Source organism: Meriones unguiculatus, chromosome 3 (assembly GCF_030254825.1).
Source record: "Meriones unguiculatus strain TT.TT164.6M chromosome 3, Bangor_MerUng_6.1, whole genome shotgun sequence".
Lineage (NCBI taxonomy): Eukaryota > Metazoa > Chordata > Mammalia > Rodentia > Muridae > Meriones > Meriones unguiculatus.
In genome coordinates, this window is record NC_083351.1 from 49,137,184 (window position 1) to 49,281,362 (window position 144,179).

The 144,179-nt window shown below is 37.6% G+C and overlaps 5 protein-coding genes and 1 pseudogene across 5 annotated transcripts; 1 reads left to right on the forward strand and 5 right to left on the reverse strand.

Annotated features, from left to right (window-relative positions):
- Positions 1-1,392: 1,392 nt before the first annotated feature.
- Positions 1,393-2,301, reverse strand: LOC110542476 (putative vomeronasal receptor-like protein 4). Its single transcript, XM_021629058.1, has one exon. The coding sequence runs from the start codon at positions 2,299-2,301 to the stop codon at positions 1,393-1,395; it is 909 nt and encodes a 302-aa protein (XP_021484733.1).
- A 29,554-nt stretch (positions 2,302-31,855) lies between these two features.
- Positions 31,856-32,785, reverse strand: LOC110542477 (putative vomeronasal receptor-like protein 4; annotated as a pseudogene).
- A 20,416-nt stretch (positions 32,786-53,201) lies between these two features.
- On the forward strand, positions 53,202-53,579 carry LOC110539466 (large ribosomal subunit protein eL22-like). Its single transcript, XM_060378678.1, has one exon. The coding sequence runs from the start codon at positions 53,202-53,204 to the stop codon at positions 53,577-53,579; it is 378 nt and encodes a 125-aa protein (XP_060234661.1).
- Positions 53,580-53,893: 314 nt separating this feature from the next.
- LOC132652760 (putative vomeronasal receptor-like protein 4) lies at positions 53,894-54,817 on the reverse strand. Its single transcript, XM_060378679.1, has one exon. The coding sequence runs from the start codon at positions 54,791-54,793 to the stop codon at positions 53,894-53,896; it is 900 nt and encodes a 299-aa protein (XP_060234662.1). The 5' UTR covers positions 54,794-54,817.
- A 22,375-nt stretch (positions 54,818-77,192) lies between these two features.
- On the reverse strand, positions 77,193-78,122 carry LOC110543692 (putative vomeronasal receptor-like protein 4). The gene has a single exon (XM_021629941.2). The coding sequence runs from the start codon at positions 78,105-78,107 to the stop codon at positions 77,193-77,195; it is 915 nt and encodes a 304-aa protein (XP_021485616.2). The 5' UTR covers positions 78,108-78,122.
- A 21,074-nt stretch (positions 78,123-99,196) lies between these two features.
- On the reverse strand, positions 99,197-100,120 carry LOC110542613 (putative vomeronasal receptor-like protein 4). The gene has a single exon (XM_021629168.2). It carries the CDS (start codon positions 100,094-100,096, stop codon positions 99,197-99,199), a length of 900 nt encoding a protein of 299 aa, XP_021484843.1. The 5' UTR covers positions 100,097-100,120.
- Positions 100,121-144,179: the final 44,059 nt, after the last annotated feature.

Consider the following 144,179-nt stretch of genomic DNA (forward strand, 5'->3'; position numbering starts at 1 on the left):
TGTCCTCCACCCTCAGTTTTCCTTCTCTCTCTCTTGGCCCTCTCACCTTCCACCCCAGGTCCCCCCACATCTGATCCTCACTTTCATTACCCTCTCTCCCTCAGTTCCCTCTCTGAATCCACTTTCAAAATCCATTCTATTTCAATAAGTGTAGATGAAATGAAGGGCAAATAAACAGGTGTATGAGATTTTCATAAAAGACCCACTGAGTAACTGTGGTTTGAAACATGGGAAAATCCAATTCACAATGCTTTTATGATCAAGAGAAATTTTAATTAGTAAGCAGAACTAAAGCTACAATTTAAACTGCTGTTGAGGACTAATTCATAGAAGATGAAAACCTTTTAAACAGAAAGGCTTAAAAGTCACTATCTGCAGGGAGCTTTTTTTGAGGAACCTCAGCATCAAGGACACTTTTACGACATAAAGTAAAAAGGAGAAAAAAGAGTTCATTTCATTATATCGGTGCTATTATTTCCCTGTGAGTAATCCTAAATGTTACAGGTGTATTGGATAGTTTTATGTCAACTTAAACTAGGATCATAGAGAGAAAAGGCTTAATTAAGAAAATGGTTCCACAAGATAAGGCAAACCTGTAGGGTGCTTTCTTAATTCATGGTTGATGTGGGAGGGCACAGCCAACATGTGGTGCCATTCTTGGGCTGGTGGTCCTGGGATTTATAACAAAGCAGGCAGAGCAAGCCAGTATTCCTCCCATGCACTGAGGAGGCCAGTATTCCTCCATGGCCTCTGAGTAAGCTCCTGCTCTATTTGAGTTCCTGTCCTGAGTTCTTACAATGATAAATGGTGCTGTGGAAGGGTAATCCAAATAAAACCTTTCCTCCCTATGTTTGTTTTGATCATGTTGTTTCATCACAATGATAATAACCCTAACTAAGACATCTACCATTCTATTATAAATATTATACTACATACAATATATTGTATATATAATATATAATATTCCCTCTGTATATTATAGATCATGTTTCTGGGCCAATAAAATTAAAATAAAAATATTCAGTAGGGTATGTTTCTATTGTGGAAATAGAAACCTACAGTGTACAAAGAACTTAAGGACTTTATAATATTAGGCATTAAAATGTCAAAAAAAATGTATATGTGTGGTGCCACAGATTTTATTTAAATCATATGAAAAATCTTGCTTTGCTACTTGAACTATTAAAGTTTAAGAAAAATCTGTATTTTAGAAAAAAATATTTGGGGCTGTGCCAGAATGATTCCTTATAACCATCTGTAAGTCAAGTTCCAGGTAACCTTATGACTTCTTTTGACCTCTGTAAGCACCATGAATGCACACATGCATACGTGCACTCATACATATAAATAAAAAAAATGAAAAAAAATTTAAATGTGATTTAAAAATTATTTTTAAAAACTCTTGTGGCGCTTTGACTGCTTGTTGTTCAGTGCATTGATTAATCTCTTATCAGAGCTGATGTGTAACAAAGGAGTAATTGTGGGATAGGCATTCATCACAAACTTCTGAACAGTCAGAATGGATGGGTCATACATCCATACTAGGATTGAGGTAGATGAAATGATGAAGTCCACCCAGTACATGATCACAAAGAAAACCACCAGAAGCAAGATGTTCTGGGTGGCCCTTTTCTCAGGGGACACTCTCAGGTGGCTGATGCTATGAAGATGCTTGCATTGCCTCTGATGTCTGAACAAGATAATCACCATGTATGCACTTGTAGTCAGCATGACTGATACAAGAAACACATCTCTGGAGGTTGTCACTGCTAAAATCAATCCTCTGATGATGTAATTCATGGGGAACAGTGAGCAAGATTTAGTGATCTTCATCTGGTTGGTTGCATTCTTATTGATATAAGCACCAACATAGAATATCAGGGTACTACTGAAGGACAAATTGAAAGACCAAATACAGAAGAAAGAACGGATCATGTGTTCTTTTAGCTTAGGTTTAAATTTTGCCAACAAGGAGTTACTGGGACTGATAGTGACAGCCTGGAACACACTGAGGAGGCAGGTGAGGCAGATAGAGAGGCCTCTCATCACCCTGTGTATGTAGAAAGTTGTTTTACATTTGAAGTCATTCTCAATGTTCAGTGACTCAAATATGTCTGTAAGCCACATGTCCCCTCCAGTGAGGATCATCATTATGTGAATGAAGGTCAGTTGATAGGACATAAGGTCTGTGGGCTTAAGTCTGTGACCTAAAATTATGAAAGTATAGAGAAAAAGAAGACACATATTGGCTATAACTCCAAACCCAGCTTGCAAATAAAGGACATTCTTTAATGGAGACATAAGAGGAAATTAAATTCATCTTAAGAGAAGAGAGGAAGGATATTTCATATATCTGGAAGAAAAACAGAGTCTATGTCAATCTTGTGATTCACTGGTCAGTGTGTCTGTATCATTATAACGTTTTCCCTATCTACTCTTGATAAACCTGTCCATTTAATCTTTGAAGTTCCATACTAGACTTCATAGCCTACGTTTGGATATACTCTCCACGTATCTACCTGGAGAAATAGAATACTGGACATGAGGAAGTCATTTACTAGCACATCTATACAGAATATATGTTTTGAGTATACCTGTATTGAACCTGAGTTTCATACCTTAAAAATTCAATTCTTTTTATTCAAATTGCCTCATTTTATTCTTAATATCAAAAACAGTAGTGGAAAATTAGACACGTTTGTGCAATTGAAAAAAATTTAAATTGATCTGGAAAATAGTCACAAAAAATTTAAAAACTGAGGTGAGTCTGCCTAATATTCTATAATTTTACTATGTTCAAGTTTGCAACTATGAATGTCTTGACTCATAATTCTAATGGAGTCACAGTGATAATTCATGATAATGCCACTACATTAATCAGCAAAAGGTCTATCTCAATTCATCATAAAAATATGCTTCTTTTTGCATGAAATCTTACATGCCCAGAATCTAGAATTAAAGACATGTACATAGTTGGAAACCATTAGTGTACTTTCCATCCTATGAATTCCCTAACCATTAATTATGGTTATAAATGGTCCTAGATGTCTCCCACTTTAGAGTCCATCCCATTACCTTTAATGAGACTCTGTCTCACATTTAATAGAATTGGCTCCAAGCTATTGTGACAAACACTGTTTCTCTTTTCTTTTTGGAGGAGCAGGGTAAATTCTTAATAGAATGACTAGTTACAGCTTTTCAGCCATCCATGTTGATATTTTACCTACTTAGTTTTTCTTCCATATTTATCTCCCTCACACATTCTAAGAAGTCCTGCTTTTCCCTATTTTCTTGATCAGATACTTGTACCTGCTCTTCTGCTCTCTACTCCTCCCAGCATCATCCATAATCCTGGAAACGGTCCTGTTTTACTTTCCTGATTCCCATAGTTGCTTACTACAGGCTACATAATCATATCTAGGAGCTGGGAGCCTCCAACAAGTGACACTAAGACAAACACTATTTCCCACACATTTATAAGAAGCAGGAACTTGTGGAAGATGACCATGGAGTGATCGTGTTTAAAAGAGATTCCTTCCCATACAGTGCAAATCAAGGTCACCAATGTCATCATACATCATCAGCACCCAGACACATTTTACAGCTTCAACAACAGTCTTACCTTCCTGCCTGTCTCAGTTATTTGTCCTGCTTAACAATGTCATTATCATATCAAATTAATTTAATGAAGTACTTTAAAATCATTTTGAGATCGAGAAATAAAAAACAACCACACTGGATCAGATTCTTGTATGATAATGTGTGCTCAATTATATATTCAAGTTCAGTCATGTAAGGGCTAATCACATATGTATGTATAAAAATGATGCAGAAGTTAGTTGTTGAGACCACTCTTGATATGAATATGAGACCACAAAACATGTTAACATCTCAGTTTATAGCCATAGAGAAAAATCATATTTTATTTTAAAAGAAAATTGCCGTGTTGGAGGCTTTTACCTTAGTTTAAGTTGTAACCTTTTCTTGTAAGTACTATAACACAAAGTATACCCATAAACATTCATAATAGTGAAGAGGCCATCTTGATTAAATTGACACAGAACAAAAGACTAAGCAGTGTGCAGGCAGCTGTGTGAAGAGACCCCCTCAACAAAAGAGACCAAGAGCTGCTTTGTGCATAGCTCTACATTCTTCCAAGAAAAATCACTTTGCCTCTTCACTATTATGTATTCGATTTTAGAATGGTCTTGGTTTATAACTATATAGTGATCTTTTCATTCTGCTTTTTGAAGAGTGAATGATATAAAAAACATACAAATATATTATATTTAAACTACCATTTTCATTTTAAGTTTTACCATGTTTAGTGCATAATGCGCATAAAGCAGTGTGACAGCTCAGAGAGACCATGAAGTGCAGATGTGACTTTCAGGTGACAAGATAAACGGTGTTGTCATATGCAATGCCCACTGTCAGCAACAAGAATTAAGTCTTCAGAAATCTTAGAAGGATGAAAACCTTAACCAATCAATTTAGTTCTACGAAATCTTTATAAAACAGATAATGCAAGCATGAATGTTACTGCTTTTTAATAATTTATTAATTTATACCTGTTAGCTGATACTCTTAACTAATTTCAATGATTGAATTGTACATTGGAAATTGAGTCTAGTGCAGCTATTTGACTGGAAGCACACAGAAGCTGACTAGAATATTACAGCCCCACATTTACGATCCAGCTCTCCCAGATGAAGCAGCAGCAGCAGGAGGGTCACTGCAGAGACTGTGGGGAAGATATCAAGCTCAGAGATTCATCACAGGTTGCATAGTGTAAGTTAGGTAAAGATATAAAAATGTTCCCAGGAAAACTGTGTGTGTGTGTGTGTGTGTGTGTGTGTGTGTGTGTGTGAAAGAGAGAGAGAGAGAGAGAGAGAGAGAGAGAGAGAGAGAAGTTTTGGAATACTGACACTAAGAATAGAGCAATATCATACTGTGTGCCTGGGCTGCACAACAGGAGTTAGAAACTGAGAAATATATAAAATATATTTGTGAAATAAAAAGAACTTTAAGAAAAATAAAGAAAGTGTTCTGTTTTTGGTTGATGGTTGACTTGATCAGATCCAAAGGCCCTGCCTTTGCAATGGTACAAATATTTGATGTGAATTGTCCAAAACAAACTGAAAACTTTCTAATGCTTGAAAACATAAACTCATGTTTTTATCATTTGGTTTTTGTGTTGCTGATACTCTGTGGCCAGTGAGTTACTGACATTAGTTGGCATCATTTTTCCCATTGTTTAAAAACAATTTTATACTTCTATATTATCTCTTTTCCAGTTTATTTTTGTTATATGTGTGTGTGTGTGTGTGTGTGCCTATGTGCGTGTGTGTTTAAGAGAAAGATGGAGGAGATGTCAACCTGTCTTTCAGACTGACTTCACACAAATCCATGGTGCTTCTGCCTTAGCCTTGAAAATGCTGGACTCATAGGTGTGTGTCACCACATCTGCCTTCATTTTTCATTTTAATCTTATATATATTAGTAAATGATATTCCATCAAAATAAAAATAAACTTGTGATATTGAAAACCTAAATTTAAGATTACCTGGCATTTCTTTGTGAATACATATTTTTGTTATTATTATTATTTTAAACTTTATTCACTTTGTATCCCTCCATAAGCCACTCCCTCCTCCCTTCCCGATCCCACCCTCCCTCCCCTTTCTTCATGCATGCCCCTCCCCAAGTCCACAGATAGGGGAGGTTCTCCTCTCCTTCCTTCTGATCTTAGTCTATCAGATGACATCAGGAGTGGCTGCATTGTCATCTTCTGTGGCCTGGTAAGACTGCTTTCCCCTCAGGGGGAGGTGGTCAAAGAGCAGGCCTATCAGATTGTATCGGAGGCAGTCCCTCATCCCATTACTATGTAACCCACTTCTACACTAAACTGCCATGGATTACATCTGTTCAGGGGTTCTAGGTTATCCCCATGCCTGGTACTTGCTTGGAGCAGGGGTCTCTGGGAAGACCCCTGTGTTCAAATCTTCTAGCTCTGTTGCTCTCCTTGTAGGGTTCCTGTCCTCTCCATAACCTACTATTTCCCATTTCTTACATAAGATTCCATGCACTCTGCCCAACAGTTGGCCATAAAGTATCAGCGTCTGCTTTGAATACATATTTTAATCAACAATCATATTTTCTAACTTTTGAAAGACTCATTCGGGTTGTTGACTTTAAATAATTTTATTCTATTTGAGAATTTGTTGAGAATTTGAAATACTTTTCTAACTACTAATGAAAAGCCTGCCCAATATTATACTGGTAGCAACGTTACAAGATTTGATTTAGAAAACTTGAAATATTAAAACTGAATTCATTTTAACCAAAACACTCAAATATTTACTGGAAATCATCCAGTTTAAATTTTGTAAAAGTAACTTTGAAAGAATTTCATAAATAATGTGTATTTCCAAATTCTTTTGAAATCTCCCCAAATATCTGCTCTATTATGAATCATAGAAAAATCCATATAAAAGTATTTTTTCAACTTATTATATACTGTTAATAATGTCGTATGTCTTACTAGGCTAAGAGTTGAAACTTTCTTAAGAATTCTTAAGTATATGCAAACGTAACAGACTAGAAAATTACTGGATAAACACTAAATTAATTAATATTATTTATGTGTACCTAGCATAAGTTTCATATAGTTAAATGTATACAACCAGCTAACTTGAAAAAAAAATAAGAAAATGACAAAATACAAAATACAGTTTTAAAGTACCTTAATAAATGTACTCCTACAAACAAAGATATGTCTGTTACTTGTATTTTTTACTCTTTAAGTTATTGTTACAGGGATGGAAAGACAACACAATTGGCAATACCTAGGTGGAATCACAGTCTTTGAATTCTTAGAATATACACTTAGAAGAGCCTTAGTAATATAGTCTCCTTAAAATATTGCATCTGGAGCTCCACTTTGCATATATGTAAAAAGTACATTCATTGTAAAAAAATGATGGGTTTCGTGACATGTTCATTCACTGTATAATACCCATTGATGATCTTCACCCTATTAGCTTCTTCTCTATCCATCCTTGTACTTGATCGCATCCTCTTTCCAATAGCTCCCATACTAGGGACACATATAAAATCAGAGACCCCCATTAAGTGAAATCGATGTGCTTTTATAAAGACAGATATCTTTGTGTCTACAAGCATCTGTTGTATGTTTATGATACAATGCATCTCAAAAGTAAAATTCTAAGCAGGGAATTCAGTATTAACTTTTTACAGAAAATCCTGCGTCAATCTATCACCTACTTACAGCTCCCTCTATTAATGAAGAGAAAAAGAAACACTCACCAGGCTGGACCTTTGACAAACATCCATGTAGAACGAGGCCCTAAGAAGTAGTTATAAGGAAGACATGTCATCAGCTCATCTCCCTCTGGACCTATAATTATCATGTCATCTGGAGAAGGCAGTTTGTCCTTTGGGTTGTTAGAATGTGGTACCATCAAATGGAAAAGTGAACTTCCCCAATTTCAGGGGAACCATGGGCATGGTTATAGCTGAGCTCAGGGATTCCTGTGTGTGAGCTATTCTCAACAGGCCATATCTTCCTGTGTGGATTAACTTATCCCAAGTCCCTATGAACAAAACAGAGTTATGAATAATAATAGCCCATTTTTTAAAAGCGGAAAAACATTTCAGATTCCGCTAAGATTCCTTCCTTCTTCCCAAACATTCCTTGTGGACTCTATATTTAATTGACTGTAGGTTTAGAGTCTCACCCAGAAATTAACAACTCTTTTAAGGAAATTAAGAAAATGTCACCTCCTCAAAACACACTTGGGAAAAATAATTTTTATAGACCACATGGAAGTAAAGTAATATAACTATATTATCAGCAAAAAAGTGGTCTGTGAGGCTGGGACTAGAGCTCAGTTGTTAGTGTTCATGCCTAGAAAGTTTGGGTACATGGGACACCATGAAAAACATCAGACCTTCAAATTATAGCTACAGGTAAAGGAGAAGAATCATAAGTCAATGGGAAACACAAAACCTAAAATATAATTATAAGAAAAACATACACAAGGACACACTATATAATACAAGAAGCACACAGAACACAAAAATGAGAAGAGCAGAAACAAAAATGCATCTTTTCATTAAAACACTATGAATATAAAAAACAAAAAAAAAGTGGATTAAGAACTCCAAGAGAAAAATTGCAGGTCACAAATAAAGAAAAGCCAAAAGAGGGAAAAGTGAACTTCACTAATTCCAAAAAAAAACAAAAAAAAAAAAAAACAGTGCAGTATGAACAGCTGATTTATCAAGGTAAACGTTCAAAGCCAGAAGAGCCTACAGTAATACATCCCAAGTCCTAAATGTTACCTAATCTAGAATAATATACCTAGCAATACTAATGCTGTGATTGAAGAAAGAAGAACAGTTTTCCACAGCATAGACATCCTAAACATCTGACAAAACAGATTTTGGGCTAAAACTAAATATATGAGACAAAGAGAGACACTTAATTCTAATCAAGGGAACCGTTAACCAAGAAAACATTACTTCCTAAAACACATATACACCAAACTCAGAAACACACAAATTCGTTTAAAAATATCTACTTCTGGATTAAAAAGCACAGCTTAATATCAATCCATAATTAGTAGGTGATTTCAATATGCAACATTCTCTCATAGGTCATCTGGCCAAAATTAAACAGAAACATCAAATAAAAAGATGATGTCATACATCAAATGGACTTAACAGAGATACCTAGAGAATATTTTAACCAAACACCAAAGAATATACATTTCACTATGCAGAACAAAGAAATTTTTCTAAAATAAACAGTATCTTGAACTGCAAAGCAAATCATTGCAAATAAAAAAAAAAAATTGAAGTCACTCCTTGTATTTAATTTGACCAAAATGCAATAAAACCTAAAACTGACAATAAACAAAACTCTATTAAATACAAAAATCCATGGAAATTAAACAGCTCATTATAGAATGATGATGGGATCAAAGAAAAAAATCAATAGAGGAATAAAACCTCCTGGAACTATGTGAAAATAAAAACAAAACTTCTGGAATACATTGAAAGCACTCTTATGTGGAAAATATATAGCTCTTATTAAAAATCAGAAATAAACATCACAAATAAATGTCATAATTATACAACTCAAAAAGTTGCAGCAATCTAAATACAACCTAGTTGACAGGAATAAATAATAATAAAAGCAGAAATCAACAAAACAGAAACAGAGAAAACAGTACAAAAAAATCAACAAATGTAATTGACAAGAACTTGGCCTAACTAAGCAAAAGAAATAAAGAGAAGACCCAAATTAACAGAGTCAAAAATTAATATGGGGTCCTGGAGAAATGGTTCAGTGGTTAAGAACACTGACTGTTCTTTCAGAGGACCCGGGTTCACTTCCCAGCACCCCTACGGGATCTCACAACTGTCTATAACTCTAAGATCCAACACCCTCACACTAATGTACATTTAGGGAAAATATCAATTCACATAATAAACTTTTTTTTAAAGAAATAAATATATAAATGTTACATGAGACACCAAACAAATTCAGAATATTGCAAGAGGACATTTTGAAAGCATGTACTCCATTATGTAGGATTCTTCCAAATCACAAAATTAAGCAAAGAAGTCAGCAACTTAAATGGACCAACAACAAAAGAGGAGACTGAAATAATAATAAAAATCCTTCCAGCCAAGGGAAGTCCAGGACCCAAAAGACCTAAAGCAGAACTCTACCAGACATTCAAACACAGTAGAGTCAGTCCTTTTCACACAATTTTTGTAAGAGGGAGAGTAAAAGAGAAAGAAGGATGGGAGGGGGGAGGGAGGAAACACTACCAAACTATTTCTACAAACCCAGTATAACTGTAATACCAAAACTAAGTAATGACTCGACAAAAACAAAAAAAAAGATACTTAACAACAAAATGCAGGCATACAAAACATAAACCAATCTACCACATGAACAAATTGGCTATCTCTGAAATGTAGGGATTGGTCAACATACTCAAGTCAATCATTGTAGTAAAAGACAGAAATAGACTTAAAGACAAAAAACACATGATCATCTCAATAAATGAAGGAACAGGCTTTGAAAAAATAACATGCATTTATGATTAAAGTCTTAGGAAATATAGGACTAGAGAGAACACACCCCTACATAAAAGTTATATATGAGCACAGCAAACAGTACCCTAAATGCGTTTCCTCAAGTCAGAAATGAGACAGGGATGCCCACTGTCTCCTCTCCTTTTCAACATGGATCACAAAGGACAAGCTAGAACAAAAGGCAAGAGAAGGAAATTAAAGGGATATGTGTACAGAAAGAAGTCAAAATATCCATATTTGCTGATGATATAAACTATATGTTAAAGGTCCCCAAATTCTCAGAACACATCTAGAAATGATAACCAAATTCAGCAGTGTGACAACATACAAAATCAGCTTGCACAAACCAATATTTATTTTTGCATAGCAGCAATAAAGAAAACAGAAGAGATTATGGATATTTCCATTCACAATAGCTTCATAGAAAAGAAAATATCTAGTAATAAACCTCACCTAAAAAGCAAATGACCTCTACAATGAAAATTTTAAACATGCACACACAGTCAATAAAACAAAATTTGGTTCTTTAAGAAAATCAGTAAGAATAAAAAACTCTTAGCCAAATTCACTAAACAGGTGGAGAAAGAGTCAAAATAACAAAATTAGAAATAAAAAAAGGGGACAGAATAACCGACCAAGGATATCCAGAGTATTACAAGGACATATTTTTAAATCCTATACTTCACCAACTCAGAAAAAACTAAAATAAATGATATTTTTATACATATCACATACCAAAGTTAAATCAAACCAAATATGCAATTTAAAGAAGCCTATAGCCCACAGTGCATTAAAATCACTAATTAAAAGTTCCCCAACCAAAAAAAAAAAAAAAAAGCCCTTGATCATGTTTTAGGACAGAATTCTACTAGACTTTCAAGGATGAGTTAGCCACAATACTCCCCAAATTATTCACCAAATTAGACACAGAAGAAACACTGCCCAGTTCCTTTTATGAGTCCCAATTACTATGATACCCAAACTACATAAAGGCCCAACAAAGATTTGCAAACAGGTTTCTCTTTGGACAGTCTCCTTCGAGGCTGAAAAATCATTTGACCATCTTACCATCTGAAGAAAGAATTAAAAGAAGATATGAGAAGATGGAAAGATCTCCCATGCTCATGGCTTGGCAGGATTAACATAGTAAAAATGGCCATCTTACCAAAAGCAATCTACAGATTTAATGCAATTTCCATCAAATTGCCAACATAATTCTTTACAGACCTGGAAAGAAAAATTCTCAACTTCGTATGGAATAACAAGAAACCCAGAATTGCTAAAACAATCCTCTACACTAAAAGATCTTCTGGAGGTATCTCCATCCCTGATCTTAAGCTGTACTATAGACCAACAGCTATAACAACTACATGGTACTGGCATAGAAACAGAATGGTGGATCAATAGAACCGAACAGAAGACCCAGAAATAAACCCACACACTTATGGACACCTGATTTTTGACCAAGATGCCAGAACTATACAATGGAAAAAAAGACAGCATCTTCAACAAATGGTGCTGGTCCAACTGGATGTCTACATGTAGAAAAATGAAAATAGATCTATACTTATCACCCTGCACAAAACTGAAGTCCAAGTGGATCAAAGACCTCAACATAAAACCAGGCACATTAAATCGGCTAGAAAAAAAAAGTGGAGAAAACCCTAGAACTCATTGGCACAGGGGACAACTTTCTGAACAGAATACCAACAATACAGGCTCTAAGATCAACAATCAATAAATGGGACCTCATGAAACTGAAAAGCTTCTGTAAATCAAAAGACACCATCATCAAAACAAAATCACTACCTACAGATTGGGAAAGAATCTTCACTAACCCTTTATCTGACAGAGGGCTAATATCCACCATATATAAAGAAGTAAAGAAGTTGGAAAGCAGCAAACCAAGTAATCCAATTAAAAAATGGGGAACAGAGCTAAACAGAGAATTCTCTGTGGAGGAATATCGAATGGCTGAGAAACACTTAAAGAAATGCTCAACCTCATTAGCCATCCTGGAAATGCAAATCAAAACACCCTGAGATTTCACTTTACACCCATCAGAATGGCCAAGATGAAAAACTCAAGTGACAATACATGTTGGAGAGGTTGTGGAGAAAGGGGAACAACCTCCACTGCTGGTGGGAATGTAAACTTCTACAACCACTCTGGAAATCAATTTGGCGCTTTCTCAGACAAATAGGAATAGCGCTTCCTCAAGATCCAGCCATACCACTCCTAGGCATATATCCAAAAGAGGCTCAAGTACACAAGAAGGACATTTGTTCAACCATGTTTGTATCAGCCTTATATGTAATAGCCAAAAGCTGGAAACAGCCCAGATGCCCCTCAACTGAAGAATGGATGCAGAGTGATACATCTACACAATGGAGTATTACTCTTCAATGAAAAATAAGGAAATCATGAAATTTGCAGGTAAATGGTGGGACCTGCAAAGGATCATCCTGAGTGAGCTGTCCCAGAAGCAGAAAGACACACACGGTATATACTCACTCATATAGACTTATAGGATAAACCAACTAAAATCTGTACATCGAAAGAATCTAATCAAGATAGGGGACCCTGACTAAAATGCTCAATCCCCATCCCGAAAGGCAGAGTATGGATATCAGAAGAAGAAGAAAGCAGGAAACAACCTAGGAACATGCCACAGAGTGCCTCTGAAAGGCTCTGCCCTGCAGACTATCAAAGCAGAAGCTGAGAGTTTATCACCAACTGTTGGGCGGAGTGCATGGAATCTTATGTAAGAAGTGGGAAATAGTAGGTTATGGAGAAGACAGAAACCCCATAAAGAGAGCAACAGAACCAGAAGATTTGAACACAGGGGTCTTCCCAGAGACCCATATTCCAACCAAGTACCAGGCATGGAGAAAACCTAGAACCCCTGCACAGATGTAATCCATGGCAGTTTACTGTCTAAGTGGGTTACATAGTAATGGGAAGGTGGACTGCCTCTGACACAATCTGATTGGCCTGCTCTTTGATCACCTCCCCCTGAGAGGAAAGCAGTCTTACCAGGTCACAGAAGATGACAATGCAGCCACTCCTGATGTAATCTGATAGACTAAGATCAGAAGGAAGGAGAGGAGGACCTCCCCTATCTGTGGACTTGGGGAGGAGCATGCGTGAAGAAGGGAGAGGGTGGGTGGGATCGGGAGGGGAGGAGGGGTCGTTATGGGAGGATAAAAAGTGAATAAAGTGTAAAAAAAATAATTAAAAAATTAAAAAAAAAGAAACACAGACTATCATGGGGTACCTCTAACCAAGCAAGTAAAAGACTTGTTTAATAGACCTTAAAGACACTAAAGAAAGAAATTAAAGAAGATATCAAAAGATCTCCCAGACTTTGCATGTATATTTTTGGCTTTCACCCTGTGTTTTTGTAAGATTTCTGTGTGTGCTAACTTGTGTGTCTCTACATACTTAAGTGTCTCTTTTGCATTTTCTTTGGCTTTTCTGGTTGTTTTGTCTTAATATGAATTGCTTGTTTTATCTTAATGTATTTTATTTTATTGTTACTACATAGACGCCTATTTGTTTTCTATTAAAAGAAGGTGAGAGTGTGGATCCAGATGTGTGGGACATTGAGAAGAAACTGGTAGGACTAGGGGGAAGAAAAACTCAAGTCAGATGTATTGTATGGAAAAAAAATTCTATTTTCAATACAATAAAGAAATCTAAAGTGAGGAATTGTGATGCACACTAGTAATCCCATGTCTGGAGAGGCAGAGAAGAGAATACCTGGGGCTACCATCTTGCTCTATACAGCATGCCCCAGGTAACAGTGAGACTTGCTCTCTCAAAACACAAGGAAAATGGCTTTTGAAGACAAAGAGCCAAGGTTGCATCCTGACCTCCACATGTACATGCACACACATCATTCATCTGTGCACACACACACACACACACACACACACACACACACATGCACACACACACATATGCATATATACATACACAAAAATTATTGTACAACATGTAGGCTTATATAAACAATTTTTATTTACAAATAATATTTCAATAAATGTAGATGAAGTGCAAATACACAGGTACATGAAATTTTCATATAATACTAATTAAGTAACTTTGATTTTTAAAAAAAGGAAATTTAAATTCACACTATTTGTATGGATACAGAAAAATGATAATTAGGAAACAATCTCCCACTACCACCATATCCTGGCCCACACTCTGGCTGAAGCTCCCTGTTCCACAAAGGACATGCAGGTACCAGAACCTCAGGTAGGTCCTCTACCTACTGATGCCATACTCCTTAGTGCCTCCCCAGTATACCCCCAACCAGCCTTTTCCCACCTCATTATTATATGCAGCCATCAACTCCAGTGGAGGTAGCCTGCTGGACCAGAGATTATGCCTTCCACCCTTGACCAGAGGCCACACTGCCCACCAGAACCCTAGGTAGCCCACCCGTCTAAGCACTGTTCCCACTCAATGCCCACACAGCCTACCCCAATTATTCCACCCCTCCCTATTACCATACCCAGGACCCCAACACCTGCAAAGGATCCCTGATGGAGCAGAAGTCAAACTAGCCATCAGTAGTCTAGCCCCTAACTCAGGAAGAAACCTTTTTACTACTGAACCACAGGCTATTCTGGCCAGAAGACCAGAGAGGAAACAGAAATGGGGAGTGGGGAATGGGTATTAATATTCCTGTGGAATGTGTACAATTTATCCTTGTTCATTCAAATGCTGATTTCTCTACCCTACTATCTGACTTCAATCCAGACATTGCATTATGACGCTTATTCTAAGTATCATCTGTCTCAAGTTTGTGTAAACATGACACCATTTGTTCTCTCAACCAGCCAATGCTGAACAATGAAGAGAATAGCATGGGACATCTGGTCCAGAGGGGAGGAGAAGTAAGTGAAAGGGAGGAGTCAGAGAGCAGAGATCATCAGGACAGGACTTGGAAACCTCAGGAGAGATGAACGGGACGTAAGAGATGACTAAAGAGCAAACATAATGTGGGAAATCTGAATGGGAGGAAGCTATATGGGCTAGGAGGTTTAGGACGGAGTAATTATTGCCCAGCATTGTGCTCTAGGTTAATTAAATAAATCTTAGGCCTTGTGTGTTGATTTGGGTATATAGCTGGTTTAGGAATAACCAGTTTGACTAAAACATAAATCAGTAATAAATATTATAATCATCGAGGGAAGTGTGTGAAACAACCATCCAACAAGGACAAACACAGAAAGTGGCACCTATGCCACTGCTTACCCTGAACCCTGATGTCTAGATGTCTGTGTAAGAACACCTGGTATATACTCATTTATATGTAGATATCAGCTGTATAATATAGGATAAACATACTAAGATCTGTAATCCTAGAGAAGCTAAACAACAGGGAGGACCCTAGGGAAGATGCATAATCCTCATTTAGAACGGCAAACAGGATGGACATCAGAAGTGGGAGAAGACAGTGAACAGAACAGGAGCCCTCCACAGAGGGCCTCTGGAAGATTCTACCCAGCAGGGTATCAAAGGAGATGATGAGACTCATAGCCAAACTTTGGGCAGAGTGCAGGGAATCTTATGGAAGAAAGGGGATCCCTCCCTCCATCTGCTTCAGAAGCCAATTTTATTTCCTCTTCTTAATGAGATTCAAGGATTCTACATTAGTCCTTCCTTGCTTTTTTGGGTCTGTGGTTATCCTGTACATTAAGACTAATGTCCACTTAGAAGTGAATACATACGATGGGTGTCTTTCTGGTCTGGATTACCTCATTCAAGATGATATTTTCTAGATATATCCATGATGTCTTTGTTTCTAATAGCTGAGTACTATTTCATTGTATAAATAAGCCACATTTTCTCTATCCATTCTTTTGCTGAGGGATATCTAAATTATTTCCAGTTTCCAGCTATTAAAGATAATACATGGAACATAGTTGAACAAATATCTTTTCAGTATGGTGGAGCATCTTTTAGTTATATGTCCAGGAGTGGTGTAGCCAGGTCTTGAGGTAGAACTATTCCCAATTTCCTGAGGAACCTCCAGATTCATTTCCAAAGTGGTTACAAGTTTACACTCCCACCAGCAGTGGAGGATTGTTACCCTTGTTCCCCATCCTCCCCAACATGTACTGTCACTTGAGGGTTTTTTTTGTTTTTGTTTTTGTTTTTTTTTATCTTAGCCAATCTGATGAGTATAAGATGGAATCTTGGGTAGCATAACTATAGCCATTTATTTTTCAGTCCTAATAGCCACATCATCTCAGCTTGATGCTGATATAGAAAAAGAAAAAAGAATCTCTGTACAAGATCAAGTTGACCAAAAACTGTTTATGTTCAGCGTACTCTGTGGCCTTATGGTTCCCAGAAATTCCTCAATGATAAGCCGAGGCTGGCCCTAACCATAAACTTTACTTGGGACCTATCAAATTAAAGGTCAGCTAGAACTGCTTGTCTAGATAGCAAAAATAACTTGAATCAAAGATGACTACGTATTCCATTGTGCCCACCATTCCCCACCCCAATGTGAGCTAATTGCAGCTTTCACCCTTTAAATATGCAGTACAGCTTCCCCTCAAGGGAGTGTTTCAGATCCCAAACTGGCCTCCTCCCTAAGCTCAGAAAATAAAGCTTTCATTTTTAGCTTCTGTATCAGGAAAGGAGTTTTCTGAGCTTCCACCCCAAACTTCTACTAAGTCAAGGGTGGTCTTTACAGAGTAGGGGAGGCAACAAGATTTATAAACTCAACCCAGCATCCAAACTAAAAGCATTGAACTAAGAGTCTGCTGAAGTATGTGTCAAAAGATGGCCTCCTGAGAAGGTGGGGATGCCTAAGATTTCTTTGATTACTGTAATGAAAGGCTTTTAAAGCTCAGGTTAATTGGAATACTTCAGAGGATTCACTGTTAAAATCTAATTGTCCTGCTACTAGAGAAGTAGCTCAGTTCTTAAGAGTCCTTGCTCTCTTGCAGAGGACACCCATTCAACTCCTAGTACACACGTTTGGTAGCTTGAAGCAAGTGTTTTACTGATAGCCCTTTCCCCATTATTCTCAAAAAGAACCTACAGGTTTTACTAAGATGACTGTACATTGGGTAGAAAGAAAAAAAAAAAGACTCATTTTCCAGGACTTGTGGAACTGGTTCTGAACTGACAGTGATTCCAGAGACCTCAAAAGCATTGTGGCTTTCCAGTTAAAGCAAATGCTTATGGGTATTAAATGATTGATGGAATTTTGGTTAAGATCTGATTCACAGCTGGACCCACAACTAAAGCTGTGTTTATTTCCACAATTCCTGCATGTGTAAGTAAAATACAGGATTTATATACTCAACATGGCATTCAAACTAAGAGCATGGTACCAACACTTAGGAGTTGGCAGTGTTGACAAAAGAAACAGCTTTTCCCTCAAAAGTGCTTATGGCAGAGGAACACAGACTGAAGTTACCTGAAAATTCTGTGCTCCAATGAGAAAGCAGTTTCATAATGTCTTTCTAGGTTTGCAACACTACAGAACTTATATATCAAGGCAAGTTTAAAATGCCTTAGTGGGCATGCCAGAGAGGTGAGTGCATTGAGACAAGGTAAGCCTGCTTATAGCACCAAGAAGTTATCCCATGATACTCTAAGGTCTTGAATTTATGTGATCTAGTGTTCTTCTAAGTTAATAGCTTCAAATAGGTTTTTACTAATTACCAAGGGGTGCTAATTTAAATTAATATATTCTAAAAGATTTTTCTATTACCATGAGGCATTAGTTCAGATACAGAGTAGGCCAAGGAATGGTTGTTACAGTAGCTACAATTGGCCCAAGATGATGTCATGAGCCTTGGTTCCTACAAAAGTACAATCTCTCCACAGTACTGAAATTCCAATACATCAACAAGTCTCAGTAAACAAAGCCTTCTTCCAAGATTTTTGTACATAAGCAGACACAGCCTCATTTCAGAAATTTTCCTTAACAGCAGAATCCCTACACTTTTTTTTTTTGCTTTATTTGCTGATGTGTGATGGTTATTATGGTTGAAAAAAACAAATGAGTCAAAATATCACTATTTGCAGATGATATGCTAGTATACATGAGTGACCCCTAAAATTCAAAGAGAGAACTCTTTCAGCTGATAAACACCTTCAGCAAAGTGGTTGGATACAAAATTAACTCAAAAAAATCAGTAGCGCACCTGTATATGAAAGACAAAAGGGCTGAGAAAGAAATTAGAGAAACACACCCTTCACAATAGCCACTAATAACTTAAAGTACCTTTGTGTGACTCTAACCAAGGAGTGAAAGACCTGTTGAAAAAACTTTCAAGTCTCTGAAGAAAGAAATTGAAGAAGATGTCAGAAGATGGAGAGATCTCCCGTGCTCATGGATTGGTAGGGTAAATATAATGAAAATGGCCATTGTGCCAAAAGAAATCTACAGATTCAATGCAATTCCCATCAAAATACCAATGCAATTCTTTACAAAACTTGAAAGAACAATTCTCAATTTAATATGGAAAAACAAAAAACCAACAGTTGCTAAAACACTCCTGTACAACAACAAATCGTCTGGAGGTGCTCTATCCTTGATCTCAAGCTGTTCTATAAAGCAATAGTAATTAAAAACTTCATGGTACTGGCATAGAAACAGAATGGTGGATCATAGAATCAAAAAGAAGACCCAGAAATAAACCCACACACCTACAAATACTTGATTTTAGACAAAGAAGCCAAAATCACCAAAACCATACAATGAAAAAAAGACAGCATCTTCAACAAACGGTGCTGTTCTACAGGATATCTACATGTAGAAAAATGCAAATAGATCCATATTTATCACCCTGCACAAAGCTAAAGTCCAAGTGGGTCAAAGACTTCAACATAAAAACAGGCACACTAAACATATTAGGAGAAAAATTGGGAAAAAGCCTTGAACTCATTGGCACAGGAGACATCTTCCTGAACACCACACCAACAGCACAGGCCCTAAGAACAACAATCAATAAATGGGACCTCATGAAACTGAAAAGCTTCTGTAAAGCAAAGGACACTGTCATCAGAACAAAACTACAGCCTACAGACTAGGAAAGGATCTTCACCAACTCTATATCTGACAAAGGACTATTATCCAGAATATATAAAGAACTCAAGAAGTTAAATAGCAACATATCAAGTAATCCAATTAAAAACGGGATACACAAGGACTATGCACGGAGATAACCAAAGACCCCTGCACAGAAATAGCCCATAGCAGTTCAGTATCCAAGTGGGTTCCATTGTAATAGGAACAGGGACTGTCTCTGACATGAACTGATTGAACTACTCTTTAATTACCTCCCCCTGAGAGGGAAGCAGCATTACCAGGCCACAGAAGAAGACAATGCAGCCACTCCTGATGAGACTGAATTGACTAGGATCAGAAGGAAGAAAAAGAAGACCTCCCCTATCAGTGGACTTGGGGAGGGGCATGAATACAGAGGGTAGCGGAAGGGAGGGATTGGGATGGGAGGAGGGAGGGAACAATAGGGCGGGATACAAAGCGAATAAAGTGTAATTAATAAAAAATTAAAATAATGGGGTACAGAGCTAAATAGAGAATTCTCAGTAGAGGAAAACTGAATGGCAGAGAAACACTTAAAGAAATGTTCAAAGTCCTTAGTCATCAGGGAAATGCAAATAAAAACAACCCTGAGATTTCCCTTAGTCATCACAATGGCTAAGATAAAAAAAAACCTCAAGTGACAGTACATGCTGGGGAGGATGTGGAGAAAGGGGAACCCTCCTCCATTGCTGGTGGGAATGTAAACTTGTACAATCACTTTAAAATCCATCTTGTGCTTTTTGAGACAATTAGGAATAGTGCCACCTCAAGATCCAGCTATACGACTCTTACACATATATACAAAATATGCTCAAGTAAACAACCAGGACATTTGCTCAACCATGTTCATACCAGCTTTATTTGTAATAGCCAGGACCTGGAAACAACCCAGATGTCTCTCAGTTGAAGAATGGATACAAAAAATGTGGTACATTTACACAATGGAATACTACTCAGCAATTAAAAACAAGGAAATCATGAAATTTGCAGGGAAATGGTGGGGTCTAGAAAAGACCAAGCTGAGTAAGGTATCCCAGAAGGAGAAAGACACACAAGATATATACTCACTTATAAGTGGATATTAGCCACATAATATAAGATAAACATGCTAAAATCTGTAAACCTAAAGAAGCTAAATAAGAAGGAGGACCCTGGGTAAGATGATCAATCCTCACTCAGAAAGGAAATGGGACAGACATTGGAAGAGGGAGAAAACAGGAAACAGGACAGGAGCCTACCACAGAGGGTGTCTGAAAGACTCTTCCCATTATAGCAGATGCTGAGACTCATAACCAAACTTTGGACAGAGTGCAGGGAATCTTAATAAAGAAGGGGAAGTCAGAAAGACCTGGAAGAGACAGGAGCTCAACAAGGAGAGCAACAGAACCAAAAAATCTTGGCACAGGGGTCTTTTCTGAGAATGATACTCTAACCAAGAACCATTTATGGAGATAACCTAGAAACCCCCACAGGTGTAACCCATAGCAGCTCAGTGTCCAAGTGGGTGCCCTAGTAATGAGAACAGGGACTGTCTCTGACATGAACTCACTGGCTGGCTCTTTGATCTCCTTCTCCTGAGAGGTGGGGGGCTGCCTTACCATGCCACAGAGGAAGACAATGCAGCCAGTCCCCATGAGACCTGATAGGTTAGGGTCAGATGGAAGGGGAGGAGAACCTCCCCTATCAGTGGACTTGGAGATTGGCATGGGAAGAGTTGAGGGAGGGAGGGTGGGATTGGGAGGTGATGAGGAAGGGGACTACAGCTAGGATACAAAGTGAATAAACTGTAATTAATATAAAAATAAAAATTGAAAAAAAGAAAACAACAAATGGATGCACTTCAATTGTTATTACCCAAGAAAATTACAAGGAATAAACAATAAAACATTTCTTTTTCTTTTTTTTTTTTTTTTACATTAACACATTTCTATTGGGATTACAGAAATCAATGCCACCATTGAGGATTTAAAAGATGCAAAGGTAATGGTTTCCACCACATCTCACTATATATTATTTGCCCGATATAAAAACACATGGAGAATTCAGGGATGAAACATTCCTTCATGGAGAATGAAAGTTGACGATGATGAAGTTAGTGAGGAAGTGACTCCAGTTGCACTTGTTCTTCGAGATTTGATTTCTTTGCTTGAGCAGATTAAAGTATCTTCAGACACTTGTAATCAGATAGGCTATAATAAATGCTTTTTTAAAGTACCTGTTCATATGGACCAGCAAAAGCAATTTGCTTTCTTCTGGCAATGCCAGGAGTACATCTTTATATATCTACAACATTTATGTTAATTCTATAGCTCTATATCATAAATTATTTGAAAGGGATCTTGATCTCCTGCTTCTTTGCCAAGGCAACATGCTGCTCCACTGTATGCTTATTGGACCAAGTTATCAGGAACTAACACCTTCATAGGTCTTCAATGCAAATTCCCACCAAAATTCCAATACAATCTTCACAAAACTTGGAAGGATAATTCTCAACTTAAAAATGAAACACACACACACACAAAAAAAAAACAAAAACAAAAACAGGATACCTACTTCAATGGCTGTAAAGGCCTGAATGATCATGGCTGCATTACGCTGTTGTGAGACTCTAATCTTGCATATACACCACAGGCAAACCAAGGAGACCAACACCAGAAGGCCTGCTAACGCTCCCATGCCCGCCCATTCCTTCAGATGATTCATGGCTGCAGCAATCCATGGTGATAATCCTGTGGCTAGTCCTGTGTCCACTCTGGTAGAATTTACTGTGATAATGGCCACTCTCAGCTGCTCCATCGTAGTATCGAATTCTCCAGTCCAATTACCTAAAATATAGCTAGACAATTGTTTAGACAGATTTGCAGCACAGGAAAAATTCTCATGTTGTATGCTAATGACACAAAGTCCAGCATACTTTCATTGACAGCCCAGTTGAGCCATTTGCCATAGGTTATCAATTTGCTCCTGCACGAGGTCAATCCTCTGATTGAACACCATCAAGCCTCCTTTTAGTTGAGCATTAATTCCTTTTTGTACATCTAAGGCAAGAGCTACATTGGCTAAAAGGTTATTCAGGGTCTGAGCAGTCTGCACAGTATGACTCATGGCTAATGCCACGGTGGTAGCTGCAACAGCCGCCAATGAGATGGCAGTAAGAGTGGCGGCTGTAGTTCCAAGATCCCTTTTCTGTCTGAAGAGACTCATAGCGTGAGGGGCATCAACGGGCACAGGCACCCAGCGAGGCATGTGAGTAACCAGGGCATACCTAAATTCACTAGCATTCCAGCATTGGGCAAAAAAGCAAGTATCATCACCACAATTACTTGGCTCTATCTGGCTAATAATGAATAAAAATGGGGGATATAAACAAACAGGTGTGGGCTTATAGGAAATATTATGAGAAGCCTTAATCCCCTCGTTGGAACATCTTGCATCACTTCTAGAACTAGCAGTGGTGGTGTCCAAGGTCTGAGTAGGTTCAGGAGACCATTGCCCCCAGGGGTGAGACATGCTCCATGTAAATTGACTAACTCCATGTTTTGCTCCACTTTTGAAAGTCATTTAAGGTTCTTAAATTATTTCCCCCTTTTTTTTTAAAGCAGGACAGTCTCCCCAAGCATGGTTGGCTACCATAAAAAGCTAAAATGTTATGCTCAGGATGCGAGGCTAAGCACTGCACTCAGGGTCAGCCGCTTTCAACCCAGAAAAGAGCAAGTCTGATTGCATGCGGGTTGATGCCCCAGGTCCGCCTCTGAGAAAAAGGAATCAGACGGGTCTGATGCTCTTTGGGTGGATGACACCTAAATGAACATCGGTACAAAGTCCCAATTTATTTCTAATATCAGAGATCAGACCTCTACTCTTGCCTGATGTGTCTAAAACAAAAAGGGGAACTGTAGAGAGCTGCGTAATGCCGTGCCTTAAAGATGGAGCTGGTTTCTGCCTTCCACCTTCCCGATGGTGAGTGCTCTCTGTCACAAACAACTCCACATTTGGCTAAGGCTGAGGATCTGGCTTGCTTCCATGTATGTGGACCTATCTGCATTGCCCACGTGGCACGCTGGGGTTGGCTACCCAGAGGCTATTTAAGCTGTGGGCTGGCTTTCCCCAGGGTCAGATGATTGTTCAAGGTTCCTGAATAAACTGCATTGAAAAACAAAAACAAAACAAAACAAAAAAACAGGATACCTAAAATACTTTTGAGAGACAAAAGAACTGATGAAGGTGTTGTTGGTCCCAAAGATGGAAGGAAAACAACCACTGATCCAAATCATCATGACCAAATTAATTAAAAGCAAGCAATTAATTAATGAAAGTGTTTTATTAATGTACACTGGGTCACTCTCCCAAAATTGGGGTTCAAGAATTCAGCATTAAATGTGAGAAAGGCATAGCTGTTATAGCTCAGGTGTACTAGGCTTCCAAGTGGAAGATTTGGTGGGCAAAATAGGGTCACATAACAAGTTAGATAATCTTGAAACAAGCACATGGTTGTAAGGTTGGCATAAGAAGGTACTCATAAGTGGTCATATAATCTGTTTAAAGAAAGGTAAAAGTGCAAGATGTTTATAAACAGTGTTTTTGAAACAAAGACATAATTACCATTCCTAGAACAGGCAGTATAGAACCATTTGTAGTTAAGCATACAGGTAGGACATAGACCAATACTTAAGGAACAGAAGTTTAATCATAAACAGAAGTGATCCTAGTTTGTCTTTACTATAAGATAGTGTTTATGCCATAAGATAGAGGCTTATCTTACTGTTGTTTATTTTATTATTGTTGCTTTAAAAACTGTGTATTTCCTGAAGAGAGACAGAAAGGGTGTGAATCTGGATGGAAAAGAAGATAAGGATGAACTGGGAGGAATAGGGAAAAAGGAAAGCCTCATCTGAGTACACTGCATACAATTTATTTTCAAGAAAAAGACAACATAATTTGTAAAGGGTGGGGTGTGATGGTAAATACTTGTAATCTGATAGCTGAAGAGGCAGAGATAGGAGTATCTCTTGTGCTACCATCTTGCTCTCGTTGGCAAGCCGCAGCTACTCTATCAAACATGAGGTAAAAGGCTTTCAAAGAATGACAGCCAAGCTTTTCTCCTTGTCTCCGCATGTACATTAACATACATCCTTCATGTGTGCACATATGTACATTCATACACGCATTCACATAAAACACATTGCAACCATGTCTGTGTTTATAGACAATTTTATTTATCAATAATATTTCAATATGTGTGGGTGAAATGAAGTGAAAATAAACAGGTATATGACATTTTCATAGCAGACTCATTGAGTACCCCTGCTTTAAAAAGTGGAAAATTTCACTTTACAATTCTTTTCGAATCCAGATAAATTTTAATGAGTTAGCAGAATTAAAGCTACAGTTTAAACTTCTATTGGGAACTGAGAGAAGATGAAGGCATTTTCAAAAGAAAGGCTTAAAAGTCACTATCAACAAGGAGCTACCTTTATGTAACCTCAACATCAGGTGTTATGCCCAGTCCCCGTACCCCAAAAGACCAAGAACAAATAGACTTCACTGTAAATACGTGAGGATTCTTAATTGTATATGTGTTTGAACACTGACTCAAACCTCCTGTGGAAACAGGAGAGGAAGGCAGCCCTGAGGTCTAGGGGTACAGAGTTTTTAAAGGGAAAAAATACAAGCAGAGACGTACATGCTCTGGCATTACATGATTGGATAAGGGAATTTGACTTTTGAAATGATTGGTCCACTGTAGGTGACAAGACTACAAACAGTTCTGGCCTGGTCATATGGGCCAGTTTCCTAGCAACTGTATAATTAGTGGTGGGGAAAGAATGCAGGAAGGCCAGTTCTTCCCTCAGGGCATGACTGGACATGTTTCCACCTAGTTCGCCTTTAAAACAATACCCACTGGTTTTTAAGTCATTGGTCTCTCACAGGGACACATTTATGATAAAAGGTAGAAAAAGTAATAGCACAGATTGTATTTAAGTCATATGAAAAATCTTGCTTTGCTACTTGAACTACTAAAGTTTAAGAAAAAATTTTTTTCTTAGAAAAAAAAATGGGCACCAGAATTGCTCCTTATAACATTCTGTAAGTCCAGCTCCAGAGGATCCCATGACCTCTTCTGACCCCCTGTGAGCACCAGGAATGCACACATGCATACATGCACTCACACGTATAAATAAAAAATATATTTTAAAAGAAGATGTAAAGTGAGGTGAGATTTCCAGATGTTTTAAAGTACCCATAAAAATCTACTTTATTAGGAATCATTGCAATAGAGAAGACAAATCTATGGAAAACTTTTTAATTTAGATGATGTTAAAAAGTCTTAGGATTTACTAGGCCGTGAGTTGAAACTTCATAAGAATTCCTAAGTATATGCAAACTTAAACTATAAAATTACTGATAAACACTAAATTAGTTAATATTATTTGTATAATCCTAGCTGGAGTTTCACATAAATAAATGTATACAGTCAGTTAACTTCAGAAAAATAGTAAGACTGAAGTTATAAAATACAATTTAAATGAACCTTAATATTACTAATGTACTCCTGAAAATCAATAAATGTCTGTTCTTTGTTTTTTGTCCTCTAAGGTATTTCAGGTGTTTTGTTACAGGGGTAGAAAACTAACACAATTGGGAATACCTTGATGGGACCATATTTTTAGAATTATTAGAGTATACACTCAAGAGAATCCTATGTCAGATATGCTCCTTAAAATATAAAATATTGCATCTGGAACTATGTTTAACATATATATGAATGTACATTCATTATAAAAAGTGATGGGTTCCATGACATTTTTATTCACTATATAATACCCATTGATTGACTTCACCCTAGTAGCCTTTCCTGTCTCTCTAGCCACCGTCTGCTAGGCCCCTTTTCTCTTTCCAATAGAGCCCCTTCTACTGTAATATGTATTATAATCAAAGATCATATTAAGTGAAATTTATGTGTTTTTATAAACCATTATGCTGATCATTATGTCTAGAAGCATCTGAAGTGTTTTCTTATGATAAACTACGGCTCAAAAGGAATATCAGAAACAGAATTCTGGAATCCCTTGTTACAGAAACTCCTGCTTAATTCAATCACATACTTTCAGCTCTTAGTATTAAGGAAATGAAAAAGAAACATTAACCCAGGTGGGCCTTCCATAAACATCCATGGAGAATGAAGCCCTAAGATGTATTTATAGGGAAGAAATGTTATTAGCTCATCTCCCTCTAGACCCACAATTATCATGTCATTTGGAGAAGGCAGTTCTGACCGTGAGGTTGTTAGAAAGTGGTACCATCAAACGGAAAAGTGAACTTTCCTAATTTCAAGAGAACATTACAATAGGAACAGCTGTGCTCTCGGTTTCCATGTGTGAGATATTCTCCCCAGGCCATACCTGTCTATGTGGATTGACTGATCCTAACTTTGCGACCAAAACAAAAGTAATAATAATAATATTCCATTTAAAAGAAGTAGAAAGCATTTCAGTTTTCCCCAAGGTATCATTCCTGCTTCCAAAACATCTGTGGTGGCTTCCATACTTACTTGACAGTGGCTTCAGGGTCCCACCTAGAAAATAACAGCTTTTTTGCTAAAATTAAGAAAATGTCACTTCCTCCAAACACACTTGGGGAAAGTAGTCTCTCCTGTAGAGCACACAGAAGTGAGGTAATATAAGTGTATTATCAGCAGAAATCTTGCTATGGGGCTGGAAAAATAGCTCAGTTGGTAGAGTGCTGGCCTAGAAAGTATGGTGTATGTGGGACACCATAAAATAAAAGCAAACTTTCAAATTATAGGTACAGGTGAGGGAGGAGAAACCCACCTCAATGTCAAACACAAGACTTTCAATAAGGTCATACAAGAAAACTGCCCAAAAACTCACTAATACAAATATAAGAAACACAGAAAGACAAGCACAGAAGCAATTTTTTTTTAATTTTTCATCAATTACACTTTATTCATTCTGCATCCCCCCATAAGCCCCTCCCTCCTCCACTCCCAATCCCACCCTCCCTCCTCCCTCTGCTTGCATGCCACTCCCCAAGTCCACTAATAGGGGAGGTTCTCCTCTCCTTTCTGATCTTAGTCTGTCAGTTCACATCAAAAGTGGCAGTATTATCCTCTACTATGGCCTGGTAAGGCTGCTCCCCCCCCAGAGGGAGGTGATCAAAGAGCAGGCCAATCAGATTATGTCAGAGGCAGTCCCTCTTCACATTACTATGTAACCCAATTGGACTCTGATCTGCCCTGGGCTACATTTGTGCAGGGGTTCTGGGTTATCTCCATGAATAGTCCTTGATTGGAGTATGAGTCTCTGGGAAGTTCCCTGTGTTCAAATTTTCTTGTTCTGTTGCTCTCCTTGTGGAGACCCTGTCCTCTCCAGCTCTTACTATTTCCCAGTTCTTACCTAAAATTCCGTTCACCTGCCGAACAGTTGCCCATCCGGCTCAGCATCTGCTTTGATAGTCTGAAGGGCAGAGGCTTTCAGAGGCCCTCTTTGGTAGGTTCCTAGGTTGTTTCCTGTTTTCTTCTTCTTCTGATGTCCATCCTCTTTTCCTTTCCGGATGGGGATTGGACATTTTAGTTAGGGTCCTCTCTCTTGCTTAGTTTCTTTAGATGCACAGGTTTTAGTGGGTTTGTCCTATGTTGTATGTCTATATGAGTGAGTAAGTGACAACACATGCTGGAGAAGTTGTGGAGAAAGGGGAACCCTTCTCCACTGCTGGTGGGAATGTAAACTTGTACAACCACTCTGGAAATCAATCTGGCGCTTGCTCAGACAACTAGGAATAGCGCTTCCTCAAGATCCAGCCATACCACTACTGGGCATATATCCAAAAGAGGCTCAAGTACACAAAAAGGACATTTGTTCAACCATGTTTGTAGCAGCTTTATTTGTAATAGCCAAAAGCTGGAAACAACCCAGATGCCCCTCAACTGAAGAATGGATGCAGAAATTGTGGTACATCTACACAATGGAATATTACTTAGCAATGAAAAATAAGGAAATCATGAAATTTGCAGGTAAATGGTGGGATCTGGAAAGGATCATCCTGAGTGAGTTGTCCCAGAAGCAGAAGCAATTTTTTTATGCATCATATAGTTAAAAATGGAACTCTCCTTTTTAAATTATTATTATATTTTGTGTGTGGTTCTTTAAGTCTCATTTCCCTAACGCCCATCCCTAGGTAGGAGAGAGAAGTTACTAGAGAGAAAGAGTACAGACCCCTTGAATTCTTTCTCCTAGCTGTTTAGTGTTGATTGGTTCTATTAGGGCTATACCGATCTCCATCAACAGCAAACAATGCCAGCAGTCTCCTCCAAGCCACTGCAGCCCAAAGTGTTTTTGTCTGCTCCAAAAGCTACATTGTTCATTTCTGGTGTCTTCTAACTGCCACTTACCACATGCCAACATCACATGCCACACTTTCTTTTTCTGGGCTCTCCTGTTTACCTCCTCAGAGCCCTAGACCACACTTCTCTCTGTACCAGACAATGCAGGTGTTTACCAGCTGTCAAGGTGATGCCCTGCATGATACAATTACCAGCTGCAGACATACTAAAGCTCAACTGAAGTCCTACTCTTGGAATTAAACAAAAAACATATTGACATAACATAACTGAGTTTACAAAGAAACCAGAACTTACATTACATTAAAACACTAAGCATAGAAAACAAATGAGTGGATGGAAGGCTCTAAGAGAAAAAATGCAAATCACAAATAAAGACAACCCATCAAATCGAAAAGTGAACTCCCCATGGAGTAGGAACAGCTGATTTCTCAAGTTAAACTTTTTTATAAGCCAGAAGAGCCAGAAGCAATAAATCCTAAGTCCAAAATTATATCCAATTTAAATAATATACCCAGCGAAGCTACTGCTATGATTGAAAGAACAGGAACAATTTTCCACATCATAGACAGCCTAAAAAAAATTATATTCAACAAACCAAACCTAAGGTAATGCAGAAAGCATTATTTGGGTTGGAAGAAAATAATAAGCATAGCAGAGAGACTGTGAAAAAATGTGAGCCATAAATATTAAATCGTAAAGTCACAGTGAAAAAAAAAACAGCATGTTGACCAAAGAAAGCTAAAACACACATTTTAATAAGTTAAACATGAATGGCATCAGTTCTCTACTCAAAAGCTGCAGAATAACTGAATGGATCAAGAAATAAATTCTGTTTACCTTCTGTTTCAAGAAACATTTCTTAATTTTTAAGATAGGCACTACAGAGTAAAAGAATTGACAAAAGTGCTGCAATGAAACAAGGATGAAGGCAGGTGTCCTTATCCTAAGGTCTGACAAAATAGACTTTGGACTAAAACTAATCAGAAGAGATAAACTTCATTCTAATCAAAGAAAGAGTTGGCCTAGAAGACATTACCACCCTAAACCAATCTGTATCAAATTCAGGGATACCCAATTTCATATCAAACAAATTTTACAACTGGGTTAAAAGACACAGATTAACATGAATCCATTAACAGTAGGTGATTTCAATACGCAACAGGAGGTATGTCCTAGGTGGCCTCTAAACTTCTGGAAGTGATAATTAGTATACTTGCCTTTCTCCTGGAACTTGAGCTCTTGGAAAGCCTTAGAAATTTCTCTATATATCTATCTTATCTATATTATCTATCTATCCATCTATCTATCTATCTATCCATTTATCTATCTATCTATCTGTCTATCTATCTATCTATCTATCTATCTATCTATATCCATCTTCCCCTCTTTCTCACCTCCTACCAACTCCCCTCCCACCTTGACCTTATTGGCACAGGAGACAATTTCCTGAATATAACACAAACAGCACAGCCTCTAAGGTCAAAAATCAACATATGGGATCACATGAAACTGAAAAGCAAAGGACACAGTCATCAGAACAAAACGACAGCCTACAGACTGGAAAAGGATCTTTACCAGCCCTATATCTGACAGAGGACAATTGAGTCTGTGTCCAATGCAGTCTCACTTTCCTTACTAGAGTACCCACATGAGGCCTAAGCCTACCATAGGTTAAATCTTTGTAGTGGGCCTAGGTCTAGTTCCTGCATGGTTGTTGCTTCAGTACCAGCAAGCATCTCTAGGTCCTGGAGAGTTGGCTATGCTAGTCTTCTTGTGAAGCTCTTGTCACCTCCAGGTCCTTTTCTCTTTCCTCTCATTTTTCCACAAGTTCCCTGACACATTCCCCAATGTTTGGCTGTGAGTATATATTCTACGAAATTGGAAAATCTAAACAAAGAGGATATGTTTTTGATAAATAGGACTTACCAAAGTTAAATTAAGGGCAGGCAAACTGAATAGTCTTGTAACCCCTAGGAAATAGTGGTAGTTATTAAAAGTCTCTCAACAAAAAACAAAAAACAAAACAAAAACAAAAACAAAGTTTTTCAATTTTGTAGAACATGGGCATTTTTATTTTCATTTCTGATTTTGTTAATTTGAATATTCTCCTTCTTCGTTTTAGTTAGTTTGACTAGGGGTTTCTCTATCTTGTTTGTTTTCTCAATGAACCAGCTCTGGGCTTCATTAATTCTTTCTATCATTCTACTTGTTTCTAAATTGCTGATTTCAGCCCTGAGGTTGATTATTTCCTCATGTATTTCTTCCGGGTGTGTTTGCTTCTTTTCATTCTAGAGTTTTAAGGTGGGTGTTTAATATGCTAGTATAAGAACTCTACAGTTTCTGAAAGAAGGGACTTAGTGCTATGAATTTCCCCTTAGCACCATTTTCATTATGTCTCATGAGTTTGTCTATATTGTGTCTTCCTTTTCATTGAATTCAAGGAAATTTTGAGTTTCTTTCTTTATTTCTTCCCTGACTCAGTGGTCCTTGAGTAGAAAGGTTTTTCAATTTCCTTGTGTTAATAGGCTTTCTATTCTTTCTGTTGTTGCTGAGTTCCAGCTTTAATCCAAGGTGATCTGATAAAATACAAGTGGCTATTTCAATTTTCTTGTATCTATTGAGGCTTGCTTTATACTCTTCAGGACTATGAGGGCACCAGGAATGCACACATACATACATGCTGGCACAACACTTTCATATATAAAGAAAAGTAAATTCATTATTTTTATTTTTATTTTTTTAACTTTTATTTTTTTTTCATCATTTTTAAAAGAAAAAAAATCACACTGTTGTGAGACTCTAATCTTGCATATATACCACAGGCAAACCAAGGAGACCAACACCAGAAGGCCTGCTAACACTCCCATGCCTGCCCATTCCTTCAGATAATTCATGGCTGCAGCAATCCATGTTGATAATCTTGTGGCTAGTCCTGCGTCTGCTCCGGTAGAATTTACTGTGACAATGGCCACTCTCAGCTGCTCCATCATTTCCGCCTTCCACCTTCCCGATGGTGAGTGCTCTCTGTCACGAACAACTCCACATTTGGCTAAGGCCGAGGATCTGGCTTGCTTCCATGTATGTGGACCTATCTGCATTGCCCCCGTGGCACGCCTGGGTTGGCTACCCAGAGGCTATTTAAGCTGTGGGCTGGCTTTCCCCGGGGTCCAAGGATTGTTCAATGTTCCTGAATAAACTGCATTGAAAAAAATAAATAAATAAAAAAAAGAAAAAAATTAAAAAAAAAGAAAAAAAATCCTTTAAAAAATCTAGTGGTGTTTTAACTGCAAGATTTTCAGCACATTGATGATTCTTTTATCAGAACTGATGTGTACCAAAGGAGTAATGGTGGGATAGGCATTCATCACAAATTTCTGAATAGTCAGGATGACTGGGTCATACATCCACAGAAGGACTGAGGTAAATAAGATGACAAAGTCCACCCAGTATAAGATCACAAAGAAAACTACCAGCAGCAAGATGGTCTGGGTGGCCTTTTTCTCAGGGGATGCTCTCTGGTGGCTGATGCTATGAAGATGCTTGCATTGCCTCTGATGTCTGAACAAGACTATCACCATGTAAACACTTGTGGTCAACATAACTGCAACAAGAAACACATCTCTGGAGGTTGTCACTGTTAAAAACAATCCCCTGATGATATAGTTCATTGAGAAGACTACGCAGGATTCAGTGACCTTCATCTGGTTGGTCTCACTCACATTGGTAAATCCACCAACATAGAAGATCAGGTTACTATTGAAGGACAAATTGAAAGACCAAATACATAAGAAAGCATAGATCGTGTATTTTTTAAGCTCATGTTTAAAACTTGCCAACAGAGAGCTACTGGGACTGATAGTGACAGCCTGGAACACACTCATTAGGCAGGTGATGCAGATAGAGAGGCCTCTCATTACCCTGTGTATGTAGAAAGTTGTCTTACATTTGATGTAATTCTCAATGTTCAGTGACTCAAATATGTCTGTAAGCCAAATGTCTCCTCCTGTGAGGAGCATCATTATATGAATGAAGGTTAGTTGACAAGCCATCATGTCCATAGGCTTGGGCCTGTGACCTAGGATTGTGAAAGAATAGAAAAAAAGGAGAAACATATTAGCCAGGACTCCAAGCCCAGCTTGAATATAAAGGACATCCTTTAATGAGGACATAGGTGAGAAGTGTATTCATCCTAAGATCATAGTGGAAACATAGTTCTTATATCTGAAAAAAAAAGATTACCCATCAAACTTGCAATTCATTGGACAGTATGTCTGTATCATAATTCCATTTTCCTCACTAATTTTTTATTAATCCATATTTTTAACTTTTGAAGGTCCAGACTGTCCACCATAGCCTACATTTGTATATAGCCTCCATGTGTCACTTGTATATATAGCACATATAGATTAACAAATGCCTCCACATTCATATCTATACAGAACTGAAACTTTGTGTGCCTGCATTGCACCTGCATATCAACTTAGAAAAATAATCCTATTGATTTAAATTGCCTCATGTTATTGTTGCCACCTAAAATAGTAGTGAGGATCACAAAATATTAATCACATTTGTACAACTGAAAAAACTGTGTCAGTCTGAAGAAAAAAATCACTAAAAGAATCCAAACAATCAGGTGAGTCAGTCTCATAGTCTATGAGTTTAATATGCAGTATTTTGTAACAATGATTTCATTCAAATTTCTAATTGAATCACAGTGATAATTCATGAAAATCTCACTTTGAATCAGCAAAAGGTCTATTTTAATTCTCTTTTTGTTTGTTTGCTTATTCTTCCACAAAATCTTACTGCTATGCCTTAAAGATGGAGCTGGTTTCCGCCTTCCACCTTCCCAATGGTGAGTGCTCTCTGTCATGAACGATTCCACATTTGGCTAAGGCTGAGGATCTGGCTTGCTTCCATGTATGTGGACCTATCTGCATTGCCCCCGTGGCACGCCTGGGTTGGCTACCCAGAGGCTATTTAAGCTGTGGGCTGGCTTTCCCTGGGGTCCGAGGATTGTTCAATGTTCCTGAATAAACTGCATTGAAAAAAAAAAAATCTTACATCCTCAGCATACAGAAGACATAGATGCCTTTGGAGACCATTAGTGTACTTTCCACACACTATTTATTAATTGTAGAACCATCATGGTTGTAAGTGGACTTGGATGACTTCCAGTGTAGTTCTTATAACATTTAAACCTTTTGCTAGCTTCAATTCAGGATTAAAGAATTAACTTCGAGCTATTTAGACAAATGATATTGTTCTTTACTTTTTTGGGATAAAGGCCGGAAGTAAATAATTTTTTTTCTTTTCTTAATTTTATTTTTATTCACTCTACATCCTGTTATATTCCATCCATCCTCCCTTTCCCAAACTCTCTACCTTCCTCTCCATTCTCCTCTTTTTCTCAAAAAGTGGAGCTTCCTTTCCCATCCAGCCCAGCTCATCAAGTTGCATCAGGACTAAGCATGTTCTCTTCTCCTGTGGGCTGGCAAGGCAGTCCCACAAGAGGAAAGTGATCAAAAATCTGGCCAGTGTGGCTTTGTCTGATGGAGTCCCCACTTCCCTTACTAGAGCACCCCCATGAGGTCTAAGATGCCCATCAGCTTAACCTTTGTAGGGCACCTATGTCCAGTTCCTGCATGGTCCTTGGCTGATGCCCTGGTTACTTGGCTCTGTTGTTCTTCTTGTCGATCTCCTGTCACTTCAGGCTCCTTTCTTTTTTCTTAATTTATTTCTTTATTTTTTATTTATAATAATTTACTCATTTTTGTATCCTAGCTGTTGCCCCTCCCTTGTCTTCTCCCAATCACACCCTCCCTCCCTCTTCTAATCCCATACCCTTTCCCCAGTCCACTGATAGCGGAGGTCTTCCTCCACTTCCATCTGACCCTAGCCTATCAGGTGTCATCAGGACTGTCTGCATTGTCTTCCTCTGTGGCCTTATAAGGCTGTTCCACCCCACACCCAGCTTGAGGTGATCAGAGATCCAGCTGTTGAGTTCATGTCACAGTCTCTGTTTCCCTTCCAGGAACCAATTTAGAGACTGAGCTACCATGGGCTATATCTATGTAGGGGACTAGGTTATCTCCCTGCATGGTCCTTGGTTGAAATATCAGTCTCAGAAAAGAGCCTTGGGTCCAGATTTTTTGGTTCTGTTGGTCTCCTTGTGGAACACCTTTCCCCACCAGGTATTTCTTGTTCCCCATTCTTTCATAAGATTCCTTGCCCAAAGTGTGGCTATGAGACTCAGCCTCTGCCTCAATACCTTGCTGGGTAGAGTCTTTCAGAGGTTCTCTGTGGTAGGCTCCTGTCCTGTTCCCTGTTTCCTCCCTCTTCCAATGTCTATGCCTTTTGCCTTTCTGAATGAGGATTGATCATCTTACCAAGGGTCATCCATCTTACATGTGCAGACTTTAGTATATTTATCCTATATTATATAGCTAATAAACACTTACAGGTGAGTATATACAATGTGTGTCTTTATTCTTCTGGGATTCCTCATTCAGAATGATCTTTTTTAGTTCAATCTATTTGACTGCAAATTTCATACTTTCCTTGCTTTAACTGCTGAGTACTATTCCATTGTGTATATGTACCACAATTTCTGTATCCATTCCTCAACTGAGGGACATCTGGGTTGATTCCAGTTCTGGCTATTATGAATAAAGGTACGACAAAAATGGTTGAGCAAATTCCTTTGTTGTATACTTGAACATCTTTTGGATATATGCCTAGGAATGGTATAGCTGGATCTTTGGGAAATGCTATTCCTTATTGTCTGAGAAAGTGCCAGATTGATTTCCATAGTGTTTGTACAATTTTGCATTCCCACCAGCAATGGATGATTGTTCCACTTTCTCCACAAACTCTCCAGCATGTGTTGTCACTTGAGTATTTGATATCAGCCATTCTGATTGGTGTAAGGTGAAATCTAAGGGTTGTTTTGATTTGCATCTCTCTGATGGCTAAGGACGCTGAACATCTCTTTAAGTGTTTCTCTGCCCTTTGATATTCCTCTACAGAGAATTCTCTGTTTAGCTCCATACCCCATTTTTTTAATTGAATTGCTTATTTTATTGCTTTTTAGGTTCTGTAATATATGGCTAAAATCCACTTAAAAGGGACTACATAGCATGTGTGTCTTTCTGGGTCTGGGTTACCTCACTGAGGATGATCTTTCCTAGTTCCATTCATTTGCCTGAAAATTTCATGATTTCTTTGTTTTAATAAGGTGAATAGTATTCCATTGTGTAAATGTACCATGGTTTCTTTATCCATGATAAAGATGATATGATAGTATATGTGAGTGACCCCAAAAACTCTACCAGGGAACTCCTACAGCTGATAAAAACCTTCAGCAAAGTGGTCCGATACAAAATTAACTCAAAAAAATCAGTAGCCCTCCTGTATACAAAAGACAAAAGTGCTGAGAAAGAAATTAGAGAAACAACACCCTTCACAATAGCCACAAATGACATAAAGTACCTTGGTGTAACCCTAACCAAGCAAGTCAAAGACTTGTATGAAAAAAAATTTCAAGTCTCTGAAGAAAGAATTAGAAGATATGAGAAGATGGAAAGATCTCCCATGCTCATGGCTTGGCAGGATTAACATAGTAAAAATGGCCATCTTACCAAAAGCAATCTACAGATTTAATGCAATTCCCATCAAATTGACAGCACAATTCTTTACAGACCTGGAAAGGAAAATTCTCAACTTCATATGGAATAACAAGAAACCCAGAATTGCTAAAACAATCCTCTACAATAAAAGATCTTCTGGAGGTATCTCCATCCCTGATCTCAAGCTGTACTATAGAGCAACAGTTTTAAAAACTGCACGGTACTGGCATAGAAACAGAATGGTGGATCAATGGAACCGAACAGAAGACCCAGAAATAAACCCACACACTTATGGACACCTGATTTTTTACAAAGATGCCAAAACCATACAATGGAAAAAAGATAACATCTTCAACAAATGGTGTTGGTCCAACTGGATGTCTACATGTAGAAAAAATGAAAATAGATCCATACTTATCACCATTATCACAAAACTGAAGTCCAAGTGGATCAAAGACCTCAATATAAAACCAGACACATTAAATCAGCTAGAAAAAAAAGTGGGGAATACCCTAGAACTCATTGCTTCAGGAGAAAACTTCCTGTAGCTACAGGAGAAAACAGAACACCAACAGCACAGGCTCTAAGAGCAACAATCAATAAAAGGGACCTCATGAAACTGAAAAGCTTCTGTAAAGCAAAGGACACCATCATCAAAACAAAGCGATTGGGAAAGAATCATCACCAACTCTTTATCTGACAGAGGACTCATATCCAGTATATATAAAGAACTAAAGAAGCTGAAAAGCAGCAAACCAAGTAATCCACTTAAAAATGGGAACAGAGCTAAACAGAGAACTCTCTGTAGAGGAATATCGAATGGCAGAGAAGCACTTAAAAATATTCATATATGAGAAACAATTAATAAATAAATGAAAGTTCCCTGATTAAACCTTATTCAAGTGTTGGTCTCCGATTTAAAAGAGCAACAACCTTATTCCAATTTTAAAACCACAAATGCACAAACCATATATGTATAATAATTTTCATGAACTATATATCTACACTTTATTAATATAACACATGTAATATGTCATTAAAAAGATCATAAGATAAAAATAGTATTCTAAAAATGTTTTTTTCTTTTTCCAAAGGTATATTATTCAATCTTTCTACTTTATATCTATTGCTTCCTAAATGTTTCTCTCATCCAGTAGTGACATACCTTCTAAATGATCAAGTGACACCTTTCTCTGAGTTTCACTGATGCTGAGACTGGATGAGAAAAAAAAAAAGACCATAGCTGCCATGGCTACAGAGTTGTCAACATTGCATGCACTGAGCAAACTCATTTTTTATTTGAAAAAACAACAACAACAATGAAAAAAAAAAAGAAATTGCAGTGCTGGAGGTTTTTCACACTAATTTTAACTGTAATTTCAGTTGTGAGTAATAAAGCCCAAAGTGTATCCATACACATTCATCATAGTGGAGAGGACGTCACTGTTAGATTGACCCAGAACTAACGAGTGTGCAGGCAGCTGTCTGAAGACACCGGCAACAAAAGATGAAGAACTGCTTTGTGCATAGCTCTAAACTTTTACAAGGAAAAAAAAAAACCCTTCACCACTTCATTATCACAGTATTTGATTTTAGAACAGACTTGTCTTATAAATGATGCTGATATTTGCCTTCTGCTTAGTAAAAATTTAGTAATCTAAAAAGCATTCAAGTATGCCAGAAGTATCATTTTCATTTTAAGATTTACCATATTTAGTGGGTAATGACCTAAAAGCAGTATGACTACTCACAGAGCATAAAGTAAGTGTGTGACTTTCAGGTAACTAGGTGTATGGTGGTACCTGATGAACTGTCCACTGTCAGCAACAAGAATAGATCTTCAATGATCTCAGGAGATGGAGACCATAGCCACTCAAGCTACTTCCATGAAACCTTTGTAAAATAGTTAAGGACAGCAGAAATAAATGCTGATCACTTACCAATAAGGTATTAATTCATATCTATTACATGATACTCTTAAATAATTTAAATGCACGAATTGTTCTTTGGAAATTGAGTTTAGTGCAGATGTGACTGGAAGCACACAGAAACTGACTAGAATATTACAGCCCCACACTTAACGATCCAGCTCCCCTGAGATGAAGCAGCAGCAGCAGGAGTGTCACTGCAGAGACTGTGGGGAAGCCATCAAGCTCAGAGATTCATCACAGTTTGCATGTCATGAGTTAAATAAAGATAAGAAAGTGTTCAATGGAAAAGTGTGTGTGTGTGTGTCTGTGTCTGTGTGTGTGTGTGTGTGTCTGAGAGAGAGAGAGAGAGAGAGAGAGAGAGAGAGAGAGAGAGAGAGAGATATTGATTTTTGGAATACTGAGTCTAAGAATAGAGGGATAGTATATGATGTGTGGGGGCTCCTAACATGAATACCTGCACATCACTTGAGTGAGAACTGAGAATTAGATAAAATATGTTAGTGAAATAAAATGAACTTTAAGGAAAATGGAGAATGTGTCTTTTTTTTTCCAGTTGACTTGATCAAATCCCTGGTCCTTCATGTTGTACCAGTGCTGATAGTTAATGTAAGTCACACAAAACAAACTGTAAATTCTGTAATGCTTGAAAGCATGAATTCATACTACAATTTGGTTTTTATGGTATTTATATTCTGTGGCTAGTGACACTAACTCAAGACATTAACTGATATCATTTATTCCCTTAAAAAAAACTATTTCATAATTTTATATTATCTGTTTTTCAGTTTAATTTTGTTACATGTATATGTTAGAGAGAGGGAAAGAGAGGAGATTAAGACATAAAGAAATAAGGTCTCAACCTGTAGTTCAGACTGACTTCAACCAAACACATGGTGCTCATGCCTAAGCATTAAGTGCTGAGATTATAGCTATGTCCCACCACAGCTGCCTTCATTGTCCATTTGACTCTCTTATCTACATTAGCAAATGATGTTCCAGCAAAATAAAAATGGACCTGTGATAATCATCACCTGTGCATAAATTTACTTGGTATTTCTTTGTGAATGTATATTTTAATGAAAAATTTTATTTTGTAAGTAATGTAGAAAACCTTAGGGATTTTGACTTTAAATAATTTTATACTATTCAAAATTTAAAAACATTTTTCTCACTGGTAATGGAAAGTTTATTCATATTTTATCAGCAGCCATATTATAGATTTCAATTTATAAAAAGGGAAATATTAAAATTGATTACATTTTAATCAAAACTCTAAGAAACTAAAACTCTAAAGAAAAACTCTGAAAATTATCCAGTTTACATTTCTGTAAAAATAATTCAATATTTATTTAATAAATTAGTGAATGACTCCTAAAAGATAAACTTTACTAGAAATCAATGTAATAGAATAAACAAATCTATCTAATATTTTTTTAAACTTCTAGAATGTCGGCAATATCTTGTGTTTTCCTAGGACTTCAGCTGAAACTTTCCTAATTTTCCCAAGTATATGCAAACTTAGCAGGCTAGATCATTACTGAGAAACACTGAATTAATGATATTAGTTGAATAATTTTAGGTTATGTTTCATGTAATTAAACACATAAAGCCATACCTGAGAAAAATAGGAAAATAAAAAATACAAAATACAATTTAATGTACCTTACTATAATAAATGTACTCCTGCAAACCAATAATGTCTGTTCTTTGTTTTTCACCCTCTAAGTTAGTTCAGTGTTTTGTTAAATGGATGGAACACAAAGACAGTTGGCAATACCTAGATGGAATTATATTCTTAGAATTAGGATTATTAGAGTACACACCCAAGAGAATCTTATGTCAGGTATGTTCTTTAAAGTATTGCATCTGGAGCTATTTTTCATATATATGAATGTACATTTATTATAAAAATGGGTTTCATAATATGTTCATTCCATATATGTTACCCATTGATGACATCCATCCTATTAGCCTTTCCTTTCTCTCTATTCACCCTTCTGCTAGGCCCTGTCTGATTTTCAATAGTGCCCTTCTACTGTCACATATGTTATCATCAGAGACCACAGTAAGTGAAATCTATGTTGTTTTAGTCATCGTTACAGTGATATTTTTATGTCTACAAGAATCCATTTTATGCTTATTATACAGTGAGGCTTAAAAGTAATACTCTAAATGGAGAATTCTCTACTCATTTCTTACAGATAATCCTGTTTATTTCTACCACCTACATACAGCTTTCCCTGTTAATGAAGAGAAATAAGAAACACTCACCGGTCTGGGCCTTTGACAAACATCCATGTAGAAAGATGCCCAAAGAAGTAGTTATAAGGAAGATATGTCATCAGCTCATCTCCCTCTAGATCCATAATTATCTTGTCATATGGAGAAGATAATTTTGTCTTTGAGGTTGTTAGAAAGTGATACCATCAAATGAAAAGTGAACTTTCATAATTCCAGCAGAACAGCAGAGTAGGAACAGATGAGCTCTGGGTTTCTGTGTATGAACTGTTCTCTCCAGGCCATGCCTGTCTGTGTGGATTAACTGATTCCCAACCTTGTGAACAAAACAAAAGTAACAATAAAAATATTCTATTTAAAACAAATAGAAAAATATTCACCAAAGTATCCTTCCTGTTTCCAAAACATCTGTTGTGGCCTCCCTGCTTACTTGACAGTGGCTTCAGGGTCTTACCTGGGTATTAATAGCTCTTTTTATAAAATTAATAAAATTTCACATCCTCCAAACACACTAGGGGAAACTAATCTCTCTTACAGAGCACACAGAAGTGAGGTAACAGAACTGTATTATCAGTAGAAATTGGGCTTGTGGATGGGTATTAGCTCAGTTCAGAAAGAACATGCCTGGAAAGTATTGTTGATGAGGAACACATGAAAAAAAATCAAACCTTGAAATTACAGGCTCAGATGGGGAAAAGTAATCCCAAATTAAAGGCAAACACAAGGAGAAAAGTGCAGAAATAAACACCCATAGAAATACAAAATGCACACAGTACACAAGGACATGGCAGAAACAAAAATTCCCATCATTATGTAGTTAAAAACTAAGTATACAGAACAACAAATACACAGTGGACTGAGAGCATTACGGGAAAAAGTACAAGTCACAAATAAAGAAAACCTATCCAATGGAAATGTGAACTTGCCTAATTCCAGGAAAAGAGTGGATAGGAATAGCTGATTCCTCAAGGAAAACTTTCACGGCCAGAAGAGCCTACAGTAAGACATCCCAGGTCTTAAATGATATCCAATCTAAAATAATATATACAGAGATATACTGCTATGACTGAAGAAAGAGGACAATTTTCCACAAAGTATACAGCCAAAAAAAAAAAAAAAAAAGACCTAAGACAACACAGGAAGCATTTTATTAGGCTGAAGAGAGGAATGAGCATAGCAGAGACACTGTGGGATAAAATACGAAGCCACAATTATTAAAACAGAGAGTACCAATGAGAACAACTCCAAAATTAACAATTTGATGGCCAGAACTAACACACACATTTCAACAACAATTTACACATGAATGTCCTCAATTCTACACTCAACAGACAGAGAGTGAATGAATGGATCAAGAAACAAAACACATCTGTCTGTTGCCTACAAGAAACATGTCTTAGTTTTAAAGACAGGAACCACCTTAGAGTAAAAGGATGGGCAAAAGTAACCCCATCAAATGGAACCAGGAAGAAAGCAGGAGTCACTATCCAAACATCTGATAAAATAGACTTTTTACTGGAACTAATTAGGTGAGATAAAAGGAAGACTTCATTCTAATAGAGGAAAAAGTTAACAGAAAACATTACTACCCTGAATATATATTCATCAATGTCTGGGATACCCAATTACATTAAAAAGATCTACTCCTGGACTAAAAATTCACAGATTAACACCAATCCATAATTACTAAGTGATTTCAATACCAAACATTCTCCAATAAACAGGTCATCCAGACCAAAAAAAAACAAAAATCTAAGATAAATGTATAACATCATACATCAAATGGACTTAACAGATACCTTGGGCATATTCTAACCAAACAAGAAAGAAGACACATTTTACTCTGCAGCACACAGAAACTGTTCTAAAATAAACTGCACCCTGAAGTGAAAAACAAATCATTAGAAATGAAAAAAAAAAACTTTGAAATTACTCCTTGTATGCAATTTGACCACACTGCAATAAAAGCTAAAGTAATAAGAAGCAAATGTCTATTAAATAGAAAACCTCATGGAGATTAAACAGTTCATTACAGAATGATGATGGGGTCAAAAAAATAAATCAATGGAGAAATAAAAACTTCTTGAAATTATTTGACGATGAAAACAATAAGAAAAAACTCCTGGAATACATCTATAGTAATCATATGAGGAAAATTTATAGCTCTAAGTGCCTACATTAAAAAAATCAGAAACAAACAGCAGAAATAAATGTCATAATTATACACAACAAAAAGTTGAAAAAAACAAAATAGAACACAGTTGACAGGAAGAAATAATATTAAAAGCAGAAATGAACAGAACAGAAACAAAGAAAACAATAAAAAGAACCAATGAATGTAATTGGCACATATTTAGCCCAACAAACCAAAAGAAACAGAGAGGAGCCAAATTAACAAAATCAGAAATGAAGAGGGAAACATTATAAGAGATACCAAGTGAATTCAGAGTATTGTAAGAGGATATTTTTAAAATGTGTACTCCATTAAGTAGGAAAATCGAAAAGACCTGTATGATTTTCTAGATTGTGCCAAATTACAAAATTAAACCAAGAAGTCAACAATGTAAATAACAATAACAAATGAGGACACCAAGTAATGACTCAACAAAAACTGAAATAAAAAAATGAAATAAGAAAAGACAAGACAAAAAAAGAAAAAACAGGAGAGGCCAAGATGGCGGCACCAGGAGAACACTGCATCTAAGAAGCAGGACAACATTTCCCATACAGCGACCAAGAGACTGAACTCTGGGCCCTAAAACAACAGCGATCATGTTTCCCAGGTGAGAGGAAACCCCTTGGGCGTGGGAACCAGTAGGGTCCACTTTCAGGCCACCCAGCCAGAACCCGGAAGAGATCCCGGCTTGCACACGCACTAGGTTGCCTGAACAGAGCCACAAGCCTGCGTGTCCCGATCACCTTCCCAGGCTGGATGGTGGGCACAAAAACACCAGAGACTGGGAGTCCCAGTCGCAAGAAAACCCCACAGGGAAGGAAAGTAGCAGGACTGGCCACGGGTCACCCAGTCTTTCCCTGGAAAAAGCTCGCAGACTGGCAGCTCTGAGCCGCCATCACTGAACTGGCCTCCTGCCACCAGCACAGACAGGGGCTGTGTGCCAGCTCTCTAGCACAGACGGAGCTGCACGCCCTAGTGCACCAGAGACAGGGAGTTCCTGTTGGGAGAGGGCCCCACAGGGAAGGAAGGAAACAGTACTGACATGGGCCACCCAGGCTTTGTCCATGGAAAGGCTCTCACAGACCAGCAGGTATGAGCCCCATCACTGAATTGGGATCACAGCTGTAGCAGCCTCCTTCATCCCCTCCCAGTCCCATCCTCCCTCTTTCATCTCTTCCTATGCCCCACTCCAAGTCCACAGATAGGGGAGGTCCTCCTACCCTTCCATCTGACCCTAGCTTATCAGGTCTCATCAGAACTGGCTGCATTGTCCTCCTCTGGCCTGGTAAGGCTGCTCCCCCATGAGGGGGAGGCGACCAAAAAGCTAGCCGCTGAGTTTATGTCAGAGACAGTCCCTGTTTCCCTCACCAGGGAACCTACTGAGCTGCCATGGACTACATCTGAGCAGGGGTTCTAGGTTATCTCCATGCATGGTACTTGGTTGGAGTATTAGTCTCAGAAAAGATCTCTGTGCCCAGATATTTTTGTTCTGTTGCTCTCCTTGTGGAGCTCCTGTCCTCTCCAGGACTTACTATCTCCCCCTTCTTTCCTAAGATTCCCTGCACTCTGTCCAAAGTTTGTTTATGAGTCTCAGTATCTGCTTTGATACATTGCTGGTAGAGTCTTTCAGAGGCCCTCTGTGGAAGGCTCCTGTCCTGTTTCCTGATTTCTCCTTCTTCCAATCACTGTCCTATTTGCCTTTCAGAGTGAGGATTGATCATCTTACCCAGGGTCCTCCATCTATCTCAGCTTCTTTAGGTGTACAGATTTTAGTAGGTTTATTCTATATTATATGCCAAGTATCCATTTATAAGTGAGTGTATACCATGTGTGTCTTTCTGTTTCTGGGATACCTGATTCAGGATGATCTTATATACTTCCCACCATGTGCCTACAAATTTCATGATTTCCTTGTTTTTAATTTTGAATAGTATTACATTATGTAAATGTACCACAATTTCTATATCCATCCCTCTGTGGAGGGATATCTGGGTTGTTTCCAGGTTCTGGCTATTATGACTAAAGCTGCCACAAACATGGTTGAGCAAATGTCCTTGTTGTGTACTTGAACATCTTCTGGATATGTGACTAAGAGTGGTAGAGCTGGATCTTAAGGAAGCACTATTCCTAATTGTCTGAGAAAGCACCAGATTGATTTCCAAAGTGGTTGTAAAGTTTACATTCCCACCAGTAATGGAGGAGGTTCTCCTTTCTCTACATCCTCTCCAGCATGTGTTGTCACTTGAGTTTTTTATCTTAGTCATTCTGATGGGTGTAAGCTGAAATCTCGGGGTTATTTTGATTTGCATCTCCCTGATGACTAAGTACGTTAAGCATTTCTTTAAGTGTTTCTCTGCCATTCTATATTCCTCTACTGAGAATTCTCTGTTTAACTCTGTACCCAATTTTTTAATTGGATTACTTGCTTTGTTGCTTTTTAACTCCCTTAGCTCTTTATATGTTCTATATGTTACACCTCTGTCAGATATAGGGTTGGTGAAGATCCTTTTCCAGTCTGAAGGCTGTCGTTTTGTTCTGAGAACAGTGTCTTTGCTTTATAGAAGCTGTCCAGTTTCATGAGATCCCATTTATTGATTGTTGCTCTTAGAGCCTGTGCTGTTGATGTTCTGTTCAGGAAGTCATCTCCTGTGCCAATGAGTTCTAAAGTTTCCCCACTTATTCTTCTAACTAATTTAGTGTGTCCGGGTTTATGTTGAGGTCTTTGAACAAAGCTCCTAAATCAAATGGACCTAATAGATGTCTACAGAACATTTCACCCAAATTCAAAAGAGTATACCTTCTTTTCATCACCTCATGGAACATTCTTCAAAATAGACCATATACTTGATCACAAAGCAATCCTCAGCAGATACAAGAAGACTGAAATAATCCCGTGTATTCTTTTTTTAATTTTTTTATTTTAAAATAATTTTATACATTCACTTGTATCCCAGCTGTAGCCCTCTCCCTCTTTCCCTTCCAATCCTCCCCTCCCAGTCCCCTTCAGAGTCCACTGAGAGTGGGTGTCCTCCTCTCCTTCCGTCTGGCCCTAGCTTATCAGGTATCTTCAGGATGGTTGCAATGTCCTTATCTGTGGCCTAGCAAGGCTGTTCCTCCCTCAGGGGTGAGGGAAAGCTCATGAGTTTATGTCAGAAACAATTCCTGTCCCCCTTACTAGGGAATCCGCTTGGATACTGAGCTACCATGGGCTATGTCTGAGCAGGGGTTATAGGTTATATCCATGCATGGTCCTTGGTTGGATAAACAGTCTCATAGAAGACCCCTGTGCTCAGATATATTTGGACCTTGTGGGGCTCCCTGTTCCCTCTGGAATATACTAATTCCTCCTTCCTTCATATGATTCCCTGCACTCTGCTGAAGGCTTGGTTATGGGTCTCAACCTCTGCTTTTATACACTGCTAGGTAGAGTCTTTAAGGTACCTTCTGTAGTAGGCTACTGTCCTGTTACTCGTGTTCTCCTATTTCCAATGTCCATCCCCTTTGTCTTTCTAGATGTGGATTGATCATCTTACCCCTGGACCTCTATCTTGTTTATCTTCTTTAGGTGTATTAATGATAAACATATTTTAGTATGTTTATCCTATATTATAGGTCTAAATAAGTGAGTGTACACCATGTGTGTCTTTCTTCTTTGGGGATACCTCACTCAGGATGATTTTTTCTAGAATTTACCAGCAAAATTCATGATTTCATTGTTTTTAATTGCTTAGTAGTATTCCACTGTGTAAAAGTACCACAATTTCTGTATCCATACCTCCGTTGATAGACATCTTGGTTGTTTCCAGATTCTGGCTATTACCAATACAGCTGCTATAAACATGGTTGAGCAAATTTCCTTGTTGTGTACTTGAACATCTTTTGGATATATGCCTAGGAGTGTTATAGCTGGATCTTGAGGTAGCACTATTCCTAATTGTCTGAAAAAGCACCAGATTGACTTCCATAGTGGTTGTACTAGTTGACATTCCCATCAGCAATGGAGGAGGGTTCCCCTTTCCCCACAGCCTCTCCAGCATGTGTTGTCTTTTGCCATTTTGATCTTAGCCATTCTGATGGGTGTAAGGTGGAATCTCAGGGTCGTTTTGATTTGCATCTCTCTGATGGCTAGGGATGTTGAACATTATGTGTTTCTCTGCCATTCTATATTCCTCTACAAAGAATTCTCTGTTTAGCACCACACCCCATTTTTCAATTGGGTTACGTGAATTATTGCCTTTTAACTTCTTTAGTTCTTTATATATTCCAGATATCATCCCTCTGTCAGCTATAGGGTTGGTAAAGATCCTGTCCCAATTTGTAGGCTCCTGTTTTGTTCTAACGACAGTGTCTTTTGCTTTACAGAAGCTTTTCATGTTAATAATGTCCCATTTATTGATTGTTGCTTTTGGAGCCTGTGCTGACAGTGTTCTGTTCAGGAAGTTGTCTCCTGTGCCAATGAGTTCTAGGGTCTTCCCAATTTTTCTTCTAACTAATTTAGAGTATCTGGTTTTATATCGAGGTCTTTGCTCCACTTGGACTTTAATTTTGTGCAGGGTGATAAATATGGATCTATTTTCATTTTTCTGCATGTAGACATCCAGTTGGACCAGCACCATTTGTTGAAGATGCTGTTTTTTTTTTCCATTGAATGGTTTTGGCTTCTTTGTCAAAAATCAAGTATTAACAGTTGTGTGGGTTTATTTTTGGGTCTTCTATTCAGTTCCATTGATCCACTTTTCTGCTTCTATGCCAGTAACAAGCAGTTTTTATTATTATTACTCTGTAGTACAACTTGAGATCAGGGATGGAGATACCTCCAGAGGATCTGTTGTTGTACAGGACTGTTTGGGAAATTCTGGGTTTTTTGTTTCTCCATATGAAGTTTAGAATTTTTCTTTCAAGTTCTGTAAAGAATTGTGTTGCTACTTTGATGGGAATTGCATTGAATCTGTAGATTGCATTTGGTAGCATGGCCATTTTCACCATGTTAATCCTACCGATACATGAGCACAAATCCCATGTATTCTATCTGACCACCATGTACTGGACCTCAACAACAACAAAAATAGCAAAAAGCCTACACACAAATGAAACTGAACAATTTCCTACTCAATGACAGCTGGGATAGGAAAGAAATAAAGAGAGAAATTAAAGACTTCTTAGAATTCAATGAAAATGAAGACACAAAATACTCAAACTTACTGGACAAAATGAAAGCAGTGCAAAGAGGAAAATTCACAGCACTAAGCACCTTCAAGAACAAAGTTGAAAAATCTCATACAAGTAACTCAATGGCTCACTCAAAAGCACTAGGAAAAAAGAAAAAGAAGATGAAGAAGAAGAAGAAGAAGAAGAAGAAGAAGAAGAAGAAGAAGAAGAAGAAGAAGAAGAAGAAGAAACACCCAAGAGGAGTAGATGCGACTGGAAATAATCAAACTCAGGTCTGAAATCAATAAATTAGAATCAAATAAAACTATTCAAAGAATCAATGAAACCAAGATCTGGTTCCTTGAGAAAATCAACAATATAGACATACTCTTAGCCAAACTAACTAAAAGGCAGACAGAAACAATCCAAATCAGCAAAATCAGAAATGAAAAAGGGGACATAACAACAGACACTGAGGAAATACAAACAATCATTAGGTATTAATACAAATGCCTATATGCCACAACATTTGAAAATCTAAAGGAAATGGACAATTTTCTTGATGGATTCCATCTACCAAATTAAATCAAGATCAGATAGAAAGATTGAATAGTTCTATATCCCCCAAGAAAATACAAGCAATCATCAAAAATCACCCTTCCAAAAGAAGTTCAGGGCCAGATGGTTGTAACAGAATTCTACCAGACTTTAAAAAGCACTAACTCCAATTCGCTTCAAATTATTCTACAATATAGAAACAGAAGGATCATTACCAAAACCATTCTATGAAGCCACAGTCACCTTGATATCTAAACCACACAAAGACCAAACTCTCCCATTTTTAATTGGGTTATTTGATTGGTTGGTGCTTAATTTCTTAAGTTCTTTGTATATTTTAGATATTAGCCTTCTGTCTAATGTAGGGTTGGTCAGATTTTTTTCCCAACCTAGACACTGCCATTTTGTTCTATTGACAGTGTCCTTTGACTTACAGAAGCTTCTAAGTTTCATGAGATCCCATTTATTATTGTTGATATCAGAGCCTGTGCTGTTGCTGTTCTGTTGAGGAAGTTGTCTCCTAAGCCAATGAGTTGCAGATTTTTCCCCACTTTGTCTTTTAATTGGTTTAGAGTCTCTGGTTTTATGTCGAGGTCCTTGAACTTAAGTTTTGTGAAGCGTGATAAATACTGGTCCATATGCATTTTTCTACATGCAGACCTTCAGGTAGAGCAGCACCACTTGTTAAAAAAGGTTTCTTTTCCACATTGTATGGCCATTTGTACTATGTTAATCCTACCCAATCACAAGAATGGGAGATCATTGCATCATCTAAAATATTCAATTTCTTTCTTCAAAGACTTGAAGTTCTTGTCATGCAGGTCTTTCACTTGCTTGGTTATAGTTATACCAAGATATTTTATATTATTTGTTGCTATTATGAAGGGTGTTGTTCCCCTAATTTTTTCTCAGCCCTCTTGTCACTTGTATAAGGGATACTGACTTTTTCAGTTAATTTTGTTTCCAGACATCTTGCTGAAGGTGTTTATCAGTTGTAGGAGTCCTCTGTTAGAAATTTTGGGGTCGCATACTTATACTATCATATTATCAGCAAATAGTGATACTTTTCTTCCAATTTCTATCCCCTTGATCTCTTTACTTGTATTATTGCTCTATCTAGTACTTCAAGCACTGAATTGAAGAGATATGGTGAGAGTGGGCAGCCTTGCTTTGTCTCTGATTTTAATGGGAATGCTTTACATTTCTCTCCATTTAACTTGATATTGACTATTGGCTTGCTATATATTGCCTTTATTGTGTTTAGATATGGGCCTTGAATCCCTAATCTTTCCAAGAATTTTAACATGAAGAAGAAGTATTGGATTTTGTCAAAGGCCTTTTCAGCATCTAATGAGATGGTCGTGTATTTTATTTCTTTCAGTTTATGTATATGATGGATTATGTTGATGGATTTTCATATGTTGATCCATCACTGCATTCTTGGGATGAAGCCTACTTGATTATAGTGGATGATATTTTTTATATGTTTCTGGATTCAGTTTGCAAGCATTTTACTGAATATTTCTGCATCAATGTTCATAAGGAAAATTGATCTGAAATTCTCTTTTATTTTGTTGAGTCTTTGTGTGGTTTGGGCAACAGGAAAACTGTTGCTTCATAGAGTGAGTTTGGCAATACTCCTTATGTTTCTATATTGTGGAACAGTTTAAGGAATATTGGTATTAGTTCTTCTTGAAATTCTGGTAGAATTTAGGGCTAAAACCACTTAACTCACGGTTCTTTATGGTTGGCAGGCTTTTGATGACTGCTTCTACTTCCTTGGGATTATACATTTATTTAAATTGTTAATATGATCTCGATTTAACTTTGGCAAGTGGTATCTATCAAGAAAATCATCCATTTCATTTAGATTTTACAATTTTGTGACATACAGGTATTTGATGTACAATCCAATGATTCTTTGGATTTCCTTGGAGTCTGTTGTTAGATCCCCTTTTAATTTCTGATTTTATTAATTTGGATATTCTCCCTTTGTATTTAAGGTAGTTTTGACTAAGGGATTGTCTATTTTGTTGATTTTCTCAAAAAACAAAACAGAACAGCTCATTGTTTTGTTGATCCTCTGTGTTGTTCACTTTGTTTCTATTTTATTGATTTCAGCCCTGATTTTGATTATTTCCTGCAGTCAACTCCTCTTGGGTGTGTTTACTTCTTTCTTTCTTTTTTTTTTTTTTTGTAGAGCTTTCAGATGAGTTGCTGAGTTGGTACTATGAACTCTCTCCACTTTTTTTTTATGAAGGCACAGTGCTATGAACTTTCCTCTTAGCACTACTTTCATTGTGTCTTATAAGTTTGGCTATGTTGTACCTTCATGTTAATTGAATTCTAGAAAGTCTTTAATTTCTTTCTTTCTTTACTCCTTGACCCATGTGGTCATTAACTACAGAGCTGTTCAGTTTCCATGACTTTGTAGGCATTCTATTGTTTCTGTTATTGTTGAAGTCTAGTCTTAATCCACAGTGGTTTGATGGAATACACGGTGTTATTTTAAATTTCTTGTATTTTGTGAGGCTCACGTTGTGCCTGAGTACATGGTGAAGGTTCCATGATATGCTGAGAAGGTAGATTCTTTTGTGTTTTGATAGAATGTTCTGCAGATACCTGTTAGGTCCAATTCACTCATAATATTAGTTTCATTATTTCTCTATTTAATTTACATCTCAATCAATCTGTCTATTGGTGAGAGACGTGTGTTGAAGTCTCCTATTAATGTATAGGGTTCAATGCATGATATAAGCTTTAGTAATTCTCGTTTACAAATATGGGTGCCCTTGAATGTGGGGCATATATGTTCAGAACTGAGATGTCATCATGGTCAATTTTTCCTTTGATGAGTATGAAGTGTCCTTCCCATCTCTTTTGATTAATTTTGGTTGAAAGTCTATAACTGTCCCTGTCAATCCACAGCCCAAGGCTCTCCACCTATTGCCTGTTGCAGTGAAGTGTTCTTCCCTTCCCTTTTGCTGCTTTTGGGAATCTCCTCTCCCAGGTACCAAGACAATGGGCCTAAAAGTTTCAAATGTACACTTAGGACAAAATTTTCTGCTAATGTACTTGACTTTATTTACTATAGACACTGATAATAAAGCAAATGTATCATAACAAATGTTAAATATTGGCTCATGGGAGAGGTATGCCATTTAATCAAGTGTCAGTTTTCGGCTAAATCTGAGCCAGCAGAAAGGGTACATTGCTCTAGAATTACTTCAGAAAGATGTATTCTTCTTTTATTAAAACGAAAAAGGAAGCTTTGACTGCTTGCTGTAAATTCTTCTGTGGAAACACAAATGTGCAACATCTTGGAGTCTCTGCCTTACAGAGCTTCTCACAAGCACCCAGCTTGAAGCACTGTCCATTTTCCTGTACAAAGCAAAGAGCTCCTCTCACCTCTGAAGGCCACTTTGAGTTCTAACAAACTTTTTTTCAGTATTCAATGAACTCTGTGTCTGTGTGGAACAGAAATATTTTTTCTTCTCTCCCCTTGGAGTATTGTGAGAATAAGGAGTCTCCTCACTCAAGCCTTGTGCCTGGGGTAACACAGGAGTTATTGTTTTTCTCAATGCTTAATTCAACAACCTGGAAGATCTCTGGGGCAGTTTTGGCTTCTTCTTGAAAAAGATCTTTGAAGGTCTTTGTTCCAGCTGTGAGGCAACATTTTCTCTTAAGGGGCTGTTTTTTTCCCTAGCCTATGTAACTTTATCTTCTCCTAATGTACACATTTATTCCAATACCCTGCCAAGTCTAGGTGTTTCCTTAAAATCTACATCTAAGAGAGTTTCAAAGTGGATAGTCCCAGATGATCCAGCCTCACAGACTTCTTCATCTTCCTCCTTTACATCCCTCACATCAGATGATCCTGCATAGCCTAGCTATCAAAGAGTCTTGCCTTGTGGAGACCCAGATCCAGTGAGTCCAAACACTGGAGAAGGACCTCAGATAGTGGAAAACAACCCATTTCAACTCCCTTATTCTGACAGGGTCCTCCTTTTGCCTGAAATACCCCTATTATGAGACTAATTGTTCTCACTTTCCTATTTTTGCTTACAGGCTTGTGTGTTTCCTACAAAAGACAGAAAGTGTGTGGATCTGAGTGGAAGAGGAGATGAGAATGAACTGGGAGAACTAAAAAGGGGGAAATCTAATCAAATACATTGTATGAAAAAACTTTTTTCAATAGAAGAAAAACATAGTTTTTAAACTGTAGGTTATGGTGGTGAACACTTGTAATCTCAGAGCCAGAGAAACAGAGACAAGAGAATCCATGGGGCAACCATCTGGACCTATTTGATAAGCCCCAGGTACAGGGAGAGACACTCTATCAAAACAGGAGGCTAAAGCTTCTGAAGAACAAGAGCTATTGTCTCCTGGCCTCCATGTGTACATAAACACATATCCTTCATTTGTGGACATACATAACAGCATGAACCCATTCACAAAACCACATTGTACATCATGTATGTGTATGTAAATAATTTTATTTTATTTACTAATAATATTTCAATAAATGTAGATTGAATGAAGCAGGGGATTTTCTTGTAAGACTCTTTGAGTAAATGTGGTAAAAATAGTAAATTTAAGTTCACATTATTTTTATAATCCAGAGAAATTTTAATTAGTAACAGGATTAATGCTACTCTTAAACTACTTTTGGTGACTAAGAGTAAATTAAAATGATTTCAACAGAAAGGCTTAAAAGGTCACTTTCAACAAAGAGCTTCTTTTAAGTAACCTCAACATCAAGGACACTTTTATTATATAAAGAAAAAAGGAGAAAGAGAATTCGTGTGGAAATATCAGCTTAGAGTGTACAATGAACTTAAGAACTTTATAATGCTTGGCAGCACAATGTCAAAAATGTATATATGTAATAACACAAATTATTTAAAAAATCATATGAACGTCCCCCTCTGCCGCCATGGCACCTGTGAAAAAGCTTGTCACAAGTAGGGGGCAAAAAAAAAAGCAGGTTTTTAATTTTATACTTGACTGCACCCATCCTGTAGAAGATAGAATTATGGATGCTGCCAGTTTTGAGCAGGTCCTCCAGGAGAGGATCAAGGTGAAGGGGAAAGCTGAGAATCTTGGCAGAGGGGTTGTGACCATCAAATGGAGTAAGAACAAGATCACTGTCATTTCTGAGGTGCCTTTCTACAAAAGGTATTTGAAATATTTCACCAAAAAATATTTGAAGAACGATATTCAAGACTGCTTGTGTGTTGTTGCCAACAGCAAAGAGAATTATGGATTGCATTACTTCCAGATTAACCAGGATGAAGAAGAGGAAGAGGATTAAGACACATTGCTGTGGAATGTTTTCTATTCATTCATAAATAAAATTTAGGAAATAAATCACATAAAAATCTCACTTTTCCACTTGAACAAATGAAATTTAAAATGAATCTGTAGTTTAGAAAAATATTACAGTTGCTGCAACAGCATGGTACCTATACCTAGCTGAATCCCCAGTTCTGGTTGATCCCTGGACCTCTTCAGACCTCTGTGCACACCAGGAATGCACACATGCATACATATTGGCACCAAATTCATACATTTAAATGAAAATGAATGAATCATTTTTAAAAGAAGAGGAAAAAGTCTTTTAAAAATCTAGGGGCATTGTGCCTGCAAGATTTTCAGCATTCTTATTATTCTCTTATCATAACTGATTTGTATCAAAGGAGTAATTGCAGGATAGGCATTCATGACAAACTTCTGAACAGTCAGAATGAATGGGTCATACTTCCATACTAGGATTGAGGTAGATGAGATGATGAAGTCCATCCAGTATATGATCACAAAGAAAACCACCAGCAGCAAAATGGTCTGGGTGGCCCTTTTCTCAGGGGATGCTCTCAGGTGGCTGATGCTATAAAGAAGCTTGCATTGCCTCTGATGTCTGAACAGGATAATCAGCATGTATGTACTTGTGGTAATCATGACCCCTATAAGAAATACATCTCGGAAGATAGTCACTATTACAATTAATTCCTTGATTATGTAGTTCTTAGGAAATAGTGAGCAGGATTTAGTGACCTTCATCTGGTTTGTCTCACTCACATTGGTAAAACCACCAACATAGAAGATAAGTCTGCCACTGAAGGTCAAATTGAATAGCCAAATAAAGAAGAAAGCATTGATCGTGTATTTTTTTAGTTTATTTTTAAATTTTGCCATCAAGGAGTTACTGGGACTGATAGTGACAGCCTGGAACACACTCAGGAGGCAGGTGATGCAGATAGAGACGCCTCTCATCACCCTGCTTATGTAAAAAATTGTCTTACATTTGAAGTCATTTTCAATGTTCAGTGACTCAAATATGTCTGTAAGCCACATGTCCCCACCAGTGAGGACCATTATTAGGTGAGCAAAGGACAGTTGACAGTAGGTCAGGTCCACAGGCTTAGGTCTGTGACGTACGATTATGAAAGTATAGATGAAAAGGAGAAACATATTGGCCAAGACTCCAAGCCCAGCTTGGAAAAGAAGGACATTCTTTAATGAGGACATTAGTGAGAAATGTATGCATCTTAAGAACACAGTTGAAGAATATTTCTTATATCTGAAAAAAAAATTAGACATCAAATTTAGAACTCCCTGGACAGTATGTCTTTATCAACATTCTATTTTCCCTACTAATTCTTGATTAACTGTCTCTTTAACTTTTGATTTTCCAGACTGTACATCATAGCCTACATTTCTATATATCTTCCATGTATCTCCTGTATAAATAGTATATAATAGCTAATAAATGCATTCCCATTCTACACAAAATGTATACTTTATTTTACCTGAGTCTCATGCTTTAGAAAATTAATCCTATATTTTACCTAACTTCCTCCTTCTGCTGTATTTATCTTCCTCATCCTTACCTAATAACCCATACATCCCCCCAATTTCTCTATCTGATTAATTGTATCACCTTTACCTTTCTCCTACAGTCACCTTTATTTCCCTTCCTCCTCTCTGCCTAAGGAGCCTTGTCTTTCCCATTTCTCTCATCAGATACTTGTATTCTGATCTCTATTGCTCACATCATTACCCCTATCATGGCAATGGTTCTATTTTACTTTCCCAGTTTCCATAGTTACTACAGGCTCTATAGTCCCATCTTAAGATGTGGAGCTAGGAGCCTCCAACAAGAGAGAAGATGTGACATTAAGACGATTACTCTTTTCCACAGATTATGACAAACACGAACCTCTTGAATATGACCTATACTGATGCTGCTTGTGAATTTCTGTTTAAAAGAGATTCCTTCCCATGCAGTGGAAAACAAGGTCCCAAGTGTAATATATTGCTGGCATCCACACATTGTTTTTTTACAGCTTTACTCAACAGTCTTATCTTTAGTGATTATATAAGTCATTTGGCCCAGTTACCATGATCAATTTATTATTGAACTTATTTTGTTCAGTACATTTAAATCAGATTTGTGGTAGAGAAATAGAAAGTGACTATACTGACTCAGATTCTCGTGAGAAACAGAGTGCCCAATTATATTTTCAAGCTCATTTGCATATTCCACATATAGAAATGTGTGTATACATGTGTGGAAATATTGCAGAAGCCATTGGAAAAGACCATGTTAGAACATACCCGTGAACATGACACCAGAAATCACAAATTTTATATTTAAACTTTTTTTTTTACCTAAAGATCTTATTCCAGTAGAGGAATGGATTCATCCTAATCACCAGAGCCAAATATCTGATTCTCTCACCAACTCAGGTACACAGTGATGTTTGATATTCTTTTTTTTTTTTTTAAGTTTCAAGATATGGGCTGGAAAGATGGATCACTCCTTAAGAGTACCTTTAAATCTTGCAAAGTAGATTCCCAGCAATGTCATGGTGGCTCAAAACTACCAGTAACTCTAGTTCTGGGAGATCTATTGCATTCTCTGATGTGCCACACTAGTGGGTACACAGACATACATGAAAGTGAAACCTTCATATAGGTAAAACAAAAGAAATAAATATTAAATAAATAAAAGCGTTCTGATAATGATTAATTCAAGCCTTAGTCTCCAGATTAAAAGAACAGAAGCATTTTTCTGATTTTAAAGTTGGAAATGCACAAACAATATATATATAATTTTTATTAATTATACATCTATAATTTATTAGTTATCACATGCAATATTAACATAAAGAGATAATAGCATAAGGAAAAGATAACAATCTAAAATATATTTTCTTTCTTATTTTAAATTTATTCATTTATTAAATTTATTCAATTTGTATCCTGGCTGTAGCTCCCTCCCTCGTCTCCTAGTCCCACCCACACTCCATCTTCTCCTACTGGGCCCCTTCCTTACACTGCTGTTAAGGGAGGCTGTCCTCCACTTCTATCTGACCCTAGCCTATTAGGTCTCACCAGGGTTGGCTGCATCATCTTCCTCTGTGGCCTGGCATGGTTGCACCATCCCCTGAGGAAGATGATCCATAAAATTCTACCAGAGAAATCCTTCAACTGATAAACACCTTCAACAAAGTGGCTGGATATGAAATTAACTCTAAAGAATCGGAATCCATCCTGTATATAAAAGACAAACAGCCTGAGAAAGAAATTAGGGAAACTACATCATTTACAATAGCCACAAATAACATGAAGTACCTTGATGTGACTCTAACAATGCAAGTGACAAACCTGTATAAAAAAAAAAATTCATCTCTGAAGAAAGAAATTGAAGAAGATATCAGAAGATGGAAAGATCTCCCTTGCTCATGGATTGGTAGGATTAACATAGTGAAAATCGTTATCCTGCCAAAAGCAATCTACAGATTCAATGCAATTCCCATCAAATTACCAACACAATACTTTATAGCACTTGAAAGAACAATTCCCAACTTTATATGAAAAAACATAAAGACTCAGCATTGTCAAAACAATCCTGTTCAACAACAGATCGCCTGGAGGTATCTCCATCCCTGATCTCAAGCTGTACTGCAGAGAAATAGTAATAAAAACACCATGGTACTGGCATAGAAACAGAATGGTTGATCAATGGAATCACATAAAAAAAACAGAAATAAACTCACACACTATGGATACTTGATTTTTGACAAAGAAGCCAAAACTATACAATGGGAAAAAGACAGCATCTTCAACAAATGATGCTGGTCTAATTGGATGTCTACATGTAGAAAATGCAAATAGACCCATATATATCACCATGCACAAAAGTAAAGTCCAAGTGGATCAAAGACCTCAACATAAAACCAGACACACTAAATCTGTTAGACAAAAATGTGGGGAAGAGTCTTGACCCCATTGGCACAGGAGACAACTTCCTGAACAGAACACCAACAGCACAGGTTCTAAGGTCAACAATCAATAATGGAATCTCATGAAACTGAAAAGCTTCTGTAAAGCAAAGGTCACTGTCATAAGAACAAAATGACAGCCTGCAGACTGGGAAAGGATCTTCACCAACCCTACATCTGACAGAAGGCTGATATCCAGAATATATAAAGAACTGAAAATGTTAAACACCAATAAACCAATTAATCCAATTAAAAAATGGGGAACAGGGCTTGAGAGATGTCTCAGAGGTCATGAGCACTGGCAGTTCTTCCAGAGGCCATAAGTACAATTCCCAGCAACCACATGATGGCTCATAATGATCTATAATGATATCTGTTGCCCTCTTCTGGTACATAGGTCTACATGCAGACAGAAAATTGTATACATGTAAAATAAATAAATAAAACTTTTTAAAAAATGGGATACAGAGATAAACAGAGAATTGACAACAGAGGAATATCAAATGGGTGAGATATGCTTAAAGAAATGCTCAACAATATCCATCCCCTTTGCCTCTATGAATGAGGATTGAGCATCTTACCCAGAGTCCTCCTTCTTGATTAGCTTCTTTAGGTATACAGATTTTTGAAGGTTTATCCTATATTATATGTCTAATATTCACTTAAAAGTGAGTATATACCATGTATGTCTTTCTGCTTCTGGGATACCTCACTCAGAATAATCTTTTTTAGATCCCACTATTTGCCTGCAAATTTCATTTGTTTTTAATTGCTGAGTAGTATTCCATTGTGTAAATGTACCACATTTTCTGTATCATTCCTCACATGAGGGGCATCTTGGTTGTTTCCAGGTTCTGACTATCACAAATAAAGCTGCTACAAACATGGTTGAACAAATGTCTTTGTTATATTCTTGAGTATCTTTTGGATATATGCCTAGGAGTATTATGGCTAGATCTTGAGGTAACACTATTCCTAATTGTCTGAGAATAGGCCAGATTGATTTCCAAAGTGGTAGTTGAAGTTTACATTCCCATCAGCAATGGAGGAGGGTTCCCCTTTCTCCACATCCTCTCCAGCATGTGTTATCACTTGAATTCTTGATCTTAGCCATTTTGATAAGTTTAAGGTGAAATCTCAGGGTCATTTTGATTTGCAATTTCCCTGATCGCTAAGGATGTTGGCATTTCTTTAAATGTTTCTCTGCCATTTGTTCAGAAGAGGGAGAAAAAGGGAACAGGACAGGAGCCTAACATAGAGGGCTTCTGAATACCTTTTGATACCCTGCAGGGTATCAAAGCAAATGCTGAGACTCATAACCAAACTTCAGGCAGAGTGCAGGGAATCTTATGAAAAAAGGGGGAGATAGAACGACCTGGATGGTACAGGAGTTCCACAAGGAGAGCAACAGAACCAAAAAATATGGACACAGGGGTGTTTTCTGAGACTGATACTCCAAGCAAGGAAGGATCATGGATGGCAACAACCTAGAACCCCTACACAAATGTAGCTCAAGGCAGCTTAGTACCCAAGTGGGTTTCTTAGTAAGGGGAATAGGAACTGTCTCTGACATGAACTCAGTGGCTTGCTCTTTGATCACCTCCCCATCAGAGGGTGCAGACTTACCAGGCCACAGAGAAAGACAATGCTACCAGTCTTGATGAGACCTGATAGACTAGGATCAGATGGAAGCAGAGGTGGACCTCCCTTATCAGTAGAATAGGGGAGGGGCATGGGTGGAGAATAGGGAGGGAGGATGGGGCTGGGAGAGGATGAGTGAGGAGCGCTACATGTGGGATACAAAGTGAACATACTTTAATTATTATAAAAAGTTAAAAATTTAATTAAAAAACAAGGAAATCATGAAATTTTCAGGCAAATTGTAGGAACTGGAAAAGATTATATTGACTGAGGTAACCCAGAGAAGAAAGACACCAATAGTATACACTCACTTATAAGTGGATATTAACTAAATAATATAGGATAAACAAACTAAAATCTATAGTTCTAAAGAAACAACAAGGAGGACCCTAGAGAAGAGGCTGAAACCTCCCTCAGAATGGCAAACAGGATAGACATTGGTAGTAGGAGAAGACAAGGAACAGAACAGGAGCCTTCCACAGCGGTCCTCTGAAAGAGTACCCACCAGGGTATTGAAGGCGATACTGAGAGTCATAGGCAAACTTTGGTTAGAGTACCAGAAAAATCATGGAAGTAGACAGTGATAGAAAAGTCTAGAGGGGACAGGAACTCCACAAGGAAAACAACAGAGCCAAAAAACCTGGGCTCAGGGGAGTCTGTAGAGATCAATATTTCAACCAAGGACCTTGCATGAAGAGGACCTAGACACCCTGCTCAGAGGAAGCCCATAGATAACTCAGTGTCCAAGTAGGTTGCCTAGTAAGGGGAACAGGAGCTACCTCTGCCATGAACTCAGTGACTGGTTCTTTGATCACCTCGCACTGAGGCGTGCAGCTTTACCAAGCCACAGAGAAAGATCATGCAGCCAGCCTTGATGAGACTTGATAGGTTAGGGTCAGATAGAAGGGGAGGAGGTCCTTCCCTATCAGTAGACTAGGAAAAAGGGATAGTGGGAAAAGAGGGACAGTGGGTTGGACTAGCAGGAGATGAGGGGGGGGCTACAGCAAGGATACAAAGTGAATAAATAGTAATAAATAAATAAACGAATGAATAAATAAATAAATAAATAATATTTTTTTTTTAAATAAAGACACAGACTAACAGGTTGGTTAGTAAAACAGGGTCCAACATTCTGCTTCAATCAAGAAACACCCCCCTGCCACAAAGATAGACACCACCTTAGAGTAAAAGGTCGGAACAAGATTTTCCAAGTAAACAGACCCAAAAAGCAAGCTTGAAAAACCATCCTAATAGCTAATAAAATAGACTTTATAGCTAATAAAATAGACTTTCAACCAAAAATAATCAAAAAAGATGGAAAGGGGCACTTCATTCTCATCAAAGGAAAAATCCGCCATGAGGACATCGCAATCCTGAACTACTATACACCAAACACAAGGGCTACTGCATTTGTCAAAGAAACATTATTAAAGCTTAAATCACACATTGATTCCAACACCTTAGTAGTGGAAGACTTCACCATCCCACTCGCACCAAGGGTGTATTCATTGAGACATAAGCTAAACAGAGAAATAATGACACTTACAGAGGTCTTAAATCAAATGGACCTAATAGATGTCTGCAGAAACTTTCACCAAACACAAAAGATTATAACTTCTTTCAGCACCTCATGGAACCTTTGCCAAAATTGACCATATATTCAGGCACAAAGCAAGCCTAAACACATACAAGAGACTGAAATAATCCCTTGTATCTTATCAGACCCCCAAGGTCTAAAACTACACCTCAACAATAACAGAAATAGCAAAAAGCCTGTACACACATGGAAACTGAACAACTCTTTACTCAGTGACACCTGGGTCAGGGAGGAAATAAAAATTTAAAGGCTTCCTAAAAATCAATGAAAATGAAGGTACAACTTACCCTAACATATAGGACACCATGAAGCAATGTTAAGAGGAAAGATCATAGCATGAAAGGCCTTCATAAAAAATTCGAGCCAACTCATACAAGCAACTTAAGGCCACACCTGAAAGTACTAGAAAAAAAAAAAAAGAAGAAGAAGAAGAAGCAGATACACACAAGATGAATAGATGGCTGTAAGTAATCAAACTCAGGGCTGAAATCAATAACTTAGAAACAAAGAGAACAATTAAAAGAATCAACGAAACCAAGAGCTGGTTCTTTGAGAAAATCAACAAGATAGACAAACCCTTAACCAAAGTAACTAAAAAAGACCTTTTCCATGATATATGTTCTTCCAATTCTCTGCTTCATATTCATTATTTTTAAATGTTTATCACCTACAGAAAATGGCACACTTTCTGATTCATCATGTGGCATCTTTCTCTGGACTTCACTGAAACTTACCATAAAAGGCCAAAGCTACCATGGCTACAGAACTGTTAACATTGCACGCACTGAGAAAATCCATTTGCTTTGTTTTGTTTTGTTTTGTTTTGTTTTGTTTTGTTTTGTTTTTCGGAAAAACAAATTACAGTGCTGGGGGTTTTCATATTAGTTCCAATTGTAATTTTAGATGTCAGTACTAACCCAAAGTGTATCCATAACCATTCACAGCAGTTTAGAAGCCATCACTATTAAATTGTCCCCAAACAGAAGACTAAGGAGTGTGTAGGCTGCTGTAGGAAGAGACCTGCAAGAAAAGAGACCAAGAGCTGCTGTGTGAATAATTCTACATTCTTCCAAGAAAAATCCCTTTACACCTTCAGTGTCACAGCGTTTGCTTTTAGGACAGTCTTGTCCTGTGAATTAATGGTGATCATTGCATTCTGCTTTGTTTAGTGATCTAAACAACATACAAATATAACAGATGAAAATATCATTTTAAGTTTTACCATATTTAGTGATTTAATGGCCTGAAAGTAGTAAGCATGCTCAGAGAGAACATAAAGAAAGTTTGTGACTTTCAGGTGACAGGAGCTATAGTATTTCGTGATGTTCCATCCACTGTCAGAAACAAGACTAAGTTTTCAGTAATCTCATGAGATGAAGGCTTTAGCCACACAAGCTAGTTCCATGGAAACTTCATGAAACAGATAATGGCAGTGAAAATAAATACTGACCACTTATTAATAAGGTATTAGATCATAGTGATTACCTGATACTCTTAAATGATTTAAATACATGAATTGATCTTTGGAAACTGAGGTTAACACACGTGTAGCTGCAAGCACACAGAAGCCGACTAGACTATTTCAACCTCACACTTACTAGACAGCTTTCCTGAGATGCAGCAGCACGGGGAGTATTACTGCAGTCATTGTGGGGAAGCAATCATACCTAGAGCTTGATCACAATTTGCATGACTTGGGAGAAACAGGAAAATGTTTACTAGAAATGTGTGTGTGTGTGTGTGTGTGTGTGTGTGTGTGTGTGTGTGTGTAAGAGCAAGAGGGATGGAGATCTCAACCTGTAGTTCAGACTGACTTTAGTCAAGCACAGACTGCTTCTGCCTAAGCATTCAAAAGGCTGAGATCACAGACATGTGCCAACACACCTGCCTTCATTCTTCCTTGGATTCTCTTCCATGTATTGGTAAATGATATTCCAGCAAAGTAAAAAAAGACCTCAGATATTATCACCTAAACTTAAATTTACTTGGCATTTCTTTGTCAATGCTTATTTTTTAATGTATTTATTTTTACTTCATGTGCATTGGTGCTTTGCCTGCATGTATGTCTGTGTAAGGGTACCACACATTGGAGTTACAGACAGTTGAGAGCTCTCATGTGGGTGCTGACAATTGAACCCAGCTCCTTTGAGAGAACAGTCAGTGCTCTTACCTACTGAGCCATCTCTCCAGATCCATCAAGGCATATCTTAATGAGCAATTTTATATTGTACTATTGAAGAAAATATTGGGGGTTTTAACTTTAAATAATTTTATAATATTTGAGAATTAAAATTATTTTTGTCACTGAAAATGAAAAATTTACTCAGTGTTATAATGGTAGCAGTAACTTAAGGTTTAATTTAGGAAACTTGAAATATTAAAACTTGATTTGTTTTAATTGAAACACTCATATACCCACTGAATATTATCCAATTTACATTTTTGTCAGGATATCTTTACACAGATTCAATAAATATGTCGGGTGAGATTTTCAAGTACTTTTTAAATACCCAGAAAAGATTTACTTTGTTAAAAAACCATTTCAATACGTTAAGCAAATCTATCTAAATTTTTAAAAAGTCATTATATGTTAAAATGTCTTAGTTTTACTAGGCCATAAGTTGAAACTTCTCTAAGAATTCTCAAGTATATATAGACATGATAGGATCAAAAATCACCACTAAACACTAAGTTCCATAGTATATGTAGTATATTTCTAGCTTAACTGCCATGTAGTTAAACACATAGAGCCAGTTAACTTGAGAGAACTAGTAAAATGAGAAAATATTTTTAAAAACTTAAATGTATCTTAATTATACACTGACTCCTACAAAGTAATACATGTCTGTTCTTGGTTTCTCACCCTCTAAGGCAATTCGGGTGTTTTGTTACAGAAATGAAAAACTAACACAGATGGCAATGCTTAGGTGGAATCATAGTCTCAGAATTATTGGAGTGCACACTCAGGAGAATCCATAGTCAGGTTTACCTGTTAAAATATTCCACCTGAAACTAGTTTTTACATATATATCAGTGTAATTCATTGTATAAAGATGGGTTTCATGATATTTTCATTCAACATACAATACCCACTGGTCATCTTTACCCAATTAGCCTGTCTTGTATCTCTCCAGCCCTTGCTAGGCCCCACCCTCTTACCAGTAGCCCCCCTTCTACTGTCACATCCATTATAATGAGAGACCACATTAAGTGAAGAAATCTATGTTCTTGAATAAGTTGTTCAACTGACATCTTTATGTCCACAAGCAGCTGTTATCTGCTTATTATACACTATGGCTTGAAAGTAATATTCCAAGTAGAGAATTTTCTAATCATTTATTATAGAAAACCCTATTTTATTCTATCACCTACTTCTAGCTCTCACTGGAAGAGTAGTAGTAATGAAGACAAAAAGAAACACTCACCAGGCTGGGCCATTGACAAACACTGTGGAGAATGAGGCTTTAAAAGCAGTTGAAAGGAATGAGCATCATCAGTTGTTTCCCCCTAGGCCCGTAATAATCATGTCATCTGGAGAAAGCAACTCTGACTTTGATGTTACAAAGTACTGCCATCATATGGAAAAGTGAACTTCCCTAATTCCAGGAGAATAGTAGAGTAGAAACAGCTGAGCTCCGAGTTTCCTGTGTGTGAGTTATTCTCCACAGGCCTTACCTGTCTGTGTAGATTAACTGATTCCAATCCTGTGAACAAAATAAGAATAATAATATTCCATTTAAAAGAAGTAGAAAAAAATTTTAGATTCCCCAAAGTATCCTTCCTGTTTCTAAATCATTTGTCATGTTCTCCATACTTACTTGACAGTGATTGCAGTGTCTCACAAAGAAATTAACAGCTCGTTGGCTACAATAAAGGTAATGTCACCTTCTCCAAAGAAGTGAGGAAAGTACTCTTTATTGCAGAACACACAGACATGAAGTAATGTAACTGTATCATCAGCAGAAATCAGGCTATGGTGCTGGGGATGTAGATCAGTTGGTAGAGTGCATGCCTAGAAAATAATTATGTTTGTAGAACAGCATGAAAAAAAAAAAAAAAAAAAAAAAAAACCTTTCAAGTTATAGGCACAGGTGGGAAAAATAATCCCAAGTCAAAGGGAAATACAACACTTTCAACAAGATCAGAGAAGAAAACTGCCCAAAACTAAGGAAAGAGACCATAAAATACAAGAAGCACACAGAACACAAAAGATACAAGAACAGAAACAAAACTTTTCATGTATCTTAGTGTTAAAACATTAAGTATACAGAACAACAACAACAACAAAAGTGGATTGAAAGCATTAAGAGAAAAACTGCAAGTCACAAATAAATAAAACTTATCAAGTGGAAAAGTGGAATTCCCTAATTCAAGGAGAAAAAAAAGTTGAATAGGAAGAGCTGATTTCCATAGGTAAATTACCAAAGCAAGAAGAAGCTGCAGTAATACATCTCAAGTTATCTCAATGTTATCTAATCTAAAATAATATATCCAGCAATGCAACTGCTAAAATTGAAGGAAGAGGAACAATTTTCCAAAATATAGACAGCCTAATGAGCTTTATATTCACTAAAACAAACCTAAAGTAATACAGGAAGCATTGTTTTGGGCTGAAGAGAGAAATGAGCATAGCAGAGAGATTCTGGAAAAAATGTGAAGCCATAATCATTAAAACATAATATTCCACCGAGGACACATAAAAAAATGAACATGATGCTCAGAACTAAAACACACATTTCAATGATAATTTAAACATAGATGTCCTCAGTTCTCCACTCAAAAGATAAAGAGTGAATGAATTAATCAAGGAACAAAACCCATTTCTCTGCTGAAATGTATCTTAGCTTTAAGATAAGCTTTAAAGTAAGATATCACCTTAGAGTGAAGCCATGGGCAAAAGTATTCCAATAAAATTGAACCAGAAAGAAAGCAGGAGCCATTATCTAAACATCTGACAAAACAGATTTTGTACTAAAAGAAATTAAATGAGATAAAGAGGGATACATCATTTTAATAAAGAGAACAATTAACTATGAAAACATTACTATCCTAAATATATATTCACCAAACTCTGGAACACTCAATCTCATAAAAAATGTATATAATCCTGGAACAAAGGCACAGATTAACAGCAATCCATAGTTAGTACATGATTTCAATACCCAACATTTTCCAATTGAGAGGTCCTCTGGCTAAAAATGAACAGAAATATCAAATAAAAATATGGCATCATACATCAAATAGACTTAACGGGTACCTTGAGCATACTAAAACCAAACACTGAAAGTACACATTTTAACCTGCACCACACAGAATCATTTCTAAAATATATCACATCCTGAAATACAAAACAAATCCTTGGTTTGCCTGTGGTATATATGCAAGATTAGAGTCTCACAACAGCGTAATGCAGCCATGACCATTCAGGCCTTCACAGCCATTGAAGCAGGACAGTCTCCCCAAGCATGGTTGGCTACCATAAAAATCTAAAATGTTACGCTCAGGATGCGAGGCTAAGCACTGCACTCAGGGTCAGCCACTTTCGACCCAGAGAAGAGCATGTCTGATTGCATACGGGTTGATGCCCCAGGTCCTGCCTCTGAGAAAAAAGGTATCGGACGGGTCTGATGCTCTTTGGGTGGATGACACCTAAATGAACATCAGTACAAAGTCCCAATTTATTTCTAATATCAGAGATCAGACCTCTACTCTTGCCTGTTGCGTCTAAAACAAAAAGGGAGTACTGTAAAGAGCTGCATAATGCCCCGCCTTAAAGATGGAGCTGGTTTCTACCTTCCACCTTCCCGATGGTGAGTGCTCTCTGTCACGAACAACTCCACATTTGGCTAAGGCTGAGGATCTGGCTTGCTTCCATGTATGTGGACCTATCTGCATTGCCCACGTGGCATGCTGGGGTTGGCTACCCAGAGGCTATTTAAGCTGTGGGCTGGCTTTCCCCAGGGTCAGAAGATTGTTCAAGGTTCCTGAATAAACTGCATTGAAAAAAAAAAAAGTTTGAAATTTAGACCTAACTTGATTACAATGCAATAAAACACAAAATTAATAATAGATGAATATCTAGTATATACAAAAACTCGTGGATATTAACCAGCACACTACCTCAGAGTAAAGGGCTGGAAAAATGTTTTTCAAGCAAATGGTTCCAGAAAACAAGTTGAAGTAGCCATCCTAATATATAATAAAATACTTCCAACCCAAGTCAATCAAAAAAGATAAGGAGGGCCACTATATTCTCATCAAAGGAAAAATCCACCAAGAGGACATCACAATCTTGAATATCTATGCCCCAAATACAAGAGCACCGACATTCATAAATGAAACATTATTAAAGCTTAAATCATACATTGATCCTAATACCTTAATAGTGGGAGACTTCAACACTCCACTCTCACCAAGGGACAGATCAACTAGACAGACACCAAATAGGGAAATAAAAGCACTCACAGAATCCCTAAATCAAATGGACCTAATAGACATCTACAGATCGTTTCACCCAAACTCAAAAGAGTATAGCTTCTTTTCAGCACCTCATGGAACCTTCTCCAAAATAGACCATATAGTGGGTCACAAAGCAAGCCTCAACAGATACAAAAGGATTGAAATAATCCCTTGTATACTATCTGACCACCATGGACTAAAGCTAGACATCAACAACAACAGAAACAACAAAAAGCCGCCATGCACATGGAAACTGAACAACTTACTACTCAATGACAGCTGGGTTAAGGAAGAAATAAAGAAATTAAAGACTTCCTAGAATTCAATGAAAATGAAGGCACAACATACCCAAATTTATGGGACACATTGAAAGCAGTGCTCAGAGGAAAATTTATAGCACTAAGTGCCTGCAAGAAGAAATTCCTACATCACATACAAACAACTTAATGGCCCAACTGAAAACCCTAGAAAAAAAAGAAGCAGATACACCCAAGAGGAGCAGAAGGCTGGAAATAATCAAACTAAGGGCTGAAATCAATCAATTAAAACAAATAAAACTATCCAAAGAATCAGTGAAACAAAAAGCTGGTTCTTTAAGAAAATCAACAAGATAGACAAACCCTTAGCCAAACTAACTAAAAAGCAGAGAGAAACTATCCAAATCAGCAAAATCAAAAATGAAAATGGGGACATAACCACAGACACTGAGGAAATCCAAACAATTATTAGGTCATACTACAAAAGCCTGTATGCCACAAAATTTGAAAATCTAAATGAAATGGATAATTTTCTTGACAGATTCCATCTACCAAAACTAAGTCAAGATCAGAAAGAAAGACTGAATAGCCCTATATCTCCCAAGGAAATTGAAGCAGTCATTAACAGTCTCCCCTCCAAAAATAGCCCTGGGCCAGATGGCTTCAGCACAGAATTCTACAAGACCTTCAAAGAAGTGCTAACTCCAATTCTCCTCAAACTATTCCACAAAATAGAAACAAAAGGAACACTACCAAAATCATTCTATGAAGCCACAGTCACCTTGATACCTAAACCACACAAAGATCCAACAAAAAAAGAGAACTTCAGACCTATCTCTCTTATGAACTTTGACACAAAAATACTCAATAAAATACTTGCAAACCGAATCCAAGAACATATCAAAGATATCATCCACCATGACCAAGTAGGCTTCATCCTAGGCATGCAAGGGTGGTTCAACATACGGAAATCCATCAATGTAATCCACCACATAAACAAACTGAAGGAGAAAAACCACATGATCATCTCCTTAGATGCTGAAAAAGCATTTGACAAAGTCCAACACCCATTCATGTTTAAAGTCTTGGAGAGATCAGGGATACAAGGCACATACCTAAAGATAGTAAAGGCAATATACAGCAACATCAAACTCAATGGAGAGAAACTTAAAGCAATCCCACTGAAATCAGGGACAAGACAAGGCTGCCCATTGTCTCCACATCTCTTCAACATAGTACTTGAAGTCCTAGCCAGAGCAATAAGACAACTAAAGGAGATCAAGGTGATACAAATCAGAAAGGAACAGGTCAAAGTGTCACTATTTGCAGATGATATGATATTATACATGAGCGACCCCAAAAATTCAACCAGAGAACTCCTTCAGCTGATAAACACCTTCAGCAAAATGGCAGGATACAAAATCAACTCAAAAAACTCAGAAGCCCTCCTGTATACCAAAGACAAAAAGGATGAGAAAGAAATTAGAAAAACAACAACCTTCACAATAGCCACTAATAACATAAAGCACCTTGGTGTGACTCTAACCAAGCAAGTGAAAGACCTGTTTGAGAAAAACTTCTTCAAGTCTCTGAAGAAAGAAATCGAAGAAGATATCAGAAGACGGAAAGATCTCCCGTGCTCATGGTTTGGTAAGATTAACATTGTGAAAATGGCCATACTGCCAAAAGCAATCTACAGATTCAATGCAATTCCCATCAAAATACCAACTCAATTCTTTACAGAACTTGAAAAAAAGATTCTCAGCTTCATATGGAGAAACAAAAAACCCAGAATCTCCAAAACAATCCTGTAGAACAACAGATCATCTGGAGGTATCTCCATCCCTGATCTCCAGCTGTACTACAGGGCAACAGTAATAAAAACTGCATGGTATTGGCATAGAAACAGAAAGGAGGATCAATGGAACTGCATAGAAGACCCAAAAATAAACCCACACACCTATGAATACTCGATATTTGACAAAGAAGTCAAATCCATTCAATGGAAAAAAGACAGCATCTTCAACAAATGGTGCTGGACCAACTGGATGTCTACATGCAGAAAAATGAAGATAGATCCATATTTATCACCCTGCACAAAACTAAAGTCAAAGTGGATCAAGGACCTCAACATAAAACCAGATACTCTAAATCAGTTGGAAAAAAAAAGTGGGGAACAGCCTAGAACTCATTGGCACAGGAGACAACTTCCTGAACAGAACACCAACAGCACAGGCTCTAAGAGCAACAATCAATAAATGGGACCACATGAAACTGAAAAGCTTCTTTAAAGCAAAGGACACTGTCATCAAAACAAAACGACAGCCTACAGATTGGGAAAGAATCTTCACCAACCCTTTATCTGACAGAGGACTCATATCCAGTATATATAAAGAACTAAAGAAGCAGGAAAGCAACAAACCAAGTAATCCCATTAAAAAATGGGGAACGGAGCTAAACAGAGAATTCTCGAAAGAGGAACATCGAATGGCAGAGAAACACTTAAAGAAATACTCAACCTCATTAGCCATTAGGGAAATGCAAATCAAAACGACCTGAGATTTCACCTTACACCCATCAGAATGGCCAAAATGAAAAACTCAAGTGATAACACATGCTTTAAAGGTTGTGGAGAAAGGGGAACCCTCCTCCATTGCTGGTGGGAATGTAAACTGGTACAACCACTTTGGAAGTCAATCTGGCACTTTCTCAGGCAATTAGTAGTAGTGCTACCTCAAGACCCAGCTATACCACTCCTAGGTATATACCCAAAATTTGCTCAAGTACACAACAAGGACATTTGTTCAACCATGTTTGTAGCACCTTTATTTGTAATAGCCAGAACTTGGAAACAACCCAGATGTCCATCAATGAAGGAATGGATACAGAAATTGTGGTATTTTTACACAATGGAATACTACTCAGCAATCAAAAAGGAGGAAATCATGAAATTTGCAGGCAAGTGGTGGGATCTAGAAAAGATCATTCTGAGGGAAGTATCCCAGAAGGAGAAAAACAAACATGGTATATAGACCTACAAGATATGATAATCATAATGAAATGTACACACCTAAAGAAGATAATCAAGAAAGTGGACACGGGCGAAGATGATCAATCCTCATTTAGAAAGACAAATGCGATGTGCACTTAAGGTATGATAGGAATCTACCGCAAAAGGCATCTGAAAGACTCTACCTAGCAGTGTTTCAAAGCAGACACTAAGACTCATAACCAAACCTTCGGCAGAGTGCAGTGAATCATATGAAAAAAGGGGAGTTAGTATGATATGGAAAGGATAGGAGTTCTACAAGGACCAAATATATCCAGGCACAGGGTCTTTTCTGAGACTGACACTCAACCAAGGACCATCTGTGGATATAACCTAAAACTTCTGCTCAGATGTGGCCCGTGGTAGCTCAGTAACCAAATAGTTTTCCAAAGTAAGGGGAACAAGGACTATTTCTAACAGGATCTCAAGGTCAGGCTCCTTGACTCCCCCTCCCCCCAGGGGAGGAGCAGTCCTGTTAGGTCACAGAGGAGGACTCTACAGCGAGCCCTGAAGATACCTGATAAAACAGGGTCAAATAAATGGGGAGGAGGTCCTTCCCTGTCAGTGGACTTGGAAAGGGGCAGGGAGGAGACCAGGGAGGGAGTGTGGGGTTGGGGAGGGAATGAGGGAGCGGAATACAGTGGGGACACAGAGTTAACAAAATGTAACTAAAAAGAAAAATTAAATTAAAAAAAATAAAAATAATAAGACATTACCTCTGGCATGAATTGAAAGCAATTCCATGAGAAAAATTTATAGCTCTAAGCATGTACAGTAAAAAAAATCAGAAACAAACAGCACAAAAATGTCATAATATACAACTTGAAAAGTTGGAACAAACAAAATACAAACCAATTGACAGAAAGAAATAGTAATAAAAGCAGAAATCAACAAAACATAAACAAAGACAACAATGCAAGGAATCAATAAATGTAACTGACAAACACTTGCCCCAACTAACCAAAAAAAAATCAAGAGAAGACCCATATTACCAGAATAAAAGAAGAACAGGGAAACACTACAAGAGGCACCAAATGAATTCAGAATATTATAGGAGGATATTTTTAAAACATGTACTCCATTAAGTAAGAAAATCTAAAAGTCTTATATGGTTTTCAAGATTCTGCCAAAACACAAATTAAACCAACAATTCAACAACCTAAATAGGCCAATAACAAATGAGTAGACTGAAATAATGGTAAAAAGCATTTCAGCCAAAAAACATCTATAACTCGATGGATTCACAGCAGAATTTTACCAGACATTTTTTTTTTCAAAGATAATTTAAGCATTGCATTTATTTTGATACAGTAGCTTTTCCATTGGGTAACACATTATAATTATCTTAATATGCAATTACTATATTCAATTAAGGACTAGCTTTAAAGTTATATTGGAAGAACAAACGTTCAGTAAGTTTTTGTCTTATAAATTGTGATTAACAACAGCCATGGAGTTCCTGCCCATAGGAAGTTCACAATTTATTGGGGAAGACAAATACATACATAACTGAATTCAGATTTGATCTTCCTCTGACCCACTCTATTAATTCAATAATGGAGTGCTAATCAGTATTGATGTATTTTGTCCTTATTAACAGTCACCAAGTAATTTACCTTGAAGTTATTCATTGCAAAGGATTTCCTTTCATTTGGGGACATATTCTCTTTACCATACAGTCTTGTCTTTGTGGAAATCTCCCAGACAATCATGATAAGATCCTGAACACAATCTTGAGAGAGGGTATACATGGCATTTAAGAAGTTTTACCAGACATTTAAAGAAGACCTAGAGCCAATCTTTCTTTCACTGTGTTTAAAAAAAAGAAATACAAGAAATATGCCCAAACTACTTCTGCCCAGTTTAACAGTGATACCAAAATGAATAATGATTCAACAAAAAAGGGAAAATACAGGCCAATATCCCTGATGAGAATAGACTCAAAAATTATAAAATACTTACAAACAGAATACAGTCATATATTTTAAAAAACTACAACCTGAACAAGTTGGCTTTATCTCTGAAACGTAGGGATGATTCAACATACACAAGTCTATAAATGTAACAAACAACATAAATTGACTTAAAGACAAAATCCAGACAGTCATCTAAATAAATGCAGAAAAAAATATTTGAAATATATAATATGCATTTATGATAAAAGTCCTAAAAATATAGGACTAAAGAGAACGCACCTCTACCTAAATGATATATGCAAGAAAACTAGAACAAACAATCTCCTAAATGTAATTCACGTGAAGTCAGGAATAAGACAGGGAAGTCCATTATCCCTGACTCCTTTTCAACATGGTGCTCAAAGGACTAGCTGGAACAATAAAGCAAGAGGAGGAAATAAAAGAGAGTCACATAGGGAAAGAAGTCAAATATCCCTACTTGCAGATAACATGAACGCAGAATTCTAAGAACATTTCTAGCAAAAATAACCAAATTCAGCAGTGTGGTAGCAGGATCAACTTACACAAATTATATTTTTTATATATAGTAAAAATAAAACACACAGAAGAAATCATGGACACACTCGCATTCACAATAGGTTCACAGAAAAAAAATCGAGGAATAAATCTAAACAAAAATCAAATGACCTCTACAATCAAATTTTAGACACACATACCCACAGTGAATAAAACAAATTTGGTTCTTTCAGAAAATCAATAAGATTAACAAATAAATATCATAACCAAATTTTCTTAACACAATTCTCCAAAAGATGGAGAGAGATGATCAAAATAACAAAGTTGGAAGTAAAAAGGGGAAAGAACAAATTACCAAGGAAATTCAGAGAATCATGAGGACATGATTTCAAAACTTGTACTTTGCCAAATTATAAAATTAAGAAATTATAATTTTCTTAATAAATACCATGTAACAAAGTTAAGTAAAAACTAAATAAGCAATTTAAACAGTGTAAAGCCTGCAGTGTGTTAGAAGCACTAATTAAAAATCTCCCAACTACAAAAATCCTATGATAAGATTTTAGGACAGAATTCTACCAGATTTTAAAAGATGAGTTAATCACAACACTCCTAAAATTATTCACCAAATTAGAAACAGAAGGAACACTGCCCACTTCTTTTCATGATTCCCTGTTACCTAAGTAACAAAAGGACCCAACAAAGAAAGAATTGCACACCAATTTCCCTACTGAACAGAGATGAAAAATTATCAAAAAGACATGGAAACTGAATCCAAGAACACATCAAGAGCAAGTAGGATTCATGCTAGAGATAGAGAAATATTTCAACATACATTAATTAATAAATGTAATGCCCATGTAAACAGATTGAAAGACAAAAACAAAAACAAAATAACAGCAAAAAAACTCCAGTCTATTTACTGAAAGACACATCATCAACTAATTAAACAGAAAATATATTCTTAATTCAGTATATTGTCCTTCACCTAGCAACTGATATTTAACAATATAAATATAAATATAATATCTCATCAGATTACACTGTTCAAGCTGAAAATATGTTGTCTAGCATCTCTGTGGGCTAGTATTCAACAGTTTCCTTATGCTTTTGTGGATTTTTCTCATCTGGAAATAGCTTTTTAGTGTTACCGCTATTGTTCCATATTCTGAGAGCCTTTATTCTTCATCAAAGGATTTTCCATTTTCTTTTCTATCACCCCATTCCAATATTTAATTTTACAATTTTTTCCTTCTCTAAGTCTGGTTTATTGTAATCTTTCTTAAAGAGGATATATAAATTGTAATCATTACTGAAAAAATATAATTATTTTATGGTAATAATTCAAAGAACATTGTACAGGGGCCAGGTGAACTCTGTATTATAATTCTCCATTTTTTTAACACAGAAATTTTTTTTTTTACTTTAGCTCACTCTTTTTTGGAGAACTTACCTTTTATGCACATTTGGAAAACATCTTTACTTATTTTTTTTCTTTCTCCATCCTTTGGAGACTAAATTAGTCCTCTCTATGACTGTTTGTGTTCAGTTTCTTTACTTTCGTTGACATCTATGCATCTTTCAAAACATCTTCACCTATTTATTTCTTTCTACATATACTTCATTTTCAATGTACATTTTCTTATTTCTCTCTCTTTTTTTTTTCAATGCAATTTATTCAGGAACATTGAACAATCATCGGACCCTGAGGAAAGCCAGCCCACAGTTTAAATAGCCTCTGGGTAGCCAACCCCAGCGTGCTACGTGGGCAATGCAGATAGGTCCACATACATGGAAGCAAGCCAGATCCTCAGCCTTAGCCAAATGTGGAGTTGTTTGTGACAGAGAGCACTCACCATCGGGAAGGTGGAAGGCAGAAACCAGCTCCATCATTAAGGCATAGCATTCCGCAGCTCTCTACAGTTCCCCCTTTTTGTTTTAGACGCATCAGGCAAGAGTAGAGGTCTGATCTCTGATATTAGATTTATTTCTCTTTTAAAGCTTTCTAAATAACATCTTCTGCATATAATTTTTCTAAACAATTCCCCATGCTTATATGGCTTACTCTTTATATTATTTAACTTTCTTTTTAAGGACTTTGTTTTTTAAATGTGAAAAAATATGAGCCATAAGTATTAAAACATAAAGTCACAGTGAAAAAAAAAAAAAACAACAACAAAAATCAACAGCATGTTGACCAAAGCTAAAACACACATTTTAATAATAAGTTAAACATGAATGGCATCAGTTCTCTACTCAAAAGCTGCAGAATAACTGAATGGATCAAGAAATAAATCCTGTTTACCTTCTGCTTCAAGAAACATTTCTTAATTTTTAAGATAGGCACTACAGAGTAAAAGAATTGACAAAAGTGCTACAATGGAACAATGATGAAGGCAGGTGTCCTTATCCTAAGGTCTGACAAAATAGACTTTGGACTAAAACTAATCAGAAGAGATAAACTTCATTCTAATCAAAGAAAGAGTTGGCAAAGAAGACATTACCACCCTAAACCAATCTGTACCAAATTCAGGGACACCCAATTTCATATCAAACAAATTTTACAACTGGATTAAAAGACACAGATTAACATGAATCCATTAACAGTAGATGATTTCAATACCTAACAGGATGTATGTCCTAGGTGGCCTCTAAACTTCTGGAAGTGATAATTAATATACTTGCCTTTCTCCTGGAACTTGAGTTCTTGGAAAGCCTTAGAATTTTCTCTATCTATCTATCTATCTATCTATCTATCTATCTATCTATCTATCTATATCCCTCTTCCCCTCTTTCTCACCTCCTACCAACTCCCCTCCTACCTTGACCTCATTGGCACAGGAGACAATTTCCTGAATAGAACACGAACAGCACATGCTCTAAGGTCAACAATCAACATATGGGACCACATGAAACTGAAAATCTTCAGTAAAGCAAAAGACACAGTTATCAGAACAAAATGACAGCCTACAGAGTAGAAAAGGCTCTTCACCAACCCTATATCTGACAGAGGGCAAGTGAGTCTGTGTCCAATGCAGTCTCTACTTCCCTTACTAGAGGACCCACATGAGGCCTAAGCCTACCATAGGTTAAATCTTTGTAGTGGGCCTAGGTCTATTTCCTGCATGGTTGTTGCTTCAGTACCAACAAGCCTCTCTGGGCCCTGGATATTTGACTATGTTAGTCTTTTTGTGAAGCTCTTGTCACCTCCAGGTCCTTTTCTCTTTCCTCTCATTTTTCCACAAGTTCCCTGACACATTCCCCAATGTTTGGCTGTGAGTATATAGTCTACGAAATTGGAAAATCTAAACAAAGAGGATACTTTTTTGATAAATAGGACTTACCAAAGTTAAATTAAGGGCAGGCAAACTGAATAGTCTTGTAACCCCTAGGAAATAGTGGCAGTTATTAAAAGTCTCTCAACAAAAAACAAAACAAAACAAAAACAAAGTTTTTCAATTTTGTAGAACATGGGCATTTTTTTTTCATTTCTGATTTTGTTAATTTGAATACTCTCCCTCTTCATTTTAGTTAGTTTGACTAGGGGTTTCTCTATCTTGTTTCTTTTCTCAATGAACCAGCTTCTGGGCTTCATTAATTCTTTCTATCATTCTACTTGTTTTTAAATTGCTGATTTCAGCCCTGAGTTTGATTTTTTCCTGCATGTATTTCTTTTGGGTGTATTTGCTTCTTTTGATTCTAGAGTTTTAAGGTGTGTGTTTAATATGATAGTATAAGAACTCTACAGTTTCTGAAAGAAGGGACTTAGCGCTATGAATTTCCCCTTAGCACCATTTTCATTATGTCTCATGAGTTTGGCTATATTGTGTCTTCCTTTTCATTGAATTCAAGGAAATTTTGAGTTTCTTTCTTATTTCTTCCCTGACTCAATGGTCCTTGAGTAGAAAGGTTTTTCAGTTTCCATGTGTTAATAGGCTTTTTGTTCTTTCTGTTTTTGCTGAGTTCCAGCTTTAATCCAAGGTGATCTGATAAAATACAAGTGGCTATTTCAATTTTCTTGTATCTATTGAGGCTTGCTTTATACTCTTCAGGACTCTGAGGGCACCAGGAATGCACATGTGCATACATGCTGGAACAAAACTTTCATATATAAATAAAAATAAATTCATCATTTTTATTTTTATTTTTTTAACTTTTATTTTTTTTCATCATTTTTAAAAGAAGAAAAAATTCTTTTAAAAAATCTAGTGGCATTTTAACTGCAAGATTTTCAGCACATTGATGATTCTCTTATCAGAACTGATGTGTACCAAAGGAGTAATGGTGGGATAGGCATTCATCACAAATTTCTGAATAGTCAGGATGACTGGGTCATACATCCACAGAAGGACTGAGGTAAATAAGATGACAAAGTCCACCCAGTATAAGATCACAAAGAAAACCACCAGCAACAAGATGATCTGCGTGGCCCTTTTCTCAGGGGATGCTCTCTGGTGGCTGATGCTATGAAGATGCTTGCATTGCCTCTGATGTCTGAATAAGATAATCACCATATATGCACTTGTGGTCAACATAACTGCTACAAGAAACACATCTCTGGAGGTTGTCACTGTTAAAAACAATCCCCTGATGATGTAGTTCACTGGGAACATTGAGCAGGATTCAGTGACCTTCATCTGGTTGGTCTCACTCACATTGGTAAATCCACCAACATAGAAGATCAGGTTACTACTGAAGGACAAATTCAAAGACCAAATACATAAGAAAGCATAGATCATGTATTTTTTAAGGTTAGGTTTAAATTTTGCCAACAAGGAGTTACTGGGACTGATAGTGACAGCCTGGAACACACTCATTAGGCAGGTGATGCAGATAGAGAGGCCTCTCATTACCCTGTGTATGTAGAAAGTTGCCTTACATTTGATGTGATTCTCAATGTTCAGTGACTCAAATATGTCTGTAAGCCAAATGTCTCCTCCTGTGAGGAGCATCATTATGTGAATGAAGGTTAGTTGACAAGACATCAGGTCCATAGGCTTAGGCCTGTGACCTAGGATTGTGAAAGAATAGAAAAAAAGGAGAAACATATTGGTTAGGACTCCAAGCCCAGCTTGAATATAGAGGACATCCTTTAATGAAAACATTGGTGAGAAATGCATTCATTTTAAGACCATAGGGGAAGCATAGTTCTTATACCTGAAAAAAAAAAAAAAGATTACTTATCAAACTTGTAATTCATTGGACAGTATGTCTATATCGTAATTCCATTTTCTCCACTAATTTTTAATTAACCTGTATTTTTTTGATATCTGGATCACTTCCTTTATTCTTTTTTTACAAAAAAGTACATTAATTTATTCCTTTTCATTGCTATTCCCTCCATCTTTACATTTTTTTCTCATCTTCCTGCATTTCTTTTTTTAACTTTATTAATTACACTCTATTCCCTTTGTATCCCCCTATAAGCCCTTCCCTCCTCCCCTCTCAATCTCCCCTTCCCTCCCCCTTCTTCACAGATGCCCCTCCCCAAGTCCACTGATAGGGGAGGTCCCCCTGTCCTTCCTTCTGATCTTAGTCTATCAAATCTTACCAGGAGTGGCTGCATTGTCATCTTCTGTGGCCTGGTAAGGCTGCTCCCCCATCAGGGAGAGGTGATCAAAGAGCAGGCCAATCAGTTTATGTCAGAGGCAGTCCCTCTCCCCATTACTATGGCACCCACTTGGGCACTGAACTGCCATGGGCTACATCTGTGCAGAGGTTCTAGGTTATCTCCATGCATGGTACTTGGTTAGAGCATGACTCTGGAAAGACCACTGAGTTCAAATTTTCTGGTTCTGTTTCTCTCCTGTGGAGTTCCTGTCCTTTCCAGATCTTACTATTTCCCACTTCTTTTATAAGATTCCATACACTCTGCCCAACAGTTGGCCATGAGTCTCAGCATCTGCTTTGATAGCCAGAAGCTGGAAACAGCCCAGATGCCCCTCAACTGAAGAATGGAAGCAGAAATTGTGGTACATCTAAACAATGGAATATTGCTCAGCAATGAAAAATAAGGAAATCATGAAATTTGCAGGTAAATGGTGGGAACTGGAAAGGATCATCCTGAGTGAGCTGCCCCAGAAGCATACACACAACGGTATATACTCACTCATATAGACATATAATATAAGATAAACATACTAAAATTTGTACATCTAAAGAAACTAATCAAGAGAGAGGACCCTGACTAAAATGCTCAATCCCCATCCTGAAAGGCAAAGTGGATGGACATCAGAAGAAAACAGGAAACAAGTTAGGAACCTGCTACAGAGGACTTCTGAAAGTCTCTGCCCTGCAGGCTATCAAAGCAGATGCTGTGTTTGAATTTTTTATTGAATTGAATATCAAGATGAGAATAGGGGTGTAAGAGTTTGTATTGGAGGAGATATCCTAGACTCATACAATGGACAAATCATCAGAATAACAAATCTTTGAGGTCAGTGCATCCCAGACATTAAGACTTTTGTACTGAAATAGCTAAAATATATGGTGAATTTAGCCTTCCTTATTGATCTGCATTAAATATCACAGTCAGATTACCTTCATTGAGATACTTAAAAAAAACATACATTTTTTACATTTTATTAATTGCACTTTATCCACTTTGTATCCTCCCATAAGCCCCTCCCTCCTCCCCTCCCTTATCCCTCCCACCCTCCCCTTCCTGCATGGATGCCCCTCCCCAAGTCCACTGATAGGAGAGGTTCTCCTCTCCTTCTTTCTGATCTTAGTCTATCAGTTCTCATCAAAAGTGACTGCATTGTCCTCTTCTGTGACCTGGTAAGGCTGCTCCCCCCTCAGGGGGGAGTGATCAAAGAGCAGGCCAATCAGATTATGTCAGAGGCAGTCCCTCTTCCCATTACTATGGAACCCACTTGAACACTGAACTGCCATGGGCTACATCTGTGCAGGGGTTCTAGGTTATCTCCATGAATAGTCCTTGGTTGGAGTTTGAGTCTCTGGGAAGTTCCCTGTGTTCAAATTTTCTTGTTCTGTTGCTCCCCTTGTGGAGACCCTGTCCTCTCCAGATCTTACTATTTCCCACTTCTTACATAAAATTCCATTCACTCTGCCCGACAGTTGCCCATCAGGCTCAGCATCTGCTATTTAGAAAAACATATTTTAATGTTAAAAGTAAAGAAAATATAAAAATAAAAATATATACAATGGAAGAAAGAGAACATCTTCAACACATGGTGCTGGTCTAACTGGATTTCAACTTGTAAAAATTGCAAATAGATTTAGTTTTATCACCCTGCACACAAATAAAGTCCAAGTGGATCAAAGACCTCAATATAAAACCAGTCACACTAAACCTGTTAGAATAAAATGTGGAGAAGAGTCTGGAATTCATTGACACAGGGGACAAATTCCTGAACAGAACACCAACAGCACAGGCTCTAAGGACAACAATTAACAAATGGGACCTCATGAAGCTGAAAAGCTCCTATAAAGCAAAGCACTCTGTCATCAGAACCAAACGACAGTCTACAGAATGGGAAAGGTTCTTCACCAACCCTATATCTGACAGAGGGGTAATATCCAGAATATATAAAAACCTCAAGAAGTTAAAAAGCAACAAATGAAGTAATCTAATTAAAAAACAGAGTACAGAGCTAATCAGAATTCTTAATAGAGGAATAACAAATGGTAGAGAAACACTTAAAAAAATGTTCAGTGTCCCCTTATTTTTCCTACCACTTTTCCACAAGACTCCTTAAACATAGACCAATGTTAGCCTGTGAGTCTATGCATCTGTTTTGAGGTGCTTCTGGGTAGCGCCTCTCAGAGGACACCTCTGTCAGACTCCTGTCTTGAAGTTTAGCAGAGCTTCATTCATAGTGTCAGGGTTGGCATTCTCCCACATGATGGGTCTTTGGTTAGGCCAGGCATTGGTTGGTCATTCCCTCAATCTCTGAGTTTTCTGCTCCATCTTGCACATCTTGTAGGCATGCTCAATTTTGGGTTGAAGTTTTTGTGGGTGGGTTGGTGTGCCTCTCCCTCCCCTAGGAGAATAGTCTAGTTAGTGAATGTCCTCTTCAGTCTCTATGGCCACTGCTGCTTAGAGTCTCTGATTGCTCATATCCTCCCAGGAGCCTACCCTGGTTTAGGTCTCAAGCTTGTCACAGAGGTACCCTCACCCTCAGTTTCCCTTTTCTCTACAGACTTTCTGTCCTCTAGCCTTCACTCTCCCCAGGTCTGATCCCATCCTCTTAACTCTCTATGCCTCCTCTCCTACCTTGTTCTCTCTTTTCAGCCACTGCCTCTGTCTATTCTACCTCATCCTCCAAGCGAGATTTATACATCCTCTCTTGAATCCTCAATGATACTTTTCCTCTTTGGATCTGTGCCTCATAAATATGCTCACGGCATACTACAATGTACTGTATTATGACTATATATCTGTAATACATGCCTAAAATCCACTTACAGGGGATTGCATACCACATATGTCTTTCTGGATCTGGGTTACCTCATTCAGGATGATCTTTCCTAGTTCCATTTGAAAATTTTCATGATTTCTTTGTTTTAATGAGCTGAATAATATTCCATTGTGTAAATGTGCCATGGTTTCTTTATCCATTCTTGGTTGAGGGACATCTAGGTTGCTACCAGGTTCTGGCTATTCTGAATAAAGCTGTTAGGAACATAGTTGAGCAAGTGTCCTTGTTGTATGTTTGAACATCTTTTGGGTGTGTCTTGAGGGAACAGTGATTCCTTATGTCTTTTTCAGCAATACATGTGGTTATTTTACCTAACTACCTCTTTTTGTATATATCTTCCTTACCCTTTCCCAGGAACCCATCCAGTTTTCCATTTCCCTATCTGATCAATTGTGTTCTTCTACTCACCATTATCTTCCTCAGACCTTCTGTGCTTACCTCACTCCTTCCTGCATAAGGAGCCTTGTCACTCCATTTCCCTGAATACTTACTTGTACCCTGCATTTCTGCTCTCTATTGCTCCCACAACAACCCCTATGTTGGCAATGGTCTAATTTCACTTTCTTAGTTTCTGTAGTTACTACAGGCTACATAATCACATCTGAAGATGTGGAACTAGGATCCACCAACTAGAGAACACCTGTTACATTAAGATGAGTACTATTTTCCACACATTATAACAAACATGAACTTGGTGGAGATCAATATATATTGATGCTCTTTGGGAATTTCTTTTTAAGAGATTCCTCCCCATGTAGTGGAACACAAGGTCCAAGTGTTATACATCACTAGCACCCAGACATTTTTACAGTTTCACTCAACAGTCTTACCTTTGATGCTTATGTAAGATATTTGGCCTCGTTACCAAGATAAGTTTATTATTGAATTAACTTAATTCAGTACTTTAAAATCAGCTTTGTGATAGAGAAATAGAAAATAGCTATAGTGACTCAGATTCTTGTGAGCAATTATATTTTCAAATTCACTTTTATAATTTCCATGTATAGATGTATGCATGCATGCCTGTGTAGAAAGAATGAAGAAGTTAGTGGAAGAGACCACACTATAACATTTCGATGAATACAACACCATAGATCACACCTTTTATAGTCACAATTTTTTTGTGCCCAAAGAGTTCAGTCTAGTAGAGGAAAGGATTCATCCTAATCACTAGAGCCAAACCTCTGAGTCTCTCAACAACATACATATAGATAGCCACACAGTGATTGTCTGTTCTTTAAAAATCCAGGAGATGGGCTGGAGAGAAGGATCAGTGGTTCAGTGCAGTTTTAACAATTGCCGAGGACGTGGATTAGATTCCCAACACTAATATGGTGCCTCATAACAATCCATAATTCTAGTTATAGGGGATCCATTGCCCCCTCTGACGTGGAACACTAGAGGTAGGCAGACATACATGCAAGCAAAATATTCATATATGAAAAATAATTAATAAATAAATGAAAGTTTCCTGATAATACCTTATTCAAGTGTTGGTCTCCAAATTAAAAGAGCAACAACCCTATTCCAATTTTAAAATCACAAATGCACAAACCATTTATGCATAATAATTTCCATGAAATATATCTACATTTTATTAATATAGTACATGTAATATAAGTCATATAAAAGATCTTAAGGTTAAAAAATAGTATTCTAAAAACTATATATCTACACTTCATTAATATAACACATGTAATATGTCATTAAAAAGATCATAAGATAAAAATAGTATTCTAAAAATGTTTTTTTTCTTTTTCCAAAGATATATTATTCACTCTTTCTACTTCATATCTATTGCTTCCTAAATGTTTGTCTCATCCAGTAATGCCATACCTTCTAAATAATCAAGTAACATCTTTCTCTGAGGTTCACTGAAGCTGAGACTGGCTGAGAAAAAAAAAAAAAAAAAAAAAAAGAAAAAGACCATAGCTGCCATGGCTACAGAGTTGTCAACACTGCATTGAGCAAACCCATTTTTTATTTTGAAAAACAAAACAAAACAAAAAGAAATTGCAGTACTGGGGGCTTTCACACTAATTTAAACTGTAATTTCAGTTGTAAGTAAAAAAGCCCAAAGTGTATCCGTACACATTCATCATAGCAGAGAGGCCATCACTATTAGAATGACCCAGACTTAAGGAGTGTGCAGGCTGCTGTCTGAAGACACCTGAAACAAAAGATGAAGAGATGCTTTGTGCTTATCTCTAAACTTTTCCAAGAAAAAAACACTTTAGCACTTCATTATCACAGTATATGATTTTAGAACAGACTTCTTTTATGAACTATACTGATAATTGCCTCTGCTTAGTAGAAATTTAGTAATCTAAAAAGCATACAAGTATGTCAGAAGTAAAGTATCATTTTCATTTTAAGATTTTCCATATTTATTGGGTAATGACTTAAAAGCAGTATGACTGCTCAGAGAGCTAAAGTGAGTGTGTGACTTTCAGGTGACAAGGTGCATGGTGTTGCCTGATGAACTGTCCAATGAAAGCAACGAAATTTTAGGTAAGAACTGGGAAATAGTAAGAGCTGGAGAGGACAGGGTCTCCACAAGGAGAGCAACAGAACAAGAAAATTTGAACATAGGGAACTTCCCAGAGACTCATACTCCATCCAAGGACTATTCATGGAGATAACCTAGAACCCCTGCACAGATGTAGCCCAGGGCAGTTCAGAATCCAATTGGGTTACATAGTAATGTGAAGAGGGACTGCCTCTGACATAATCTGATTGGCCTGCTCTTTGATCACCTCCCTCTGGGGGGGGGGGGGGGAGCAGCCTTACCAGGCCACAGTAGAGGACAATACAGCCACTTTTGATGTGAACTGACAGACTAAGATCAGAAAGGAGAGGAGAACCTCCCCTATTAGTGGACTTGGGGAGTGGCATGCAAGCAGAGGGAGGAGGGAGGGTGGGATTGGGAGGAGAGGAGGGAGGGGCTTATGGGGGGATGCAGAATGAATAAAGTGTAATTGATGAAAAATTTAAGAAAAAAGGGAAAAAAATAATTTAAGAACCTTAAATGACTTTCAAAATTGGAGGAAAACATGGAGTTAGTCAATTGGCATGGATCACGTCTCGCCCCTGGGGGCAATGGTCTCCTGAGCCTACTCAGACCTCGGACACCACCACTGCTAGTTCTAGAACTGACGCAGGATGTTCCAACGAGGGGTTAAGGCTTCTCATAATATTTCCTATAAGCCCACACCTGTTTGTCTATATCCCCCATTTTTATTCATTATTAGCCAGATAGAGCCAAGTAATTGTGGTAATGATACTTGCTTTTTTGCCCAATGCTGGAATGCTAGTAAATTTATGTATGCCCTGGTTACTCGCATGCCTCACTGGGTGCCTGTGCCCATTGATGCCCGTCACGCTATGACTCTCTTCAGACAGAAAAGGGATCTTGGAACTACAGCCACCATTGTTACTACCATCTCATTGACGGCTGTTGGAGCTACCACCAGGGCATTAGCCATGAGTCATACTGGGCAGACTGCTTAGACCCTGAATAATCATTTAGCCAATGTAGCTCATGCCTTAGTTGTACATAAAGGAATTAATGCTCAACTAAAAGGAAGCTTGATGGTGTTCAATCAGAGGATTGACCTCTTGCAGGAGCAAATTGATACCCTATGGCAAATCGCTCAACCTGGCTGTCAATGAAAGTATGCTGGACTTTGTGTCACTAGCATACAACATGAGAATTTTTCCTGTGCTGCAAATCTGTCTAAACAATTGTCGAGCTATATTTTAGGTAATTGGACTGGAGAATTCGATACTACGATGGAGCAGCTGAGAGTGGCCATTGTCACAGTAAATTCTACCAGAGTGGACGCAGGATTAGCCACAGGATTATCAACATGGATTGCTGCAGCCATGAATCATCTGAAGGAATGGGCAGGCATGGGAGTGTTAGCAGGCCTTCTGGTGTTGGTCTCCTTGGTTTGCCTGTGGTATATATGCAAGATTAGTGTCTCACAACAGTGTGACGCAGCCATGATCATTCAGGCCTTTACAGCCATTGAAGCAGGATATTCTCCCCAAGCATGGTTGGATACCATAAAAAGCTAAAATGATACGCTCAGGATGCGAGGCTAAGCACTGCACTCAGGGTCAGCCGCTTTGGACCCAGAGAAGAGCATGTCTGATTGCATGCGGGTTGATGCCCCAGGTCCCGCCTCTGAGAAAAAGGTATCGGACGGGTCTGATGCTCTTTGGGTGGATGACACCTAAATGAACATCTGTACAAAGTCCCAATTTATTTCTAATATCAGAGATCAGACCTCTACTCTTGCCTGATGCGTCTAAAACAAAAAGGGGGAACTGTAGAGAGCTGCGGAATGCGATGCCTTAAAGATGGAGCTGGTTTCCGCCTTCCACCTTCCCGATGGTGAGTGCTCTCTGTCACGAACAACTCCACATTTGGCTAAGGCCGAGGATCTGGCTTGCTTTCATGTATGTGGACCTATCTGCATTGCCCCCGTGGCACGCCTGGGTTGGCTATCCAGAGGCTATTTAAGCTGTGGGCTGGCTTTCCCCGGGGTCCGAGGATTGTTCAATGTTCCTGAATAAACTGCATTGAAAAAAAAAAAAAAAAAAAAAAAAAAAGAATAGACCTTCAGTGATCTCAGGAGATGAAGACCGTAGCCACTCAAGCTACTTTCATGAAACATTTATAAAATAGGGACAGCAGAAGTAAATGCTGATCACTTACCAATAAGGTACTAATTCATATCTATTACATGATACTCTTAAAAATAATTTAAATACATTAATTGTTTTTTGGATATTGAGTATAGTAAAGTGTGACTGGAAGCAGACAGATGCTGACTAGAATATTACAGCCTCACACTTACGATCCAGCTCCCCTCAGATGAAGCAGCAGGAATGTCACTGCAGAGACTGTGGGGAAGCCATCAAGCTCAGAGATTCATCACAGGTTGCATGTCATGAGTTACATAAAGATAAGAAAGTGATCAATGGAAAAGTGTGTGTGTGTGTGTGTGTGTGTGTGTGTGTGAGAGAGAGAGAGAGATTGATGGAATTCTGAGTCTAAGAATAGAGCGATAGCATATGCTGACATGAATACCTGTGCATCACTTGAGTGAGAACTGAGAATTAGATAAAATATGTTAGTGAATAAAATGAACTTTAAGGAAAATGGAGAATGTGTCTTCTGTTTTCCAGTTGTCTTGATCAAATCTCTGGTCCTTCATGTTGTACCAGGGCTGATATTTAAAGTAAGTCACACAAAACTAACTGAAAATTCTGTAATGTTTGAAAGCATAAATTCATACTACAATTTGGTTTTTATGGTATTTATATTCTGTGGCCAGTGACACTAACTCAAGACATTAACTGATATCATTTCTTCCTTATAAAAAACTATTTCATAATTTTACATTATCTGTTTTTCAGTTTAATTTTGTTACGTGTATGTGTTAGAGAGAGAGAGAGAAAGAGAAGAGATTAAGACATAAAGAAATAAGGTCTCAACCTGTAGTTCAGACTGACCTCAACCAAACACATGGTGCTCCTGCCTAAGCATTGTAAGTGCTGATATTATAGGCATGTGCCACCACAGCTGCCTTCATTGTCCGTTTGATTCTCTATATACATTAGTAAATGATTTCCAGCAAAATAAAAATGGACCTGTGATATTCATCACCTGTGCATAAATGTCTTTGATATTTCTTTGTGAATGTATATTTTAATGAAAAATTTTATTTTGTAAGTCATGTAGAAAACCTTAGGGATTTTGACTTTAAATAATTTTATACTATTAAAAATTTAAACACGTTTTTCTCACTGGTAATGGAAAGCTTAATCATATTTTATCAGTATCAATATTATATATTGCAATTTATAAAAAGGGAAATATTAAAATTGTTTGCATTTTAATCAAAAAATCTAAAAAACCTTCTGAAAACTATCCAGTTTACAATTTTGTAAAAATAATTCTATGTTTATTTAATAAGTTAGTGAATGACTTCAAAAAGATAAACTTTATTAGAAATCATTGTAATAGAATAAGCAAATCTAACTTTTTAAAAACGTCTATAGTGTCAGCATTATCTTGTGTTTTCCTAGGACTTGAGCTGAAACTTTCCTAAGTTTCCCAAGTATATGCAAACTTAACAGACTAGGTCATTACTGAGAAAAACTGAATTAATTGTATTAGTTGAATTTTTTAGCTTACGTTTCGTGTAATTAAACACATATAGCCATACTTGAGAAAAATAGGAAAATAAAAAATACAATTTAATGTACCTTAATATAACAAATGTACTCCTGCAAACCAATAAATGTCTATCCTTTGTTTTTTACCCTCTAAGTTATTTCGATGTTTTCTTTTTTTCCTTTATTAATTACACTTTATTCACTTTGTATCCCCCCTGTGGTTCTCTCCCTCCTCCTGTCCCAATCCCTCCCTTCCTCCAACCTCTGCATGCATGCCCCTTCCCAAGTCCACTGATACAGGAGGACTTCTTTTTCTTCCTTCTGATCCTAGTCAATTAGGTCTCATCAGGAGTGGCTGTGTTGTCTTCTTCTGTGGCCTGGTAATGCTGCTTCCCCCTCACAGGGAGGTAATTAAAGAGTAGGCCAATCAGTTCATGTCAGAGATAGTCCCTGTTCTTATTACAATGAAACCCACTTGGATACTGAACTGCCATGGGCTACATCTGTGCAGGGGTCTTAGGTTATCTCCATGCATAGTCCTTGGTTGGAATATCAGTATTGGGAAAGACCCCTGTGCTCAGATTTTTTGGTTCTGTTGCTCTCCTTGTGGAGTTGCTGTCCTCTCCAGATCTTACTGTTTCCCACTTCTTTCCTAAGATTCCCTGCACTCTGCCCAAAGGTTGCCCATAAGTCTCAGCATCTACATGGATAGTCTGCAGGGCAGAGCTTTTCAGAGGTCCTCTGCGTCAGGCTCCTGACTTGATCCCTCTTTTCTCCTTCTTCTGGTGGCCAGCCTCTTTGCCTTTCTGGATAAGAATTGAGCATTTTAGCAAGAGTCCTCCCTCTTGATTAGTTTCTTTAGGTGTACAGACTTTAGTAGGCTTATCCTATATTATATGTCTATATGAGTGAGTATATATCGTGTGCATCTTTCTGTTTCTGGGATAGCTCACTCAGGTGTTTTCTTAATGGATGGAAAACTAAGACAGTTGACAATACCTAGATGAAATCATATTCTTAGAATTATTAGAGTACACACCAGGAGAATCCTATGTCACATGCGTTCTTTAAAGTATTGCATCTGGAGCTATTTTTCATATATATATATATATATAAATGTATATTGATTGTAAAATTGATGGGTTTCATAACATATTCATTCCATATATGATATCGATTGATGACATTCATCCTATTAGCTTTTCCTGTCTCTCTATTCAGCCTTCTGCTAGGCCCTGTCTGATTATCAATAGTGTTCTTCTACTGTCACATATATTATCATGAGAGATCACAGTAAGTGAAATTTATGTTCTTTTAGTCATCATTACAGTGTTTATGTCTACAAGAATCTGTTTTATGCTTATTATACAGTAAGGCTTAAAATTAATATTCTAAACAGAGAATTCTCTACTCATTTCTTACAGATAATCCTGCTTATTTCTACCACCTACATACAGCTTTCACTGTTAATGAAGAGAAATAAGAAACACTCACCGGTCTGGGCCTTTGACAAACATCCTCATAGAAAGATGCCCTAAGAAGTAGTTATAAGGAAGATATGTCATCAGCTCAGCTCCCTCTAGACCCATAATTATCTTGTCATCTTGAGAAGACAATTTTGTCCTTGAGGTAGTTAGAAAGTGATACCATCAAATGGAAAAGTGAACTTTCGTAATTCCAGCAGAACATCAGAGTAGGAACAGCTGAGCTCTGGATTTCTGTGTATGAACTATTCTCCCCAAGCTATACCTGTCTGTGTGGATTAACTGATCCCATCCTTGTGAAAAAAAACAAAAGTAACAATAAAAATATTCTATTTAAAATAAATAGTAAACCATTCACCAAAAGTATCCTTCCTGTTTCCAAAACATCTGTTGTTTGCTCTGCAGCACACAGAAACTTTTCTAAAATAAACTGCATCCTGAAATGAAAAACAAATCATTAGAAATGAAAAAAAAAAAACCTTTGAAATTACTCCTTGTATGCAATTTGACCACATTGCAATAAAAACTAAATTGGTAAGAAGCAAATGTCTAGTAAATAGAAAACCTCATGGAGATTTTTACATTACAAAATGAGGATGGGGTCAAAGAATAAATCAATGGAGAAATAAAAACTTCTTGAAATTATTTGACGATGAAAACAATAAGAAAAACTTCTGGGATACATCTACAGTAATCATATGAGGAAAATTTATAGCTCTAAGTGCCTACATTAAAAAATCAGAAACAAACAGCAGAAATAAATGTCATAATTATATGCCACAAAAAGTTGAAAAATACCAAATACACCACAGTTGATAGGAAGAAATAATATTAAAAGCAGAAATGAACAGAACAGAAACAAAGAAAACAATAAAAATAAACAATGAATGTAATTGGCAAGCATTTGGCCCAACAAACCAAAAGAAACAAAGAGAGGATCCAAATTAATAAAATCAGAAATGAACACGGAAATATTATGAGATACCAAGTGAATTCAGAGTATTGTAAGAGGATATTTTTAAAATGTGTACTCCATTAAGTAGGAAAATCGAAAAGACCTGTATGATTTTCTAGATTGTACCAAATTACAAAATTAAACCAAGTAAAATAGACCAATAAAAAATGAGGACACTTAAATAATAATAAAAAGCCTTTCAGCCAAGAAATGTCTATGACTTGATGGATTCACAGACTTTTACCAGACATCTAAAGAAGATCTAGAGCCAGTCTTTCCAATAATGTTTCAAAAGAAAAAAAAAAATGCTTCTATTAAGCAAGTGTAACTGTTTCGCCAAAACCAAGTGTTGACTCAACAAAAACTGAAATAAGAAAAGACAAGACAGGAAAAGAAGAAAAGAAAAAAAGAAAGAAAGAAAAGAAAAACTACAAGCCAATATTCCTGATGAGAATAGACTCAAAAATGATAAAATATTTGCAAACAGAATACAAGCATACATCAAGAAAAAAAAATGTCTACCCCAAACAACTTGGCTTTATCTCTGAAAAGTAGGGATGGTTCAGCAAACACAAGTCAATAAATATAAGAAACCACATAAATGACAAAACCCACAACTCATCTCAATGCCGAAAAAAGGGATCTGTAAAAATAATATGCATATATGATAATATTCTTAGGAAAACATAGGACTAGAGTGAGAATTCCCAACATAACACAGGTTAGAAACTCACAGCAAAAAATATCCTAAATGCAGTTCTCCTGAAGCCAAGAATGAGAAAAAGATGCACACTATCCACACTCCTTTTCGACATAGTATCCAAAGGATTCACTGGAACAACAGAAGAGAAGAGAAGGAAATTGACTGGATCCATGTAGGGAGAGAAGACAAAATATCCATTTTGTAGATGACATGAAGTATACACTAAAGATCCCAGAATTCTCAGAACATTTCTAGACACAAAAAGCAAATGCAGCAGTATGGCAGCAGACTCAACTGGCACAAATCAATAATTTTTCCTGAAAAGCAAAATTAAAACATGCAGAGGAGATCATAGACACACTCCCAATCACAATAGTGTCATAGAAATGATCAGTTTCAAGAGGTCCCATTTATTAATTGTTGATCTTAGAGCCTGAGTTGTTGGTGTTCTGTTCAGGAAGTTGCCTCCTGTGCCAGTGAGTTCCAGGCTTTTCCCCATTTAATCTCCTGCATATTTTGTGTATCTAGTTTTATGCTGAGGTCTTTGATACACTTGGACTTGAGTTTTGTGCAGGGATACAAATATGGATCAATTTGCATTTTCTATATGTAAACAACCAGTTAGACCAGCACCATTTGTTGAAGATAATGTTTTTTTTTCCATTGCATGGTTTTTGCTCCTTTGTCAAAAATGAGGTGAGCATAGGTGTGTGGGTTTACTTCTGGGTCTTTGATTCAGTTCCATTGATCAACCACTCTATTTCTATGTCAGTACCATGCCGTTTTTAATACTATCACTCTGTAATGTAGCTTGAGGGCAAGCATGCCTGCAGAAGTTCTATTAATGCATAGGATTGTTTTCACTATTCTGGGTTTTTGCTTTTCCATATGAAGTTTAGAATTGTTCCTTCAAGTTCTGTGAAAAATTTTGTTGGTATTTTTATGAGGATTGCATTGAAGCTGTAGATTGCATTTGGTAAGACAGCCATTTTATCATGTTATTCCTACAGATCCTTGAGCATGGGAGATCTTTCCATCTTCTATCATCTTCAATTTCCTCAGAGACTTGAAGTTCTTGTCATGCAAGTCTTTGACTTTCTTGGTTAGTTACCCCTAGATCCTTTATATTATTTATGGGTATTTCGAAGGGTATGGTATCACTCATGTCTTTCTCAGCCTGTTTGTCATTTGTATACTTGAGGGCTACTGACTTCTTAAATTATTCTTGTGTTCAGACACTTTGCTGAAGTTTATTAGCTGCAGGAGTTCTCTGGTGGAATTTTTGCAATTGCTTATGTATACTTCCATATCATTGGTGAATAGCAATTCTGTACCTTCTCCTTTCCAATTTGCATCACTTTGATCTCCCTTAGTTGTCTTCTTTCTCTAGGTAGAACCTCTAGAAGTATATTAAGAGACATGTAGGGAGTGGGCAAGCTTGTCTTGTCCCTGATTTTAGTGGGATTGCTTTGAGTTTTTCTGCATTTATGTTGGCTATCCGTTTGCTGTATGTAGGCTTTATTATGTTTAGGTTTGGGCCAGCTTCTGTAAAGCAAAGGACACTATCAATAGAACAAAGAGCAGTCTATGAATTGGGAAAAGATCTTCAGCAATCCTGCATCGGACAAAGGACTAATATCCAGAATATATAAAGAACTCAAGAAATTAAATACCAACAAACCAAATAATCCAATTAAAAATAGGATACAAAGCCAAGCAAAGAATTCTCAGCAAAGGAATCTCAAATGGTGCAGAAGCACTTAAAGAAATATTCAGTGTCCTCACTCATTAGGGAAATGAAAATCAAAATGACTCTGATATTCCATCTTATACCTGTAGAATGGCTAAGATCAAAAACTCAAGTGACCACACATCTTGGCAAGGATGTGGAAATACTAGAAAAACATTTGGATTCCCCAAGGTATTTTTCCTAACTCCAGAATATTTGGGCTGGCCTCCATGCTTACTTGAAGTGGATTCAGGGTCTTATTTAGAAAATAACAGCTCTTTCGCTAAAATTAAGAAAATGTTACCTCCCCATACACACTTGGAGAAAGTAATATTTCTTGTGAACTACACCTAAAATACCTAAGTGAGGTAATGTAAATGCAGTATCAGCAGAAATCAGGCCATTGGGGTAGGAATGTAGCTCAGTTGATAGCATGCTTGCCTACAAAGTATTTTGTGTTGGAGGAACACACACAATATGAAACCTTAAACTTATAGGCATTGGGGAGGGAGAAGAAATCCAAGTCAATGGCAAACACAAAACCTTCAAGAAGATCAGAGAAGAAAACTGCCCCAAAGACACACACCTGTAATACAACAAGCACACAGAGCACAAAAAGGACAACAGAAGAAACAAAAATTTCAATGCATCTTACAGTTAAAACACTAAGTATGATGCAAAACCAAAAAAAAAAAAAATGGATTGAAAGCTCCAAGAAAAAAAATGCAAGTCACAAATAAATAAAACCCATCAAATGAAAACGTGAACTTCCTTAATTCCAGGATAAAGTGGGGTCAGAACAGCTGATTTCTCAAGGTAAACTTTCAAAGCCAGAAGAGCCTCTAAAAATACAACTTCAGTCCTAAATGACATCCAATCTAAAATAATATATCTACCATACTACTGCTATCATTGAAGGAAGAAGAACAATTTTCCACATCCCAGGCAGCCTAAAAAAAAATCATATTCAACAAACCAAACCTAAGGAAATACAGGAAGCATTATTTTGGGCTGAAGAGAAAATTGAGTAGACCAGAGAGATTTGGAAATTATATGAAGCTGTAACTATTAAAACATAAACTATCTCTGAGAACACAACAGAAAAAAAAATAACATGATGACCAGAACTAAAGCACAAATAATAATAATGTAAATATGAATGGCCTCAGTTCTGCACTCAAAATTACAGACTGACTGAATGGATCAAGAAATGAATTCCATTTTTCTGCTACCTCCAGGAAAAACAGCTTATACACCACCATAAAGTATAAGGATAGACAAAAGTACTCCAGTATAACTAGGAAAAATGCACTTGTCACTATCCTAAATATATGACAAAATAGACTTTGAACTAAAACTAAACAGAAGTGATAAAGAGGTACGCTTCATTCTAATCAAGGAAACAGTTGACCAAGAAGACATTACCATCCAAAACAAATATTATCAAACTCAGGGATGTCTAACTTCATAGAGGAGAAATTTTACAACTGGATTAAAAGACACATATTAACATCAATCCATTAACAGTAGGTTATTTCAATGCCCAACAGGAGGTATGTGTTAGGCCTCTAAATTTCTGGAAGTAATAATTAGGATACTTGCCTTTCTCCTGAAACTAGAGTTATTGAGAATTCTTGGAAAGGTCTCTTTCCCTCTTCTCTCTCTCTCTCTCTCTCTCTCTCTCTCTCTCTCTCTCTCTCTCTCTCTCTGTCTGTCTCTTCCTGTATCTGTTTCTCTCTGTGTGTGTGTGTGTGTGTTTGTATGATTCTGTCTCTCACTGTGTGTGTAGTATGTTTCTGTCTCTCTCTTCTCTCTCTGTCTCTGTGTCTATCTCTCCCTCCCTTTCTCCTGTCTTCCCACCACTCTCTTTCTCTCTTTTTGTCTGACACTTTTTTTATCATTCTCTGTTTGCAGCAGGGATACCACAATCAACTATAAGAATGGAAATAGAGAGGGGTATATATGGGTGTGAAAGAACAGCATCTGATCTTGGCTCTAACATTTCCTTTCTGACCTCTGGATACCTGGAGAGCCTGTTGGAGGGTTACAGAGTCATAGGCAGGCTCTCAGTAGAGTCTTGCCTTTTATTTACATTAAACTTGAGAAACCTACATTCAAGCATGTCCTAATTAGCCACTAAACCAAAAATTAACAAGGAATTACTAGATATCTCCTCAAAGAATGAAACTAGATCCATATGCTGGGTAGTTTTGTCAACTTGACACATACTAAAGTCATCTGATAGGAGGAAATCCCAATTTTTCTTCCACAATATCTAGCTCTAGAATAGCCTGGAGGGTATTTTCTTATTAGTAATAAATGATGGAGTGTCCAACTCCTTGTGGGTGCTGCCATCCCTGGGCTGGTTGTCCTAGGTTCCAAAAGAAAGTGAGCTAAGGAAGCCACATGGAACAAGCCAGGAAGCAGCACCCTTGCATGGCCTTGTGTTAGCTCCTGCCTACAGGTTCCTGCCCTACTTGGTTTCTGTCCTGAATTCTCCCAAATATGGACAACTATAAGCCAAATAAACCCTTTCCTCCTAAAGTTGCTTTTGGTCATGATGTTCATCACAATTGTAGAAGCCTTAACTAAGTCAAGTTGGTACCAGGATGATGGGGTAATCCTTTGTGCTTGGGAAGGATGGTAGAAGAACATATGATTGCTTATACATGGATTTTAGTATTAAGTCATTGATAAGCAAATCATAATTCATACAACCAGAGGTTAGGTGTAGAGTAAGTGAAGGAGGAGAAGGCTGGCTCTCCCTAGAATAGGAAAGTACAAAAGACAATTATGAATACATTAGGAGAACTGAAATGGGAGTATCAAATGGGGTGGGGCCAGAAGTTCAGGACAGTGAATCTGGGGAGAGACAGCTATATAGGACAGAGACCGAGGAGAAAACCAAATACTAGTGCTCTGGTAAAGAATGTAAAAATAAAATGACTGCAAGTGACATTATTCTGTATTCATAGACACAAGTATTGCTCAGCCATCATCATAGAAGCTTCTTCCAGCAGCAGATGGGAACAGATAGAGACCTGCAGTTAGAAAATATGCAGAGTGAGAGACCTTGAAATACTCAGCCACATATGGGATGTCTCAGTTAAAATGTCACCTCAGGTCCCAGGGAACTCTGTGGAAAAGGTGGTGGAAAAGACTAGAAGAGCCAGAGTGGACAGAGGACACCAAGGAAACAAGGCCTTCTAAACAAAGCACAATGGACATACATGTAAACTCAGAGACTAGAGAAGCATACAAAGGGCCTGCACATGTCTGCACCAGACATGGTCATAAAACAGAAGTGGGTCTAAGCACCATCCCTAACCCTAACCTAATGAAACTATCTCCATTTGATAGCAACGTGCAAATATAACATTAGTTTTCTCCAAGGGTATTTCACTGGGGGAAATATATTACCCTTTTATTATTTTATTATTTTCATATTAATTACAATTTATTCACTTTGTATCTCAGCTGAAGGCCTCCCCTCATTCCCCCCAAATCACACCCTCTCTCCCTCATCTCCTCCCATGACCCTCTCCAAGTCCACTGATAGGGTAAGTCCTCCTTCCCTTCCATCTGACCCTAGCCTATCAGGTCTCATCAAGCCTGGCTGCATTGTCTTCCTCTCTGGCCTGGTAAGGCTGCTCCACCCTCAGGGGAAGGTGATCAAAGAGACAGCCTGAGTTCATGTCAGGGACAGTGCCTGTTCCCATTACTAGGGAACCCACTTGGACACTGAACTGCCATGGGGTTACATCTGTGCAGGGGTTCTAGGTTATCTCCATGCATGGTCCTTGGTTGGGGTATCAGTCTCAGAAAAGACCCCTGAGCCCACATTTCTTAGCTCTGTTGCTCTGCTTGTGGAGCTCCTGTCTCCTCCAGGTCTTTCTATCTTCCCCTTCTTTCATATGGTTCTCTGTACTCTGCCCAAAGTTTGGTCTCAGGATCTGACTTAATACCCTGCTGGGATGAGTCTTTCAGAGGCCCTCTGTGGTAGGCTTCCTGTTTCCTGTTTTCTTCCTCTTCTAATATCCATCCCATATTCTTTTCTGAGTGAGGACTGATCATGTCACCCAGGGTCCTCCTTCTTGATTAGCTTCTTTAGGTATACAGATTTTAGTATGTTTATCCTATATTATACGTCTAATATCCACTTAGAAGTAAGTATATATATATATCTTGTGTGTCTTTCTGGTTCTGGGATACCTCACTCAAGATGATCTTTTCTAGTTCCCACCATTTACCTGCAAATTTCATGATTTCTTTGTTTTTAATGCTGAGTACTAGTCCACTGTGTAGGTGTACCACAATTTCTATATCCATTCCTCCATGGAGGGACATCTGGATTGTTTCCAGATTCAAACATAAGATTTCACCTTATACCCATCAAAATGGCTAAGATCAAAAACTCAAGTGACAATATATGCTGGAGAGGATGTGAAAAAGGAAACCCTCCTTCATTGCTGGTGAGTATGTAAACTTGTACAACCACTTTGGAAATCAATCTGGCTCTTTGCAGAGAATTAGGAATGGTGCTTCCTCAAGATTCAGGTATACCACTCCTAGGCATATATCCAAAAGATGCTCAAGTACACAACAAGGACATTTGCTCAATCATGTTTGTAGCAGCTTTATTCATAATACATTACTCTTTAACAGTAGACCCCCTGCCCTGTGGTTCCATGTCTCCAGCCAGAAGAGCTGCGGGATGGCATGGGACACTGAGCTGAAATTAGGCACTTTTTCCATAAGAAGTTCCAAGCACTGTCAGCTTCCAGGGGGAAAAGAGTGAAGAGGGGTGTCCAGAGTTCCATTTTTCTCAGGAACTTCGGTTTTAGGGCTGACATGAATGAAACAGAACCGGATCCCAGCCACTGGATATCCAGTCTGGCCAGACATGTAGGAGAAAAGATTTTCTCCACAGCAGAAGTGTTACTTCCCTTTCGGTTGGACCACAGAGGCCAAACGGCTCAGGGCTCTGAATCCAAGGTGGTGGAGATATCGCAGTGTTACAGCTTTTTGGTTAAACCACTGTCTTAACAGCAGTGGGTGTGACCAAATGCCCGTTGCTGATGCAGCTACAGCAGGAATGCAGGTTCTGGGGCTGGTCCAAGCAGCAGGAGTTCAGAGCTCTTAGAGGCCTGCCAGACCTGAATTGGATGAATTGAGCAGCTGTTGCGAAGCACCCAGGAGAGCTCCAGAGGTGACTGCTGTGGTTCTGCTGCAACTGCTTGGCCAGCAGTCAAGTCTGGGAGTCCAGGGGTGAATTCTTCTGAGAGGAGGGCAGCCCTTGTTTTCCCAGAAAAAACAGCAAGTCTCAGATCATCTTTGATGAAGTAGATGGGCTTGTTCCATTTCCTGAGCAGGGACATTGTAAACCTTGGGCAATTGGAGGGGTTTGGGGTTTGATTGGCAGGGACTAGGATGCGGGGGATGCTCCCTGGCATGGGGAAAGGTAACAGGTGACAAGTTTAAGTGACTGACTCACTTGTGGCCACCTAGGGGTTGTGCCACGTTCTCCTGAGACAGGCACAGAAACAAGGAGAAAGCTTTGTCCCATACTTTCCGTTCTCAGGGTGAAATTTTAAATCTCAAAATGGAGATTTCTTGGTTTTGGACATGCTCCATCTTATTAGTCCTGTGCCGGTTGCTCTGGAGGTGTGCTACAGGAGAGCCACCGGGACCCAAAGGAAATGAAGTCAGTGCAGTCTCTAAAGGTCATTTGCATATAGATTAGGATTTCTGGTTTTGTATTTTAATGAGATCCCTGTGTTGAACTTGTGTTTTTCTATATCTATATGTATTTATTGTGCTTTTACTCTGCCTCCTTTTTTTCTGTTGTTTTATTCTATTCTGATTTGTTATTTTTGTTTTATCTTACTGTCACTTATTATTATTGCTTACAGGCCTGTGTGTTTCCTAAAAAGAGACAGAAAGGGTGTGAATCTGAGTGGGAGAGGAGATGAGGATGAACTGGGAGGACTAGGAAAAGGGGGTATCTGATCAAAATACATTGTATGAAAAAACTGTTTTCAATAGAGGAAAAACATAGTTTTCAAATGGTGGGGTATGGAGGTGAACACTTGGAATCTCAGTTTTCAACAGAAAGGCTTAAAAGGTCACTCTCAGCAAAGAGCTTCCTTTAAGTTACCTCAACATCAAGGACACTTTTATGATATAAAGAAAAAAGGAGAAAGAGAATTCATGTCAAAATAACTTATAGTGTACGATGAACTTAAGAACTTTATATTCCTTGGCAGCACAATGTCAAAAGAATGTATATATGTAATAACACAAATTATTTAAAAATCATATGAAAAGGCCTCCTCTGCTGCCATGACCCCTGTGAAAAAGCTTGTGGCAAGTGGGGGACACACAAAAAAAAAGAAGGTTTTGAATTTCATCCTTGACTATACCCATTCTGTAGAAGATGGAATTATGGATGCTGCCAATTTTGAGCAGGTCCTCCAGGAGAGGATCAAGATGAAAGGAAAAGCTGGGAATCTTGGTAGAGGTGTTGTGACCATCAAATGGAGCAAGAACAAGATCACTGTCACCTCTGAGGAGCCAGAGACCTCTTCAGACATCTGTGCACACCAGGAATGCACACCTGCATACTTATTGGCACCAAACTCGTGCATATAGATGAAAATAAATGAATCATTTTTAAAAGAAGAAGAAAATGTCTTTTAAAAAAATCTAGTGGCATTTTGACTGCAAGATTTTCAGCATTCTTATTATTCTCTTATCATAACTGATTTGTATCAAAGGAGTAATTGTGGGATAGGCATTCATCACAAACTTTTGAACAGTTGGAATGAATGGGTCATACTTCCATACTAGGATTGAGGTAGATGACATGATGAAGTCCACCCAGTATATGACCACAAAGAAAAGCACCAGGAGCAAGATGTTCTGGGTGGCCCTTTTCTCAGGGTACGCTCTCAGGTGGCTGATGCTATGAAGATGCTTGCATTGCCTCTGATGTCTGAACAGGATAATCACCATGTATGCACTTGTGGTCAGCATGACCCCTACAAGAAACACATCTCTGGATGCTGTCATTGTTAAAATCAATCCCCCGATGATGTAGTTCATGGGGAAGAGTGAGCAGGATTCAGTGACCTTCATCTGGTTGGTCTCACTCACATTGGTAAAACCACCAACATAGAAGATAAGTCTGCCACTGAAGGACAAATTGAAAGACCAAATATAGAAGAAAGCACTAATCATGTATCTTTTTAGCTTAGGTTTAAATTTTGCCAAAAAAGAGGTACTGGGACTGATAGTGACAGCCTGGAACACACTCAGGAGGCAGGTGATGCAGATAGAGAGGCCTCTCATCACCCTGCTTATGTAAAAACTTGTCTTACATTTGAAGTCATTTTCAATGTTCAGTGACTCAAATATGTCTGTAAGCCACATGTCCCCTCCAATGAGGACCATCATTAGGTGAACAAAGGACAGATGACAGTAGATCAGGTCCATGGGCTTAGGTCTGTGACTTACGATTATGAAAGTATAAAGAAAAATGAGAAACATATTGGCTAAGACTCCAATCCCAGCTTGGAAATGAAGGACACTCTTTAATGAGGACATTAGTGAGAAGTATATGCATCTTAAGAACACAGTGGAAGAATATTTCTTATATCTGAAAAAAAAAAAGATTATACATCAAACTTGGAACTCACTGGAGTGTATATCTTTATCAACATTCTATTTTCCCAACTAATTCTTGACTACCTGTCTCTTTAGCTTTTGATGTTCCAGACTGTACATCATAGCCTACATTTCCATATATCTTCCAGGTATCTCCTGTATAAATAGCATATAATAGCTAATTAATGCATTCCCATTATACACAAAATTCACACTTTATATGTGTTTATTGAACCTGAGTCTCATGCCTTAGAAAACCAATCCCATTGATTTTACCTAACTTCCTCCTTATTCTGTATTTATCTTCTTTTTCCTTATCTAAGAACTCACATAGCTCCCCAATTTCTCTATCTGATCAGTTGTATCCCTCTATTCACCTTTACCTTCATCCCACTGTCATCTCTATTTCCCTTCCTCCTCTCTGCCTAAGGAACCATGTCTTTCCTATTTCTCTCATCACATACTTTTATCCTGCTATTCTGATCTCTATTGCTCACATCATTACCCCTATCTTGGCAATGGTTCCATTTTACTTTCCCAGTTTCCATACTTACTACAGGCTACATAGCCCCATCTTAAGATGTGGAGCTAGGAGCCTCCAACAAGAGAGAAGATGTGACACTAAGATGATTACTATTTTCAACACATTATGACAAACAACTTGTTGAAGATGACCCTATACTGATGCTGCTTGTGAATTTCTGTTTAAAAGAGATTCCTTCCCATACAGAGGAAAACAAGGTCAAAGTATTATACATCACTAGCACCCACACATTGTTTTTTACAGTTTTACTCAATAGTCTTATCTTTAGTGCTTATGTAAGTCATTTGGCCCAGTTACCATGATCAATTTATTATTGAACTTATTTTTTCAGTTCATTTAAATCAGCTTTGTGGTAGAGAAATAGAAAATGACTATACTGACTCAGATTCTTGTGAGAAACAGAGTGCCCAATTATATTTTCAAGTTCATTTGCATATTCCACATATAGGAATGTATGCACACATGTGTGGAAATAATGCAGAAGCCAGTGGAAATGGCCATGTTATAACATCCCCATGAACATGACACCATAAGTCACACATTTTATATTTACACTTTTTATACCTGAAGATCTTAATCTAGTAGAGAAATGGATTCATCCCAAATGCCAGAGCGAAACATCTGATTCTCTCACCAACACAGGTACACAATGATATTTGATGTTCTTTTTTTAAAGCTTCAAGATATGGGCTGGAAAGATGGATCACTCCTTAAGAGTACCTTTAAATCTTGCAGAGTAGATTCCCAGCAATGTCATGGTGGCTCAAAATTACCTGTAACTGTAGTTCTGGGAGATCCATTACCCTCTCTGATGTGGCACACTAGTGGGTACACAGACATACATGAAAGTAAAACCTTCATATAGGTAAAACAAAATAAATAAATATTAAATAAATAAAAGCATCCTGATAAAAATTAATTCAAGCCTTGGTCTCCAAATTAAAAGAAGAGTAGCTTTATTCTGATTTTAAAGTTGGAAATGCTCAAACCATATACATATAAAATTTTTTATGAATTCTACATTTGTAATTTATTAATATATCACATGTAATATTAACATAAAGAGATAATAACATAAGGAAAAGATAACAATCTAAAAAATTTTTTCCTTCTCTTTTTAAATGTATTTATTTATTACCATTTATTCACTTTGTATCCTGGCTATAGCTCCCTCCCTCCTGTCCTCCTAGTCCCACCCACCCTCCATCTTCTACTGTGCCCCTTCCCTAGACTGCTGATAGGGTAGGCCCTCCTTCACTTCTATCTGACCCTAGCCTATTAGGTCTCATCAGGGCTGACTGAATCATCTTTCTCTGTGGCCTGGCAATGCTGCACCACCCCCTGGGGAAGATGATCCATAAAATTTTACCACAGAAATCCTTCGACTGATAAACACCTTCAGCAAATTGGCTGGATACAAAATTAACTCTAGAGAATCTGAAGCCCTCCTGTATACAACAGACAAACAGGCTGAGAAAGAAATTAGGGAGACTAAACCATTCACAATAGCCACAAATAACATAAAATACTTTGATGTAACTCTAATAACACAAGTGACAAACCTGTATGAAAAAAAGCTATAAGTCTCTGAAGAAAGAAATTCAAGAAGATATCAGAAGATGGAAAGATCTCCCATGCTCATGGATTGGTAGGATTAACATAGTGAAAATGGCCATCATACCAACAGTAATCTACAGATTCAAAGCAATTCCCATCAAATTACCAATACAATTTGTTTCAGAACTTGAAAGAACAATTCTCAACTTCATAGGAAAAACATTAAAACCCAGCATTGCCAACACAATACTATTCAACAAAACATTGTCTGCAGGTATCTCCACCCCTGATCTCAAGCTGTACTACAGAGAAATAGTAATAAAAATGGCATGGTACTAGCATCGAAACATAATTGTTGATCAATGGAATTGCATAGAAGACAAAAAAATAAACCCACACACCTATGGATACTTGATTTTTGACAAAGAAGCCAAAACCATACAATGGAAAAAAGACAGCATCTCCAACAAATGGTGCTGGTCTAACTGGATGTCTATATGTAGAAAACTCAAATAGATCCATATATGTCACCATGCACAAAAGTAAAGTCCAAGTGGATCAAAGACCTCAACATAAAACCAGACACACTAAATCTGTTAGACAAAAAAGTGGGGAAGAGTCTTGACCCCACTGGCACAGGAGACAACTTCCTGAACAGAACACCAACAGCACAGGCTCTAAGGTCAACAATCAATAATGGAACCACATGAAACTGAAAAGCTTCTATAAAGCAAAGGAAAATGTCATAAGAACAAAATGACAGCCTACAGACTAGGAAAGGATCTTCACCAACCCAGAGGGCTGATATCCAGAATATATAAAGAACTGAAGGAGTTAAACACCAGTAAACCAATTAATTCAAATAAAAAATGGGAAACAGGGGCTGGAGAGATGACTCAGAGGTTATGAGTACTGGCTGTTCTTCCAGAGGCCATGAGTTCAATTCCCAGCAACCACATGATGGCTCACAATGATCTATAATGAGATATGGTGCCCATTTCTGGTGTGCAGGTCTACATTCAAACAGAACATTGTATACATAATAAATAAATAAATAATATTTTTTATAAAATGGGATAGAGAGTTAAACAGAATTCTTATCAGAGGAATATCAAATGGTAGAGGAACACTTAAAGAAATGCTCAACAATGTCCATCCGCTTTGCCTTTCTGCATGAGGATTGAGCATCTTACCCAGAGTGTTCCTTCTTGATTAGCTTCTTTAAGTATACAAAGTTTTGTAGGTTTATCCTATATTATATATCTAATATCCATTTATAAGTGAGTATATACCACGTGTGTCTTTCTGCTTCTGGGATACCTCACTTAGGATAATCTTTTCTAGATCCCACCATTTGCCTGCAAATTTCATGATTTCCTTGTTTTTAATTGCTGAGTAGTATTCCATTGCGTAAATGTACCACATTTTCAGTATCCATTCCTCAAGTAAGGGGCATCTGGATTGTTTCCAGCTTTTGGCTATTACAAATAAAGCTGCTACAAACACGGTTAAGCAATTGTCCTTGTTGTATACTTGAGCATCTTTTGCAAAATATGCCTAGGAGTGATATGGCTGGATCTTGAGGAAGCACTATTCCTAATTGTCTGAGAAAGTGACAGATTGATTTCCAGAGTGGTAGTACAAGTTTACATTCCCATCAGCAATGGAGGAGGGTTCCCCTTTCTCCACATCCTCTCCAGCATGTGTTGTCACTTGAATTCTTAATCTTAGCCATTCTGATGGTGTAAGGTGAAATCTCAGGGCCGTTTTCATTTGCATTTCCTTGATAGTTAAGGATGTTAGCATTTCTTAAAATGTTTCCCTGCCATTCCAAAGGAAGAGGGAGAAAAAGGGAACAGGACAGGAACCTACCATAGAAGCCTTCGGAAAGACTCTACCTTGCAGGGTATCAAAGAAGATGCTGAAGCTCATAACTAAACTTTGGGCACAGTGCAGGGAATCTTATGAAAGAAAGGGGAGATAGAAATTGGATATTAGTGATATAATATAAGATAAAAATACTAAAATCTATAGATCTGAAGAAATAACAGGGAGGACCCTAGGGAAGAGGCTGAAACCTCACTCAGAAGGGCAAACAGGATAGACATTGGTAGTAGGAGAACTAAAGGAACAGAACAGGAGCCTTCCACAGTGGACTTCTGAAAGACTCTACCAACCAGTGTATTGAAGGCGATACTCAGAGTCATTGCCAAACTTTGGGTAGAGGATCAGAAACCTCATGGAAGAAAACAGTGATAGAAAAACCTGGAGGAGATAGGAACTCCACAAGGGGAACAACAGAGCCCAAAAACCTGGGCTCAGAGTGTTCTGCAGAGATCAATACTTCAACGAAAGACCTTGCATGGAGAGGACCTAGATTCCCTGCTTAGAGGAAGCTTATAGGTGGCTCAGTTTCCAAGTTGGTTGCCTAGTAAGGGGAGCAGGAGCTTCCTCTACCATGAACTCAGTGGCTGGCTCTTTGATCACATCCAGCTGAGGGGTGCAGCATTACCAGGCCACACATGAAGATCATGCAGCCAGCCTTGATGATACCTGATAGGCAAGGGTCTGATAGAAAGAGAGGAGGGCCTCCCCTATCAGTGAAGTAGGAAAAGGGGATAGTGGGGAAAGAGTGAGGGTGGGTTGTACTGGAAGGAGATGAGAGAGGGTGCTAAAGCAAGGATACAAAGTGAATAAATTGTAATAAATAAATAATAAATAAATATATTTTTAAAAAAGACACAGGCTAACACATTGGGTAGGGAAACAGGATCCAACATTCTGCTTCAATCAAGAAACAGTCCCCTGCCACAGAGACAGACACTACCTCAGAGTAAAAGGTCAGAAAAAGATTTTCCAAGCAAACAGACGCAAGAAGCAAGCTGGAACAGCCATCCTAATATCTATTAAAATGGAATTTCAACCAAAATTATTCAAAAGTGATGGAGAGGGACACTTCATTATCATCAAAGGAAAAAACCCACCATAAGGACATCATAATCTTGAACATCTATGCACCAAACACAAGGGCTACTGCATTTGTCAAAGAAACATTATTAAAGCTTAAATCACATTGATTCCAACACCTTAATAATGGAAGACTTCAACACCCCACTCTCACCAAGGGACAGTTCATTGAGACAGAAGCTAAACAGAAAAATAATGACACCTACAGAGGTCTTAAATCAAATGGACCTAATAGACATCTACAGAACCTTTCACCAAACACAAAAAAAGTATACCTTCTTTCAGCACCTCATGTAACCTTCGCCAAAATTGACCGTATAGTCAGGAACAGAACAAGCCTCAACACATACAAGAAGACTGAAATAATCCCGTGTATCATATCAGCTCACCAAGGTCTAAAACTACACCTCAACAACAACAGAAATAGCAAAAAGCCTATACACACATGGAAACTGAACAACTCTTTATTCAATGACAACTTGATAAGGGTAGAAATAAAAAAAAATTAAAGACTTCCTAAAATTCAATGAAAATGAAGGTACTACTTACCCTAACATATGGGACACCATGAAAGCAGTGCTAAGAGGAAAGTTCATAGCATGAAATGCCTTCATAAAGAAATTCGAGGCAACTCATACAAGCAACTTAAGGGCACACCTGAAAGCCATAGAAAAGAAGAAGAAGAAGAAGAAAAAGCACATACACAAAAGAGGAGTAGATGGTTGGAAGTAATCAAACTCAGGGCTGAAATCAATAAATTAGAAACAAAGAGAACAATTCAAAAAAGTCAATGAAACCAAGAGCTGGTTCTTTGAGAAAATCAACAAGATAGACAAATCCTTAGCCAAAGTAACTAAAAAAGATTGTTTTATTTTCCATGAGATATGTTCTTCGACATCTCTGCTTCATATTCATTACTTTTTAAATTTTATTTTATTAATTACACTTTATTCACTTTGTAACCTCCCATAAACCTGTCCCTCCTCACCGCCCAGTCCCACCCACCCCCAAGTCCACTGATAGAAGAGGTCCTCCTCTCCTTCCTTCTGATCTTAGTCTATTAGATCTCATCAGAAGGGGCTGCATTGTCATCTTCTGAGGCCTGGTAAGGCTGCTCCCCCCTCAGGAGTTGGTGATCAAAGAGCAGGCCAATCAGATTATGTCAGAGGCAGTCCCTCTTCCCATTACTGTGGAACCCAGTTGGACACTAAACTGCCATGGGCTACCTCTGTGCAGGGTTCCTAGGTTATCTCCATGCCTGATACATGGATGGAGTATGAGTCTCTGCGAAGACCCCTGTGTTCAAATTTTCTGGTTCTGTTGCTCTCCTTGTAGGGTTCCTGTCCTCTCCAGATCTTACTATTTCCCACTTCTTACATAAGAGTCCATGCACTCTGCCCAACAGTTGGCCATAAGTCTCAGCATCTGCTTTGATATTCTGCAGGGCAGAGCCTTTCAGAGGCCCTCTGTAGCAGGTTTCTAGGTTGTTTCCTGTTTTCTTCTTCTGATGTCCATACTAAAATGCTCAATCCCCATCCCGAAAGGCAAAAAGGATGGACATATACATTACTTTTTAAATGTTTATCACCGACAGAAAATGGCACACCTTCTGATTCCTCATGTGGCATCTTTCTCTAGACTTCACTGAAACTTACCATAAAAGGCCAAAGCTACCATGGCTACAGAACTGTTAACATTGCACACACTGAGAAAATCCATTTGTTTTGTTTTGTTTTTGGGAAAACAAATTACAGTGCTGGGGGTTTTCACATTAGTTCCAATTGTAATTTTAGATATCAGTACTAACCCAAAGTGTATCCATAAGCATTCACAGCAGTGGAGAAGCCATCACTATTAAATTGTCCCGAAACAAAGACTAAGGAGTGGGTAGGCAGCTGTAGAAAGAGACCTGCAAGAAAAGAGACCAAGAGCCACTTTGTAGATAACTCTACATTCTTCCAAGAAAAATCCGTTTACACCTTCAATATCACAGCATGTGCTTTTAGGACAGTGTTGTCCTGTGAATTGATGGTGATCATTGCATTCTGCTTTGTTTAGTGAGCTAAACAACATACAAATATACCAGATGAAAAGTATCATTTTAATTTTAAGTTTTACTTTATTTAGTGAGTTAATGATCTAAAGGTAGTATGACTACTCAGAGAGAACATAAAGAAAGTGTGTGACTTTCAGGTGACAGGATCCATAGTATTTCGTGATGTTCCATCCACTCTCAGAAACAAGACTAAGTTTTCAGTAATCTCATGGGATGAAGGCTTCAGCCACAGAAGCTAGTTCCATGTAAACTTCATGAAATAGATAATGGCAGTGAAAACAAATACTGACCACTTGTTAAAAAGGTATTAAATCAAAGCGATTCCCCTATACTCTTAAATAATTTAAGTGCATGATTTGATCTTTGGAAACTGAGGCTAATGCACGTGTAACTGGAAGCACACAGAAGCCGACTAGAATATTTCAACCTCACACTTACCAGAAAGCTTTCCTGAGATGAAGAGAAGCAGAAGGAGTGCTACTGCAGACGTTGTGGGGAAGCTATCATACCCAGAGCTTGATCAGAGTTTGAATGACTTGGGAAAGACAGGAAAATGTTTACTAGAAGTGTGTGTGTGTGTGTGTGTGTGTGTGTGTGTGTGTGTGTGTGTGTGTGTGTGTGTGTTTAAGAGCAAGAGGGATGGAGATCTCAACCTGTAGATCATACTGACTTTAGTCAAGCACAGACTGCTTCTGCCTAAGCATTCAAGGTGCTGAAATCACAGACATGTGCCAACACACCTGCCTTCATTCTTCCTTGTATACTCTTACACGATTTGGTAAATGAAATTCCAGCAAAGTAAAAATAGACCTCTGATATTATCACCTAAACTTAAATTTACTTGGCATTTCTTTGTCAATACTTATTTTTTTAATGTATTTATTTTTACTTCATGTGCATTGGTGCTTTGCCTGCATGTATGTCTGTGTAAGGGTACCATACATTGGAGTTACAGACAGTTGAAAGCTGACATGTGGGTGCTGAGAATTGAACACAGCTCATCTGGAAGAACACTCAGTGCTATTAACTGTTGAGCTATCTCTCCAAGCCCCATCAATGCATATTTTAATGAGTAATTTTATTTTGTAACTATTGAAGAAAATCTTGGGGATTTTAACTTTAAATAATTTTATAATATTTGAGAGTTAAAATTATTTCTGTCACTGATAATGAAAAACTCAGTATTATAATGGTAGCAACATCTTAAGGTTCATTTTAGAAAACTTGAAATATTAAAACTTGATTTTTTTTTTACTGAAACATTAAAATACATACTGAATATTATCCAATTTACATTTTTGTGAGGATATCTTTACATAAGTTTAATAAATATATCAGGTGAGATTTTCAAGTACTTTTTAAATACCCAGAAAAGAGTTGCATTATTAAAAATCATTTCATTAAGTTAATCAAAGCCATCTAAATTTTTAAAAAGTTATTATATGTTAAAATATCTTAAGTTGAAACTTCTCTAAGAATTCTCAAGTATATATGGACTTTATGGAATCAAAAATTACTACTAAACACTAAACTATATAGTATATGTAGTATATTTTTAGCTTAACTGTCATGTAATTAAACACATAGAGCCAGTTAACTTGAGAGAACTAGTAAAATGAGAAAATATTTTTAAAAACTTAAATGTATCTTAATTATACGCTGACTCCTACAAAGTAATACATGTCTGTTCTTGGTTTCTCACCCACTAAGGCAATTCAGGTGTTTTGTTACAGAAATGAAAAACTAACACAGAAGGCAATGCTTAGGTGGAATCATAGTCTCAGAATTATTGGAGTGCACACTCAGGAGAATCCACAGTCAGGTTTACATGTTAGAATATTTCACCTGGAACTAGTTTTTACAAACATGTCAGTGTAATTCATTGTAAAAAGATGGGTTTCATGATACTTTCATTCAATATACAATACCCACCGGTCATCTTTACCCAATTAGCCTGTCTTGTTTCTCTATCTAGCACTTGCTAGGCCCCACCCTCTTTCAAGTAGCCCCCCTTCTACTGTCACATATATTATAATGAGTGAACCACATTAAGTGAAGAAATCTATGCTCTTGAATAAGTCATTACACTGATATCTTTATGTCCAAAAGCATCTGTTATCTGTTTATTATACAGTATAGCTCAAAAGTAATATTCTAAGCAGAGAATTCTGTAATCATTTATTACAGAAAACCCTGTTTCATTCTATCACCCACGTCCAGCTCTCACAGGAAGAGTAGTAGTAATGAAGAGAAAAAGAAACACTCACCAGGCTGGGCCGTTGACAAACATTGTGTAGAGTGAGGCTTTAAAAGCAGTTGAAAGGAAGAGGAATCATCAGTTGTTTCCCTCTAGGCCCATAATAATCATGTCATCAGGAGAAAGCAACTCTGACTTTGATGTTACAAAGTACTGCATCATAAGGAAAAGTGAACTTCCCCAATTCCAGGAGAACAGTAGAGTAGAAACAGCTGAGCTTCGAATTTCCCGTGTGTGAGTTATTCTCCACAGACCTTACCTGTCTGTGTGGATTAACTGATCCCAATCCTGTGAACAAAATAAGAATAATAATATTCCATTTAAAAGAAGTAGAAAACATTTTAGGTTCCCAAAAGTATCCTTCCTGTTTCTAAATCATTTGTGCTGTTCTACATACTTACTCTACAGTGATAGCAGGGTCTCACCAAGAAATTAACAGCTCTTTGGCTACAATAAAGGTAATGTCGCCTTCTGCAAAGACATGTGAGGAAAGTACCATTTCTTACGGAGTACCCAGACATGAAGTAATGTAACTGTATATCAGCAGAAATCAGGCTATTGTGCTGGGGATGTAGCACACTTGGGTAGAGTGCATGACTAGAAAATAATTATGTATGTGGGACACCACGAAAAAAAACCTTTCAAGTTATAGGCACAGATAGGGAAAAATAATTCCAAGTCAAAGTGTAATACACCACTTTCAATAAGATCAGAGAAGAATACTGCCCAAAATAAAGAAAGACAGACCCGTACAAATACAAGAAACACACAGAACAGAAAAGATACAAGAGCAGAAATAAAACTTTTCATGTATCTTAGTGTTAAAACATTAAGTGTATAGAACAACAACAACAACAAAAAAGTGGATTGAACGCATTAATAGAATAACTGCAGGTCACAAATAAAGAAAACTCATCAAATGGAAAAGTGGACTTGCCTAATTCCAGGAGAAAAAAAAAAGGTGAATAGGTGAATAGGAAGAGCTGATTTCAAGAGGTAAACTTCCAAAGCAAGAAGAAGCTGCAGTAATACATCAAGTCCTAAATGTTATCTACTCTAAAATAATATACCCAGCAATGCAACTGCTAAAATTGAAGGGAGAGGAACAATTTTCCAAAATGTAGACAGCCTAATGAGCTTTATATTCACCAAAACAAGCCTAAAGTATTACAGGAAGCACTATTTTGGACTGAAGAGAGAAATGAGCATAGCAGAGAGATTCTGGGAAAAAAATGTGAAGCCATAATTATTAAAACATAATATTCAAGTGAGGACACATCAAAAATCAACATGATGCTCAGAACTAAAATACACATTTCAATAATAATTTAAACATAAATGTGCTCAATGCTCCACTCAAAAGATAGAGAGTGAATGAATTAATCAAGGAACAAAACTCATTTGTCGGCGGAAACGTATCTTAGCTTTAAAGTATGGCATCCCCTTAGAGTGAAACCATGGGTAAAAGTATTCCAAAAATTGAACCAGAAAGAAAGCAGGAGTCATTATCTAAACATCTGACAAAATAGAATTTATACTAAAAGAAATTAAATGAGATAAAGAGGGATACTTCATTTAAATAAAGGGAACAGTTAACCATGAAAACATTACTGTCCTAAATATATATTCACCAAACTCTAAAACACTCAATCTCATAAAAAAAATAATCTACTCCTCGAACAAAGGAACTGATAAACAGCAATCCATAGTTAATAGATGATTTCAATACCCAACATTTTCCAATTGAGAGGTCATCTGGCCAAAAATGAACAGAAACATCAAATAAACAGATGACATCATACATCAAATAGATTTAACAGGTACCTTGAGCATAATAAAACCAAACACCAAAAATACATATTTTTTACCCTGCACCACACAGAATCATTTCTAAAATATGTCATAACCTGAAATACAAAACAAATCATTACAAATCAAAAAGTTTGAAATTACTGTTTAGACCTAACTTGATTACAATGCAATAAAACCCAAAATTGATAACAGACAAATATCTAGTAAATACAAAAACTCGTGGAGATTAACCAGCACATTACAGAATGATACCAAGGTCAAAGAAGAATAGCCATATAGAAATATTCCTGGAACTATTTGAAAATAAAAATAATAAGACATAACCTCTGGCATGAATTGAAAGCAATTCCATGAGAAAAATTTATAGCTCTAAGCATATACAGTAAAAAATCAGAAACAAACAGCACAAAAATGTCATAATATACAACTTGAAAAGTTGGAACAAACAAAATACAACACAATTGACAGAAAGAAATAGTAATAAAAACAGAAATCATCAAAACAAACAAAGACAACAATGCAAGGAATCAATAAACATAACTGACAACCACTTGCCCCAACTAACCAAAAGAAATCAACAGAATACCCATATTATAGAACAAAAAAAGAACAGGAAAACACTACAAGAGGCACCAAATGAATTCAGAATATTATAAGAGGATATTTTTAAAACGTACTCCAGTAAGTAAGAAAATCTAAAACTCTTATATGATTTTCTAGATCCTGCCACATCACAAAATTAAACCAACAATTCAACAACTTAAACAGGCCAATAACAAATGAGGAGACTGAAATAATGATAAAAAGCTTTTTGGCCAAGAAACATCTATAAATAGATGGATTCAGAGCAGAATTTTACCAGACATTTAAAGATGACCTAGCGCCAATTTTCTTACAATATGTTTAAAAAAAGAAATACAAGGAACATGCCCAAACTACTTCTGCCCAGTGTAACAGTAATACCAAAATAAATAATGACTCAACAAAAAAGGGAAAATACAAGCCAATATCCCTGATGAAAATAGACTCAAAAATTATAAAATACTTACAAACAGAATACAGTCATATATTTTAAAAAACTACAACCTGAACAAGTTGGCTTTATCTCCAACATGTAGGGATGATTCAGCATACACAAGTCTATAAATGTAACAAACCACATAAATTGACTTAAAGACAAAAAACAGTGTTCTGAATAAATGCAGAAAAAATCTTTGAAATATATAATATGCATTTATGATGAAAGTCCTAAAAATATAGGACCAAAGAGAAAAAGAAACCTACAGCAAACAATATCCTAAATGCAGTTCTCTTGAAGTCAGGAATAAGAGAGGGATATCCATTATTTTCCAGTTCTTTTCAACATGGTGCTCAAAGGACTATTTGGAACAATAAAGCAAGAGAAGGAGGTAAAAGAGAGTCACATAGGGAAAGAAGTCAAATATCCCTACTTGCAGATAACATGAAGGCAGAATTCTAAGAACATTTCTAGAAATAATAACCAAATTCAGCAGTGTGGTAGAAGGATCAACTTTTACAAATCATATTTTTTATATATAGTAAAAATAAAATATACAGAAGAAATCATGGACACCTCCCATTTACAATAGCTTCACAGAAAAAAAAATCTAGGAATAAACCTAAACAAAAATCAAATGACCTCTACAATGAAAATTTAAACACACATACTCACAGTCAATAAAAAAATTGGCTCTTTAAGAAAATCAATAAGATTGACAAATAAATATCATAAACAAATTTTCTTAACACAATTCTCTAAAAGATGGAGAAAGATGATCAAAATAACAAAGTTAGAAATAAAAATGGGGACAGAACAACATACCAAGTAAATTCAGAGAATCATGAGGGCGTCATTTCAAAACTTGTACTTGGCCAAATTATAAAATTTAAGAAATTATAATTTTCTTGGTAAATACCATGTAACGAAGTTAAATAAAAACTAAACAAGCAATTACTTTACATATATTTTTTTTTACTAATTACACTTTATTCACTTTGTATTCCCCCATAAACCCCTTCTTCCTACCCTCCCAATCCCACCATCCCTCCCCCTTCTTCACGCATGCCCCTCCCCAAGTCCACTGATAGGGAAGGTCCTATTCTCCTTGTGCTCAAAAAAACCTTGTGCTCAAATTTTTTGGTTCTGTTGCTCTCCTTGTGGACCTCCTGTCCTCTCCATCTCTTACTATTATTTCCCACTTCTTCCATAAGATTCCCTGCATTCTTCCCAAAGTTTGGCCATAAGGCTCAACATCTGCTTTGATAGTCTGCAGGGCAGAGCCTTTCACAGGTCCTCTGTGTCAGGTTCCTAACTTGTTTCCTGTTTTCTTTTTCTTCTGATGTCATTCTTCTTTGCCTTTTGGGATGGGGAATGAGCATTGTAACCAGAGTCCTTCCTCTTGATTACTTTGTTCAGGTGTACACATTGTAGTAGGTTTATCATATATTATATGTCTATATGCGTGAGTATATACTGTGTGTGTCTTTCTGCTTCTGGGATAGCTCACTCAGCATGATCTTGTCCAGTTCCCACCATTTACTGCAAATTTCATGACTTCCTTATTTTTCATTGCTGAGTAATATTCCATTGTGTAGATGTACCACAATTTCTGTATCCATTCTTCAGTTGAGGGGTATCTGGGTTTTTCCAGCTTCTGACTTTTACAAATAAAGCTGCTACAAACATGGTTGAGCAAATGTCCTTATTGTGTACTTGAGCCTCTTTTGGATATATGCCTAGGAGTGGTATAGCTGGATCTTGAAGAAGCTCTATTCCTACTTGTCTGTGAAAGCACCAGATTAATTTCCAGAGTGGTTGTACCAGTTTACATTCCCACCAGCAAAGGAGGAGAAAGTTCCCCTTTCTCCACAATCTCTACAGCATATGTTGTCATTGAGGTTTTGATCTTGGTCATTCTGACAGGTGTAAGGTGAGATCTAAGGGTCATTTTGATTTGCATTTCCCTGATGGCTAATGACGTTGAGCATTTTTTTAAGTGTTTCTCTGCCATTTGATATTCCTCTATCAAGAATTCTCTGTTTAGGTCTGTTCCCCATTTTTTAATTGGATTACTTGGTTTATTGCTTTTTAACTTCTATAGTTCTTTATATATACTGGATATTAGCCCTCTATCAGATAGAGGGTTGGTGAAGATTCTTTTCCAATCCATAGGCATTCATGTTGTTTGAGGACGGTTTCCTTTGCTTTACAGAAGCTTTTCAGTTTCATGAGGTCCCATTTATTAATTATTGCTCTTTAGAACCTGTGCTGTTAGTGTTCGGTTCAGGAAGTTGTCTCCTGTGCCAATGAGTTCTAGGATCTTCCCCAATTTTCTTCTAACCGATTTAATGTGTTCAGTTTTATGTTGAGATCTTTGATCCACTTGGACTTTAGTTTTATACAGGGTGATAAGTATGGATCTATTTGCATTTTTCTACATGTAGACATCCCGTTAGACCAGCACCATTTGTTGAAGATGCTATCTTTTTACCATTGTATGGTTTTGGCATCTTTGTCAAAGATCAGGTGTCCATAAGTGTTTGGGTTTATTTCTGGGTCCTCTGTTCAGTTCCATTGATCCACCATTCTGTTTCTATGCAAGTACCATTCAGTTTTTTATTACTGTTGGTCTAGAGTATAGCTTAAGATCAGGGATGGAGATATCTCCAGAATATCTTTTATTGTAGCGATTATTTTAGCAATTCTGGGTTTCTTGTTATTCCATATGAAGTTGAGAATTGTTCTTTCCAGGTCTGTAAGAATTGTGTTGGTAATTTGATGGGAATTGCATTGAAATTGTAGAATGCTTTTCTTAAGATGTCCATATTTACTATGTTAATCCTGTCAAGCCATGTGCATGGGAGATCTTCAATCTTCTGATATCTTCTTCTAATTTTTTCTTCAGAGACTTGAAATTTTTTTCATACAAGTCTTTGACATGCTTGGTTAGGGTTACACCAAGAGACTTCATGTCATTTGTGGATATTGTGAAGACTGTTGTTTCCTTCATTTCTTTCTTAGCCCTTTTGTCTTTTGTATACAGGAGGACTACTTAATTTTTTTGAGTTAATTTTGTATCCAGCCACTTTGCTGAAGGTGTTTATCTGCTGTAGAAGTTCCCTGGTAGAATTTTTGGGGTCACTCATGTATAGTATCGTATCATCTGCAAATAGTGATACTTTGACTTCTTCCTTTCCAGTTTGTATCCCCTTGATCTCCTTCAACTGTCTTATTGCTCTAGCAATGACTTCCAGAACTGTGTTGGAAGAGATATGGAGAACATGGGCAGCCTTGCCTTGTCCCTGATTTCAGTGGGAATGCTTTAAGTTTCTCTCCGTTTAGTTTGATGTTGGCTATAGGCTTGCTGTATATTGCCTTCACTATGTTTAGGTATATGCCTTGTATCCTTGATCTCTCCGAGACTTTAAACATGAATCCATGTGGGATTTGTCAAATGCTTTTTCAGTATCTAAGGAGATTATCATGTTTTTTTTTTCCTTCCGTTTGTTAATATGGTGGATCACATTGATGGATTTTCATATTTAGAACCACCCTTACATACCTAGGATAAAGCCTATTTGGTCATAGTGGATGATATCTTTGTTGTGTTCTTGTACTGGGTTTGCAAGTATGTTGTTGAGTATTTTTGCATCAATGTTCATAAGGGAGATTGGCCTGATATTCTCTTTCTTTGTTGGGTCTTTGTGAGGTTTAGGTATCAAGGGGACTATGGCTTCATAAAATGATTTTGGTAGTGTTCCTTCTGTTTCTATTTTGTGTAATAATTTGAAGAGACCTGGAGTTAGCTCTTCTTTGAAGGTCTGTTAGAATTCTGCCCTGAAACCATCTGGTCCTGGGCTTTTTTTGGATGGGAGACTTTCAATGACCATTTCTATTTCTTTGGAGATATAGGACTATTTGATTGATTTACCTGGTCTTGATTCAACTTTGGTAAGTGGAATCGATAAAGAAAATTGTCCATTTCTTTTAGATTTTCAAATTTTGTTGCATATAGACTTTTGAAGTAAGTCCTAATGATTGTTTGAATTTCCTGTGTCTGTAGTTATGTCCCCCTTTTCATTTCTGATTTTGTTGATTTGGATGGTGTCTCTCTCCTAAAAGGCAGAAATTTGGCTTGGCTTGGCTAAGGGTTTGTCTATCTTGTTGATTTTCTCACAGAATCAGCTCTTGGTTTCATTCATTCTTTGAATTGTTTTATTTGTTTCTAATTGATTGATTTCAGCCCTGAGTTTGATTATTTCAAGCTGTCTACTCCTTTTGGTTGTGTCTGCTTCTTCTTTTTCTAGGCTCTTTAGGTGAACCATTAAGTTATTTGAATGAGCTGTCTCGAATTTCTTCTTGAAGGCACGTAGTGCTATGAACTTTCCTCTTAGCACTGCTTTCATTGTGTCCCACAAGTTTGGGTATGTTGTGCCTTCATTTTCATTTAGTTCTAGGAAGACTTTAATTTCTTTCTTTATTTCTTCCCTGACCCAGCTGTCATTTAGTAGCAAGTTGTTCAGTTTCCATGTGTGTGTAGGCATTTTGCTGTTTCTGTTGTTGTTGAGGTCCAGCTTTATTCCATGGTGGTCAGATAGGATACAAGGTATTATTTCAATCTGCTTGTATCTGTTGAGGCTTGCTTTGTGACCAAGTATATGGTTTGTTTTAGAGAAGGTTCCATGAGGTGCTGAGAAGAAGGTAAATTCTTTTGTGTTTGGGTGTAAGGTTCTGTAAATGTCTGTTAGGACCATTTGATTCATGACCCCTGTTCGAGATATTGTTTCTTTGTTTAATTTCTGTTTTGTTGACCTGTCCTTTGTTGAGAGTGGGGTATTGAAGTCTCCCACTATTAATGTGTGGGGATCTATGTGTGGTTTAAGTTTTATCAATGTTACTTTTACAAATGTGGGTGCCCTTGTATTTGGGACATAGATATTCAGGATTGTGATGTCTTCCTGGTTGAATTTTCCCTTGATGTGTATGAAGAATGGAGTGTCCTTCTCCATTTCTTTTGATTAATTTTGGTTGAAAGTCTATTTTGTCAGCTATTAGAATGGCTACTTTTGCTTACTTCTTGGGTCCACTTTCTTGGAAAGCCAGCTTCCAACACTTTACCTTCAGATAATGTCTACCTTTGTGACTTAGGTGTGTTTCTTGTATGCAACAGATAGCTGGGTCTTGTTTATGCATCCATTCTATTAGTCTGTGTCTTTTTTATTAGAGAATTGAGTCCATTGATGTTGAGAGAGATTAATGACCAGTTGTTATTAGATCCTTTGATTTTGATGTTGGCTATGTTCATAAGTTTGTGTGCTGGTTGCTTTTTGTTTTACTGTAGCGAGTTTAATTATTTCCTGTGTTTTCTTGAAAGTAGCTAATTTTCTTGGGTTGTATTCTCCCTTCTCGTGTATTCTGTAACGCTGGATTTGTGTGCAGGTATTGTTGAAATTTGTTTTTGTCATTGAATATCTTGTTTTCTCCATCTATGAGGACTGAGAATTTTGCTGGATATAGTAGCCTGGCCTGACATCTATATTCTCTTAGTGCCTGCATGATATCCATCCAGGCCCTTCTGGCTTTCATAGTCTCTGTTGAGAAGTCAGGTATGATTCTGATGGGTATGCAATTATATGTTACTTGGCCTTTTTCCCTTGCAGCTTTTAGTATTTTTTCTTTGTTCTGTATACTTCCTGTTTTGATTATTATGAAGGAGGATTTTCTTTTCTGGTCTAATTTACTGGATGTTCTGTAGGCCTCTTGTATTCTTATTGGCCTCTTCTTTAAGTTGGGGAAATTTTCTTCAATGATTTTGTTGAAAATATTTTCTGGGCCTTGGAGTAGGGAATCTTCTTTTTCCTCTATTTATAATTTTCTTAGTTTTTGTCTTTTTATGTTGTCTTGAATTTTTTGGATGGTCTGTGTCAGGAATATTTTAGATTTCACATTTTCTTTGACAGATACATTGATTTCTTCCATTGTATCTTCCACATCTGAGATTCTTTTTTCCATCTCTTGTAGTCTATTGGTTATCCTTACCTCTGTATTTCCTCTTTTCTTCCCTAAGTTCTTTCTCTCCACAATTTCCTCCATTTGTGTTTTCTTTAATTTTTCCAATTCTATCTTCAGATCTTGAGCCATTTTGTTGATTTTCTTCACCTGTCTGACTATATTTTCCTGTTTTTCCTTCAATTCTTTCAGCTGTTTATTTGAACAATTCTCTGTTTCTTTATTACTTTCAGTGATTCAAGTATTTCCTGACAACCACAAACTATTTGGCTGCAACTTCCTGTATTTTTTACAGAAGGCCATAATCTTTGAGTTTATCTTCCTCTAGGCCTTTATGCATTTTATGTGTTTCCTCTGTTACCCTCTTCATAAGCATAGATGTTAGGTCATCTTCTTGAATTTCAATTATGCTGGGGTGTTCAGGGCTACTTGCCCCTGGATAACTGTGTTCTGGAGATGCCGTATTGCTCTGTCTTTTGTTGGTTGAGCTTTTATGCTAGCCTCTACCCATTGGGCTATCTTAGGTGTTTGGAGTTAGTTTCTGGTGGTTCCTGGAATCCTGTGGTGGAGAGAATTCCCTTGTCAGGAAGATGGCTATTCCTGGAGGAAGCCTCCTCAGCTTTTTTGGGTATGGTCACTTTATGGCTGGTGTTTTTCAGGAGTTGCCACAGCTCACCTCAGGCATAGAGACCTGACTGGTAACTGTGGTCCTTGTTAGTTGAGAGGGCTCTCCTCTCACCCAGAGAGGTCCTGGAGACAGCTGCTCTGCTTCTGGGTTTTCTTGCTTTAAATTTAGTGAGCTGCTGCTGGAACCTGTATGTCCGGTGGTTTGGTCAGTTTTGTTAGGTATAACAGACTGCCCCTTGGAACAGTATCTGGAGGTTGATCTTGGGGATTCCAGGCTTCTGTAGGTCTGAGGTTGGGGTTCTGTGCCCCAGTACCCAAGCAGTAATCTGTGGCAGGTAAGTACATCTCTCCTAGTAGCAGCAGGCTAGCTGGTGCACAGCAGGTCCCTGGGTTGGGTTGGTCTTACGGGACCTTTTTCAGGGATGTCCTGGGTGGCCTAACTCCGTCCCCGTTTGCTTCGTTTCCTGTGGAGATTTTTCCCGACATGTACTCCAAGTCTCTGGTGCCCTGAGGCACACAATTCTGTCTGTGATGAACAGTTGCTGCAGAGCAGGTCTCTGGGCTGGAGGCACATGCACCCGCCCATCTTTGGGACCTTTTCCAGGGATATACTGGATGATCTCATTTGGTCCCCGTTTCCCTCCTTCCCTGTAGGGTGTACTTCTGACAGGGACTCCCAGTCTCTGTTGCCCTGGGGCACACAGCTCTGTCTTCTGGAGAGCTGGGCATGCAGCAAGTATCTATGCTCGCAGCTGGAGCCCAGTTCTGTGATGGCGGCTTGTACCCGTGATTCTGCAAGACCATTTCCAGGGAACTACTGGGTGACCCAAGGTCAGACCCTTTCCCTTCCTTCCCTGTTCTAGTCCTAAGTGAAACAATATTAAAATAGAAAAATTCAAGAAAATACAAATAGAAAACAAAACAAAAAAAATCAAAATGTCTTTATTTGCAGATGATATTATAGTGTACACAAGTTACCTTAAAACTTCTTCAAGGAAACTCCTGCAGCTGACAATCACTTTCAGTAAAGTAGCAGGATACACAATTAACACACAAAAACCAGAAACCCTTCCGTATAGAAATAAGAAATAGATTGAAAAGCAAGCAAGGGAGATAATACCTTCCAAAAAAGCCTCAGAAACATAAACTCTTTTGGGGTCACTCTAGCCAACCAAGTAAAACCCTTGTCTAAAAAAACTTCAAGACATTGAAGAAATAAATTGAAGATGTCAAAATATAGAAATTTCTCCGACTCTCATGGATCAATAGGATTAAAATATTAAAAAATGGCCACACTATGAGAAGTAACCTATATATTCAATGCAATCCCCATCAAAATCTTACCATAATTCTTCAAGAAACTTTAAAAGACAATTTTCAGCTTCATATGGAAACACAAACATTTCAGGATAGCTAAAATACTCCTTAATGATAAAAGAAATACTGGAGGCAATATCAAATTGAACTACAGAGTTATAGTAATAAAAACATGTTTTTGGCACAAAAACAGACCTGTTGACCATTAGAATCAATCCAAAAACACAGACATAAGTTCAAACATCTATAAACACCTCATTTTGTTGAAGAATCCAGGAATATACACTAGAAAAAATGTAACTTCTTCAACAAGCAGTACTGGTCAAACTGGGTATTTACATGTAGAAGAATGCAATTAGATCCATACTTATCACACTGCACATAACACAACCCAGTAGATCAAAGATTTCAACATAGGCTAGATATTTAATGTGATATAAGAGAAAGTGGGGAGACAGCCTTGAATTCTTTGGCACAGGAAAAGACTTTCTGAACAGAATACTTGCAACATAGGCACTAAGAACAACAATGAATAAATAAAACCTCATGAAACTGAAAATTGTCTGCATGGCAAAAGAAACCATCATTGAAACAAAGAAGAAGGTTACAGAATGGGAAAACCTTTGCCAACTATACATCTGATATTGGGCTAAAAGTCAAAATATAAAAAGAACTTAAATCTTATATATTAAGGAAACAACTCAATTAAATCATAGGGTATGGATAGAAGCAGTGAAGTCTCAAAAGTGGAAATTCAAATGGTAGAGAATCAAAGAACTGTTCATCATCCTTAGTCAGCAATGAAATGCCAACTAAAGATACTGTGAGATTTTATCGTACACAAGTCAGAATGTTCAAGATGAATAAAATAAATGATATTTCATCCTGATAATGTTTAAAGAATACACTCATCCATTGCTGATGTGAAGCATTGTATACCCACTATAAAAATCAATGTGGTAATTCCACAGGAAGCTAAAAACATAAGTCAAGATGCAGGTATGACCACTCTTAGGCATATACCCAAAGGAGGCTTCATTGTATCACAGAGATCTATTTATAATTCATGCGGATCTATTTATAATTGCTAGAAATTGGCAAGAAACTAGATGTCCATCAACAAATGGATGAATGAAAAAAGTGTGGTATGTTTTCACAATGGAATATTTCTCAGCTACTAAAAACAATGAAAATCAAAGGTAAATGGGATGAAACCAGAAGAAATCATCTAGACTAAGTAACCCAGATCCAGGGACAGACATGTTATTAATTGACTTATATGTGGATTTCACTTAAGTCATTCGTAGAAAAACTACAAACCATATGACCACAAAGTTATACAGAGTAATGAACTAGGAGCCAAGGATGAATCTCCTTAGGAATAAGAAATAGAATAGATAGTTAAGGATAGACTGAGGGTAAGTGGGATAGGTGGATTAAACAAAAAGGAAGAGAGAAGAGGAAACATGGAAGTGAATGCATGGAGGAAGAGCTAAAACTAATGAATATTTGAGGGATAATATGAAAACTTTAATATAGTAAAAGCTTCCTAAACACTTCACTATATGTGTGTGTCTGTGTGTGTGTGTGTGTGTGTGTGTGTGTGTAATGGAAGAGAGATAAAGAGAGAGAGAAAACACAAAAAGTGAAAAATGATTGAGCCCCAACTGGACATCACTTATAACCAGATGAAACCTCCAAAACTGGGAATGGGTCACAACATTATTAGCTGAGGGACACCATGGGATCCACTAAACAACCCAGGCTGGTGCCAAGGATATTTCTTCCTCTTCATCTACTGATAGTAAGGCCCATTGCTGAAGACAACACCTACATATCTGACTTAACTTGGAGAATTTAAGTTTGTGCTTATATACAGCTTTTATTCCTACTGACTAGTGTTCATGTTACTTGAAGGTCCTCTGCACACTATCAAAGAAGAAAGGTAAACACCAACCTAGATACAAACCCTTCAATCTACAATGGTATCCTGCCTGCAAGGTACACTGGAGCAATAGTGGTACAAGGCTTGTGGGAGTAACCAATTAATGTCTTAATTGTTTTAAGAGCCACTCTATAGGATGGAACCCATAAGATACTGCTTAGGTGGCCAAGAACCTAAGACTAAATAGCTCAGGGGCAATAGGAAAATCAAATATGTCTACTCTGCTAAACTAACATAGAAGTAAAATGACTCCTGATAATATTTTGCTATGCTCGTGGATCTATCCTTGCTCAGCCATCTTTAGAGCAGTTTCCTCCAGCAGCAAATGGGAGAAAACACAGAGATGAACTGCCAAACAATTTGCAGAGAGAGAGACCTTGAAACACTCATCCCTAAGTGGAATGCCTCCATCAAATCCCTTCAATCATGGCTCAGGAAACTCTGTAGAACAGGACATGAAAACAATGTAAGATGTAGAGAGGATGGAGGACACCAAGGAAACAAAGCCTTTTTAATAGGTCTCTGCTGACACAGAGGCTGAGTAGCATGCACAGGACCTACATATCTCTGTACTACATAGGGTCCAGATAGAGCTTAAAGAAGTGAAAACAAGAACCTATCCCTAACCTAGACTTTAATGCCAATGAATAGCCACTTGTGAGTGAAAAATTAGTGTTTTACAAGGGAGTCTCACTGGGGAAACAAACAAACCACTGGTATAGGCTCCATGCACTGCAGTAGATGGTCAACACATATAAATTCAGTAGAATCTTTAAAGTTTCTTTGACTGATAATTTGAATCAGGACATTCTGTTTTATTTTGTTTTTACCTTACAGGTCCTTTAAGTATATATATTTTGGCTTCAACTTCTGTGTGAGATTCCTGTGTGTGGGAAGTCTTGTTTCTCTACACATTTATGTATTTCTTGTGCTTTTTCTCTGGCTCTAATTCTTCTTGCTGCTTTGTCCTTTTATAAATTCTTTGTTTTGTTTTATCTTACTATAGTTTATTCTATTTTATTTTTACTATAAAGATGTGTGTTGGTTTTCTAAGAAATGAAAGAAAGAGTGTGGATTCAGATGGGTGGGGAAATGTAGAGGAGCTGGGAAGACCATGAAAGGAAACTCCAGTCAGAATACACTGTATGGGAAAAAAATCCATTTTCAATTAAAAAAATTAAGATTGGGTATAGTGGTAATTTTACATACACACTTGCAATTGGAAACAATTAGTTTTATCCAAGGGATTCTCACTGGGGAAACAAAACACTTTTAATCATAGGACCTATGCACAGCAGTAAATGACCAACACAAAATATAACTTGTAATCCCAGAACTGGAGAGGCAGGGACAAGAAAACCCCTGGTCTACTATCTTGCCTTAATCGGCAAACTCCAGGTAACAGTGAGAGATGGTGTCTCAAAATGCAAGTTCTGAAGATAACAGCCAACTTTGCATCCTGGCCTCCACACGCACATGCACACACATTCTTCATGTGTGCTCACAAACATACATATACATATACATATACATATACATATACATATACATATACATATAATTAAAAAAAAATAGAGGAACCCACAAGGAGAGCAACAGAACCAGAAAATTTGAACACAGGGAACTTCCCAGAGACTCATACTCCAACCGAGGACTATTCATGGAGATAACCTAGAACCCCTGCACAGATGTAGCACATGATAGTTCAGTGTCCAAGTGGGTTACATAGTAATGGGAAGAGGGACTGTCTCTGACATAATCTGATTGGCCTGCTCTTTGATCACCTCCCTCTAAAGGGGGAGCAGCCTTACCAGGCTACAGAAGATGACAATGCAGCCACTCCTGATGTGATCTGATAGACTAAGATCAGAAAGAAGGAGAAGAGGACCTCCCCTATCATTGGACTTGGGGAGGGGCATGAGTAAAAAAGGGGGACAGAGAGTGGGATTGGGAGGGGAGGAGGAAGGGTCTTATGGGGGATACAAAGTGAATAAAGTGTAATTAATAAAAATAAATAAAGGATAAAACATGAACAAGTATGTAAACAATTTTTATTTACCGATAATATTTAGTTAACTGTAGATGAAGGGCAAACACACAGACACATGAAGTTTTCAAATAAAACTTATTATGTAACTATGGAAAAGGAATGGAAATTTTTAATTCACATTATTTTTATGGATCCAGAAAAATTATGATTAGGAAACATGCCCCAAATTTTCTCCTTACCATATCCTAGCCCAGGCTTCTGGCAGAAGGCCACTGCTCCACAAAGGCCATGTAGGCATTCAGAATCTTAGATAAGGCCCCTGCCCATTGACCTCAAACACTCCCTCAGTGCCTACCCAGCATACATCCAATCTGCTTTCCCCACCTCATCATCATATCTAGGTACCAAGAGGGCAAACTGGCCATCAGACCCCTTTGTAGCACACTCACAGAAGCACTGTTCACAATCTGTGCCTACACAGCAAACATCCAATCATCCCATCCCCAGTCAAAGACCCAGGGCCCCAACTCCTACAGAGGACAGACACTCTGCTGGACCAAAGGCCACCCTGACCATCAGAAGTTCAGCCCCCAATTTGGGTGGAAACCCTTTTACTACTCAACCACAGGCTACTTTGGCCAGAAGACCAGAGCAGTTACAAACCAAGGGGGGAAAACACCCATCTAACAAAGAGAAACTGTTTTGTCTATGCAGCTAGATCCATCATTATTCCAAACCCATATGTTTAGATGCGAATTTAAGGTTGCCATCAACAACAGTAAGGGGAATATGTCACCATCAAAACCCAGGGATCCTACTATAGTAACTCCTGAATGTTTCAACATAGCTCAAGCACAGAAAAACAACCTTAAAACAGACTTTCTGAAGATGATAGTGGACCTTAAAGAGGAAATGAATAAATTCCCTTCAAGAAATCAAGGAAAAGACAGTGAAAATAGAGGCAATAAACACAAAATGAGGTAATTCTGGAAATGGGAACTCTGGGTAAGTACAAAGAAACTATAGACGTGAGCATCAGCAAAAGTATACAAGATATGGAAGAGATAATATGAGGTATGGAAGATACAATAAAAGAAATAGATATATCAGTCAAAGAAAATGTTAAATAAAAATAAATGTTTCCCTTCAGCAAAGTGGCAGGATACAAAATCAACTCAAAAAAATCAGAAGCCCTCCTATATACCAAAGACAAAAGAACTGAAAAAGAAATTAGGGAAACAACACCCTTCACAATAGCCACTAATAACATAAAGTACCTTGGGATGACACTAACCAAGCAAGTGAAAGACCTGTTTGAGAAAAACTTCAAGTCTCTGAAGAAAGAAATTGAAGAAGATATCAGACGATGGAAAGATCTCCCATGCTCATGGATTGGTAGGATTAATATTGTGAAAATGGCCATCCTGCCAAAAGCCAGCTACAGATTCAATACAATTCCCATCAAAATACCAACTCAGTTCTTTACAGACCTTGAAAAAAAGATTCTCAGCTCATATGGAGAAACAAAAAACCCAGAATCTCCAAAACAATCCTGTACAACAACAGATCATCTGGAGGTATCACCATCCCTGATACTGAGTTGTACTACAGAGCAATACTAATAAAAACTGCATAGTATTGGCATAAAAACAGAAAGGAGGATCAATGGAACCGCATAGAAGACCCAGAAATAAACCCACACACCTAGGAATACTCGATTTTGGACAAAGAAGCCAAAATCATTCAATGGAAAAAAGACAGCATCTTCAACAAATGGTGCTGGTCCAACTGGATGTCTACATGCAGAAAAATGAAAATAGATCCATATTTATCACCCTGCACAAAACTAAAGTCCACGTGGATCAAAGACCTCAACATAAAACCAGATACTCTAAATCTATTAGAAGAAAAAGTGGGGAACAGCCTAGAACTCATTGGCACAGGAGACAACTTCCTGAACAGAACACCAACAGCACAGGCTCTAAGAGCAACAATCAATAAATGGGACCTCATGAAACTGAAAAGCTTCTGTAAAGCAAAAGACACCGTCATCAAAACAAAATGACTGCCTACAGATTGGGAAAGAATCTTCACTAACCTTTTAATCTGACAGAGGACTAATATCCAGTGTATACAAAGAACTAAAGAAGCTGAAAAGCAGCAAACCAAATAATCCAATTAAAAAATGGGGAACAGAGCTAAACAGAATTCTCGAAAGAGGAATATCGAATGGCAGAGAAACACTTAAAGAAATGCTCAACCTCATTAGCCATCCAGGAAATGCAAATAAAAACGACCCTGAGATTTCACCTTACACCCACCAGAATGGCCAAGATGAAAAACTCAAGTGACAACATATGCTTGAGAGGTTGTGGAGAAAGGGGAACCCTCCTCCACTGCTGGTGGGAATGTAAACTGGTAAAACCACTGTGGAAATCTATCTGGCGCTTTCTCAGACAATTAGTAATAGTGCTTCCTCAAGACCCAGCTATACCACTGCTAGGTATATACTCAAACTTTGCTTAAGTACACAAAAGTGATACTTGCTCAACAATGTTTATAGCAGCTTTATTTGTAATAGCCAGAACCTGGAAACAACCCAGATGTCCATCAACGGAGGAATGGATACAGAAATTGTGGTATTTTTACACAATGGAATACTACTCAGCAATCAAAATGGAGGAAATCATGATATTTGCAGGCAAATGGTGGGATCTAGAAAAGATCATTCTCAGTGAAATATCCCAGAAGGAGAAAGACAAACACAGTATATACTCACTTATATAGACCTATAAGATATGATAAACATAATGAAATCTATACACCTAAAAAAAGATAATCAAGAGAGCAGACATGGGGTAAGATGATCAATCCTCGTTTAGAAAGACAGATGGGATGTGTACTGAATGTATGACAGGAGTCTACTGAGCACATCTGAAAGACTCTAACTAGCAGTGTTTTCAAAGCTGATACAAAGACTCATGACCAAACCTTCAGCAGAGTATAGGGAATCATATGAAAGAAGGGGAGTTAGTATGATGGGGAAAGGATAGGAGCTCCACAAGGACCAAATATATCTGAGGATAGGGTCTTTTCTGAGACTGACATTCATCCAAGTACCACGTATGGATATAACCTAGAACCTCTGCTCAGATGTAACCTGTGGTAGCTCAGTAACCAATTGGTTTCCCAAAGTGAGGGGAACAAGGACTATTTCTAACAGGAACTCAATGACTGGCTCTTTGACCTCCCCACCCCACAAGGGAGGAGCAGTCCTGTTAGGCCACAGCAGAGGGCTTTGCAGCCAGTCCTGAAGATACCTGATAAAACAGGATCAGATGAATGGGGAGGAGGTCCCCCCTATCAGTGGACTTGGAAAGGGGAACGATGGAGATGAGGGAGGGAGGGTGGGATTGGGAGAGAATGAGGGAGTGGGACACGGCTGGGATACAGAGTTAATAAAATGTAACTGATAAGAAAAAAATAAAATTAAAAAAACTAAAAAAAAAAAAAAAAAAGTAAATGTTTCTAACACACCAGAAAATCTGGGACACTATGAAAAGGTCAGACCTAAGAATAACAGAACATAAGAAGAAAAATTTCATCTTAAAGCTAGAGAAAGTATTTATTTATTTATTTATTTATTTATTTATTTTTATATATTTTCTTTATTAATCACACTTTATTCCCTTTGTATCTCCCCTGTGTTCTCTCCCTCCTCCCATCACAATCCTTCCCTTCCTCCACCCTCTGCATGCATGCCCCTCCCCAAGTCCACTGATATGGGAGGTCTTCTTCTTCTTCCTTCTGATCCTAATCAATTAGGTCTCATCAGGAGTGGCTGCATTGTCTTCCTCTGTGGCCTGGTAATGCTGCTCTCCCCTCAGGGGGAGGTAATTAAAGAACAGGCCAATCAGTTCCTGTCAGAGACAGTCCCTGTTCCTATGCTATCAATGCAGATACTGAGACTTATGGGCAACCTTTGGACAGAGTACAGGGAATCTTATGAAAGAACTGGGAAACAGTAGAGCACAGGGGTCTTTCCTGAGACTGATACTCCAACCAAGGACTATACATGGAGATAGCCTAAGACCCCTGCACAGATGTAGCCTATGGCAGTTCAGTGTTCAAGTGAGAAAGTATCTTTAACATAATCATAGAAGAAAATTTTCCTAACCTAAAGGACATGCTAACGAAGGTACAAGATGCTGACAGAACAACAACAACAACAGCAAATACATTGGACCAGAAAAGAAAATCCCCCATCACATAATAATCAAAATATTAAACACAGAGAACAAAGAAGAATATTAAAGCTGCAATGAAAAAAGGACAAGTAACATATAAATGCAAACCTATTAAATTTACACCCAACTTTTCAACAAATACTCTAAAAGCCCAAAGGAGCTGAACAAATGTCCTGCAGAATCTAAGAGACCACAATGCCATGCAAGAGTCCTACACCCAGCAAAACTTTCATTCACCATATATGGAAAAAAAAAACAATATATTCCATGATGAAGGTTAATTTTAAACAATATATCTATCCGCAATTCCAGCTCTACAGAAGGTATTAGAAGGATAACTCCAACCCAAGGGTGTTAGTTATACCCATAAAGACAAAGGAAATAAAAATCTCATACCAGTACAATTTCTCTCTCTCACTCTCTCTCTCTTATACACACATACACACACACACACACACACACACACACACACACACACACACACACACTCACACTACCACCAACACCACCACCAAGAGCAGGTAAGCATATATACACATACACCAACACCGACAATAAAATAACAGGAATAAACAATCATTGGTCCCTGATACCTCTCAAAATTAGTGGAATTCAATTCCTAATTAAAAGACACAGGCCAACAGGATGGATTTAAAAAAAAAAAAAGATCCATCCTGCTTCTGCTGAGTATAAGAACACACATCAATCAAAGATAGGGTTTACCACAAAGTAAAGATGTGAAAAAAAGTTTTTCCAAGCAAATGGACCTAAGAAACGAACTGGTGTATCCATTCTAACTTTTTCACTTTACATCCCAATCGTAAAGAGAGGCCCTCTTTCCTCTCCTCCAGTTCCAATTCTCCCTCCCACTTCCCCTTAAAACCCTCCCCTACTCTTCAGATAAGGGGAGCAGTCTGCCTGCCAACTCAGACCAGCATATCAAGTCATATCAGGGCTTAGCACATCTTCTTCCCCATGTGGCCTGGCAAGTCAGCCTCCCCATCCCTGCAGGGGGAAGTGAGTGAAAAGCAAGCAACAGAGTCCATGTCAGAGATACCCTCCTCTCCCCCTTCTAAGGGATTTACATGTTGGCCAAGCTACTCATCCTCTATATATGTGTAAGGGGCCCAGGTCCAGTGCGTACATGCTCATTGGTTGGTGCTCTGTGGGCCCCCCTGAGCCCAGGTTATTTGGCTCTGTTGGTCTTCTTGTGTAGTTTCTGGGTCCTCCTATCCTTCCCTCATTCTTCCACAAGACTCATTTTGCTCCACCCAGTGTTTGAATGTGAGTGTCAACATCTGTTTTGATCTGCTGTTGGGTAGAGTTTCTCAGAGGACAGCTATGCTAGTCTCCTAACTGCAATCATAGCAGAATATCATTAATGGTGTCAAAGGTTGGCTTTCTCCAATGCGGTGGATCTCAGGTTGGGCCAGGTATTGGTTGGACATTCCTTCAACGTCTGCTTTATCTTTATACATCTGTTAGGCAGTGTAAATTTTGGAACAAAGATTCTGTGGGTGAGGATGTTGCTCTCCCTTGCTGGGAGTCCAGTCTAGTGATAAGGTGGCCTTTTCAGTCTCTATGACTCCTGCAACTAAGAGTCTCAGCTAGAGCTTCCCCTAACCACATCTTCCCAGGAACCTAACCTGTGGTAGCTCTCCAGCTACATCTGCCCACAGCTTCTTTTCTCTTCATGTTGCAATTTTAAAGGACTTGTATGTGTGCATTTCATTAAACAAGAATTAACACACACACACACACACACACACACACACACACACATATATATAAAATGTTGTAAGAAAATAAAATGTTAAATCTGAATCACTATACAAAAAATCATAGCAATGTAAAGTATTTGAGACTTGTATTAATATTTTAGTCTAAAAGTAGCTTTTAAACCTGAGTGACCCCCAAAAAATTTATCAGGGAACTCCTACAGATGATAAACAATTTCAGCAAAGTGGTTAGATTAGATATAAAATTAACTCAAAAAATCAGTAGTCCTCCTGTATACAAAAGACAAAAGGGCCTAAAAAGAAATTAGGGAAACAACATCCTTCACAATAGCAACAAAAGACATAAAGTCCCTTGGTGTAACCCTAACCAATAAAGTCAAAGACTTGTATGAAAAAAATTTCAAGTCTCTGAAGAAAGAATTAGAAGAAGATATCAGAAGATAGAAAGATCTCCCATGCTCATGGCTTGGCAGGATTAACATAGCAAAAATGGACATCTTACCAAAAGCAATCTACAGATTCAATGCAATTCACATCAAATTAAAAACACAATTCTTTACAGACCTGGAAAGAAAAATTCTCAGTATCATATGGAATAACAAGAAACCCAGAATTGCTAAAATAATCGCTACAATAAAAGATCTTCTGGAGGTATCTCCATCCTTAATCTTAAACTGTACCATAGAGCAACAGTTTTAAAAACTGCATGGTATTGGCATAGAAACAGAATAGTGGATCAATGGAACCGAACAGAGGACCCAGAAATAAACCCACACACTTATGGACACCTGATCTTTGACAAAGATGCCAAAACCATACAATGGAAAAAAAGATAACATCTTCAACAAATGTTTCTGGTCTAACCGGATATCTACATGTAGAAAAATATAAATAGATCCATACTTTCATCCTGCACAAAACTAAAGTCCAAGTGGATCAAAGACCTCAATATAAAACCAGACATATTAAACCTGTTAGAAGAAAAAGTGGGGAAGACCCTAGAACTCATTGGCACAGGAGACAACTTCCTGAACAGAACACCAACACCACAAGCTCTAAGAACAACAACCAATAAATGGGACCTCATGAAACTGAAAAGCTTCTTTAAAGCAAAGGACACTGTCCTCAGAACAAAATGACAGCCTACAGACTGGGAAAGGATCTTTACCAACCTTACATCTGACAGAGGGCTAATATCTAGAACATGTAAAGAACTCAAGGAGTTAAAAAGCAACAAACCAAGTAATCCAATTAAAAAATGGGGAACAGAGATAAACAGAGAATTCTCCACAGAAGAATATGGAATGGCAGAGAAACACTTAAAGAAATGCTCAACCTCATTAGCCATCAGGGAAATGCAAATCAAAACAACCCTGAGATTTCACCTTAAACCCATCAGAATGTCCAAGATCAAAAACTCAAGTGACAACACATGCTGGAGAGGTTGTGGAGAAAGGGGAACACTCCTCCCCTGCTGGTAGGAATTTAAACTTGTGCAACCACTCTGGAAATCAATCTGGTGCTTCTCAGACAAGTAGGAATAGTGCTTCCCCATGATCCAGCCATACCACTCCTAGGCATATATCCAAAAGAGGCTCAAGTACACAATAAGGACATTTGCTCAACCATGTTTGTAGCAGCTTTATTTATAATAGCCAGAAGCTGGAAACAGCCCAGATGCCCCTCAACTGAAGACTGGATACAGAAATTGTGGTACATCTACTAAATTAAATATTACTCAACAATGAAAAACAAGGAAATCATGAAATCTGCAGGTAAATGGTGGACTCGAAAAGATCATCCTGAGTGAGCTATTCCAGAAGCAGAAAGACACACATAGTATATACTCACTCATATAGACATAGAATATAGGATGAATCTACTATAATCTGTACACCTAAAGAAACTAATCAAGAGGGAGGACTCTGACTAAAATGCTCAATCCTCATCCTGAAAGGCAAGGAGGATGGACATTAGAAGAAGAAGAAGAAAACAGGAAACAAGTTAGGAGCCTGCCACAGAGGGCCTCTGAAAGGCTTTGTCCTGCAGATGTTGAGACTAATGGCCAACTGTTGGGCAGAGTACATGGAATATTACGAAAGAAGTGGGAAATAGTAAGATCAGGATTGGACAGGAACTCCACAAAGAGAGCAACAGAACCAAAATATCTGGACACAGGGGTCTTTCCAGAGACTCATACTCCAACCAAGTGCCATGCATGGAGATAACCTAGAATCCCTGCACTTGGCAGTTTACTGTCCAAGTGGGTTCAATAGTAATGGGAACAGGGACTGCCTCTGAAATAATCTGGTCTTTGATCACCCCAATGAAGGGGGAGCAGCCTTACCAGGCCACAGAAGATGACAGTGCAACCACTCCTGATAAGATCTTATAGACTAGGATCAGAAGGAAGGAGAGGAAGACCTCCCCTATCAGTGGCCTTGGGGAGGAGCATGCTTGGAGAATGGGGAGGAAAGATGGGATTAGAGGGGAGGAAGGAGAGGTTTATGGGGGGGATACAAAATGAATAAAGTGTAATTAATAAAAATTAAAATAAAGAAATTTACCCTTTTATCTTATCATTCCTTTATCCCCCCCCCCATTTTTTATATACCCTCTACTTGTCGGGAGCGGTGCCTCTGGCAGCTGCTTTGATATTTAAATCTCAGCACCTCAGCGGAGATGACATTTTACTGGCTCATAAAAATGAAGGGATTTTATTAAGTGCTTTCACACACAACAAGCCTTAAAGAAACTAGTTTTAGTAATTGCACCAGAAAAGGTGCAGACAGAGCCACCCTATTTGTATTTGGGACATAAATTATATTCTCAGACCATTATGCCTCAAAAAATTCAATTAAGAAAAGACAACCTAAAAACTTTAAATGATTTTCAAAAGTTGTTAGGTGATATTAAATGGCTAAGACCCCATTTAAAATTAACAACAGGAGAACTAAAACCACTTTTTGACATTTTAAAAGGAGAGGCTGATCCTTTTTCAAAAAGGAAACTTACCAAAGAAGCCCGTGATGCTTTGCAAAAAATAAAATTAGCTATTGAAAAGTAGCATGCTCAATATATTGATTATTCAAAAGAATGGGGTGCATATATTTTGGCTACTGTTCATACTCCAACTGCTGTATTGTGGCAAAAAGGACCATTATTATGGTTGCACTTCCCTGTGTCTCCTATTCGAGTTCTGACACCATATTATGAAGCAGTGGCTAGTTTAGTTCAAATGGCTCGCACAGAATCTTGCAAGTATTTTGGTAGAGGGCCCTCCTTAATTGGAGTCCCTTTTACCAAACAACAAGTAGATTGGTTATTTCAAAATGCATATTGTTGGACCATAGCTTTTGCTCACTATTTAGGATGTATTGATAATCATTATCCAAAAGATAAATTACTTCAATTTGCCAATGAGCATGCTTTTGTATTTCCTAAAATAATTAAACAAAAGGCATTACCTCAAGTTCCAACAGTGTTCACTGATGGATCTTCAAATGGAAAAGCTGCTTATGTACTAGAGGGACAAACTTTTGTTTTGCAAACATTGCCAGCCTCAGCTCAAGTTGTAGAATTACGAGCTGTTGCTGCAGTCTTTAAAATTTTGGTTTCTACATCTTTCAACTTGTACACTGATAGCCATTATATTGCTAAAGCTTTACAAGTCCTAGAGACTAACATATGTTAATACAGCTAATACACACATACAAGATCTATTTAGAGAGATTCAACAAAGTATTTGGAGCCGTGTGCAGCCTTGTAACATAGGGCATATTAGAGCTCATTCAAGGCTTCCTGGACCTTTAACTTTAGAAAATGATTTAGCAGATCTAGCCACACGTTTGGTTGAATTAACTCAACAAAAATTGGCTCAAAATTCTAATGCATTACATCATCAAAATAGCAAGAGCTTAAGAAAACAATTTAATATTATCAGAGAAGCCGCTAGACAAATTGTAAGATCATGTACCTCTTTTCCTGAACATTTTAATGTACCTCATTATGGTGCCAATCCTAGAGGTTTGACTCCCAATCATTTGTGGCAAATGGATGTAACTCATGTCCCAAAATTTGGGAAACTAAACTATGTTCATGTAACAATTGACACTTTTTCAGGATTTATCATGGCAACTCCCTTAACAGGAAAAGCCACCAAACATGTTATAAGTCATTGCTTAAAGTGTCTTGCTGCAATTGGTATACCTTCCATTAATATAAATCATAAAACAGGCATTCAATATAATTCCCAGGGCCAAAAAATTGTGAAACGAGCTCATGGATCTCTTAAGAACCAATTGCAAAAACTAAAAAAGGGGGGAGTCATATCCCCAAATATTAATCATGCTCCCTTTATTTTAAATTTTTTGAATGTGGCTATACAAGGCCGTTCTGTGGCGGACCGATTGTGGCATCCTAATACCAAAGATAATTATGCCCAAGTAAAATGGAAAGATCCGATTACTGGAATATGGCAGGGCCCTGACCCTGTATTAATATGGGAAAGAGGGCATGTTTGTGTTTTTCCACAGGACACAGAGGGAGCCAGGTGGACCCCAGAGAGGCTGGTACGGTTTGCAGTTGTTCCCCAGAAAGAATATGTTCCCGCTGCAGACGACCGTAAACTCTGCCCTGACTGAGACCAAAAAGCTGCATTAGACCTGAGCTCCTGACCCGCCTTTGTTTCATTCTGCTCCAGGGAGAAGACATCATGAAGAAAAACTTCTTATTCAATGGACTGGACTTGACTGTTCTGTTAATAAGGACAATTCTCAACAAAATCCGGAAGAATAAAAAAGGACTAACTGTGAAACTTTGATCTGGCTCTGGTTTTCAGCAGAGCAAAACAAACTTGCTTCTAAAACTCTTGGGAGGCCCTGTAACTGCTATGTAAATTCTCCTTTTGTTTGCTTGTTTGGAAATGTTAACAAGATTTAAACTTTAATATTTCTTGACTTCAATGTAAACTAACAAACTGTATTTGTAAACTTTCAAATGGTTCTGTTTGCTTGACAGCCTTTTATTATGGTTCCTGTGAATGTATCTCAGACTTGGTAATTTACACAAGGAGTCACCTGCTAAGTCACTTTTATGGAGTGTTATTTTGGACTTGGCTTGTGATAGGAGATGCTCCTATCGGTGGCAACAAACCCGCTTAAAGGCCTTTTATTATGTCAAAGTTGAGCTGATCTGCATAAGATCATAACACAGTGTCTACTCTAGCAGAGGTTGGTAGTCAATGACGGGTAAGTTTTCTCTGGGGCATATTCTTATAAATAAGGATATTTCTTTCGAGAAAAACAACCTAAGACGGGCACAATCTTCTGCTCCATAACTCTTAAGTTATGGTCAAATTTTAAAAATATAAAAAATGGGGACATGGTGGGAGCGATGCCTCTGGCAGCTGCTTTGATATTTAGATCTCAGCATCTCAGCAGAGAGACTGCTTTTACCGGACCTTCTCTAAAGGCAGGGAAGAATTTGCAATTCCATCTCCTTTTGTTTGTGACAGCAGGTGGGATAGCTTGTGAGGATCACACCTCTTCCTCAGGCTCCTCCTGGAAATTAACCCATTGTTCTGAGATGTTTCTACTCTGGCTTAACAACTCTACAATAAAAAGACTGGCTGGCGGTTGCAGCAAGGAGAGTTGCTGCTAGAGGCTTGTGGCTGCTTGATCCTAAGGAGGCTTTTTGCTGTGGCTGTCGAGTCCGGACCTTCTGAAAAAAAGCCTCCTGTGTGGCGTGTGTTATTTTATTAATTTTAATCCTCACTCCTGACTCAAGAACCATTCGACTCTGCTGGCTGGCTCAAGCATCTACCCACGTTTTTTTGTAACACTAGATAAAAAAGAAAGAAGGATAAAGGAAAGAAAGAAAAAAAGAAATCTCTGAATATAACCTCCTTTACTTTGTTTCCTCCCTGGCCGAAACTATTAACAACTTGTAACCAACCACCCTTAAATGATGACAAACCTCCATCAGCCATCAAACAACCAAAAACCACCCACCCCACATCTTAGGAATTGAGTGTCATTCTCATAAAATTGATTTCTGTTGCCTGGGGACAATAGCATCTTTTGGGGGCCATAAGAAAATGTGTATTTCATTCAAGTCCTTGAAGAGCTAGCCGTATCATTTGTAGTCCAGTCTCTATGTGATAGGAAAGTTCAGGAATTAACAGAAATCCTCACTGGAAAAGACTGTGAGTCTCGACCATCTTAGCTAGCCATTTTCATCTAAATGAAGATATTTGAGGAAACAGCTATTGAGGCAGTTTGTAAGGCTGGATCATCTGGACTACTAGTCTTCTTTGGTGTCTGGTCCTTTTGCTATGTGAACATGTAAACTTTCAAAGGTAATAACACATTTCTGTATGTGCACATGTATGGAATATTCAGTGTGTACAAATCATCTAAAGATGATTCTCTGCTCTTTGAGCAGTTAAAAGTCATCAAACTTTATAAGTCCACTTAAACTATACAATTCTCTCTCCATGCCATGTGAAACGATGGCATGCAATAAGTCTTGAGGACTCTGTAGCCAACAAGAATTATTGACTATGCAGAGACATTTTCATGTTGCAGCCATTCTCAGAGGTGTGCCCATGTACAGGGACATATATATATATATATATGCTACCTGTTTGCTTCCTTCTCCTCCTCCTTCTTCTTTTTTCAGTACTGCTAAGAAGTATTTATTTTGTGTTTTTTTTCCATTTGTTTACAAAGAATGTTGTATTTCTTATGCTAATCTTAGTCAAAATTAATTGCTTTAATGTCTTTGTATTTTAAACATTTATTTATTTATTTATTTATTTATATTAATTACAGTTTATTCACTTTGCATCCCCCTTAAGGCCCTCCCTACTACCCTCTTGGTTCCATCCTCCCTCCCCCTTCTTCACGCATGCCCCTCCCCAAGTCCACTGATAGGGGAGGTCCACCTCCCCTTCCATCTGACCCTAGCCTATTAAGTCTCATCAGGACTGGCTGCATTGTCTTCCTCTGTATCCCTGTACAAATGACTCTTCCCACCCCCCCGCAGCGGGAGAAGATCAAAGAGCCAGCCACTGAGTTCATGTCAGAGACCGCCCCTGCTCCCCTTACTATGGAACCCACTTGGACACTGATCTGCCATGGGATACATCTGTGCAGGGTTTCTAGGTTATCTCCATAAATTGTCCTTGGTTGGAGTATCAGTCTTTGCAAAGATACCTTGACCCAAATTTTTTGGTTCTCTTGCTCTGCTTGTGGAGCTCCTGTCCCCTCCAGGACTTTCATCTCCCCATTCTTTCATAAGATTCCCTGCACTCTGCCCAAAGTTTGGCTATAAGTCTCAGTCTCCGCTTTGATACCCTCCTGGGTAGAGTCTGTCAGAGGCTCTCTGTGGTAGGCTCCTGTTCTGTTTCCTGTGTTCTCCTATCCCATGGCTTTCTGAGTGAAGATTGAGCAACTTCTCTAGGATCCTCCTTATTGTTTAGCTTCTTTAGGAGTATAGATTTCAGTATGTTTATCCTATATTATATGACTAGTATCCACTTATAAGTGAGTATATACCATGAATGTCTTTCTGCTTCTCGATTACATCACTCAAGATGATCTTTCCTAGTTCCCACCATTTACTTGCAAATTTCATAATCTCTTATTTTTTAATTACTGAGTGGTATTCTGTTGTATAAATGTACCATAATTTTTGCATCCACTTCTCCTTTGAGGGATATCTGGGTTGTTTCCAGATTCTAGCTATTATGAATAAAGCTGCTTTGAAAATGGTTGAACAAATGCCCTGCTGTATACTTGCATATATTTTGGGTATATGCCTAGGAGTGGTAGAGCTGGATCATAAGGTAGCACTTTTCATAATTTCCTGAGAAAGCACCAGATTGAGTTCTGAATTGGTTGTACAAGTTTACATTCCCACCAGCAATGGAGTAGGGTTCCCCTTTCTCCACATCCTCTCCAGCATGTGTTGTCACTTGAGTTCTTGATCTTAGCCATTCTGATGTGTATAAAGTGAAATCTCAGAGGTGTTTTGATTTGCATTTCCATAATGGCTCAGGATGCTGAGCATTTTTTTAAGTGCTTCTCTGCCATTTGATATTCCTCTATTGAGAATTATCTGTTTAGCTCTGTACCCCATTTGGATTATTTGATTTGATAGTGTTTAACTTTTTCAGATCTTTATATATTCCGGACATTAGCCCTCTGTCACATATAGGATTAATAAAGATCCTTTTCCAGTCCGTAGGCTGTCATTTTGTACTGATGACTGTTTGCTTTGTTTTGTAGAAGCTTTTCAGTTTCATGAGGTCCCATTTATTGATTATTAATCTTAGAACTTGTGCTGTTGGTATTCTGTTCAGGAAGTTGTCTCCTGTGCCAGTGAGTTCAATTCTCTTCCCCACTTTTTCTTCTAACACGTTAGTGTGTCTGATTTTATGTTGAGGTCTTTGATGCACTTGGACTTTAGTTTTGTGCATACTGATAAATAAGCATCATCAAACTAAATGGAGAGAAAGGAAACCAGTCCCACTGAAATCAGGGAGAAGGCAAGGCTGCTCATTCTCTCCATACCTTTTCAACATAGGTCTTGAAATCCTTGCTAGAGCCACAGACAATTAAAAGAGATCAAGTGGTACAAATTGGAAAGGATGAAGTCAAAGTATTTGCAGATGATATAATGGTATACATGAGTGACCCCAAAAATTCAAACAGAGAACTCCTTCAGCTGATAAACACCTTCAGCAAAGTGGCTGGATTAAAAAAAAAAATCAGTAGCCCTCCTGTATACAAAAGACAAAAGAGCTGAGAAAGAAATTAGGGAAACTACACCATTCACAATAGCCACAAATAACATATAGTACCTTGGTGTGACTCTAACCAAGCAAGTAAAGACCTGTTTGAGAGAAACTTCAAGTCTCTGAAGAAAGAAACTGAAGAAGATATCAGAAGATAGAAAGATCTCCCATGCTCATGGATTGGTAGGATTAAACTAGTGAAAATGGCGATCTTGCCAAAATCAATCTTGTATTCAATGCAATTCCCATCCAAATACCAACTCAGTTCTTTACATAACTTGAAAGAACAATTCTCAGTTTCATATGGAAAAATCGCAGATCGTCAGGAGGTATCTCCATCCCTGATCTCAAGTTGTACTACAAAGCAACAGTAATAAAAAATGGCATGGTACTCGCATAGAAACAGAATGGTGGATCAATGGAACCAAATAGAAGACCCAGAAATAAACCCATACACTATGGATACCTGATTTTTGACAAAGATGCCAAAACTATACAGTAGAAAAAAGACAGCATCTTCAGCAAATGGTGCTGGTCTTACTGGATATCTACATGATGGTTCTTCTTGGTTTCTTCTGAAGCCAAGATTTTCAGGAAGTCTCCCATGGTCAAATCTACTCTTCATTAATTTTAAAGAAATCCAAAGCTTTTTTTCTTCTAAGGAAACAAAGACAAAACCTCTCCCCAATGCAACACATTTTCTGCTTTCCATTCTGAAATTATATAGGTTAATTTAATTCAGCAGACCTTTCTAAAAATCCAGTGTTTGAAGAAGCTGTGCTAAATGGCTCATTAACATTAAAAAAATTAAGGTCAATAAAGCATTATTTAATTCATTTCTGGCAGATAATTTGTCCCTCTTCTGTTCTATCAGCATTTTCTTTAAAGTCCTGTTAGAGCTTTCCATAATTGCTTGTCTTATGAGATTGTAAAATATACGCTTAACATGTTTCATGCCACAATGTCTAAAATATTGTTCCATTCTAATGGATACATATGCTGATGTGTCATCAGTTTAAAACTGTAAAAGCATTTCCAAGATAGCCATCACCTCTTATAAATGTCAAATCTCAGAATCATCTTTTTTAGACTTTAAGGCAAAAGCCCTTTGGAATCTGAATAAGTATCTATGGTATGGTACAAATTATAATTTTCCAAACTATACAAAGTGAAACATTTAAACAAATCTGTAACATTGTAATAAGGTGACATCTTTAAACAGAAAGTATATTCTTAATTCAGTATATTGTCCTCACCTAGCAACTGATATTTAACAATATAAATGTAATATCTTACCTGATTGTTATGGTTCTGTCTGAAACTATGTTGTCTAGCATCTCTATGGGCTAGCATTAAACAGTTTCCTTAAGCTTTTGTGAATTTTTCTCATCTGGAAATACTTTTTTAGTACTATCAAAATTGTAGTTCCAGATTCTGAGGAGCCTTTATTCTTCATCAAAGGATTTTCCAATTTCTTTTTTATCACCCCATTCTAGCATTTAATTTTACAGTCTTTTCCTTCTCTAAGTCTGGTTTATTGTAATCTTTCTTAAAGAGGATATATAAATTGTAATCATTACTGAAAAATATAATTATTTCTATGCTAATAATCCAAACAGCATTATGCAGGGGCCAAGTGACCACTGTATTATAATTCTCCATTTTTTTTAACAGAAAAAATATATATATATATATTTTTTTTACTATAGCTCACTCTTTTTTGGAGAATTTACCTACTATGCACATTTGGAAAACATCTTTACTTATTTTTTTCTTTCTCCTTAATTTGGAGACTTAATTAGTCCTCTCTATGACTGTTTGTATTCAGTTTCTTTACTTTTTTTGACATCTATGTATCTTACAAAACATCTTTATCTATTTATTTTTTCTTCATAGACTTCACTTTCTATGTACATTTTCTTATTTCTCTTTTACAGCTTTTTAATGCAATATCATTTTCTGCATTTAATTTTCTCTAAACACTTCCACATGCTTCTATGGCTTACTATTTATATTATTTAACTTTCTCTTTAAGGACTTTGTTTTGTAACTATTTTTTTATGTCCTTGTATCCAATTTATTTTCTTTCTTTAGCTCTTAAGCACATTTTCAAACATTCTTCCCCGGTCAGATGTTTCTTTGTGCTCATTTGGCTTTTAAGACTTGGTTTGGATCTTTCTGTGGCTCAGCTTAGAGCATGGAGCTGGCTGCTGGGTCCACAGCTCTTGGTTCTGTCCAGCCCTCTGGCCAACTCTGGGCAGCTCCTCTGTATGTTATGAAGTTAGTGAGGAAACGACTCCACACTGTGCTTGTTATAACAAATGTGATTTCTTTACTTAATGAATCTACTGATACCTACAAGCAGTTAGTGACCTCACAAATGTTGCTTTTAAAAAATTGTTCATAAGGCCCCCACCAAAAGCATTCTGATTTCATTTGGCAATTCCAGGAGTAAAGCTCTACAATTCTACTTCAAAGTATATTAGTTCACCAGCCCTATATCATAAATTAGTTCAAAGGGAGCTTGCATCCCTGCCTCTTCCTCAAGATATCATGCTGGTCCACTATATAGATAACTTGGTACTGCTTGGACATACTTACCAGGAAGTAGCAGGTTTGGGGATTTGTTGATAAAACACAACTACATGAGAAGATGGGAAAATAATTCCAAGAAAATTTTAAGAACATTGAACCTCACCAAACTTTCTAGGAGTCCAGCAGTGTGGGGCATGTAGAAATATTCCATCTAAGGTGGAATACTACCTGGTAAGTTGCTACACTTGGTCTCTTCCACTTACAAGAAAGTAACAGAACACTTAGTGGCCTATATAGATTCTGGTGAATGCACACTCCTTACTTGGATGCTTTACTCCAGCCATCAACAAAGTCACTAGAACAAGTGACAACTTGAAATTGTGCTTTAATAAGAGAAGACAATTCAATAGGTCCATACTATTGGTGAAGTTTGCTTTGCCACTTGGGACAAATATCTAACAGACCCAACTTACCTGAGTTTTCCTCTACTATGAACTCAAATGACAAAGCATGGAAATCAATGTAGCAATGTCAATCCAAATAAGCAATGTCTCACTGAGTGTGGGCTTCTATATATGTCCTCTCCTCACAGTCCACCCACAGATGTTCTCAGCTGGCCAAAGTCAGGCCCCTCACATGTGAGCGCTCAGAGTGAAATACCATTTGCCCTCTCACAAGACAACGTGGGAAAATGTAATGTGGCCAGCTTGCAACAAAGCATCACATGACAAAACCCAGTCTTCAAGAAACCTAAAACATTCCACTTTATACTCCCTTTTTTTTTTATTTTTTTTTATTTTTTATTTTTTTTATCAGTTACATTTTATTAACTCTGTATCCCAGCCGTGTCCCGATCCCTCATTCCCTCCCAGTCCCTCCCTCCCTCCCTCATCTCCACAGTGCCCCTTTCCAAGTCCACTGATAGGGGGAACCTCCTCCCCATTCATCTGATCTTGTTTTATCAGGTATCTTCAGGACTGGCTGCAAAGCCCTCCTCTGTGGCCTAACAGGACTGCTCCTCCCTTCGGGGGGGGGGGGAGACCAAAGAGCCAGTCATTGAGTTCCTGTTAGAAATAGTCCCTGTTCCCCTCACTTTGGGAAACCAATTGGTTACTGAGCTACCACAGGCTACATCTGAGTGGAGGTTCTAGGTTATATCCATACATGGTCCTTGGTTGAATGTCAGTCTCAGAAAAGACCCTGTGCCCAGATATATTTGGTCCTTGTGGAGCTCTTATCCTTTCCCCATCAGACTAACTCCCCTTCTTTCTTATGATTCCCTGTACTCTGCCAAAGGTTTGGTCATGAGTCTTTGCTTTGAAAACACTGCTAGTTAGAGTCTTTCAGATGCGCTCAGTAGACTCCTGTCATACGTTCAATGCACATCCCATTTGTCTTTCTAAATGAGGATTGATCATCTTACCCCATGTCCGCTCAATTGATTATTTTTTTTAGGTGTATAGATTTCATTATGTTTATCATATCTTATAGGTCTATATAAGTGAGTATATCCCATGTTTGTCTTTCTCCTTCTGGGATATTTCACTCAGAATGATCTTTTCTAGATCCCACCATTTGCCTGCAAATTTCATGATTTCCTCCTTTTTGATTGCTGAGTAGTATTCCATTGTATAAAAATACCACAATTTCTGTACCCATTCCTCCATTGCTGGACATCTGGGTTGTTTCCAGTTTCTGGCTATTACAAATAGAGCTGCTATAAACATGGTAGAGCAAGTGTCCTTTTTGTGTACTTGAACAAACTTTGGGTATATACCTAGCAGTGGTATAGCTGGGTCTGGAGGAAGCATTATTCCTATTTGTCTTAGAAAGCGCCAGATAGCTTTCCAGAGTGGTTGTACCAGTTTACATTCCCACCAGCAGTGGAGGAGGGTTCCCCTGTCTCCACAACCTCTCCAGCATGTGCTATCGCTTGAGTTTTTCATCTTGGCCATTCTGATGGGTGTAAGGTCATATCTCAGGGTCGTTTTGATTTGCATTTCCCTGATGGCTAATGAGGATGAGCATTTCTTTAAGTGTTTTTCTGCCGTTCGATATTCCTCTGTCGAGAATTCTCTGTTTAGCTCTTTTCCCCATTTTTTTATTGGATTACTTGGATTGCTGCTTTTCAGCTTCTTTAGTTCTTTGTATATACTGGATATTAGTCCTCTGTCAGATAAAGGGTTAGTGAAGATTCTTTCCCAATCTGTAGGTGGTTGTTTTGTTTTGATGACGGTATCCTTTGCTTTACAGAAACTTTTCAGTTTCATGAGGTCCCATTTATTGATTGTTGCTCTTAGAGCCTGTGCTGTTGGTGTTCTGTTCAGGAAGTTGTCTCCTGTGCCAATGAGTTCTAGGCTGTTCCCCAATTTTTTTTCCAATTGATTTAGGGTATCTGGTTTTATGTTGAGGTCCTTGATCCACTTTGACTTTAGTTTAGTGCAGGTTGATAAATATGGATCTATTTTCATTTTTCTGCATGTAGACATCCAGTTGGTCCAGCACCATTTGTTGAAGATGCTGTCTTTTTTCCATTGAATGGAATTGGCTTCTTTGTCGAATATCGAGTATTCATAGGTGTGTGGATTTATTTCTGGGTC

Bases quoted from the DNA above. Each gene is read 5' to 3' on its own strand.
- LOC110542476 (XM_021629058.1), bottom strand. From the start codon at position 2,301: ATGTCTCCATTAAAGAATGTCCTTTATTTGCAAGCTGGGTTTGGAGTT.
- LOC132652760 (XM_060378679.1), bottom strand. From the start codon at position 54,793: ATGTCCTCATTAAAGAATGTCCTTCTTTTCCAAGCTGGGCTTGGAGTC.
- LOC110539466 (XM_060378678.1), top strand. From the start codon at position 53,202: ATGGCACCTGTGAAAAAGCTTGTCACAAGTAGGGGGCAAAAAAAAAAG.
- LOC110542613 (XM_021629168.2), bottom strand. From the start codon at position 100,096: ATGTCCTCATTAAAGAGTGTCCTTCATTTCCAAGCTGGGATTGGAGTC.
- LOC110543692 (XM_021629941.2), bottom strand. From the start codon at position 78,107: ATGCATTTCTCACCAATGTTTTCATTAAAGGATGTCCTCTATATTCAA.